This window comes from Sander lucioperca, chromosome 19 (genome assembly GCF_008315115.2).
Source record: "Sander lucioperca isolate FBNREF2018 chromosome 19, SLUC_FBN_1.2, whole genome shotgun sequence".
Lineage (NCBI taxonomy): Eukaryota > Metazoa > Chordata > Actinopteri > Perciformes > Percidae > Sander > Sander lucioperca.
The window spans coordinates 21,263,868-21,408,046 of record NC_050191.1 but is presented as its reverse complement, the minus strand read 5'-3'; positions in this window follow the sequence as shown (position 1 = coordinate 21,408,046).

Sequence of the window (144,179 nt, the reverse complement as noted above, 5' to 3'; positions counted from 1 at the left end):
AATACCACACTTTCACAAAAATACTCTGTTACAAGTAAAAGCCCTGCATTGAAAATATTACTTGAGTAAAAGTATGTAAGTATCATCAGGAAAATGTACTTAAAGTAATAAAAGTAGAAGTACTCAATGCAGAAAAATCCTCACATTTTAGAAACTGGAAACGATCCAAACAGTTCTGTCAATCAACTAAGTGTTTAATTGGCTAATCATTACAGCTGGACTTTATAGGCCGTTATATTGTTGGGTATTGATGGGTTTAATTTAGATTAAAACATTGTAAACTACATGTGTTTTGTGTGCAACAATCTTAATTTGTAGTAATGCTATAGTAACTAGTAACTCAAGCTGTCGGATTAATGTAGTGGAGTAAAAAGTACAATATTTCTCTCTGAAATGTAGTGGAGTAGAAGTAGAAAGTGCCATGAAAAGAAAAGACTCAATCAATTTGTACTTAAGTACAGTACTGTAAATGTACTTAGTTACATTCCACCACTGATCATAAGTATGTCATAAGTATAAGCCAGCCAGCAACAAGCAGCTGTTGACTTGTCTCATTAGGTGGTTTATTGAACTGAATATATTTTTCATTTATGAAACGATTCCGTGTTTATTGATACGAGGACTGAGAGCATGTACGTGAAGTGAAACATGATTCACTGGAGGCAGCTGAAGATGTGTTTGTGAATGTTTGTGTCACAGTGTATCGCCAGCTTTACTGTATTAAAAGATAAACAGAATTGCATCTTAAATGTAAAGTGTTTTATATTATAACAATGTAGGGCTGCAATGATTAATCGCTAAGTTGTCAACTATTAAATTAATCCCCAACTATTTTGACAATCGATTAATCTGTTTAAGTCAAGTAAAAACTCTTTAATTCCACCTTCCTAATTGTGAATAATTTCTAGTTTCTTCTCTCCTCTGTGACAGTAAAACTGATTATCTTTTGAGTTGTGGACAAAACAAGACATTTGAGGACGCCATCTTGGGCTTTGGGAAACACTGATCGACATTTTTCACCATTTTATAGACCAAACAACTAATCAATTAATCAAGAAAATAATCACCAGATTAATCGACAATGAAAATAGTCATTAGTTGCAGCCCTAGAACAATGGATCACATTTAGGGTCACAACATTACTGCAGTAGGCAGCTACTTTTAGCTCTACAAACCAACCGTACACTACCTGCTCAGCACCAAACAGCAGACAGACACAGTTAGCAACTAGCTGGTACACATAGTGGAGCATTTAGCAGCTAAAGAGCCAGACATTTTCCAGGAGTTGGTGTAGATTTAAACAGAGCTACAGTAAAAGGAGTGTAAACGTTGGATTTATGTTTCCCAGGTGGCCAGCAACACAACTCCAAATGAATGTTAATGTTGCTTTTTGTCTGCTGGATGGTAAATAGGTAACTGTTTCCTAATACGTTTCATATGTCCGTGCTGTGTTCACAGCTTATTTCTGCAGCCAAAGTGGCAAAAAAAAAAAAAAAAACGCTCCCATAGGTCGTTTGTTCGAGCAGCAATTGAGACTCACAATCACAGGACTTTCACCCAGGAGACCAGGGTTCAAGTCCCGTTTGAGAACATAAGTAAACGGCAAGTTTCCTTTAACAAACGGAACTACGTCACATTTTGCTTCTTGTGCGTAACCAAAAGTTAAGTAATGGAACAGAAGATTTGAACCCAAACCACAATCTTTTTCTAAACTTAACCAAGTAGTTTTTGTGCCTAAACGTAACCAAACTGCAACCTTTTTCCAACGTTACAAAGTGTTTACAATCACAACCGTAACATTCTGTCGTTTAGATATGAGGAAGGAAAACGCTCCTGTGGGTCATATTAGAGGGTAGGAATAAACAACCTATATTGTGGTATGGTTTGGAGGACTTGTTGCAAAAAATGGGTCCAGGCTTCACTTCACTAACTTTGTTCAGTTACAGGTCCAGTTGTTAAACAGTTTAATCTAATGAACCTATATTTAGCCTTTAAGAAGAGTTGTTGTGGCTGACCTGCTATGAGAACATTTTATATTGTTTCTTGTTTCTTTCTTGTGTCATTGCCCAACTTCCTACTGTGTTCTATTGCATCTATGTTTGACCAAGGTTTGTTTTTCTGTTGGATTTGTTGCCCGGAGAGAGAAGAGACAAAGGATCGAGTTTTCGTGTTTGCTCTCAGTAGGAAATCTGTAATGTGAGGGCAAAGGGCCCAGGCTCTTGTCTGATAAGTCAGGGCATTCTGTGTTAGTTGCATTGATGAAAAAAAATCCTTTAAAGGGTTTACGTTTTTTCGCTGCTGAAGTCAATACTGATTTTCTGTTCGGTGCAGGGACATTCTCTATTCTCTCTCTTTTTCTGTCTTTGTCTCTCTCCTGGTAATTCTTCCTCCCTGTGAAATTCTTTCTCATTCTGCTTCTGTATTCTCCGTCTATCTCTCACTGTCTCCTTTAGGTTATTTCTATTTCTCTCCCTTATTTTCACATACTGTACCTTTGCTGATGGGCATCAATACCAGTCCAGAGTGGGAAAATTTATTACGACAGAGGGCAGGATGAAAATACCAACTTGACAATCAATTTGCTTCTAGACTGTGGTCAGATCACAATTTATCTCCATTGTGGATTTCATCTCCTATTTGCAGGTATATTCTGCAGCAGCAAGTCCGCACTTGTCTCAATCAATGATTCACATTCGTTCTGTCTCATCGTTCTTTTCACCTTAACGACTCGGTTGAATGTTTGAAATGTAATATTGACACAAGATAAGCAATGCACATGAAGGACGGTTTTGCCAGAGTGTAAACATGTTGACCGTCAGAACAGTTTTTGTTGCATGCGTTTCATTTACCCGTGAAAGAAGAAAGACAAGCTTATCACAACATGAAAAAAGCGGGTCATGGCATGTAGAGAGACGGAGAAGCATGTTGTACCCACTTTCTAACGCACTGCAATTTCTGAAACAAGGTCATTTCTGTGATTTGTGAAAGTATGATATGCAGAGCTTAGATCTTGCCCAAAAAATCAAGCCCGACCCTAGCCGAGCCCGTGCACGTTGCGTCCGAGCCCGGCCCGACACATTAACTGTAATTATGAGGCCGAGCCCGATTTAAACCTGACAATTTTTTAATACGTTATAACTGACGTTCTCAACTACAATTCCGAGTTGTTTGAACTACAGAAATCTGTTTAGAATTATCTTAATAAATACAGATAATGCAACAAGGACGAAGCATGTAAACTGCGCTGTTTGTTTATTCAGAATGGAATGGATCGCAAATGGATCCGAATGAGAAACGTAAAAAAAAATACTCGACCCTAGCTGCTCCCTCAGCCGAATAGTGTGGGTAACAAAGCCCTGGAACCATATAGGAGATTTTCTTGTCTCGATCACCTAATTAATACTGTCCTTCGCCACGGTCTGCATGCTGACACACTGGCCGACAACAGTGCTGCAGATGGGGGAGACACGATGTTGCACAGTTTACCTCACACTCAAGTCAGTGCAGGACATACACCCAGAGCTACGGGAGAAGCTGGAGAGGCATACCTTTCTCCCCACCGAATAAGGCTAATAAAGTAATGATTAAAAAAACACAAATGCTTGATCAAGGGCCCGGCCCGACCCGGCCCGAGAATAGCGGCGGAAAATATCGGGTCCGGTTCGGGCTCGGGCTCGGGCAGAGAATTTAAACTCTAACGCAGTGGCATACGACTACACATTGTACAGTAAATGTATGCTCTGTGCTCAGAAGCATGAGTGTCTTAGTGAAAAGAAGTCATTACCTCTCACATGTTTGTCTGTCACAAATCTAACCCAAACCATCTCCATTTCAAGGTGAACTATGTTAGACATATGGAACATAAGTGCTCTTTTTATTTCCCCCCTTTTTGGCCATTTTGAAAGCATTACATACTTTAAAGAAAATGTGGGAACCAACACTGGCACAAAGACATTAGTTAACAGTTTTTAAACTAGACATTAGCTGTTTTAAGTAGGCAATATAAATGGTTTGGCTGTAAGCAAGTCAAATTAGCAGTTTTATTGATTTAAACAGTTCAGACATTAGCTGTTTTAACTGGTTTAACTATTAGTTAGCATAAGATAAATCAAGACAGCTGATTGAACTGGTTTAACTATTAGTTAGCATAAGATAAATCAAGACATTAGCAGTTTGAACTGGTTTAACTATTAGTTAGCATACCAAACATAAAGACATTAGCTGTTTTAACTGGTTTAACTATTAGTTAGCATACCAAACATAAAGACATTAGCTGTTTTAACTGGTTTAACTATTAGTTAGCATACCAAACATAAAGACATTAGCTGTTTTAACTGATTTAACTATACGTTAGCATAAGATAAATAAAGATATTAGCTGTTTTAACTATTTTAAACATTTTAGACAGTAGCTGTTTTAGCTAGTTTCACTATTAGGTAGCATGAGACAAAGAAAGACATTGGCTGTTCCAAGTGGTTTAACTTTTAGTTAGCATATTGAAACATAAAGACTAGGGCTGTCAATCGATTAAAAAAATGAATCTAATTAATTACAGACTCTGTGATTAATTAATTGAAATTAATCGCATACATAATTAACGGTGCCTGAACCGATACTTTTTAAGAAAGTAAAAAAAGAAAAGAAAACAAAGGGTACTAAACAACAGTTGGTGACATTAAAGAACGGCTTGTTTATTGCTAAGGCCATATGGTCAAAATTAAATGATTTAATAATAATGTATAACAATAACAATAACTTATTTCACTAGTAAATTGCTGTTGAACGACAAAAACAACCACCAAGGACATTTACAATAACTTCAAATGCACCACAAAGCTGTAGTTTACCAGTTTCATTGAACGCACCCGTCTGTATTGTTTTTCCGACGGCAGCTCGGCAGCTGCAGATTGTTACATCCCGCTGTTGAGTCACAGTCCTCTACAGTAAAACACAGTCAAACTTTACACCGTTCAGCGTTAGCTGTCAGCATTGTAACCGTGTTTAATCCAGCTACTAGCTAGCGGTAGGCTAACGTTAGCTGCTGTCGAGTATAGTGTTAACTAGCTAGCGGTAGGCTAACGTTAGCTGCTGTCGAGTATAGTGTTAACTAGCGTCACATGCAGCTGTGTTTGCCTGTATCGTCTTCAAAGCATCAGAGAGAAGTGCAGACATATCAGTGGCACCAGATTTCGGTAGCCAGGGTTGGCAGGAAGAAGATTTTTACAAGTAAATGTTCCAGTTAATGATCCAGGCAGCACATTCTCGTCTCCCTCCTTCATTTTACAGTCCAATGGTGGCTAGAACGGCTCCGGGTCAAACGTCAATATGGAATGGATTAATCTGCGTTATTTTTTTTAAAGCGTTATTTTTTCTCAGATTAATTAATCGAAATTAACGCGTTATTTTGACAGCCCTAATAAAGACATTAGCTATTTTAACTGGCTAAACTATTAGTTAGCACAAGGCCAATAAAGACATTGGCTGTTTTAACAATAAGCAAAGAAGAAATAAATACGTAGCGGTTTAACTAGTCTATTTAATAGTTAACATAAAAGGATGACATACAGTGAGGAAAATAAGTATTTGAACACCCTGCAATTTTGCAAGTTCTCCCACTTAGAAATCATGGAGGGGTCTGAAATTGTCATCGTAGGTGCATGTCCACTGTGAGAGACATAATCTAAAAAAAAAATCCAGAAATCACAATATATGATTTTTTAACTATTTATTTGTATGATACAGCTGCAAATAAGTATTTGAACACCTGTCTATCAGCTAGAATTCTGACCCTCAAAGACCTGTTAGTCTGCCTTTTAAAATGTCCACCTCCACTCCATTTATTATCCTAAATTAGATGCCCCTGTTTGAGGTCGTTAGCTGCATAAAGACACCTGTCCACCCCATACAATCAGTAAGAATCCAACTACTAACATGGCCAAGACCAAAGAGCTGTCCAAAGACACTAGAGACAAAATTGTACACCTCCACAAGGCTGGAAAGGGCTACAGGGAAATTGCCAAGCAGCTTGGTGAAAAAAGGTCCACTGTTGGAGCAATCATTAGAAAATGGAAGAAGCTAACCATGACTGTCAATCTCCCTCGGACTGGGGCTCCATGCAAGATCTCACCTCGTGGGGGTCTCAATGATCCTAAGAAAGGTGAGAAATCAGCCCAGAACTACACGGGAGGAGCTGGTCAATGACCTGAAAAGAGCTGGGACCACCGTTTCCAAGGTTACTGTTGGTAATACACTAAGACGTCATGGTTTGAAATCATGCATGGCACGGAAGGTTCCCCTGCTTAAACCAGCACATGTCAAGGCCCGTCTTAAGTTTGCCAATGACCATTTGGATGATCCAGAGGAGTCATGGGAGAAAGTCATGTGGTCAGATGAGACCAAAATAGAACTTTTTGGTCATAATTCCACTAACCGTGTTTGGAGGAAGAAGAATGATGAGTACCATCCCAAGAACACCATCCCTACTGTGAAGCATGGGGGTGGTAGCAACATGCTTTGGCGGTGTTTTTCTGCACATGGGACAGGGCGACTGCACAGTATTAAGGAGAGGATGACCGGGGCCATGTATTGCGAGATTTTGGGGAACAACCTCCTTCCCTCAGTTAGAGCATTGAAGATGGGTCGAGGCTGGGTCTTCCAACATGACAATGACCCGAAGCACACAGCCAGGATAACCAAGGAGTGGCTCTGTAAGAAGCATATCAAGGTTCTGGCGTGGCCTAGCCAGTCTCCAGACCTAAACCCAATAGAGAATCTTTGGAGGGAGCTCAAACTCCGTGTTTCTCAGCGACAGCCCAGAAACCTGACTGATCTAGAGAAGATCTGTGTGGAGGAGTGGGCCAAAATCCCTCCTGCAGTGTGTGCAAACCTGGTAAAAAACTACAGGAAACCTTTGACCTCTGTAATTGCAAACAAAGGCTACTGTACCAAATATTAACATTGATTTTCTCAGGTGTTCAAATACTTATTTGCAGCTGTATCATACAAATAAATAGTTAAAAAATATATATAATATATATCATATTTTGTGATTTCTGGATTTTTTTTTTTAGATTATGTCTCTCACAGTGGACATGCACCTACGATGACAATTTCAGACCCCTCCATGATTTCTAAGTGGGAGAACTTGCAAAATAGCAGGGTATTCAAATACTTATTTTCCTCACTGTACATGATCGCTTATTTTTAACAGTTTAGACAGTTATTTTAACTATTTGATAGCATGTGATTATGAAATATATTAGCTGTTAATGTTTTAGACATTTAAACATTTAGACATTTAAACATTAGCTTTTTGAACTATCTAAACTATTTTATAGTCAGCACAACAGAGTCAAATACATTATCTATGTCAGAATTCTTCATTCTACCATAGGCTCCTGTAAGGTACCTGAGTCTAGACAATATAAGAAACCCTTGGTTACACTCCTATAGATTGGTAAACATGCGATCTTTGTATGCAAATGCCGTAGGTGAAAGGTACAATATATTACATGAACAGAAATAATGCATGTAGCAGATGATCTCCACATGATCAATCCCTTTGCAGCTGGTTTTCACTGAAACAGCTTTGTTAGCAGACACTTTCTAAATGATATGATGGACAACAAGGGGAGAGAAGTGGCTGAACATGTTGGCAAATTTGAATTTCAATGGGCTCCAATGGAATTTCATGATAAAAATAGAACAAAAGAGCTGAAACTGATTACAGAGTCACTTCTGCTTCGACAATAAAATCAAACCATGTATAATATGCGATGTAAAGCTACATGCCGATACTAAGATATGCATAGAATAAATCTGAACAGCTATTTCTTTTTCTATCAAGGTACGAGAACAAAAATACGAGACAAAATAGCCGACATCTTGACTAATAGTTTTTAATATTGCAGCACACACTTAATAGATTCAGTGAACTGAAAAGAAAACAACATGACCCTACTTGTTCAATTGCTATTTCCTTTTCCCTGATATTTCCTCCTGACCATATGTTCTCCAGAGCTATCTTTAACAGGGAGCATGTGAGTGTGCTGTGTGAGGCCCCCTGAGGGGTACAACAAACTAGCAGCCTTCTGACCTCCAGTTAGAATGAGGACTTTCCATCTTTGGACAACCTGCCCTCTGAAATTTTCTGCTGTCACTTAAATGGCTAATGGCTCACATTCCCTTGATGCAAGAAAATTAGGAGGCCTAATACAACAAAGTGGCCTGGCTTTTGGTGTTTTGGGGATAACAGATTGTTTCCAAAGCGGTGGAAAGGGGCACGCTCATTGTGAGGATGCCTCATCAATCATCATTTAACGGCCTTTAAATGGGTGTGCGCTTCCCTAAGGGATTTTAGGATTGAACTGCCAAAGATATAAAGGGCAAGCCTACTGTATGTTTTCCAGTCTAAGCAGTTTCTAAAGTAACTCTGTGCTCTCACCCTCAGCATTTAGATGGGGACTACCGACGGCATGCATAAATGTTTCAGGAAACTCCTCTACAACAAATAGATAATAAGCAGGCCATAGCTCAGCATATGTAGTTCCTTAACCCACAATTTTCCTGCTGACAGATGACAGACACTCGTCTGTGAGAGCCATTACTATATAAATACAAGGGGAAATGCTGGTGTTAAAGAGGATGTGAAGAGGACTATTATTGCCCTCTTCATCAAACAACTATTATATGTAATTTCTGCAATCCCCAGCCTCTGCACTAAACATTTGAGCAAAATCACAAACGTAATACACCAATCAACGGCCCTTTTACAGCTGATTAATGGGCTCAAAATAGGCATCCACTTTCCTCCGAAATGCCTCTCTAAAATGACCTGTACTGCATATTGCTGCTTAGGTTCAACAATATGGTTGGTACACAGAACAAACAGTAAAACACAGACATACTTTTTATACTTTTCTTTACAGGACCAGTTTGACATTTTGGGAAATAAGCCTATTCGCCTAGTAGCTAAGAGTTTTTATAAGAAGATCAATACCACTCCTTCCTTTTTTTCCCCCAATCTCTTTATTGTTTTTTCCAAGTTAGTGACATTCACATAAACAAAGTATTGTACAGATAAGTGATAACAAAAGGAGCTTCAAACCTATATAATGGACCTTCCACACACCTGAATACCACTCCTTTCTGTACGTTAAATGCAGAGCTTCGTTAAGCAGCCGGTTAGCTTAGTTTAGCATAAAGACCCCACAGGGGGGAAACAGCTAGTAATTAACATGCTATTTCTCACACTGGTAGGCAACTTCTTTAAAGCCAGGCCAGATGTTTTCCTTATTTACAGTCTTTATGCTAAGCTAAAGCTAAGCATATCAGCTGGTGGCTGCAGCTTCATATTTAACACAGGAACATGAGAGTGGTATCGATCTTCTCATCTAACTCTCTACAGCGAAATGAATGTGTATAACCCAAAATGTCGAACTATTCCTTTGAACAGCATGCAACATAAGATCCATACATCACAACCTTTCATCATATTTCTAATTTACACATTGATTTTGGATACACAATGTAAAGCCGCATATCTCTGGTCAAGTATGAGTTAAATTACAGCACTTTGAGGGAACTGAGGACAGAATTCTTCCATTTGAATAGTTTTTGTGCATTGCCCTTTAACCCTAAAATGTTACTTCAGTATGTTAAAATGTGTCTAATGACTTGTGTAATTGCGATGCTATTTTCCCTCTCACCTTTGAAAGACCCATTTTCCAACAATTAATTCTAGGTTTGTTTTGCATTTAACACTGGAAAAAATGTTTAAAGAATACAGGTCAGGTTTTTGCACATTTTCCACTAATCTTCATTTTGACAGGATAATGCAGATTTAGGAAGTCTGGGTCTATCCAACCTCTTGGAAGCAAAGCCAGAACAGCATGATTTCCAACAAGATCCTCGTTAAGTGACAGCGTGATGTACGCCTCTGAATACACAATTGACAAAAACGATTAAAAAAGCATCCCGTGCATTTCACTCACAACATTGTCATTCATTTTAAAAGAAAAAAAAAAACAACATTTTTTCCTACTTCAATTTGTATTGCCACCAGCAATTTTATAGTAGAATGAGCTCCTTTGTGAACCTAAAAAGCAATCATTTCATATTTTTGAAATTCTTGGCAGCCTCCACACCCTTCTCATGTGGATTGAGGATGTGCGACTGTGATCAGGCATTTTCAGCCACATGTTGGCAGTTTGTATAGGATTTATTTTTCTCTCGACAGCATTAAAATGATCCATTATCAAGCATACGTTTGGAGGATGAAATATCCAATGTTTATTCACCGCAGGAGATGATGAATGGCTCCTCTGATAGTCTCTTGTGTCAATCCGTCAGGTTGGCTAATTAGGTCAGCAGATTCTAAACCACAAGGGGATGGTTATTCAAATCCCTAAAAATATGCAGAGACAGTGAAAACACCTTGACCATGAATAACAATAGCCTCATGCCGCAAGGGCTTCCTGTAAGGAATACAGCCACTGAGATATACACAATATTAGAGATGCTGCTGAGAAGGGGCTTTGGCTTGCATTAAATAAGAAGACATCATACATGTAAAAAAATATGGGCATAAGAACAAAAGCCTGACATCAGACATGTCAGTCATGTGTAAATGCAGTACACGTAAACACACACAGGTATAACCCTTTGAAACAAATAATAAAACCAAAGTATACACCATTAAGTATACTTCTGTGGATTAGTATACTTGTTTAAATATACTGTTGGATAAAATGTGTAAAAAACTTGTAAGCGGACTAGTTTAATATTTGATTGGACTAAATTGGCCCGCTTTTTAGTATATACAGTAAGTGTACTTCAAAGTATACATTAGGCGGACTTTATGCTATGTGTTGTGTTAAGTTAATCAGTAAGCGTGTACTATTGCAGTGTTGTTGTGTGTGTAAACTAAACCTTCAGTAACAAGTACACATACAGTATACATGTACTGTATAATCCCAGTGATTGTGTAGGTACTCTTCTAATTCAATGTTTTTATGTTATTTTGAACATAAAGTACATGTAAAGTAAACTTGCAAGTACACTGTAATTTACAATCTCAGTATGATTTTGTACTTAAAGAGTGCTTTATACAGAGAATACTTCTTTGAATAAGTGTACTCATGTAAGTATACTCTCCTAGTGCATTGTTATCCATGTTACTTTAAAAAAAGTACACTTACAGTGAATTCAATTTGCAAGGACTAGGGCTAGTTAAGAAAATAAAGTACATGGATAGTGTACATCTAATGAATTAAACGTAAAGGACAATTCCGGTGCAAAATGAACCTAGGGGTTAATAACATATGTGTACCGAGATAGATTATAAAGACAGTAGCGTTCGAATACAAGCAGGCGCCATCTTGGGAAAACAGTCATGACCAGTCAAACGACGAACGCCGTGCTTGAGCTATGTTACTGGTTGCACGGCATTCGTCGTTCGACTGCTCATGACTGTTTTCCCAAGATGGCGCCTGCCTGTATACGCGAACGGTTACTATCTTTTTAATAAACTGTCTGTACACTTACAAAGTTCTCAATGCTTCAGTTTACATGTAGGGACCATCATTATGCTACCGTTGAAGTGTGGTGCTATTTTGAGCCTTGTTAGTGGTGTAGAAATAGAGATTTCTTTTTACTTTACCAATGCCCCGACGACTAGCTTTATAAGCTAATCAGCGGTTTGCGCTATCTTGTTTCAAGCTAGAGACACATTGGACATTGGAAACATGTCCCAGAGAACGGTCGACTCGGTACACACGTTATTAACCCCTAGGTTCATATTGCGCCGGAATTGTCCTTTAATGTGAACCTACAGGTCCACTTTTAATACTGATACTTAAAGTGTTCTTACAAGTGCACTGCTACAGTAGGTTATATTATTTTGTTTTTTACGTAAAGTTTACTTAAAATGACCTCTTCCGTCTCTAGTTTACCATCATCATCTATTTCTGTACTTAAAATACACTCAAAGTGAACTAACAAGTACATTACTAGTTCGCAAAGAGTATATCTCAGTGCATAACTGAGTACACTTAAAGGAAACATTTTACATAACATAATGCAAACTTATAATTCAACTAGTAGTTTACTCTTAGTGTAAGGTGTAAATAAAGTTCTGTACAATAAACTCAAAAATCAGATCTAATAAAATAAACAATGAACAGAAAAAAATATTTGTTTTTTTGCTTTGCAACACAATTTATTACAACATGCAGCGCAGCTATATTTCCTAATCCCAAACAGACATTCAAATTCTATGTTTGTATTAAATCTAGCACATGTTCATGAATGTAATGCCATGATATACAGTATAATCTGTTTAATGTATTGCTGTGTGGAACCTCAACATCTCCCTGCAGTTCTTTCCTCCTCAGCCAGCATTGACTGTATGCATGCATGTCTGTGTGTCCTTGCTATTCTGTTAGCACAGGAGCAAGATAGCAAGGTAATGTCTCACAGCCATCAAAACAGTGGGAGCTGGTCTCCAGCTGGTTTTCTTAGTCTCCAGAGTGAGCCAGGCCATGAGCTCTGCCTGCAGAAAGCATGTGTCCTTCACTGATCCCTCTATCTCTTTCCCTTTCTTGAACACATTCTCTCTCTTCATCTCGCCTACACTTTCTTTCACCCGCTGTATTTCTCATTTTCTGCCTCTGCCTGCCTCGGTGTCGGCCCTCCCTCCTCAGCAGATATCTGGGTTGCGTTCAGAAATCAGCCAGTCACAGTTAACACCAGGAGGGGAGGCGAGGGGAGGGGAGAGACCGTAAACTCTGACTGGTGCCAGCACTGTTATTTTCTTCATCACAGAACCCGCCTTGACACAAATAATGGAATGCGCTGGCAGTCTTTCAGAAAGACAGCGAGGGAAAAGTGGGCCACTGCCAACCCTAGGCTATGCAAATCCATCTGCAGCCGTCTGAGTTTAGAACTCTAATGATCAGACCGAACCCAAGCGCTTCCCATCCTCTTTTTTTATTTTTTTTCCTGAACTCCGACTTTTTTTTATCTCATTTCCTCTTTCCATTCCATCAACTCCACACCCCCCCTCCTTCCAGCTCTGTTACTGGCTCTGCCATCTGGTGCCGGTGCCCAAGAGATGGACTCCGCTCTGGTTTGCAACCAGGGGACTTAGATTCGGAGCCTGGCACCACAGATGCTGATTCCAGAATAATCTATGCTGCGCTGTTGTGGCCCATTTTGCCTCTGATGGGCACCGTGACCACTCGAGCATGTGCCTGCAATTAAGCAATGTTTGAAGTAAAAACTGCAATTTGCAAAAGCAAGCATAAAGGTGCACTTTGGTAGAACAAAGCAAATTGAACGGAGTGAGGAGTTATAGCGGGGGCTCGTGGAGAAAACCAATAAATATATTCCAAAGTTTTGATTTAATCTTTTTCTTTCTTTATGGGACAAACTGAAGTGGTTCTGAAATTGGAGATGATACAGCTAGACTTGATGAGGATTCTTCAAAAAGCTGATTTAAGAGGGGAAAAAACAAAAGAAAACAACATGATTTGAATTTGAAAGCGACAATATTCTAATTTGCATTCATTAGAAATCACTAATCTCATTCTGTCTTCCAAGCAAGGGTTCGTTCCCCGTTTGTCGCTGCCTCTTCAAGATTTCTCCATCTGTACACCAAACAGGGCTTCGGAACATTAAAGGTCCCATATCATGCTCACTTTCAGATTCATAGTATTTTGGGTTCTACTAGAACATGTTTACATGCTTTGATGTAACACATTATTTTTCTCATACTGTCTGTCTGAATGTACCTGTCGCATGTCTCTTTAAGCCCCCCTCCTGAAAAGCCCATTCTGCTCTGATTGGTTAGTGTTTCTGGGTCTTCTGCAGTCGCGCTCTTGGTCATTGCAGCCGGGAAACGACTGTAACGGAACTGTAGGAGTGCTTTCTACCTATACATAGTACATAGTAGTTATGACATCACAACCGTGCAGAAGTCCTGACAGCTCGTTTAAAGCAAATTTCAATAAACAAAATATCATTGTATTTCATTTAAAGGAGTACATCTATGGAACAGCGGTCATGAGGAATTGAAAGCATGTGAGACACTCAGTAAGTTAACAAAACTGTTTAAAAATAATGTACTCAAACAATATGAAAATATTTTAACTGAAAGTAAGTAATGGCAAAAAGGGTGATAAATGAGTAAGCTCTGTGCTACTGTGCTGTCAATATGATTGTTTTGTATTGTCTTGTTTATTCTTGTTTTTTTTTTTGTTTTTTTTTACAGTTGTCTGAAGTAAGGCAATAATAATAATTATTTTCTCAAACATGATTTGTTTAAAAAGGGTAGGCATTATAAGCAAGAGCTTCAGCCTACACCTGTTTCAGACTGCTGATATGGCTTGTAATATTGTTATTGGTCGGCTCTATTGTTGTTGCTGAAAGTCTGTCTCAAATAAACTTCAAACTTCAAAGGCACAGTTTCTGAATACATGTGCATTTCTCAGTGGATGGAGCTTTTTAATACTTTAACAGTAATTTACATAGCACCTCGACCTGCTTTATAATGAAAAAAGACATGCAATCTCACTTTTTACAATATGGGACCTTTAACGCCTCACCATCTGATCACAGGCTATGATTATCTATATGAACTGCTGTCAGGAGCTGTTGTGAACAGCAGCGAGAGGAACACATTTAGGCATCTGTTTTTTAGTTTTAGCTACAGGTCTGACCATTAAGATTTCAGCTGAAAGCACTGCTATTTTTACCCCTGTCTATACAGTACACTTACTGTCAAATACAGCTGGGTATGGGGGGAAATCAAAGAAAAAATGCAAGTAAACAGGCCACTTACATATTTTTTCACATTCTTTTTTTTCCACTCACATAAGTGGGAGGTGTGCATAAGTTTTTCTGTTTACCCAAAAGAAATAGACATTTTTAAGAAAACGGCCTATATTTGCTAATAACTGAAATAGAATCTACAATAATTTATTGTTAGTTTCTTTAAAACATTGCTTTTTTAGTGCTTTATACAATGTGATAATTTGAGAAAAAACTGCCATATTACCACAAAACCATTTCCTAATCTTCATCTCACTGTGTAAATGTGGCCATGAAGAAGTTATGAACAAATGTGTTGATAAATTGCTGATTTATTAACAAATGTGATGATAAATTGATGATTTATGAAGGGGTTCAGTCTACAAACTGCACAGGATAAAAAAAAGTCTGCAGCCGCTCCCCAAAAATCCTAGATGTGTCTACTTCATTTATTTGTGATCACACTAACAACGTCCGACGCAGGATACATCAGTTTAGCAGCTTGGGTTACCATGCTCAAACATTTCAGCGAGATAACATATGTGTAGAATAAAGTTTGAATCTGGTCTGATCTCAGTTGGTGCTTTCAAACGCAATTTGAACAGATAGGGTTCACAACCGTTCAGTGTGAGAGGCAGTACATGCAGAACTTTGCCAACAATTTCAAGCCTGTCAGTCTGGATACTTTTACCTGAGGGTATTTGTAATGGACAAAATACAGGAGGTGCAACAGGTTAACATTTTTACTGGCAGGGTCACTTGCGGTCAGCAAGAATAACCTCCCAACATAAATGTAATCTTTGTTTAATAGACTTTGATATGTTTTGTGGTTAAGCCGTGTGTTAATGCATAACGCATTTGCACATAATCGATAGGCACATTTGTGTATGTGTGTGCACCTGCTTCCCCTCTTTTCTTGTCATATACGAACACATGCACATCATGTTTCACTCTATACTACTCTGTTTTCACCAGGTGTCTTTGGCTTCACATCTCAACTTTCCTCAAGCTTATAATGGTGCTTCATGACAGAGCCAAATCAATGCCCAAACAGGAACCTATCATTAAGCCATCTCTAAAACATTTTTATTTATTTTTCATCAACTCATGAAGTAACAGCCAGGCATTTCACTGTGACATTTAACCTGACCATGTCCCCCGGGTCTCAGTGCTGGTCAAGCTGCTGCTCTTAGGATTGCTGCACGGCAATCACAAACAAACAAATCAATCTAGCATGCTACATATACATTTTGCATGTTATAATGACCCTAGTCTATATCCACAATGTTCCACTTCCAGGATTGCTCCTTTGCCGCCGGAAATTCCGCTGGATTTCACTCTTTTCGGGCCAGATGTCCGTTACCTTCCACTTTCTTTGTGTTGTAATTTTAAACTTATGAGGACTATGGTTAACTGCTCCTCAGATCTCTGCAGGGTAAATCCAGACAGCTAGCTAGACTATCTGTCCAATCTGAGTTTTCTGTTGCACGACTAAAACAACCTTTGAACGTACACATGTTCCACCAAAACAAGTTCCTTCCAGAGGCTATTTTGCAGCGGCACCTTGGCTCCGTACGCCGCTTAGCGCGGCGCTCAAGACGATTGTGATTGATTTAAAGAAATGCCAAAAAACCAGAGCACGTTTTTCTCTCATCCCGGAATGCTGTGTGGACTAGCCAGACCCTCCTCCGCAGTGCTGTGGAGGAAGGTCTGGCAATGCAAGACAATAATGACCCATATTATAATAACCAAATTAAGGATCCACTTGTGAAAAAGGGAGAAAGGAGAGTAATGGTGTAAGCTACTAAATGAGTTAAAGATTCTAATTGTTTGCGCCATTATGATTCAAGAGCATTATTATAAGCTACAAAATACTAGAGGTGTAAATAATCAATCACCCTGCTAGTTTGAATTGTTCCATTCAGTTTAGTTTAATGGTTGGTACTCACAGACTGTGCATCTAAGCTAAGCGACTGCATCGCCGTTCAAATGAACTTCAGCACATTACAACAGTTATCACCACTTATGCTTGATGTTACAATAATAAAGTTGACTTATTTTAAAATTACATTTTGAGTAATCACACCTAAAATGTACATGTAAAATCAATTGACTGAAGCTAGTTATATTCAACAAAGGCATTATCCTTAATTCTGTAATACAATGTTCTGTGAATAACAACTGCTTCAAATTCGCTGCTGTTCATTTTTCTCACAGACGATGCTTCCAGTGCTGCAGCTAGCCAACAATGCTTAGTTGGGTTGCCAAATCATCAAGTGAAATATCCTTCGTAATCTTGCCTTTCTACTTTCCATCAAAATAGGCCACTTTCACTGAAAAAACTGGAAACCGATTGTTGTGGAGTTAAAATGACAAGATTGTTTGAGATCAGTAAAAATCTTAGAGAGAGAGAGAGAGAGAGAGAGAGAAGCGACAAATCAGCAACACCTTAACATTGGAAGGGACACGTCTGTCCATTCCAAAAACTATGGTTATGGTACAATATGTTCTAATAGTGTGCATTTGTTTCGTTTTGAATTTGCATCAAAGCATTTCATCCAATATGGGTCAGTTTTAAAATGACAGATGGTGAAAGCTGTAAAATATCAAACTTACTCTCAAGTATTGAAGTATATAGTTTTTTAATTGTATTGCATAAACACTATTGACTTCTAAGCCTTATTATAGTATAGGGCTGCAACTAACAATTATTTTAATAATTGATTAATCTGTCGATTATTTTTTCGATTAATCGATGAATCGGATAAAAAAACAAAAAACAAAAAATATTAATTTACATCAACTCAATACATACTTACATACATGTTGTTTTAGTTAATAGTTGTGTAAAGGTAAATAACCCAAAGAGCAGATACAGACCACACACACACACACACACACACACACACACACACACACACACACACACACGTTCACTTGAAGCTTATTCATTAAATTATTACCATTATTGTAGTAAGTGCAAGTTAAGTTCATTTGTACACCACATTTAAACACAGCTTAAGATGACCAAGGGCTATAAAAGAACTTTAAAGTGCCCATATTATGAAAAAATCACTTTTTCTGGGATTTGGGGTGTTATGTTGTGTCTCTGGTGCTTCCACACACATACAAACTAACTAACTAACAAAAATCCATCCATGCTGTTTAGAGTGAGATACAGTTTCTGAATGTGTCCTGCCTTCAGTCTCTGGGTGAGCTGTTCAAAATATGCACGGCTTGTGACGCCACAAGCCAAAACGAGCAGGCTAACCGCAACCATTAGCTCGTAGCGTTAGCATGCTAATGCTAACGCTAATGCTAACGCTAGCATGCTACCTCGTTCTCAAAGCACTGCTACAACACACACAAGTTCACCATAATCTACAAAAGAACTACTTACATGTGCGCCCTCATTTAGAAGTCTCCCAGCTAATCCTGCCTTGTAACTGACCGAAGTTGTAGAAACAGCCTTTCTTTTACTGTCTATGGAGCTAGCTAGCTGACATGATCTACATCTGAGCTACTGAGCATGTGCAAGTGCAATCAAAGATAGTACAGAAGAAGAAGAAAAGAGGTCTCACTCTGTAGCTAAAACAGAGACCAGCTGAAAAGAGGATCTGCAGCAGTGAGAGAGAGCGGTGCAGTACAACAAAAATATGGTGTTTTTAGAAAATTAAACCATGTAAACCTATTCTGGTACAACCTTAAAATACAATTATGAACCTGAAAATGAGCATAATATGGCTGCTTTAAAATGAAATTAAAAAGTACAACACACACAAATATATATGTCAACAATAACTGATATGGGACAAAGCACAGAATACATGACAATAGATTGAAAAATGAATGGGCCAAAAAAGGCGAGTGAATAAAAACGTGTCTTTAGTCCTGCTTTACTACTGTTATTAACGAGCTAATGCTAGCTTGTCATGCTTGTCAAGCTGGATAACGAGTAAATTCCTCACTTCAAAACAGAACAAAAGTCGGATTCTGTAGTGACTTTACCCTGCTGTTGAACTCACTTCCTCCTCATCAAGGACTCCAACATGTTGACGTTTTAGGTGCTGAATTATCACCGTGGTGCGCCTGTGCCATGCCGTGTCGCTTTTGCTTATCTTGCAATTAACACGTTTTCGATTTATTTAGTGTGAAATGCTCCCACACCTTGGATGACTTAGGTCGGCCTGATTTCTCTGCCTCCGCCATGTGTTTCAGAACAACGTTAAGGGTCTCTCCGGTCTCTCTCCGTATTTCCTCTACCCCCGCTCTGCTCTTTTTCTTTTCTTTCTCTCCGCGCCGCTCCGCACGGCACTCAACTCAATTGCTTTTATCTCCGCGACTGAGTGGCGTGTCGCGCGACACAACAAATCGATAATGAAATTCGTTGCCAACTTTTTTAATAATCAAATTTTATCGATTCGTTGTTGCAGCCCTATTATAGTATGAGTGAGATATGTCTTGTAGTTTAAATGTAAGTACAGTACATTTCTGTTAGTGGAGAACTTACTTTGAGAGCATATGCAAAATGGTTGTTGACATGCACAGCATGCTAAGTAAACAGTCTTTTTGATGAAATATGCAAATCATCATGAGAAGTAGATTTCTCTTTAATTGCCATGTTCACTCAGAATGATATGATACATTCAGTGTCTCTATGTCTGATGAGCACAGGGGCTGAAATTCTGTTGTGTGTCCTTCCCATGCAAAAAAAGACAAACTGTCCTCTCTGTACAGACTGATTAAAAACTGAAAACAGGCTTTTAGTTATATTACTGGGTGTATGATAAACATTTACTTCCTTCAAATAGTGAGCACATTAGCAGAAGATGAGATCAGACTTCAACAATCCCTGTGATGAAAAGAAATGGGTATGGAGTCTATACTGGGTACTAGGATTACAGAAAATACCCAAAGCATGAAATATAAAAGAAACATACTTTGATGAAATACAATAAAACCTTAAAAAAAAAAAATTCACTATGTGACAGAATGGTATTTGAGACCATTTCTGAGCTGAGCAACTCGATGCGATACAGACAGGAGCGCTTCTTTACGATGCCAATATCTGATCACACCCAACTAGCCAAATCCATATTGTTTGATATGTGACATGTAACCCCAATATGTGAGTAATTACTCTTTCATCTCTGGGTTGCCTCAGATGTTGAGGATGGCAGGGCAGGATGATGGTTCAGGAGCCTCAGGGGAGAGGGAGAGAGAGAGAGAGAGTGTGTCTATGTTCTGGGAACCAAGACAGCTTTTATATGATGGTTTTGATCAGCCCTCAGGCTAGACACAGCCTGAGATGTGTGTGATTGAGTGTGTGTGTGTGTGTGTGTGTGTGTGTGTGTGTGTGTGTGTGTGTGTGGAGGAGACGTTGCTACTTATACCCTTAAGAACTGAGTACTGTGCTTATTAAATGATATTGTGAAGACCTGCTGCATGCCACTGGTCCATGAGTTTTTTTATGTATTGTACTGCATCTGTTGTACTTTACATTGTATTAGCATTTTTCTTCATGTGGACATAAATAAATGGTTAAAATTAGGGCTGTCAGCGTTAAGGCGTTAATCGCGATGCGATTAAGGGCCGACGTGATGCGATTAATTTTTTTGGATCGCATTAATCGCATGCCACCATTTATTAATTTATTTTACACTTCACTCAGCTTTGCGTCGTGCCTAACAGGCTACTATTTTGACCCTTTGCAGCACCATTACTTATCATCAAGCTGCCACTTCCTCGTAACACATCCTGCTGCTGCAGACTGCAGGCATGATGGAGAAAGACAGCAGCAATGAAATCCTGAATGGCGCTTTTTATTTTCCAAAACTCCCGGACGGCTCGTAGACAAGTCGAAAGCCATATGCACATTGTGTAAAGCCAAATTAAAATATCACCGAAGCATGTCAAGCTTGAGTTACCACCTACGGAGCTAAGCATAGTAGTACAGTTAACGTGATGCTAGACCACCGGCCCTCGGGGGGCGGGGGAGAGATGAATGTTCGGAAATAAGAGGTTGCTGTGGCCCACCGTACAGGTTAGTTTGACCAGCGAGCAGCAGCGGTGGCCAGAGCGAGCAGCAGCAGCTGTGGCGGTTGGAGCGAGCAGCTGCAGCGGCCGTAGCGGGTGATCACAGGGGGACATCCTCAGCGGTGAAACACGAATGGGGGCTGGAGTATAACCTAGCTAGGTGGAAAGCCAACGCTAGCCGGCCACCTGTTCCATCAATCCTGCTTGCAAGTGTCCACTCATTAGAAAAAAACTGGACTACATCCAACTTCAACGAAACTCCCAACGCAAGTTCAGAGACTGCTGTGTTTTTGTTGTGGAAAGAACAGTGTACCGGACTATCCAGCCTGTTTCTCTGTCGCCGGGTAAGAGTGGAGATGGGCTGTGTTAACACGGACTTGTGCAAAAATGAGCTGCTCATTAACCGGTGATCACTGGACGTCAGTGAGTAATCAACATTATTTAGGAGTTACTAAACACTATATTGACTCTAGTAAGGATAGGGATTTTTAGTTTTTTAGTTAGGTACTTGGAGGAATTGTGCAATAATGACAGATTCACACATTTTTCTTTTGTTTACAGTAAATAGATAATTACAAATCTTAAAATCAAGTTCATAAAGTAAGTTTCTTTGCATTCATTTGATTCCCAATCAAGATACACTGGTAGAAATTGCTTTCGATTGTTAATATGTACTTAAAAACTGTTCTGAAATGCAAAATAATAGAATTTTAATCATGTGATAAAATATGCGATTAACTATAGAAATTCAGCGATTAATCGCGATTAAAAAAAAATAATCGTTTGACAGCCCTAGTTAAAATGTGTGGAGGCTGTTCTCATGAACCATTTGTACGTATAGCTACTAAAAGTAAGCTTGTGTCCCGGAAAAAACACAGGACTTTCACCCGGGAAACGTGTGTTTATGTCCCGGGTGTAGTACTTACTGTCTTAATCCAAACCACAATCTTTTTTCTAATCTTAAAGCCCATGTTGCAGGGTTTATTTTCTAATGAATTTGTGCAATTTGCTTGTTGGTAATAAACATTTAAACTGTTACCCAACAACATCAATTACAATGGATATCACAAAACGGAATAAAATACGAAAAAGTAGTACTATTTTACAGCGGTTTGCAATGATTCTCTTTTCCCCCACAATGCATTGCATAGATCTAGCTAGATTACCAGTACTTATCTGAACTAACGACATGATCACTGTCACTAAATATAAAGAAAACATTGACTTTCACTCGGTGCTATTCATTGACAGTAAAAATGCCTCTTCCTCATCCCAGTCAGTCACCATAGTTCTAGTACTAGACTGAGGCACGTCTCCCCAACGTGACGTCATCACCGAATTGCGTTAAAAAACCCACTAAACGACTAAAACGGTAAAAACTGGCCTTTAACACTATTTGGTGACATCTTTAACAATGATATACATATGTTGAGTGCTTTATGTACCCATTAATCAACAGTGGTGGTTAACCTGCAACATGGGCTTTAACTAGTCGTTTTGGTGTCTAAACTGAACTGTTGTCGCCGCATGACAGTCAGCTTTTGTTGGCTAAACTCAACTGCATCGGCCGCTGAAATGATACTCGACTCCCAGTTACCATTTCTTGGCTAAATTTAACTGTAAAGACCACTTAAGTTGTGTAGTCACGTGACTGCCAGGAAGTTGCCAAATGTGTTAGGATATCATACGAATTGTTGTGCATAAGTTTTCGTACAATATCATACGAACCCGTTCAAGAGAATGCGTTGGGGTGTGTGTGGGTGATAGAGAGAGAGAGAGAGAGAGAGAGATAGAGAGTGAGAGAGATAGAGAGAGAGATAGATGGAGAGAGAGGGAGATAGAGAGAGAGAGAGAGAGAGAGAGAGAGATAGAGAGAGAGATAGATAGAGAGGGAGATAGAGAGAGAGAGAGAGAGAGAGAGAGATAGATAGAGAGAGAGGGAGATAGAGAGAGAGAGAGAGAGAGATAGATAGAGAGAGAGAGATAGAGAGAGAGAGATAGAGAGAGAGAGATAGAGAGAGATAGAGAGAGAGGGAGAGAGAGAGAGAGAGAGAGAGAGAGAATGTCTACTGTATCTGAGGTGATGGGCAGTTGTGTGTTCTCTTGGGCTTTAAATTCTCATCTGTGTATGTTTTTTAACTCGTGTGTGTGTGTGTGTGTGTGTGTGGATTCTTTTCCGCAGGTTGTAGAAGGTGCTACCTGCATGTTTTTTGTTGTTTTTGTGTGTGATTCCTGAAAGCAAGCGGACGTGGACAGCTTTGCCGCTGTGCCAAGTGTGTGGGGTAACAGTCCGTGGGAGAGCGACCGTGTTCCTGCTGTCTCGGCACAACCAGGTCAGACTCCTGTTACGGACGCCCATTAACGCTTCAGGTTTAAAGGTTCAGATCTGCCCACTGGTACTCAGAGCCAAGCTGCTGACAGACAGGGGATTGTCTGTTTATGAAGCAAAAGGGATTTGATGCATCTATAAATCGCTGCAGTGATTTCTGAACACAGTTATATGCAAAATCGTATCATAACAGCAGTAGGTAGCTAGAGGCCCAGGGGTAGGGGTAGCATCACTTCTCACAACACATCCCCCATCACAGTTTTTTCTTGACTGAATGAGCTTCTAAACCACCACAGGGACAAATACAGGAGCTATTAAATAGCTCAATAGCTGTCTGCATGTAGGTAACACTCCCCAAATTGCTCTTTAGTGCATAATCTATGCAATCACTTTTTTGATTCAGCAGTTACTCTTTAACATTTATTTTTTTAAATACAAGTTCCCTGCAAGTAAACTGTAATAAATCTCACTGGGGGAAACTATTAATTTGTCCCTAATTTACATCTGAAAACATACCAAACATCTCAATCTAAATGAAATTGTGTATTTATAATTGCTTATTTTTGATTTAGAATGTTATTAAGGAATAAATATAAAGCATTTAAAAACAATTACATTACAGGTATCTCTTAATTTGTACCTCCAATGACCTAAATTCTTCAATTAAAGTGGGAATTCAAGCATTTACTTAAAATGAAATCATGCATTGTAATATATAAAGGTGCATGTAATGGATGGATCATGCGAGATGGCAGATAGAAAAACAAACAGTGGTTTGTCACTTGTGAAGCTGCTGCAAAAGGTGAAAGGGTCAGAGTCTGCGTGAAAGCTAAAGTAGCCGGTGTCATGCTGGGCAGGTGGCACTCTGGATATGGACCAGAGCCCATCAACACAGCAGGAGCCAAATAGAAAGCCTGGACACCAGTTGATCATTTTCTGGCTGTTCTCTGCCTTGTATGAGAACACTCTACTCCTCTGGTCTGTACCAAATTATGCAGACAAATGCAGTGCTTATCGTCAGGGGCGGGGCTAGAAGGGGGGCATGGGGTGGCACTGCCCCCCCTGAAATATGATTTGCCCACACCCTAAGTCTCTGGTGAATTTTTTTTACAGCATTCCGGGATGGGAGAAAAACATGCTCTGGTTTATTGGCATTTCTTTAAACCAATCATAATAGTCATGGGCGCTAAGCACCAGATGGAGTCACAGTGCCGCTGCAAAATAGCCTCGGGAAGGAACTTGTTTTGGTGGAACATGTCTACTGTCTAAAAATGTTGTTTTAATCGTGCAACAGAAAATTTGGATTTACCCTGCAGAGATGTGAGGAGCAGTTAACCATAAGTGGAAGTGGAACGTCGTGGCTACAGAAAAAGTCCATTGGACTAGAGCTGTAATCGGGCTTTAAAAGTTTGTCCCGACAAGGCCCGAGCCCGACAGAATTCGGCCCGAGCCCGACAAGTACATTTTGATTGACAGCTTTTTAAAAGCTTGAACCCGTTTACAGCCCGACATTATTCAAATGTGCGCACACACACAGCTCTTTTGTCAAGAATGAGTCATTTATACATTGTTTAACAACATTTATTCATGACTAACGTAGGCTATAGGCCACTTGGAAGTTGTAACAAAGAAATAAAATAAGTCCTCCAGCCTCCGTCGGGTCCGTCGGGTTCGGGCAAAGATCTTCAGCTCTACATTGGACTACCCTGCACGTTGGTAAAGGACGCCAAAGGGGTACCCTGAGAGCTAAAAAGTGACGCGAAGGGGTCCTGACCAAGTGTCTCTATGTGACGAGTTGGGATGGAGAATGTGTTGGGTTTTCTGCATCACAAGAGGGAAAGATCTAAAAACCGCAAAGTTGTTAATAGCTGCTCTTGACCAACCAAAATTTTCTTGGTTTTTAGCGTGTCATGAGCATGTGAGTGTGAACTACTGTTTCTTTTGATCCTGTTTTACTGTTGTTTCAACTCTTTAGATTATCTTTGTACTATCACTGAATTCTTTAACATCTCACTGTCTCGCTACAACACTGAAAAAAGGTTAAAGGAAGGAACAAGAAGGTATGCATAATTCAGTGATGCTTTATCAAACTTAATGTTGTCGAGAAAGGCTTAAAAGTGTGCAAGTCTGCAGTCACCAAAATTGGCAATTTTTCAAATGGAAATTTGTTAGACACCATTTCAGCTGCAGTTGCCGCCGTTTTTAGAGACGTAGCACTTATCTAAAATGATGAATCAGTTTTATCTTCCCACTGTCAAACCATTCGCACTAATGGCTGCTTGTGGCGATATTTATTATTAATGTTGTTGGACATCAGAAGCTTATGGGATCCATTCGGTCCACATGGCCTTTAAATCTGCCTCTCCATCTCACTGTGCTGTCTGCTTGATGTGTTGGCTTTTTAACTCGCTGCTTTCAATTATGAATATTTCATGTGTTGATTCGAGGTAGATTTTGCATCCAAGTTATCAATACATCATAGTTATATCTGAGACGGTTTTGCATAGACGCAAGATTAAATGGAATTGCTAAAGAATTCAATCATGTGTGGTCGATTGACTTGACGGACACAAGCTGTCTGCCTTTTTGTGTTTTAGGAGTACTTTGAGTGCTCTAAAAAGATGTTTGGAAAATGCAGCACACAATAATTGAAACAAGGAGCAAATTTCCTGACAATCAGCCCTGAAATTCCGCCAATTTGACGCGTCTCGGCTGGCACATAACACTGATGAATGGAAAGCATCTCGCCATACAGTATAGAGCAGGAAAGCTTCACTTACTGTTCTGATTATTAGAGCGCTTTTGATCAAATTTATGACCGTAATTTTGTCTGGACATGCCTGTTTCCATTTACATATGGTTTATAGAGCTGTGATTTCATTTGCATAATAGGAGCTCAAAGTGATATGCTGATGAAAGCAGAAGGGAGGGCTCTCAGTAAAGTTTTTATGGGCTGCAGTTAAAAGAGGAGAAAGCAAATACCACACTACACTTTGCAAGTGAGTGAGTGTGTGTAGTGTGTCTCTTTTTTCCTTCTCACTTTCACAAAGTGCACACACATAGACAGACAAATACAGAACATGATGGCAAAACAATGAAGGCGAATGCTTGAATCTGTAGTTGCTTTCAGCCCCCATGAGCAAACAGAGGACGTCAATATTATTCAAATGCCAAATAAAACATGAGTCAACAGACTGTCCTTGCGCAATAAAGTACAAAACAAAAGACTGCTGCCCATATATGGCTGATGAACAAATAATAGTAAGAAGAAATCTTCATCTCATGGAATGTGTTTCTTTTACACAATAAATCCAACACTAATTCATTCACTTTAGCATTTCAGCGTACCCACACAAAATCTTCATATTCAGATGCAAACATTCGTTAAGGACGCTGTTGACTCAGTACTGTACGGAAGCATATTACATTCACCATAGAAAAACTTTTTTTAGACACCTTATCTCGTAATTACGAGATCCTGATCTCGTAATTTTGAGAAAAGATCTCGTAATTATGAGATAATTTTAAACACATGGAAGGCGGCATATCTAGCTAGTTGTCAGTAGGCCACGGCTCAGTGATCAACTGTACCACCGAGAGGTAACATTAAATTCAGCTGGGTTAAGTTAGCGTGATACTATATCTATAACTTTATAGATAGTATTAGTTAATGGACATATCTGTTCAACAGATCAGAATGGGCTTTCCTCCGGAACAACCGCAAAGTCCTGAGGTGCCTGTGCAAAGTCGACAAACTGATAACAATCCCATCTATAGTACTTAAAGACATTAGCATTTCCCAATGTCTCAAACCCAAACCAAAATAAAAACTAAACTAAACAGGTGAGACGTGTGTTGTAATGAATCAACTGTAATACCTAGTGTGACCAGCGGAGGGTGTCTAGGTATATGACCATGGTGTATGTTGGTATTAAGGGAGACGAAGAAGAGTAATGTATGGTGAATGTAATTCCGTAGTACTGTGTATAATGCACTTCATTCTTCATGTTTTACTACTTTAATAAAATTATATGAATTTATTTGATAATGGACCTGAGGCTTGCTGATAGGTAGTGCTGGAATGTAACAAAGTACATACAGTATACGTTTGAAGTACTTGTACTTGAGTATTTCCATTTTATTCTACTTTATACTTTGAAGTTCAACAGTTTGAAAGCCTTTAATATTTAAAATCCTACATCATAAGTCAATATTACCCGATTGACTGTCTGGGGTGGTTTACTATCACTCTGAGGTGAAATGTCTAAACAGGATGTTTCATTTTTTTTTCGATCAGCCCAAAAAGAGCCGAGAGAGTGTGTGCAAAATGACAAACGAAGCATTCACACATCAACCGGACCTTGTTTGATGTCACTGTCTGCGAATCCGAGGTGTTACGTGCTCATCTGAGGGCCAGAGCTGCAGCGTGTACATCAGAGTGACACTGTCTCGCTCATCTCTGTCTCCCTTCTCACTACACTCATCCGCTCTCTTTCTCTCTCTCTGTCTTACTGTTTGTCCATGACCATCCATCTGCACCAGTGATCAGGTGGTTTCAAGCCATGGCGTTGACAAGCAGGTGTGGCTTCTTTGAAAGGTGCTCTTTGGTGCAGTGTGGGAGATCGGGGCAGGAGGTTGAGTATCTATGGATGTGTGTGTGTGTGTGTGTGTGTGTGAGCATGGGGGAATATTATTGACACATTTGCCCTTCCCTGGAGTGCTTTGGGTCCAGACTGTCTGTTGTCTCTCAAGCGTGCTTGTAGTCTGCCAACTGCAGCTAGTAAGGTCACATTGTGACCCTCATGCAATGAGTGATTAGAAATGACAGGCTTCAAACTGCTGATGGCTTTATGTCACTCTTTTAAAAAAAAAAAAAAAACACTTATTTTAGTACTGCTTGTGTCTAACTCGGACCAGAGATCAGTGGTGGAAGAAATATTCAGATCCTTTACTTAAAGTAAAAGTACTAATACCACACTGTAAAAATACTCTGTTACAGTTAAAGTCTTGCATTGAAAATATATCTTACTTAATAAAAGTATGTAAGTATCATCAGAAAAATATACTTAAAATATTAAAAGTAAAAGTACTCAATGCAGAAAAATCCTCACATTTTAGAAACTTCCAACGATCCAAACAGTTCTGTCAATCAATTAAGCGTTTAATCGGCTAATCATTACAGCTGGACTTGTAGGCCTATATATTGTTGGGCAGTTTAATTTATAATAAAACACTGGATTTCATAAACTACATGTGTTTTGTGTGAAAAAATCTTAATTTGTAAAGTAATTAAAGCTGTCAGATTAATGTAGTGGAGTAAAAAGTACAATATTTCTCTCTGAAATGTAGTGGAGTAGAAGTAGAAAGTGGAATGAAAAGAAAAGACTAGTACAAGTACCTTAAATTTGTACTTAAGTATAGTACTTTAAGTAAATGTACTTAGTTACATTCCCCCACAGCAATAGATCAATGTGAAAAAAAAAAAAAAAATCTGGTATTACATGAATACTGAATTTTAAAACCTAATTGACATTCACACACAAATACAACAGCTCTTAAAGGGTTAGGTTATCCAACTTTTAAAGAGAAATATATTAATAAAATATGTTTTATGTGTCTAGGTTTGGTCTCTGACTGAGATTTCTGTCTCCTCCACTCCAGTACAATGGTGGTGAATGGAGTTTTTTTTGTGGTGCTCACGCTGAAAAATGTGATTTATGGAAACAATTGATTTAGAAAAAATATAATAAAGGTACAATATGTAACATTTCTGCATTAAAATGTCTAAAAACGACTATACCTAGGTTATATATTTTGTTGAGTTGTTTCCAACAATGTTCAAACCCAGAAAAATCTATTATTTTATTTTAATGACACGGGACGTTTCATGTAGTCGCCTGTCAGTCTAAGGTTCCTCTAACTTCCGTCAAAACACGGGAACCCAGATGATATGTTTGAGAGTAATTGTAAATCATACAATGTCACAGAAAGAATAATATTCAGTAACTGTAATACAGTTTGCTTTCTGCCACACAGCATAATTGTCATTTATTACATGCCACTTACAACACAGTAATACAGAAGAGACCTTATGTAGAGACCTTATATATTGATACATTTCAATATTGATCGATCCAGCTTAATGTTATGTGCTACGCTGACAAGTAGCTCATGCTAATGCTTGGTGGGGAACGCTATAAGGTTACAACATCGTTCAACACGCTCATGAAGTTATTTTAGGTATAATTGTTTTGATCAAGGTAAAGTTAACGTTAAACAGCACTGGGCTAACCCACAATTATGTTCGCCAGCTAGCGTTAACGTTAGCTGTATAGATAGAAGACAAATCTAATGCTAATTTAGCCAGCTATCCCATCCTGGTTTTTCTGCCTCACTCCCCGCCAATAAGGGACTTCAGTCGGGATGAGCGGACAACAGCCCCGATGACACGACACATCCACAGTTAGCCAGCAGCCTGCCATTATTATTAACTTAGAGCAAACGAAGATATTCGGCGGCCAGCCCCAGCCGCGAAGTAAGTCTCTTAGCGGTGTTCAGTAACGTTACAACAAACCCTTTTCCCCCGGGTGCTGAAATAATCCAAAAAGTGACACTGATGTGAAATATATTGTGATATTGTGGTTTTAGCTTAGTGGCTAATGTTAGTATGCTTGCACGCTCACTAACTGGTCAATTAGCTAGCTACCAATACAAACTGAATCAAGAAAATGCAATTATGTGGGGAAACTGCAGCTATTTTAAAAGAATGACATGAATAAACGTCACTAAACGTAACGTGGATAAAACTGTAATGGATAAACCCATCCGTGAACAGATATATTTTAATCTGCAATTGTGTTAAACAATGAAAACTACAACTCCCATAATGCCACTTCACAACGTCATCAAAAGTCTGTGTTTACATCCATTGTTTTGACTGAGAGACCCCTAGCGACAGAAAATTACATATTGTACATTTAAACATGTCTCTGCAGAAACAAAGTCCTGGTTAGTTTTAAAAGTAAAGTAGTAAACATAGATTTGATGTATTAAATTATGATTATTTGCGAAATACATTAAATATAAACCATAAACTAGAAACTGTACGATGCTGTATGATGATACATTCTAATAATTTATATCATACAGTTGTGTAATGTTGTAGTTGTTATTTATACTGGTTCAGACCAGATTTGATGGGGATGTTGGGAAAGGAACATTTTAATATAATACAGTCCAACACTACACCAAAATGGCTATATAAAGTAGTGCTATCAGCGGAAATTAAACATAAAAATTAAGATTTATTGCAGTTCCATTTTCATTGTATTACATGATACAAGTATCTGTATTTTAATGTTCCACTCTCTGTCCTAACTGTAAGTATCAGTGTAAGATTAGAATTTAAACTGGACAATACAGCAGTAACAATTTAGTTTAATGGCTTTTCTTTCTTCACTGAATCCTTCTGTAACAAAGCTCTGTAAGGTCTGAGTTAATCACACAGAATTCTTACTAGTACTTTGGTTAATTAGCACATTAGAATTTCTGATAAAACCAAAGCACAAAAAAACTAAATAACCTCAGATGCTTCTATTTCTGGGGATTTGAACTTCTTTTCCTTGAGCTTTTCAACCATGTAAAAGGGGTCAGCAACAGTCAACTGCTAGCTGGGTCAGTGTTGACATGATTTTAAAAGATACTTCTACACATATTGAAAAAGGGCGGGCGGAGTTACGGGACCCTGCCAGGTAACTGAACCTAATTTGCACTGGGTGGGCAGCTCACTCTACGGTACTCCTAATGTCCAGTCCGCCTTTGTTACGACCAATGAATTGGTCCCAATGAAAATTATGCACAGCGTGTTCTGTGGATTATCCAGACTGAGGGGGGCTGTTTCTGTTGAGTTTTTACGTATATTTTTTTCACCTTATTATGTATATTTTAGGGCTGTCAATCGATTAAAATATTTAATTGCATGATTGTCCATTGGTAACTTGTGATTAATCGCAAATTAATCACACATTTATTATCTGTTCTAAATATTCTTTAAAAGGAAACAATTTCAAGTTTTTAATGCTCAAGTGGTATTTGAGACTTTACGTACTCCGGTGGTAACTCAATTCACATCGACAGTACATGCAAATAATGGTACCACCTCACAATAAGGCTACCTTATAGGTTTAAGAATGGTTTGTAATTGGTTTATTAATTCTCTAGGTTGTGAACCCATTAATTAGATGTTATAACTCATTAGATTAAAAAGGGCAACAGTCACCTGTTGCTTGCCAAATAGTGAGCCCACATGTATCCGTACTGCTAAGATTCAGATTGGTTAACTTGGTCTTCGCTATCAACCAGCATCCTTGGCATTGGTTAACTGAGTTGATTCATCTTAATATTTCTTGGCATCTCATTTTTTATGGACATTTATTTTTGAGTTACAAACATTTATAAGTGAAAAGCACCACCATTTACTAATGAGTTACTAACATTTTTAACTGGCATAAGGTGGCCTTTCTGTAAAGTGTTAGTATTTCATTAGTACATGGTGATGTTTTACACTTGACCCCTACTACCAAACAGTACGGCTGCGCATGAGGAGAGAGGGGGAGAGGAGCTGTGGACTGCATGCATGGGAATGAATTACAATAGAAATATATTTGAATATATTTATAAGCTGCTAAGAGTGTCTGAAAAGTCACCAAATCTAGTGTGAAAGTCGTCAAGTTGACTGCTGCATCGCTTCCTGATTTCCCAAACTACGGAACAAAATCACAGAATGGGCGTGTGTGTCAAAAGAATTAGAGGCACTAAAAGGAATTTGGGTTAACTTGCTATCACGTTCATTTTGAAAGCCTTCAAATATTTGTGTTTAAAAAAAAAAATAGGATATATAACAAGAGGACAGTGTGTGATTGGATCTGGGGAAGCTAGCTCAAAAATGTTTGGTTTGGTCCCTTCACTTGATACCTTACCATTTGTCTGTTCTGGAATGATTTGTTTTGTATACATGGGGAAAAAGGGGGAGTGGTTTAAAGTCCAGGTTTCTGACAGATGGTTGGGGCCAGTGCCAAAGCAGGCCTTTGGCGAGAGGCCGGGTACAAGGTGGGCCCGAGTGAGACACAAACCACACACAGCTAATCTGGCACACCATCAAACCTTTTGGCAGCTCTCTGAGGGTAACAATTACTGAAGCAAGGTGCTGTAGAGCCTGCACTTTTGAAAATGAAATGAAATGAGTTTTTCCCTCCGCAGCTACAATCAGTACAGAAATCCTGATTACCTTTCAGACGTGTACGCGGTTTCCTTTGTGCCTAATCTACTGAGAAATATAAAGCAGATTAGACAGACGGACAAAGAAAGGGACGCTTTGTGTTGTGGCTCAGTGTTTAACATTTACTCACTCCAAATCTTTACATCCAACAGTCTTTTGGGTTCAAGAAAAGACAGAAGTCTCTAGTGAAAAACTTGAGCTAAAATTGTCGGTTTGGGGACAGGCACTGTAATGAGGCACAGAGGGGCCGTGTCAGACAAGAGACAAAAGACCCCACTGGAGTCGTTCCCTCTCGCAGGGGAGAAGTGCCAATTCTTCTGTCCTCCCATTCTGGGTTTGATACTCTGAGTGGCTGAGTTTTACACTTAGCTACTGATCAATACATCCTGTTCTCCTCTTTTCTGGTCAGCTTGTCACCGTGCCCGTGGGGGAAATGTGAAGAAATGGCAGCGCTCCATAAAGCAGCTGTGCCCCCCCCCCCCCCAATCGGCTGCCAGGCACTGCTGCCCCATGCCTGTTTTAGTGGGTGACTGAGAATTTCTACACCAATGAGGGATGTTACAGGGAACCCAGCGTGACTACCGTGTAAAAGACATGAATATCTTTATAACCATCAGGCCCTAGATAAATGTAGCATTTCAATCTGTCTCCACTAATCTAATCACACATTGGCAGCTCCAAATATACATTTGATTACACACAGATGTGCTTGTATTTGGCACATAGGGCTCACTACTTTTGAATAGTATAATCTTTTTTTTATCCTGAAATTTATCAGTTCATTTACTTTATTATCCCAAATGGGAAACTTGATCTGCAGACAGGAGTGCAAGATAAAAAACATGTGCAAACAACGTACAAATAAACAAAAGACAACAATACAAAGACATTAAGTACAACAATGTTATCTATACGCAACATATACAACGCAATTTTACACAACGCAATTTTACACAACACCACAGGAGCAATCTCTAAAAATTCTACATTACATGTGCAAATTAAGCCGAGTTATTTCACATGGAACAAAGGAGTTTTTACTCTTATTGCTCTTGAACCGGGGGAACTCTAAATCTACGGCCTGAGGGGAGTGTTACAAACTCAGAGTGAAGGAGGTGGTTTGTGCAGTCTAATATAGACCGGGCCTTGCGGAGTACTTGCTGGTCAAAGATAGCCATCAAGGGGGACTGCGGGATACCTATTACCTTGCCAGCCACCTTTACAATATGGCTTAGGTGGTTTTTGTCCCTGATGTTTAGGTTACCATACCAAGCAGTCATAGCAACGGTAAGAACAGATTCAACAAAGAACTAAAATAAAGACCTCATTTTCCTATCTACATTAAAGTGCCCATATTATGAAAAAATCACTTTTTCTGGGATTTGGGGTGTTATGTTGTGTCTCTGGTGCTTCCACACACATACAAACTTTGAAAAAAATCCATCCATGCTGTTTAGAGTGAGATACAGTTTCTGAATGTGTCCTGCCTTCAGTCTCTGGGTGAGCTGTTCAAAATCGGCACGGCTTGTGACGTCACAAGCCGAAACGAGCAGGCTAACCGCAACCATTAGCTCGTAGCTAGCATGCTAACGCTAGCATGCTAACGCTAGCATGCTACCTCATTCTCAATAGCAAAATAGCAAAGCACTGCTACAACACACACAAGTTCACCATAATCTACAAAAGAACTACTTACATGTGCGCCTTCATTTAGAAGTCTCCCAGCTAATCCTGCCTTGTAACTGACCGAAGTTGTAGAAACAGCCTTTCTTTTACTGTCTATGAAGCTAGCTAGCTGACATGATCTACATCTGAGCTACTGCACATGTGCAAGTGCAATCAAAGATAGTACAGAAGAAGAAGAAGAAAAGAGGTCTCACTCTGTATCTAAAACAGAGACCAGCTGAAAAGAGGATCTGTAGCAGTGAGAGAGAGCGGTGCAGTACAACAAAAATATGGTGTTTTTTGAAAATTAAACCATGTAAACCTATTCTGGTACAACATTAAAATACAATTATGAACTTGAAAATGAGCATAATATGACTGCTTTAAAAGTGTTTAACTTCCTGAGGAAGTACAAACGTTGCTGTCCCTTCATACAGACCGCATCACAACTGCCATCAAACTTCAAGTTTTTATCAATGACTGTTCCCAGATACGTATACTGTTCTACAAACTCAATGCCAGTTCCTTTAATAAAGGTCTGAGATGGCGGGAGAGATGATTTCCTAAAATCAATGACCATATCCTTGGTGGCGTTTAATTGGGGAAAGGCCTCATCACACCATTGGACAAACTCATCTACCACTGGCCCATGCATCAGTTTATTTTGAATATTGGAATCGGATTTAAGAATCAATAAATGTCAGTCTGTCAGTCGGACCGTCATCAGGTCAAAATTCCAGGTCACATCTTTCCTTTCTCTTTGCCAACATTCAAAGCCAATGCAGATGTAAGCCCTATATGTAGCAACGCAGATTGTAACCTGCAGTTATGACCAAGATCTTCCCCTAACTTTAATCAAGTGTTTTAGTCGGACTGTGCTCACTTAGAAAACGACCGTATATCTTGTAAAACAAGTCACGTTAAACTACAAAAATAAGGATGTAATGTCACATTTTCACTCGCCTGAGTGTGTTTGTTTGACCCATCCACTGCCCCAACCTGCCTCCTTACACGGAAATTGGTGCTCTTAAACTTTGTTAACTCACTTGCTTGTTTGCTCTTACGATAATAACTACAGCCAGAGATCAGACACAAAACTTTGCATATGGGGGCAGGTGGCGATAGTGGTTGGATCAATCAAACACAGGGCTTTCACTCAGGAGACCGGGATTCTTGTCCAGTGTGAAATCAAAAGTCAACGGTCACCTTTTTTAAAATTAACTGACTTTTGGGGACCTGACTGCTGTGACGTAGTTACGTCCTCATTTAATTTTTACGTGATTTATGATGTTTTTCTAACACCAAGTATTTTTTTTTGTTGCCTAACCTTAACTAGTTTCGTTTCACAACGTAACTATGTGTTTAAAACAGCGACCGTTACATTAAATAGAATGATCACACGATTAAAAACTGCAACCGTGGTTGCATGTTACGATCATATGTTTAAAAATATCATATATATGTTTTGGGAGTCATTGACAATTGACCTGTTCTGTCATTAAGATATGAAGAAATGTGTTGGTTTTAGTTTAGGGCTGTCAGCATTAACGCGTTAATCGCGATGCGATTAAGGGCCGAGCATAATCCGTTAATTTTTTTTTAATCGTATTAATCACATGCCGCCATTTATTAATTTATTTTCACTTCACTCGGCTTTGCGTCGTGCCTAACAGGCTACTATTTTGCCGTACTTCCTCGTAACACATCCTGCTACTGCAGGAATAGCAACGCGGATTTCGGTGCCACATTCTGGTGCCACTGATATGCCTGCACTTCTCTCTGATGCTCTGAAGCAGACATTACAGGCAAAAAACACAGACGGTGCCTTCTTTGAAAGTGGTAATTTACAGCCTCGTGGTGCATTCAAAGTTGTTGTTAAATGCCCTTTTCCCATCTGGTGGTTGTTTTTGTCATTCAACAGCTATTTACTAGTGATTTGTTATAGTGATTACATTATTATTAAACATTTCATTTTGACCATATGGCCTTAGCAATAAACAAGCCATTCTTTAATGTCGCCAACTGTTTAGTACCTTCAGTTCTTTTTTGTAACTTTCTTAAAAAGTATCGGTTCAGGCACCGTTAAGGCACCGGTACTGTTTTAAAAGTACTGCTTTAGCACCGGTATCCAAACCAAACAATACCCAACCCTAATATTGACTCTAGATTCAAATGTGTGACTAGATTAAATATATAATAAACAAATACAAATCTTAAAATCAAGTTCATTCATCATCCATTGTTAATATGTACTTAAAAACAGTTCTGAAATGCAAAATAATAGAATTTTAATCATGTGATAAAATATGCGATTAACTATAGAAAATCAATGATTAATCGCGATTAAGAAAATGTAATCGTTTGACAGCCCTATTTTAGTTGCCTATAACCTTTACCATATCCTCAACTGAAAAAGTACTGAAAACTGCAGTGAACAGCTCTTCAAGCAAGAGACACAAGTGGGGATAAAGTCTAAATAAAAGTGTCCCAGACCACAGTGAAGGACTGCCTAGTCATCTTTTTAAGTTTGTGTATAGTCCCAGACACATTTGGATACAGTTCATTTGTCTATGCCAAACAACTGGGACAAGGTTGTGAAGTCTGTACCTGAGGCAAGGTACCAAACAGCCACTGCCAGCTGTACGGCCAAGCATATGCATGTATTCTTTTCGGTTTTGCAGTGATTGCAGTTTCCAACTTGTCACTTTGACGACATTTCAGACATTCTGATGCGAGGTGTAACTGGAAAATGATCTAAAGCAAATGTAGACATATCTGAATATAAAACATGTCTGAACAGGACCACAGTCACAACACCAATGCATTACTCCTTCACAATGAATCCAAAAGGACACGGCTGTTCATTATCTCACTGCATACAATATCCGTCATATTCATCCAGCCCAGTCATTTGATCTAATTATCTCACAGCAAGTGAAAAACAAACTGTGCCAGGTGTGAGATTTCATTTGTTTCTGTACATCATACAGGCATTGTCAATGTCATTGTAAAACACAGATGTCAGCATTACATGAGCCTGATTGCTGCAAATAAAACTCCCAAGTGAGTCAGTTCAGCATTATGAGTATTTCAATGCATGTTGTTCTCCCCTAATGCCATACAATAAAGGTATCCTAGTTTATAAAATGACCATTGATTGGTGGGCATTGGTGTTATATTGTTAACAATTTTTTAATTGAGTTTAGATCACAGACAGTCAGACAAAAAATATGGGAATGTCCAAAATTCGGTCAGTTCGCAATGGTGGGGACTCAGCTCTGCACCCAGATGTTGTACTGGCGACCCGATGGAGTGTTGCCTCTTATTATTCAAACCTCTTTGCTTTACTTACAGGTGTAGTATTGCAGTCCTCTAATATGAAAACTAGGGCTGGGACGATATGCTTTTGTCTTGATTCAATTATTTCATTATACATGGGTGCCGATTCGATAAAAGTTATGTGATATTTATTTAATCTGTAAAGAACATAGATTTTCTGCATTCCGTCTGTTTTGCTGGAAACGGATATGATGCAGTCGCCGTCGGTGGTACCGTATAAAGAGAAAATATTTAGGTGAATGACTGGTATATATCAGTATCAATTCTAGGGAAAAGAATCAATTCTAAAAATCTAATTTAATTTAATTTTTAATAATTCACAATACATAAGCTTTTCGATTTTTTTTTGGCACCCCTAATGGAATCCCTGTATTAAAAACACCACTTGCTTCATTACCTCATTGTCTCTCTCTATTTATTGTTTTTAACATCTTAAACATGGTGCAGCAAGTGTGAACAGTGTCTCGCATGTTGACTTGGTGATTGATGGCCCAGTGGGTCTGATCTTCTCACTGGGTTTCACTTATTTGGTGGGGACGGCAGAAAGTTTAGCCGCGCCTCTGGTCTCAGCCACTAAATGTTTGCTAAAACGCCGAACGTCTCCCACAGGAACCTTCTGGTTGTGGAAGATGTCGTCCTGGAACAGATCCATTTTTGTGGTGGACTTTGGAAGAATCTTCCTGGCTGAGCGGCATCTCTCTTCCTCCTATTGTCCAGACAAAAGCAGCAAGAGGTTTCTCTCGTTATAAGACTGCTATACACCAAACTGCAGCTTATAAAAACTCATAATATTCAAAAAAATAAATCAAGTTATCCGTGTCTATTGATTCATAAGCTTGGTGATATCTGCTCACCAAAAGCTCTTTGAAGTTTAAAGCCCAGTTCACACCAAAGATTTGCGATGAGACAAAAGCCGTTTTAGAACATCACAGGGAAAAGTTGCAGCGGTCTGAACCGGCCCGCCTCAGCTCGACTCAAGCCAGCCAATGTTTTTCGCTGCGACTCAGCTGGTCAAGTCGCAGAGGCTGGTTTTAGAACGTAAGCGACATCACCTGTTTCAACAGCCAATAGAGAAGTCAGCTGGTAAAGTCAGCTATAAACTATAGAAATAAAATAATCCATAATGCATTTTATTTTTAAGTTACAAAAAGCTGGTCGAAATGGCAGAGATTTAGACGGAGGCTCAACGACCGCCCGAAAGAACGGTAACGTTTCACGGTGCAGTGAGATAGAGAGTAAATGAAGAGAGAGAGTGCCCAGCGGCGTTAGAACAAAGCAGAAAATCAGAGAAATAAAACGTGTTTTCACCGATTCATCACTAGAAATGCAACTGTAGCAAGCATCTCACTATCACTAACGTTATCCACATTCATAGACGAAACAAATGATATATCCATCTACAAAAAAGCCTAAAAGTCGGAAATTAGAACGGAAGTACAAAGAGTCGTTGTTATGGAGATGATACACTGTCTCTTTGCATTGGTATGAACTGGCAGGTTTTAGAATGCTGCAGACCGGCTCGTTGCAAGAAGTTGCAAGTTTCAACTCGTCTCGTCGGGAATCTTTGGTCTGAACTGGGCTTAAGAGAAATGGAACAAAAGTTTGTGTATTTGGTGTGTGCTTGGTCTAACCCTATAGTATCCTCTAATTAACATTTTTCTGTCTGAAACCAAACTAGAACAAACATAGATAATGTAAAAAAGCCAATATCAGTTTGTAGTTACGCTGACAATTAGGACCGTTATGAATCTAATGATGCTAATACTGCAGATTCCCATCCTAGGATCCAGGATTAACTAGAAATCTGGATTTGTGCCTCTCTAATCATCCAATAAATAATATAACCCACTTTCATTACTTTCTCCTTCTTGTTTCTAACTACTTAACTAATTTTTCTAAATGTGAGATCATGTATGTAAAGTATTCAAGGAGAACAAATGATCTTTACCTTCTCATCGAGGAAGTCCATCCTTGTCTCTTTTCCGTCAAAATGTTTCCAAACACTGAGAGTTTTTGTTTCTCTCGGTGTGGGAGAACAGTTCTCTGGCGGTTGGAGGCAGATATTGCCCAGGTTCAGTGGGATTTTGTGTTCGTAAAAACTAGTCATCATGGCTCAGAAGAAAATGAAAACACTACTGTACCGCTGTGCTCTGACAATATGAAGACTGTGATCTAACTGACACTCCGGAGTTAAGTTAAATTGTTTTTATTTTTTTTCAAACAAGAAGCTGTATCCAGGCAGTAAACCCTTCAACATAAAATTTAGAATAAAATACATAAAAGAAAAATAAATAGTAACAGTATTAAGCTGCAACTGCATTTCAAAGTGCATTTCAAAGTTGCCTAAACCTTTCACTGACAAACATCTGTTTCTAATGACAAATCACGCTGGCATTACAGACAAGCTACATACATTATGTAAGTTTTTTTTAACACATTCATGTTTGTTCAGTTCTTTCCTCTCTATACTATGAAATCTAAAATCTTTGTTATTTTCATATTCTGATATAATTGTCTAAATGTTGTTCACTCATTTTCAGAAAATGTTGATGAAATGATGTTCACGTTGTATGTAAAAGGTTTTGTTTCCCCTAGTTGTGAATATTTGTATTGAGCATAAAATGATGTTGATTGTTGAAATTGCACTACAGTAAAATGCCTGTCAATTAAAAAAAAATTTTTTTCATTATCATTGCCAACAGAAACTAAGATAAAGAATTCCATTGTTTTTTTTGGGTGAGTTCATTAAAGGATTAGATACAGTATACGTAAGACAATTCTTGAAAAACACTGATTTGCATTTAAAACAAGTAAAATTGTCTTACACTGCATGAGCTGCATTTGTTTTGAGAAATTGAGATTATAAGACTAAATACTAGAGGATATCCACTCTAGGGGGGCTTTCAAACCTGCCTCATTTAGTTTGTTTGAATCCCATTGGAGTTTGTTTTCCCCCCTTGGTGCGGTTCGTTTGGGGAGGTGTGAATGCAGCAATCCCACTCTGATGCGCACCAAAATCGGACCAAACAAGCATACTGGGACCTCCTTGAAGAGGTTTCTCTTGTTCTGCTTATTTTATAACAAGATAAAGATAACTGCTTGTTGTTATACCAAACTGCAGCATATTAAAAACTCCTATTAAAGAGGAAAGTCCCGCCCCAGACACATCTGACCAATAAGGGGAGTGAACGTTCTTGCGTGGTTTGTAGTGATGCATTGTGGTTCGCTTGGATTTTTCTCTGTGTGAAACTAGGGCTGAACGATATTCGGAAAATATCAGGATCGATTAAAAAATGTAATCTAATTAATTACATACTCTGTGATTAATTAATCGAAATTAATCGCATACATAATTAACGGTGCCTGAACCGATACTTTTTAAGAAAGTAAAAAAAGAAACGAAAAAAAAGGTTACTAAACAACAGTCGGTGGTTAAAGAACGGCTTGTTTATTGCTAAGGCCATATGGTCAAAATTAAATGATTTAATAATAATGTATAACAATAACAATAACTTATTTCACTAGTAAATTGCTGTTGAACGACAAAAACAACCACCAGATGGGAAAAGGACATTTACAATAACTTCAAATGCACCACGAAGCTGTAGTTTACCAGTTTCATTGAACGCACCGTCTGTGTTGTTTTTCCGACGGTATCTGCAGATTGTTACATACCGGTGTTGAATCCTCTACAGTAAAACACAGTCAAACTTTACACCGTTTAGCGTTAGCTGTCAGCATTGTAACCGTGTTTAATCCAGCTACTAGCTAGCGGTAGGCTAACGTTAGCTGCTGTCGAGTGTAGTGTTAATTAGCTAGCAGTAGGCTAACGTTAGCTGTTGTCGAGTATAGTGTTAACTAGCGTCACATGCAGCGGTGTTTGTGTTGTCTGTATCGTCTGTTTCAGAGCATCAGAGAGAAGTGCAGACATATCAGTGGCACCAGATTGCAGTAGCCAGGGTTGGCAGGAAGAAGATTTTTACAAGTAAATGTTCCAGTTAATGATCCAGGCAGCACATTCTCGTCTCCCTCCTTCATTTTACTGTCGAATGGTGGCTAGAACGGCTCCGGGTCAAACGTCAATATGGAATGGATTAATCTGTGTTATTTTTTTTAACGCGTTATTTTTTCTCAGATTAATTAATCGAAATTAACGCGTTATTTTGACAGCCCTAGAAAATATCCAATTGCGATTATTTTGACTGATCTTGCGATTACGATATAATTCCCGATATTGGAGGGAATGATCATTTTTGTATCATTATTCTCATTTCTTTGAAAAATATTAAAATTAAAATGATTATAGCGTAATTTATGCGAGGATCTGTACCAAACAAAGATTTTTTCTTTAGTCTGTAGGATAGGATTTGTAGGCCGGGGCATCTCTGCAGCACCACAATACTTCATTCAGAATGGTTTGACACATATTTTGCCTTTAACAAATATTGCGCAACACCCTGAGATTTTGATATTGCACTAGTCCATATTGAGATTTGGATAAAATTGCGATTACTTGTGCAAAAACAAAACCGAACCAAGGGGAAAACTCTCCAAGTTTACAAACTCATCAATTGATACGGACCAGAGCAAACAAACTATAGGTGTGAAAACACATTTTATTTTTTCATGCCATAAACTCTTAAGGATTGATTTACACTTCCCGACTAGTCAGGATCATGCAAAAAAAACTTAAAAAAATCTCTCCTGATCCAGTGTCTGAGTCAGTGCTGGTCAAATGTTTGTGTTATTTTTGCAGCTAAACGTTAAAAGTTGAACGGGCCCTTTGCCATCTCGCTTCACAGAAAGTGGTAAACTGTAAACATCTAAAAAAAAAAAAAGGTGTTGTTGAGACATAGCGTTAAAAATACTCCTGTGCCCTCCCTCAGCTGCAGTCAGATGAATATATGGAGAGAAGAGACACAGGAAAAAGACTGAAGACCTGAAATAGCCTCCTGAAATAGCCTGAGGCATCCAGAGAAAGAGACCTGCCTCAGCCTGCTGTTAATTCCCCTCTGTCCTTGAATGTGTGTGTGGTCATGGGAGAGTGTATAGAAATAGAAATAGATGTGTGTGTGTGTGTGTGTGTGTGCGCATGTGTGTGTGTTTGTGTTTACTCTCAACCATTTTTCCTTCCTCTTCCCCCTCCTCCCCTCTGATTTGATTTAAATAAAAGTTAAATTGAAGTGGCAGGGTGGAAATCCAAAATGTGTTTAAGTGAAACAGGAATTTTACGAATAAACATTTCCTTTTCTGCACAGTCTCGCTCATGTTTATTCATTTATGGCTAGGTTATGAAGCAATGTTTCGTTTTGGTTGCTTGCACTATTCATTAGCTTGTGTATCACCCCGAGGTGCAGCCACTTATAATGGTTGTGGAGCTGTGTTGGCAGCTATGTTATTGACAGAACCATATGGATTTAATTTCATATTCATCACACCAACGCCAGAGTAAAAGTCCCATGAGAGCGTGTCTTTGTGGGGTGGTGAGACAGAGTAGTGTTTGCGTGAGAGAAAGTAAGTCAGCGAGAAAGAGGGAAAAACAATGAGGGAGCAAATGTGTGTGTGTGTGTGTGTGTGTGTGTGTGTGTGTGTGTGTGTGTGTGTGTGCTCGCCTTTAGATCTCAAGTCCATCCTAGCTATTTTGGGGGGGCATTGTTTTAGGAGCAGCACCATTTCTGGATGCCATCATCACTCAAGCTGCCCAAGGTCTCAGGCGTGAGATGTTGCCATACATCAAGGTATTGTTGGTCGATATTGATTGATCTGTGCAACTTCAGGGAATATCAGAGCCCATCTCTGCCTCTCACACTGTTCCGTTTATGTAATTAATATGGAAGACAAGTAGTAACTCAGCCATAACTTTTTAACCTTGTAGAAAGCCCCAATAAATCACGAGCAGGGACATCAGATGAATTGGGCATGCAGATTATTGCAGTCCTGCTCTGAGCTGTGTGGGAATAACTTAATTTAACGGCCACATTTTCCACATACAGTAGAGAGACCATGCATGTTTGGTTTTCTACATGGGTCATCTGATACCCTCATAACATCACAACATTTCTTTGCCACATTTGTCCAAAGAAATTAGCATTTGCTGGGATTTGGTGTATGAAGGAATGTGATGGAGGTTCTGTTTGGATTGAGGTTTTGGCAAAGATTTTGATCTTTCTCCAGGTTGACTAAACTCTTAAAGGATAATAACAGTTATTTTAATAATATGCCTTTTATTTTTCTGGGTTTTGCCATCATGCCAATTGATTATGATGCAAATGATGTCAGTTGGTTCACTGCAGAGTTAAACAACTCTCAGCTTGCTGTTCTCCAACACAACCCAACATCATGTTAACCCAAACTGATCTCACAGAAAAATGGGAAAATACCACGACCTCTTAACACGGCATGACCACGTAATGGTGGCACATATAGTTTTAAAATGATGTGCCGGCACCATGGAAACAATTTAAGATTCAGGCAACAACAATACTTGGTTAGTTTTAGGAAAAGATCTGGGTTTGGGTTAGTGATAGACCGATTTTATCGGCCGGCCGATACGCGGCTGCTGCCTTCGCCCGGCATTATTTACAGACAGACGTCCACAGGCAGCTCTGTGTTGCTGGAGATGCTGCAGTTCACGTGCAGACCATGCACTGCCCCTCCCCCACTAGCAGAGTGCTGGTGCTGGAAGCCTGGCAGGCTGGCAGTTTTAAATTACAAATCAAGCACCTTATTTCTATGGCTACTTTTCAGGTTTATTGTTTTCTTAAATTATATATATGTGTTGACAAAGGACATTTTGTGACGACCTGATTATATCTGTCTTATAATATGTCAGCAAGCAATGCATCATCAAGGCTGTGTTGTAGATGCTGATGAAAGCCTTTTACCCTTGCACAGTTAACCATATGCAGTGCACCCATCCATATGATGCACATTGCACACATAATTTGAGTGATATGAATGTAAGATAATTGCAGAAGTGACACTGATCTGTGTTTTTGTTTATTATTTTTAAAGAAATGGCAGAGCAGATTCCGAAAACAAATCCAGTGTGGCAGGGTTTACATTTTTATGATGTAAATTGAGGGAGCAAAAGCAGTATCGGCTCAAGAAAATCGGCAGCCCGTATCGGTCATCGGCTAAGGCTGATGAAAAAAAAATTACATTCTGACGTAGCGAACATGACTAATCAGCTGTTTCCGCTGTTGCCATCTTGCTGCAAGCTTTAAAATCATTGCATTACTTTGTCCTTGTCCCTGGAGAGCATGAACATGGCCTATCCTAGCTGACACAAAAAAACAATTAAAACTTGTCCAATTGAACCAACTTCCTGAAGACCTTTCTCCAGTTTCGTACGTGGGTTAGATGGCCGAGGCGACTTGTTTTGTTTCCGGCTCCCAACCTACTTCTTCTACTCTGTTCACTGGTGGATTACAGCCATGCGTAGCCTATAGAGCAAAACTATGCTTTGCATAGCCTAGTTTATACGCTCCAATCTAGTTGATGGAAATACACCTAATTCACATTTTATTGCGACATTTAAAAAGTCTGCCTCACATTTCCTTGACGATTGGAACAAAAGTTGGTAAGTCAACATAAATTAATTAATAAATGAATAACTCTTTAACTGATGGTATGATTTTTTTTAAAGATGAGGGCTTTTACCAGGCAGTGAGGGTCAAATAAAATGAGCTATCAAGTTGCATTATGGCAAATGTCGTATTCTGTGTTCTAAGCCGAGGAAGATGGGATATTTCAATCACTACTGCATCAATTTTGAGCATTCGTTTTTTGTCTTTTGTGAGTTCCACAACTTTATGGAAGTACAAAACGAAATTTATGGACTATCCCTTTAAATCACCTTTAACCCCAGTTCAGACCAAAGATTCGCGACGAGACGAAACCGTTTTAGAACGTTGCAGCGGTCTGAACCGGCCAGTCTCAGATCGACTCAAGCCGGCTGGTTGCACCTGCGACTCAGCTGGTCAAGTCACCAGTGGCTGGTTTTAGAACGTAAGAGGTCTCACCTGTTTCAACAGCCAATAGCGAAGTCAGCTTGTAAAGTCAGCTACATACATTTTTTTATTTCTCTGTTACAAACTATCAACTGATCAAAATGGCAGAGTTTTAGACAATGGCTCAACAAGCGCCCACGAGCACGATAATGTGGTCGACCGAGCTAGTGAATGACTGAAGAGAGGGAGCAGAGTTAGAACAAAGCAGTGAATCACATAAAAGGTTTTGACCTATTTATCACTAGAAATGGAACTTTAGCAAGCATCTCACTATCACTAGTCTTGCATTGCCAGAAAACTCAGATTGGACAGATAGTCTAGCTAGCTATCTGGATTTACCCTGCAGAGATCTGAGGAGCAGTCTTCATAAATCTACTCCCATCCAGAGTTTAGAATGCCAACACAAAGAAAGCAGAAGGTGATGGACATCCGGCCGAAATGAGGGACAGCCGGCGGAATTTTTGGCGGCACCTGAACAATCCCAGAAATGAAACGACTACACTATCACCAACTTTAAAATTTTTAGACACAACAAATTATATATCCAGCTACAAAAAAGCCTGAAAGTTGGATTTAGACAGTAATACAAAGAGTCGTTGCTATGGGGAACTGGCAGGTTTCAGAAAGTTGCAGACCGGTGGGTTGCAAGTAGTTAGAAGTTTCAACTCGTCTCGTCGCAAATCTTTGGTCTGAATTGGGTTTTAGGATTCATCTGTTATGGTTTTCTGTTGGATAGTTAGACTTGTACAGTAAGTTCCTCCTGCAAACTGAAAGTTATTCATCTGTACAGTAATTTTAAAGTAGCAGAAATTCTGATAGATATGAAGCTACATGACAGAAATTGTTGTCTTGAACTTGTAATCAAATAAAAAAAATTAGATGTGTCTTGGTTTGGGTTGGTGTGTTTTATCAAGGGTAAAGTGATGAGATTTTGTGTTCACGGTATTCTGGAATCAGATTAGTAATTAGCCATGATGTGCCTGTATATTTTAATGATGCCTAATACAAAGCATGTATGGCTGAGGGATGTTAAATGGGAATGGATTCTGTCTGATATAATTCTTAAACCTAGCTGCTGAATCAGCCCACTTTTATCATTACTTCTGTATGCATTTCAAACTAATTCCATCACATACACATACACTACAGAGTGCTGCAGTCCTCTCTGCCGGCATCATGTACTAACTAAGGGAAGGGTCTGTTTTTAATCATTTTCTCCATTATTTTTTTTTTTCACTTGTTATGAAATCTTTTAATTCCAGAGACAGTACACATGTGGTAATTATTCCTCTCTGTACTGGTTCAGAGGGAAACTGATGCATAATTGTTTACTTCATTTAGGCCGTCGAGCCCACTGATAATTTAATGTTTTAATCAAGTCTTATTTCATATTTCAACGGGTGGAAGAAATAAATTACATTTAGTCTATTTTCTGGATGAGTGCTGCTTGTTTTTTTGTGCTTGAACATTTTCAGTCAGTGTTTTACTTTGGCACACTTTAGATGACATCTGTTTGACCGACCTGATGCAAATGTTGTGGGCTGTCTAATCATGTCTTACATCCACACCAGTCGTGTGCAAACATGTGGAGAAGATGTTGACTGCGGCAATGAATAATCTATGATTGTAGCTTAGCTGACATCCACCCAGTAAATAAGTGAAATGGTGCTCAGGCATAACATATTCCAAAAACTGTTGGACCAAATCATGTTGAAGTTGTTGACACCCTTTACATGCTGTTTTTTCAAAGAATCTTGCTCCTCTCATCATTTTTACACTGCAAGATAAATGCTGTTGTAAATGTACACACTTATAATTTCACTTTGCCTATATATAAGTAAATATGAGCTAGTAGAATGTCTACATGGATGGAATATTTTCATACTCTTTCTGTATTTGTATGTAGGTTGAAATTAGCTTTTTCCAAGTGATGTTTTACATTTTAATTAGTCTAAATGTATTAGTGCATTCAGGCCATGTACATGATGATGTTTTAAAAATAACTCGGGATAGGCTAGCATAGGATGCAGCACAGGTACCAACATTGGACCAGGGCACGTATTTATCAAATGTCGCACAATCACTCAAAAGTAAAACATTTTTGTGTTTGACTCCCACTGTGCCGACAAACTGGCTTCATTTGTATTAAAGTAGAGGGCTTAGTTTTTTTTTCACGCAGAGCGACAGTTGGTTTGAACGCGACCTTAGACTTGAGAGTTATTTATGGAGATCCTACATTGACTTTCAGAAAGGAGAATTACTCCTAGGAGAGTGTGACGTCAATGTTTTACATTCTCAGCAGAAATTATGATGACATGTTATATTTATCTGACAGTTGCCGTTTGATATATTAAAGTGGCAAAATTAGAATTTTTATGTGTTGGCTTTATGTGTTTAGGCAAATCATCTAGATTATTCAATTATCTAGATTATGCATGCAAAAATATGACACCAAATTCAAATGGCTTGAATCTCTTAATGATATTTACCAATAAGTCGTTTGCATTATGCAGTAAGTAACACTGGAAACCAATCACTTAGTTTAACAATAAATGTATATGCAATTTAAAATAGACCTATAGCTGCATGACATATTCTCAGACCTATCCAATCACATTGCCTTACAAAGTCTACAAAGCGACACATCTTGCATGTATTCTGCAGGTCCAGTGATAATTAATACACTACAGCTCCTGTGCTGTCTACCTACCTAACTATATATTTTTAGATTTTGTTTGATATTTAGGTCGCTAGGGTTGAACTGAAATCATATAATCTGGGATCCATCCATCCATTTTCTGCTGCTCATCCATGTTGTGGTAGCAGCAGGCTAAGCAAGGTGATGCAGACGTCCATCAGCAACATTTTCGACGTTTCTTGGGGGATCCCAAGGTGTTGCCAAGGCCAGATGACTGATTGATTGAATAATTGATTGACTGAATAACGGATTGATTGAATAATGGATTGATTGATTGATTGATTGATTGATTGAATAACGGATTGAATGATGGATGGATGGATGGAGGATCTCTCCAGCGTGTTCTGGGTCTACTAGTTGGACATGCTAGATAACCTCCAAAGGAAAGTACCCAGGAGGCATCCTGATCAGATGAATGAACTACCTTAACTGGCTCCTTTTGATGCGAACAAAAAAATACTTGGATTGGCTTAAAATGAGTCACTTAAAACTACTAAAATGAGGATGTAATGTGACGTCACAGACGTCATTGCATCGCGGTCTAAAAAGCCTGTAAAATTGGGTTAATTTAAAAAAAATGACAATTGACAACCAAAATTGGTTTTACACGGGACACGATCCCATGTCTCCTGAGTGAAAGTCCAGTTTGTTAGAACCACCCACAACCCCAACCTACCTCATCAAGAGGAGTTTGGCGCTCTCACACTTGACACCTCACTTCCTCGTTTGCAACCTAACAAAGCTAAATAAATAAGTAATTATAGTTGGCTATGAGCTGCTTGCACAATCAACCTATATGGTCGTTTTCTGGGCAAGAACGGTCTGGAATTCCTACATTGGCCAGTCCAGATTGGTTCCCTACTCATTTCCTACTAAATTATGCATTACATACAGTACAGTACATCCCTTTCAACAGAAAAATTGGCATATATGAAGAGGAGAGTCAGCTGGGCTGGGTATTATCTATTAATATAATGAAGACAAGGATAAAATCAAACAGAGAATTTGGATGATAAGCACACAAATGGAGATCACAATACGGGTGAACATAATCATTTTTTTTATATAAACATCCTTTTTCTTCAAGCAAAATTATTCTCCTAGCATGAGCATTTTGTTTTTAATTTGTCACCAGAAGAAGATTAAAAACATCACTTCAACACATTTCGACAAGTATCTTGAAATTTTTCTTGATGTTCACTGGGTTTGTTCATGCCTCTCTACCAAAGAGCTCCATTTTATTTTCACGTACAGACTTTCAAGAAGCTCTCCAGTTCTTTGGTTTTTCATTGTTATATTTTCTTCCAACTGAAACACCCATGTATGATACAGAATGTAAATTCCTGTGAGCTTATTGTGTACAGAATAATAGCAGGATTTGCATCAGCGAAAAGATGTGACAACCAACAATAACAAAAAGCCCTCGAATAAGCAAATCAACATCAAGGCATTTGTCAGGAATCGATGCAGCACCCACTCGGCTGTTCATGAACCAGTGAGATTGTTGAGCTCTAATAATACGAAGTTCCTTGTGTCCTGAAGACACCACCACACATCCAAAAAAACATTTGCATTTATGGATTTTCTCCCAGCACCGTGTATCTGTGTGTCATGCTCTTGCTTGGGGGAAATGGGATCTCTATTCATAGTCTTTATCCATTTCATCTCCACCACAGTCTTGACCGAGGGCTTTTGGAATCAGTCCCACTCACACAGAAACAATTTAGTATGGCCAGGCAGGACTGTCAGATAGGGGCCCGGCACACGGGCGCTTGTTCATGACTTTGTGGACACAAGTGATAATGGTGGTGGGGAGGCAATGCAATCCAATACAACTCTACCAAAAACTGCAGCCTCTGAATTTACCATTGACTTAAAGAGCTCATATTATGTTAATTTTCAGGTTCATAATTGTATTTAGAGGTCGTACTAGAACAGGTTTACATGGTTTAATTTTCAAAAAACACTATATATTTTTCGTACTGCACATTGCTGCAGCTCCACTTCTCACCCTGTGTGTTGAACACTCTGTTTTAGCTGCCGAGTGAGGCATCTCACTTCTTTTCAATCTTTGTTGGGAGTCACACATTCGCAGTACCTAGTATCTTCAGGAATCCGCTCTAACTAGCTTGGTTTGAGGGCATGCCACACTAGCAGCTAGGCGCGCATTATAACTTATGTTACAAAGTGACGCAAAATGAAGCGTGTTTGTCACTGAAGTAAAGGCTGGACTACAACAGAGCTGTTTGGAGCAGTTTGTGAACAGTGTTTTCTGTTGGAGATGGTAAGTCCCTTTGGGGTGGACTTTGGGCTTTTTCACTTTGTAAACCTATTACATGCACAAAAAAGATATATAACACAATAAAGGAAAGGGGAAAAGCCAAAAAGCATTATATGAACACGTTAAAAGGCAGGGTTGGTAACTATGTCCAATATATAAATGTTTATATGTTGTTTGATAAATAAAGCAATAAATAACTTATGAGATCCTTCATCTGTGGGGGGTGTTATCCTGTAAAAACTCAATCACTGCCTCGCAGTTCTCTTGGAACGAACCAAAGAAATGCCTCCTGGCCCCCGCTGCACGTACTCTACCCATCCCGTGTACGAGCTCAATGCACATCGTCGCCCCGGAGTTACTGCAAGTCTACTGGAGAGGAGAAAACTCAGCAAAAGTTGCTGCTGCCGCCATGGTTGCCGTCTTTCTAGGGTCGCTTTGCCAGCCCTTCCTCCAAAGCACGCTGAAGGAGGGTCTGGCTACTCCACATAGCATTCGGGGATGGGAGGAAAACGTGCTCTGGTTTAATGGTATTTCTTTAAACCAATCAGAATCGTCATGGGCGATGCTAAACTCCGCACAGAGCCGCTGCAAAATAGTTGTGCGAGAGAAAATTGGAGAGAGAGATTGGACAGATGGTCTAGCTAGCTGTCTCAATTTACCCAGCAGAGATCTGAGGAGCAGTCAACCATAGTCTTCATTAATTCACCAAATTTTAAATTCCAACACAAAGAAAGCAGAAGGAAATGGAAAAGACATGCATCCGGCGGAAGTTCTTGCAGCACCGGAGCAATCCCGGAAGTGGAACGCGAAGGATACTGACTACCGCCTTTCTGTTGAACAGGTACTGTATGTTTTTTGTTGTTGTTGTTTTCAGATAAAATAAACAAAGTGAGATATAATATTCCAGCATGTCTTGCCAATCAAACAGTGAGTTTTAAAACCGTTAAAGGCCAGGACTGTTTAGTCAGTATTCAAAACAGGAAATCAGAGAACGCTGTTCAATTCTTTGCAGGTCAACACACAGGGCATCATTAAATCTTCTTCTTTTTATTATTATTATAATTATTGTTATTACCATTACAATATTACAGGCCTGAGGTGGATTCTGGCATCCCCATGAAAACACATAATAGTAATTATACAAAATTAAATTACTTTTGCATTGCTGCCAAGGACATTTTAAGCAGCTCTCAAGCAGCCATACAATATTGTGAATCATTTATTTTTACCTAAAACTTAAGTTATGTATGATGCTCCCAGCACTGTCAAAGGAATCCCACAGCTTGAACTTGAAAATGTTAATGATGAATTTCAAGGACTTAAAGTCAAACTACTCTGATAAATGTGTTATGTTCTTTTGATAGACAATAATTTGTATCCTTTAGGTTAGCATGCAAGTATATAAATATTTCAATAAGGAATAATAAAAAGAATTTGAGAAGAGTCTTTGGAGATTAAACCCCATGGTGACGTACTAACCTATATTTAGTGGGGAAGTGAAGCTGTGATTAGTTCAGAATATTCCCCCCTGGGGTGTAGGCACTGGTTGTGAAGAGAGTTTGCTGAAGACCTGGAGGGTGTTGGTGGAGGAGGGACGCATCCGTTCGTACTGAAACGACAACTGACAGCAGCAGAGAGGAGAACAGATTTTGAAGTTTGACAGCAAGGATTTGATCGGCTAAGAGACTACTTAAAGTGCTCATATTATGCTCGTTTTCAGGTTCATAATTGTATTTAGAGGTTATATCAGAACAGGTTTACATGGTTTAATTTTCAAAAAACACCATATTTTTGTTGTACTGCACATTGCTGCAGCTCCTCTTTTCACCCTGTGTGTTGAGCTCTCTGTTTTAGCTACTGAGTGAGGCATCATACTTCTGTTCCATCTTTGTTGGGAGTCACACATGCGCAGTAGCTAGGTAAGGACTACTAGCCAGTCAGAAGCAGAGTATGAGGGAGTGCCACGCTAGCAGCTAGGCGAGCATTATAACGTGTGTTACAAAGTGACGCACGTTCGTCACTGAAGTAAAGGCTGGACTACAATAGAGCTGTTTGGAGCAGTTTGTGAACAGTGTTTTCTGTTGGAGATGGTAACTCCCTGTGGGGTGGACTTTGGGCTTTTTCACTTTGTTAAGCTATAACGTGCACAAAAAAAAATACATATACATATTGTATATAACACAATAAAGGAAAGGGGAAATGCCAAAAAGCATAATATGAGCACTTCAAGCAGACGTGTATGATGGGCTTATAGTGTTCATTTATGCATATGTTTATTTGGTTTATTGTCTATTTTGTTACTCATTTGTTGAATGGTCTTGAATATTGTAGTTACTGTGTCATCTTTTCTTGATTTTTGTCTGGGTGGGTGCACAGGGGAGACACACTGTTTCCCTGTCTCCACCTCTGGAGACAGTACTCGCTCCGAAGCTAATCCCCGTCACTCTCTCACTCGCTCTAGTACACACTCCCCACGCACACACACATACCGTCTCTGCTATTGTCTCAAACAGATGCGCTAGAATTATGCAGACACACCAGCACACAAGTATAAATCCTTACAACGGTAAAGGCCACTTACAGTATGTAGGCTACAGTATAGGCTCTGCGTACAGCCTATGTAATACTATAAATCAGGCTTTAGAGTGAACACCCACACAGTAGAAGCCGGAGAGAGATGAGAATGAATAAGGAAGTAAATGGAGTCTTCTTGATTGAACTTTCACTAAGTTTCATATAGTTTTACTAATTTGACCTGAAATTTAATAGTACAACTAAGTGCAGTAAGTAACTTTTTTTGGTAACACTTTACTTGAAGGTATCTACATAAGAGTGACATGACACTGTCATGAACGTGTCATAAACATTATAAACAAGTCATAAACGTTTATGACATAACGCTGCTGTCATTAAGTGTCATTCGTTTTTTGTCATGACAAGTTATGTTATGGTTAGAGTTAGGGTTAGAGTTCATGTGTCATGACACTGGCATGTGTTCATGACAGTGTCATGTCACATATGTAGACACCTTGAAGTGTTACCCTTTTTTTCTTATTTTTTTGCAAGTGCAAACCTATTTTCTTCACTGAGCAAACTAGCCTACTTTTTGCTTGCTCCCTGCCAGATCACTGTCAAATATTACAACTATCACAATCAATGGACAACTTTGCCAAACCAATAATGTAGCTATGAGTTAACCTAGCATTTTCCTTTGTAAAAACATTAAACCTTTCCTCCTCCTCTACCACAGGCTGGCAGCTAAATATAGCATTTCTTTCTCTCGGAGAGGGCTTGACTCTTTCCTCTTTGTCATTTCCCTTCAAAAACGAATTTTAGGAGTTTTCCTCATCCAGTATAAAATAGTTGGGCTAGTTTTCTTTAAAATGTAAAACCAGACAAGTTGCATGCATCACAGTAAAGAAGTACTATATTTAAAACAAATGTGTGCCACACACCTGCTCTCACATAAAATTGTTGGGCTTGTAGTAATTTCTGTGTTTACACAAGTTGAAAGCTGAACTATTAATTGATTTGATAGGGGTTCCAAAGGAATACAGATTTAAATAAATACTATAAAACTCCAACCCTAGCAACTATTCAGGGTTTTGTATGCCTTTAAGTCTTACCCTAAAGAAACACCCAAAGCACTAAAACTAACATCAATAACATCTTCCTTCACAGGTACATCTGTAGTTTTCTAACACCCGCTTCGTGTCATATTTTGAGTGTTGAGCTGCTCGTTCACACAACCCTCGCCAAGGCAAAACATCAAAACCAGTAGATGTCAAAAGGAAAAACAAAAAATGTATGATGGTTGAGTAAACAGCCAGCTACTTTATTGGAACAGTTTTTAGGTCAGAAACAGTAGTGATAAAAGCAGTATAGTCCTTGAAAACACAGCCCAGATTAAGTTCACAGCTTTCCCTGCAGAGTTTCTAGTTTGTAAGATTGTCTTTAAAAATGACAGGAATGGTCGTAGTGATTGGACGTCTTCTTCTATGCTTTCATGCACTCTAAACTTTTGGGATAAACAGTCCTACTTTCCAAAGTGTTACTTCAAAATATAGGACAGCTGTGTCTTTCAATACTGGGTAAAACAACCCCCAGTGTCAAGTGGTTGACGGACAAATGTGCTTTTTAGGGTGGAAAAGGTGTGATTTAGGATTTCATCACGTGACGTTTGAACTTGCCTCAAGTGCAGATTCGGAAAATGTGAAAGAAGAGAGCTATAATTTCATGCAATTATTCGGCAGAGGTGAGTGTCTCTAGCAGCATTAGGGGATGTGGAAGAAAGTGTCCTCGGCCAAATTGGTGTCAGATATTAATTTGACCCTGCATTGCACTTTACTCTGAAGTGCATTCGTGGCGAATTGCAAAGTTCAGCATTTGGAATCCGCCAATAATTTGCTACTGCTGGTTCTTTTCTCAATTTCTTGGGTTTAAACCCTGCTCACATAGGGAAAGTTGTCTGGGTATAAAGTGTGGGTGTGTGTGTGTGTGTGTGTGTGTGTGTGTGTGTGTGTGTGTGTGAGAGAGTGTTATAGAGAGGGGACGGGGTGGTTCTCGTCAATGCAAATCACTCCCGGCCTGCCATCTAGCTCCAGCTGGCGTGATGCTCTGGCATATTGGCAAGTGAGGCAGGCGAGTCGATAAGGATTTTAACCGCATCTTAAAATGGGTAATGGTGGCCTTTATGTGTGTCATTGTCACTTACCCAAAAGTCACGGCTCCTAAGCGCCACCATCCATCACCTGCCTGCCTGCCACATGCCTCTTTCTGCCTAACTGATTCACTTAAGCTGTGTTTGTTTGTTCGCTCTCAAAGTCACTTTCATTTTTGATCTAGGTGGGCATGGGCTACAAATGCATGCAGGGCAGTACTGCACAGAGATAGACATAAAGAGCTTGCTCTAAAATTGTTCACCCACACTTAAGCATGTCATATTGCATATCAAGTCCATATGCAAACACTTTTGCACCTGTTCTTCACAACAAAAAGTTAAAGCAATGTTTTCTCTGTGGAAACTTCAATCTCAAAGTGCACAATTTCAAAAAGAAATTATAAGCGATAGCCTGCAGTGAATTTAAGTTCACGAGAAAGAAACCTCAACCAGAATGTTTCCGTAAATAAAACAACTTTAACATGAAAAACTCACTGAACAGCAAGGGAAATAAAACGAATCTAATAATGCGTCACAGTCACTCGCTGTTTTGTTGTAGGCATATTTTAGCAGAGGTATTTTAGGATGTTTTAATGATCTGTGCTTTGGATAAATGAGGAGGTAGTTAAAACTGTAGGGAGGTAGCTTTGGAAACACATTCATCCTATTCATTCTTGCTGTTTGCCAATGCAATGGCTGCCCTCGAAAGACTGCAATGTGCCTCACCTTTACGACAGCAATTTCAGTCACACATATCTCTTTATTTGCACTGCGTAATTGTTTAGAGCTTTTCGAATGGCAATGACAAACTCAGAAATGATGCTTCCAATGTAGGAAATGGTGACACAACTCAACTTTGAATTTCTTACAACACTGTAGTCTGTTGATAACCAGTGTAGAGACTCAGTTTAGCTTGATGGGTGTAGGCATAATAGACCATTTTACAGTATATTTGTGATAAACATGAAAGTAGTGTTGACCCCGTAACCCCTATTTCAAAACAGACAAACATTTTGTACATATACTGTATTTTTGTGCTACTGACAGTACCCGAGACTGTTAAGTGTACATGTGTCAATTCAATTCAATTTATTGTTATTTATAGTATATATATATAGTATATATGAATTATCACCATGGACCATGGTCTCAGAACACTTCACAACAGAAACTGAAAATTTACAAATTAATCAATATAAAAGGTGGAATTAAATATAAAATATAAAATCAACAACACAAAAAGGAATATAAATGGAATATCACAGGTTAAAATTGTTAAAACATGAAATAAGACAACGAAAAAAAACAAAAAAAACACAATGGTTCAAAAATTATGGATTTTAAACATGTCCATAATACTTTGAATAAAGAAATGTTTTAAGTCTTGTCTATGTGCTAATATGTCAGCATAAGACAGCAGCGGTATTTCTCAGCTTTGCTATGACAGTTAGCATGACTCTCGCAGAGTTACAGCTCATGCACATTGAGTTATCACCAATAAGTGTTGCAAACTAATGTCATAGATGTGTTTTTCACAGGTGAAACAACTGTAACGGGACTGTTAGTGACAGAGTACAGTATAAACACTTGTTAACACTGATGATATTTGTGTCAAGAATATTATGTTTACATTGGGCCTGATCACGGAAATCAAATGCCGGTGTTCTGACGATCTATGCTGCCTTGTCGAAAAATGCTACCGTAGCGTAAATCGATAGTAGAGTCTATCCAGTCGCGCTGCCCTATCGAAATGTGCTTCCTTATGTGTTCCCATTTCCAATTGTGCAGGCAGGCTGAATCCCATAGAGGTATAACTCTAACAGTATTGACATCTTATGTTTATTTGAGAATATTTTGATACTCCATTATATCTTTATTGAATATTTCAGTGGTAGCGTATTCTGATAGACAAATATACCCTATCAAATAATGCTCCCCCAACAGAATCATTATAAATTGCACCACTACTCACTCCATGTGCACTGTCAGGAGATAAGGAGCATATTTTGATATTCTATTAAATTATATTTATTTAATATTTCACTCACCATTAACCACAGTATCGACCGCAAGGTTGCATAGATTTATGGGCAGGGAATCAGACCACGCTTGTGGGTCGTGCGCATGCGCAGAACCGCTAAGTAGCACATCTCGATAGGTAGCATAGATCGACAGAACACCAGCCCACGGATTTATGTCTGCCGCCGCGTCTATGCTGTCATATAAAGATGTGAAATGTACCTGTGCATTACTACGGGTTTTACGGTAACACAGTGAGGAGTGAGATCTCGCATGTTATCGCGAGTGTTGTTATGGTATGCTTCCTGGTACTGCATGTGCTCAAAAAATATAGCTCCGGCTAAAAAAGAGTCCAGTACAATCCTTTTACATGTGGTGTTAGCATTAGCGATTAGAATTCGCGATTTACAGTCTGTGTTACCGGTTAGCATTGGATATTTAGCATTAGTAATTCATGTTAGCAAGTAGAATATGTAATTCACAGGCTATTTAGAGGTGTTGATTAGCATTAAAGTGCCCATATTATGAAAAAATCACTTTTTCTGGGATTTGGGGTGTTATGTTGTGTCTCTGGTGCTTCCACACACATAAAAACTTTGAAAAAAATCCACCCATGCTGTTTAGAGTGAGATACGGTTTCTGAATGTGTCCTGCCTTCAGTCTCTGGGTGAGCTGTTGAAAATCAGCACGGCTTGTGACGTCACAAGCCGAAACGAGCAGGCTAACCGCAACCATTAGCTCGTAGCGTTAGCATGCTAATGCTAACGCTAGCATGCTACCTCATTCTCAATAGCAAAGCACTGCTACAACACACACAAGTTCACCATAATCTACAAAAGAACTACTTACATGTGCGCCCTCATTTAGAAGTCTCCCAGCTAATCCTGCCTTGTAACTGACCGAAGTTGTAGAAACAGCCTTTCTTTTACTGTCTATGGAGCTAGCTAGCTGACATGATCTACATCTGAGCTACTGGGCATGTGCGAGTCAATCAAAGATAGTACAGAAGAAGAAGAAGAAAAGAGGTCTCACTCTGTAGCTAAATCAGAGACCAGCTGAAAAGAGGATCTGCAGCAGTGAGAGAGAGCACTGCAGTACAACAAAAATATGGTGTTTTTTGAAAATTAAACCATGTAAACCTATTCTGGTACAACCTTAAAATACAATTATGAACCTGAAAATGAGCATAATATGGCTGCTTTAATGGTCATTTTAAGTAGGTAAAGCCTGATAAAATGCTTGGTTCACCCCAGTAGTTTGTCTGGTCTTATGTCATAGCTCATTACTGGGATCTGTACACACTGTTGTGTGTATTTGGATTGTGTTAAGTGAAACTGAAGGGAAGTTAGCTAGCAGGGTTAGCCTGAAGGGAGTTAGCCAGGTAGGCTAGAATGCTAGGCTTCCTGTGTTATTGAGCTAACAGAAATTAGCAGGTAAGGCTAGCTAGACTATCTAGGTCAGCCAGCAAATGCAGTTAACGGCATAATAACTTGATATGTTATAAAGTAAATTAGGGAATTGTGTGGAGCATAGAGTTTTATTCAAACAGCAAACTATAGCTGTGTTTGAAACCTTTGCCTATCACAAAAAAAGTGCACTATATAGCGTGTTCGCCATTTTGTAGGGGTGTTCGAATTCTCTGCAGTTAATTTCATTCACTATATAGTCCACTATAAAATACCCATACTGCACAGCTAATTTGAGTGTACATACAATGTACCCTTCATTTTACTCCCCTACTCCACCACAATGCAACGTGGTCGTGTTTTCCCTGAAGAGAAGAAGAAGCAGAACTCAGGAAAACTGAAAAGGAAAAATGGAGCAGGCTTTCTTTCTTTTTTTTTAACAGTGGAAATGTAACATGCAACATATATACAACCTTTTATTATTCTCCTGAGTGCAAGGTTTGTTTCGTATTAGAAGTATTTTTGTTTCGGTTTGTTTACATGATCCTTACATACGCCTCCACCACACAAATAACTGGCACATCTACTGACGTAATGATACTTTCAGTGAGTGTCCGAAATCTCGTTTGGTGATTCCCTGTATAGTTCACTATTTAAATAACACTATAGCCTATAGGGAATAGTTAGTGAGTGAATGAGGGAACGGTTTCGAACACAGCTTATGTTTAATTTGATTTTTGTAAAGAGAATGTTATTTCCTTGTTGTGTAGGCCTACTGTGAAGTCATATAACACATTTTAAGCAGGTCTGTAGGTAAGGTGATTAGTAGACTCGCATTGCCAGACCTTCCTCCACAGCGCTGCAAAGGAGGGTCTGGCTAGTCCACACAGCATTCTGGGATGGGAGAAAAACGTGCTCTGGTTTATTGGCATTTATTTAAACTAATCACAATCGTCATGGCGGCGCTAAGCGCCCGACAGAGCCACGGTGCCTCTGCAAAATAGTCTCGGGAAGGAACTTGTTTTGGTGGAACGTGTACGTTCAAAAGTTGTTTTAGTCGTGCAACAGAAAACTCAGATTGGACAGATAGTCTAGCTAGCTGTCTGTATTTACCCTGCAGAGATCTGAGGAGCAGTTAACCATAGTCCTCAGAAAGTTTAACATTCCAACACAAAGAAAGCAGAAGGTAATGGACATCCGGGCGAAAAAAAAAGATTTTCAGGCAGCACTGAGTAATCCCGGAAGTGGAAGATCGTGGATATAGACTAGGTGATTTGCTTCATTAACATTCTAGAGGGATAGCAGAGCTGATGCCAAACATGATATTAACAGTGTTCCTGACCATGGTCATAAATATGTTTTCCATGGGTAACCCCTGATATTAAATGTGTTGCACCAGTCTAGTTCATTATCAGTCTGTAGTATTCTTACTGGACAATACTTGTCTGGAAGTAAAGCATTTTGTGGAGGTCAGTACCAGGCTGGAATGAGAAGGAGATGAAAGCACCACACATGTTAGCCAGCTGTGCATCATCATTCAAGAAACCAAGGCCTCTATTAAAAATAGTTAGCATGAAATATCATCATTAAAGCTTCATTCCCTGTGTAGCAGAAGGATGTTGGCAGAGCTGTTTCATCTTCGTGTATATATTTACAAAGCTTTGGCAAGTAGCCCACAAATTTTTGTGGCTAACTGGCAAAGATGTTGAGTTGCCCTGAGCAACTGTGAGTTCGCTACAGAGAATGGTTGGCAGACTTAAGTCGGGGAAGAAATGCTCGTTAAGCCAAACTATGTTGTCATGGTTAATTAAATACCCACTTGATATTTGAAGTTTGTTTTTCTTCGCTGCTCCCTGTCTGACCCTCTCTGTCATAAAGACGCCATGGGAATGAGCGCTGGGACACGCAGGGTCATTGCTGCCTTTCTCTTTAGTTTGACTGATGGATGTGATTAACTGGCATTACCTTCAGACTTTACAGGAGGGGTGGGGTCGAAAACAATGTTCTGGCTTTCATCTCCGGTCCGAAAATTGTGATTGAAAACTGAAAGGCCCGCTTTGAACAAGCACACTGATCTAGAAACAAAGAAGGCCTCCGTAACTCCAAGCCACCCAATGATTTTAGGGATATTAACAGCTTGGCAAACACTGTCTTATTCAATTGTTTCTGAGCCAGTGTGAAGTGGAGGAAAAGAAAAAAAAAACAAGAGGGAAACAGAGGCATCACACTCGAGTGGTGGAGGAGGACGCAGTCACCTCGCGTCCAACCTGCTGGAGGAAAGGACTTCATTGAGTATTTTGTTTTCATCTAAGGTAGAACACAGTTAGAATTACTTGGCGAATGTGCGTGCGTGCACATGAAAGCTTGTGTCTCTGAGTACAAAAGAAAGAGGGAGAATACCTATATATATATGTATGTGTGTGTGTGTGTGTGTGTGTGTGTACTTGTTACAAGGCACTCTCATTTACATATAGAGCACTGGGCCCTCAGGAGGTAAGTGGACTTTAACAGTGAGATAGCTCTGCTATTTATTGCTTTTCATGCTGCAGTGAATACCTGAGAGCCGCAACTTCTCAAACGTGGCAGTGAAATCCATACACAAATGACCAACAGCCATCCCTGTTCTTCAGTAAGTGCCTCTGCACTCCGAAAGAGAAAGCCAGTAGGCTGTAAGACACACACTTTACTAATATCTATAAGCTCTTTCTCTGTTACTACACGAGGAACAGGATGCATGATATGACGTGGTGACATGTTGAAATGCTGAAATGACAAGCAGCAAAGTTTGTCCCCCACAAACTTTTGCTCGAAGATAATGAAAACATCCAAATTTGACAATCTATTTGATTTGATTTTTATTCCCCCCAAACTATTGACAAAGGCGCCCACCCACACAATAAACCAATGTCAAATTGTCAGCCTGTCAACAAAAAAAGTCAGTTTACATTTTTATGGGAACGATGATACAATCCATCAATGTCAGGCTAATCCGAATAGAAAATTATATTACAAACCCAAGAATAAATTTGTGTTTTTGTCTAGTCCAGTCAGCAGCGTTGAAGATTTATAGCTATGGCATTATTGTAAACATAATCTTAGTTCTGCTGTGTGATTTAGCAGTGATTTATAGTCACTCCATTCACTTGTAAACCATGGCAGGGACTGGCAGAAAAGGACAGCCTAATATGCTAACAGCCACTGTACTGCTGATATGAAAATACAGCTGGGCGGGGAAGCTTTGAGCTATGCAAAAAAAGTCATCTCACTCTGCAGCTGCAGACCTGTCATCATCAGCGCAGCATTTGGCAAAGCTGATTGCATAGAAACATTGACATCATCCCATAGTAAACCATGATGCCATCAGCACTTCTCCCATGTCATCATTATTCATATTATCATCAGTATTTAAAAAAAAATCCTAATTATTTTTGCTCTTTTATCATTATCAAAATGGCCAAATCATGACATATTTTTTTCAAATAAAAAATAGCAACACGTGGTTTTCCCCTGCACTTTATGTTTTACACTCTCTGTCTCAACAATTATTTTCAAAACTACCATAACTACTATGATTAGGGGTATCACATTAGCATACAAATTAGCATTATTAGAATTAGCTAAGCCTTCCAGAACCCTTTGAAATGGTGTATTAATCATCTAGCTAACGTCATTGCCCTTTTGTTATTTAACCTTTCTTTCTTTCTGTACAGTTCTTTTATTCAACCTCCCCTACTACATCTTCACTTTGTGGGACAAACAGAATCAGGCCCACATTAGGTCATGGTTTTCATCTTAATATTTCTTTGCCGTTTTCCCTAGTAGTAGGATGTGATGGAGCCTAACAGTACATCACAATATTTTGCAGAGCCTTTAGCTAGCTAACTCATAGTAATGCAATACTCGTTTTGTTCTTTACTTACAGATGTCGTTTGACTTGTTACTTTAAAGCCAGGGTTGCTAACTATTTCCAATATACACTTTTTATATATTGTTTGAAATGGTCTTTAGACCCCAACAGCAATAAATAACTTGGATTCTGAGCGAAAAAGATCCTTCATCTGTAGCTGCTGTAATCCTGTAAAAACGCCCCCCAAACACTGCCTCGCGGTCCGCTTGGAAAGAACCAATGAAATGCCTCCTTGCCCCGCGGCGAGTACTCCACCCCTGCCGTATACGAGCCTGAGCTCAATGCACCTCATTGCTAACTTTTGCCAATTGTTTGTTTTTAACATTCGGTATGATATTATTAGGTGGCAGCTGTGCTTGTGCCACTTTTGATTCTTGTTAGCTTTTCAACACCAACCCTAACTTTCATTTGTGTTTTCCCCTAGATGGTATGTCCATGCTCTTTGCCCTGGTTTCTTAACTTTAATGGAAAAGCTTTTTTTTATTCATTTTTTATTTATTTTTATAGTAACAGAAATACCTTTTTTTTTACTTTTGCATTTTTTTTATTGATTTGCACCAGGTTTCTATATTGTATTCCTCATGTTTCTTTTTGCTTTTCATTTCTGTTGTTTGTTCTTTAAGCATTTCCAGATTTGAAGTGCCTTCTGTGATTTGTCTTGCAAGGCCTCCGTATATTTCTCCTCAGCCGTGTTAACTCTGAGAGTTAGCAGATCATTACTTTCATTACAGCGCAGATAAATGGAAATGACCCTGGAGCCTGACGCCCTATTGAGTAAAGCCTTGAGGGCCCCTCTTTTTATTAAAGATGGGCTCTGGGGAACCATGGTGGCCATTGACTAAGATGGAGTCGCCCCTCCAGGTTAGCCTTTGGCCTTGGAAGAATACACCCTGTACCTTTGACTAGTTATTGCTTCCTGCTGTATAGATCATACATCTATGCTATTGACTGGCCTTGCTTGCTCCAGAGCTCTAATTGTGGTGTGGGCCTCGCATTTCACCGACAGTAATAGGTTACACCAGAGAATAAAGATGCAGTCGCTAGATATTGATCATGAGGAATCCACACCTCTAGCAAAATTAACGAGACAATGCATATGGATCAATACTGCTTTCCCCTCGCTTGGCAAAAGATCCCCCCCCCCCCCCCCCTACTTCTTCTTCTTCCTCTATGCTGTGGCTGTAATCCAAGCAAAAGTGCTGATTTGAGCTCATCTTTTCAAAAGCGTCTCATTAAAGTTCATCATGCAGTATCAATTGTAAAACCGCCAGAAATCTCATTATGGATTAGGGGAGGGGGAGAGCTCGCCATAATTGTTTAAGTGTAAACGAGCCGAGTGCTTTTTTTTTAAAATTGGGAATGTGTTGTACGACCAGGCTGCGATCGCTTTAGCACATCTCATCACCGAACATTGGAAGACAGAATCACACCACATCCTGGGGAACTGTTGGGTTTTTGTAAATTATAGTTTGGTCTAGACCTACTCTATCTGTAAAGTGTCCTGAGATAACTCCTGTTATGATTTGACACTATAAATAAAATTTAATTGAATTGTCCAAGTCAGAAATAGAACGTGATGTACAGTATATGCGATTGTTCCTTCAGGATTACAGAAGATTATTGGCCTAATAACTCCAATGTTTTGATTATCACAGCCATTAAACACCACAAAAACTCCTCCCATTTGTACAGTAAAAAACATGAGACCATTTCAAAAAGAAAGACAATCCCTGCACACACTTGTCACCTGTGCATTGGTTAATTTGGTCAGTCGACATTTCGGCCACAAGGACCTTTTTCAAGACACGTGGTATTAAAGTGACATTGCGCTTAAATTGTCATGATTACATGCTATTTACATCCACAGCTGTGTTGGGAGGTGATTTCATTATCTCACACACGCACACACACACACACACACACACACACACACACACACACACACACACACACACACACACAGAAAACTTACCAAATCTAAATTTAAAGTCAATGATACATACACAAGACCTAACTCTGCTCTTCTCTTGTTTCTCTGTATCTTTCAACAAACATGCAAAATGCATCAGTGGACTTCAATGGTAGTCTTAATTTTAACACTGCGTTATGTAAACCCACACCTTTTTCTCTTGTTTCTCTGTATTATTTCAACACATGCAAAATGCATCAGTGGGCTTGACAATCTGTCTAACATTTTAAACAACTGCAACCATGTAAACACAGGAACCATCTTTTTCTCTAGTGTCTCTGTATATTTCAATGAGCATCCAAAATACATCAGTGGGCTCCACAATCTGTAACATTGTAAACCACTGCAAAAACATGAGACCAACCGACATGGATGTTACAGGCGAAAATCGATTCTTGATTGCCATAATTAGCGCGCCCGAGAGACAGATTGAAACAATATGAATGTGGTTTTTGGGGCATGTGTGTGACGTTGTCAGTAGAGATCATTATGAAGGGGGTTCAAGGGGGTTCCAGGGCAGCAAAGTACTCACACATGTAATTGCTCACACTCAACTATGGGCCCTCCCATGGCGCAGTGGGGTTTTGGGTGTCAAGCATCCCGCCTGTTTTCTCTCTGCATGCTTACAAACAGAAAGGAATCATTTCATCAAAGTCTCCTTTAAAGGAGAGAGACACAGACACACACACACACACACACACACACACACACACACACACGCACACACACACACACACACAGTGGTCGACCACTTGACTCTGCAGTCAAGAGGTGAGAGAAAGTAAACTTTCCACAGTAGCAGATAGGCAGTTAGGAGTAGGAAATCAAATATTCTTTTATGTTTGGAGTTTTTGTCCATGAGGGAGCAAGCTGAAGGAGATATTCAAGGTTGGGTTACAAAGTCTATTAAAAAAGAATCTTAAATTTGGGTTTTTGGTAAGTGTTTATATTCATCGCTACAGAATATGAGACACATACATTTTATTAATACATTTTAAATGTCTATGTTCCGTATCCATTCGGATGGACATCAGCTACAGCTGGGGACAGGCCACCAGAAGTGGAGATTGTCTCAGAAAAAAAACGGCACATCTTGTCACCCTACTTTGTGCTCTTATAAAGCTGTGGCGATGTCATTCAGTTATACGGATTCAAATGTGCTGTCTGATGTATCAACACACAGTGATGTGAATCAGCAACGATTTTAAACAGCATGTGTTTTCCTTTCATGTTAACATTGACTATTAAAATAGGTAATTACCTACATTACATTTTATACAACTTTTACAGGATTATTGTATCCTTTGATGTTTGAGGTAGTTACCTCAGTAAAGGAAAAAAAGGGCTCCAAAAGTCTTACACATTGTTAACCAAAACTTTCACTTTTATCTTCTCTTTGCCTCATTAGAAAGCTGATTAGATTCTGTCTATTCTGTTGGCTACTTTCACTGCAGAAACATTTTTTCCTAGATTGCTGACAGTGATTGGTTGAACTTGCACTGATTATTGCGACTGTACAATTGCCTGTGGGGACCAAGTATTACTGAATGAATGATGTTGACTGATATTTCATCGGATTCGAATTGTGGTGTTGCTGCCAATAACATTTAGACTGGGACAGAATCCCTGAGAGACCTTCCTCAAGAGAAATAATAAAATACCAGGAATTTCTGTGTGCACCTGGCATTCTGAAGTAATTAATGAGGAGGTTCATTTTGTTCTGACTGGAGCATCTATTTAGAACAAGCTTTATATACACATATATATACACACACATATATATATTAGGGCTGTCAAACGATTCATTTTTTTAATCGTGATTAATCGCTGAATTTCTATAGTTAATCGCGATTAACCGCATGTTTGATCACATGATGAAAATTCTATTATTTTGCATTTCAGAACAGTTTTTAAGTACATATGTGGTGTCTGGAGTTACAACTTTAACTTAAGATTTGGTATAAGGGATTCCTATGACCTTTACTCCACCTTCACTGTAACCTCTGGAAATTGTTAACATGAGCCTAAGGGCCCTCTTGGACAGAAGAGCCCTTATTTGGAGTTATGCCAGATAGAAACAATCGATTGGTCAGTTCTCTGTTCCAATCATATACTTGCATATATTACGTTTATGTTAATGTATGCATAGACTATATACTGTGTGCTCACAAAGAAAGGGCAGAACGACTTTTTGGAAGAATTCGGGTTGGTTGTTCTCCAAGCTCTCTGCAGGAGTTTGTAAAATTGATGCTGAATCTTTGCTTGTAATAAACCTTTTTATAATCAAGAACAGTGTCGGCGGATTCCTCTTCATACAGCATCACAGCATTACTATTAAAGGCACCACACATATTAACAATCAAAAGCAATTTTTACCAGTGTATCTTGATTGGGAATGAAATGAATGCAAAGAAAGTTACTTTATCAACTTGATTTTAAGATTTGTAATTATGTATTTACTGTAAACAAAAGAAAATTGTGTGAATCTGTCATTATTGCACAATTCCTCCAAGTACCTAACTAAAAAACTAAAAATCCCTATCCTTACTAGAGTCAATATAGTGTTTAGTAACTCCTAAATAATGTTGATTACTCACTGACGTCCAGTGATCACCGGTTAATGAGACAGCATTTGCAGCACCTTGCAGCAGTTCCACTGTGGCTGCTTTCTCCGTGTGGTACAGGCTGTGTATCCGTGAAAACTACTGTCCCCCTCGACGGCAACGAGACGGGTCAGAACATGCCAACCGTAGTAGGTCTTTAAGACCCGAGTCTTCTATGATGCTGACAGGTCTGCAGTTAGTTGCCACCCGTTTCACAAGAGCTGTAGTAATTTTTTGGGATTTGGTTTCATCAACAGGTCGGCAACTAGCACTCTCCAAAATAGTGCTTTGCCTGAGTGGGTAGCATGCTAGCAGCTAGCATCACGTTAACTGTACTACTATGCTTAGCTCTGTAGGTGGTAGCTCAAGCTTGACGTGCTTCGGTGATATTTTAATTCGGCTTTACACAATGTGCATATGGATTTCGACTTGCCTACGAGCCGTCTGGGAGTTTTGGAAAATAAAAAGCGCCATTCAGGATTTCATTGCTGCTGTCTTTCTCCATCATGCCTGCAGTCTGCAGCAGCAAGATGTGTTAGGAGGAAGTGGCAGCTTGATGATAAGTAACGGTGCTGCAAAGGGTCAAAATAGTAGCCTGTTAGGCACGACGCAAAGCCGAGTGAGGTGTAAATTAAATTAATAAATGCCACCATTAATGCGATTAAAAAAAATGTATTGCATCGCGTCAGCCCTTAATCGCATCGCGATTAACGCGTTAACGCTGACAGCCCTAATATATATATATATATATATATATATCTTTTCCTCAGGTGTGGGTAATGACTGTAATTTTAGCTGTGACAAGAGCGGTTATCAGTATAGCAGTGACATGAGAATGGAGATAAGAAGCCTTAACTCTCAAGAGCTAAACATGCTAAAGCGGGAAACATCATTTCCTGCATTCTGTAACACATTTTCGATCTGGTGTTTTGTTTATGTATATGCTAAGTGAGGGGATATGTGATATCACACTTTTTTTATAATCTCACCTACACACACAATCAATTGTTTTGTGTTTTGTAGCTCATGTAGCCAATGTTTTTATTTGCATGGTGATAAAACACAGGCGCTGTGTTTTATCACCATGCAAATACACTGATTCAAACATTCATTCATTCATTCAAGAAAAGTATTGCAATCATGATTGCAGAAAATAACCATATTCACCACTATTCTTTTATCATTGTATACTGTTTTTGTTTTTGTTTTTTTAAATGACAGTGTGGTAAGTTGAGACAGTGGTACCCCAGGTCTCATTCAGGGTAAAGCCCAACATGTTAAATTCGGAAACATGTGTAGACCAGGCCGCAGGTCAACTCTGGGTCTACAGAGTTGAAGGAGACTGAGCAGCTGTTTGATAACAAAAGGCTTGGGCCTGTGTGTCTCCGTCTCCCAAGGTCCCAAAATTAAATAACGTCCACACACACACACACACACACACACACACACACACACACACACACGGAAGACACAGTTGAAGAAATGCACACAACTAAGAATAGGATTGTTTTCAGTCGGTGCTGAGGTGGTTGGGTTCATGATTTAGGTAACCATACGTATGTGTTTTATAGCGGCCACAATATCTTTGTTTACATTAAAGGTTCAGCTAAACTTTACACCTCTAGCATGAGTTTAGGGCTACATTTACATTGCTACGTTTTGGTTTTTAAAACAGAGTTTTGAGCCAAAAGCAAAGTGTTTTTAGCTCCAGTAGAAGAACTAATCTGCATCCATCTTATAAAAATAAGAAGGCGTTTAAAAGCTGCAGTGGAGTCCTCTGATCTCATACTGAGGGGAAGGCTGTTCCAAAGCCGAGGGGCCATAACTGAACACACACGGTCACCCTTAGTTTTCAGTCTGGTTGGTGGAATAGCTAAAATATTTTGATCAGCTGATCATAGGGGCCTGGCTGGGCTATAAGGGGTTAAAAGCTCTTTAATGTAATGTAAAATAGACCTGGCGTGTATTTTAAGCAAAGCGGAAATAACAAGCATTGCCTTCAGTAGTGGTTATCGCTGGTGGCGGCCGCGGCGCCGCAGGAACGCAGAGCAGACGCGCCCGGTGGAATTGAGGGGTGAGTCATCAAAGTCTCCCGAACCTTCTTCACATATCCATCTACATCTACATATTGCTGCTCCTGAGTGTTTCCATAACGACAGCCTCATCTAATGATCACACTGTGACAGGATCTTATAAACAGTTTAACTTTAAGCTGGTTGACTGACAAAGCTGTGCGTAAATACACCCTGCCCCACTTTTATTTTTTAATCCATTATCTGTAACAGGCAATTAAAAGTTGATTCCAGCAGCGTGCATGAGCAGTGAAATTAAAGCTTTGGCCCCATGTTTCATCTCTCTCCACTTCAACTGTTTTTACTGCCTTCCTGGGTGCTTAATGTTAGGACGAAAAATGGTGACCAACAAGGCGGTGTTATGGATGGGGCTGACATTTGCGGTTCCAACTTTGGCGTACTTGGTAATATTAGTTTTCCGTCCACTGAGTCTTGCCTCCCTCTCTTCCTCACTGTCGCTCTGCCTTTATCACTCACATACAGTAAAGCACACAGCCTCCCCTCTGAGTCCCTCCATCTCTCTTGCTCCCTGCCTGCCTGTCATTATTTACCTGTCTCCCTGTATACATTTTGATGTATTTCAGCAAAGAGAAAGGGCCAACTCTATTAATTAGAAGCATGGCACCGTTAAAAAGGATCCACAGGGAGGGACGGTGGTACTTGATGCTCTCAACCTGCCCACCGTGTCCTCCCACAGTGCGGGTGATTAATGATGTCAGCCATATCAGGGGGGACCTTATCAGACATGGACGCTACCACCAAACAAAGCCAGGGTTAGAAGCTCGCTGTTTAACTGATGAAGTGGGACCGATGGCGAGGGGAAGCCAAGAGCCGCCGTGAATGCTAATGACCTCTGGTGATTGTTAGGTGAGCCCCAGTTTGAGGCAAGCTGCAATTGTGATGTGTGTGTGTGTGTGTGTGTGTGTGTGTGTGTGTGTGTGTGATCGCGTCACATTGCATACTCCAGGATACTTTCCTGTAAAACACAGAAGTATTCACAGCCCTTACTGATGTAAAAGTATACAAGTATTATCAGCTAAATGTACAGAAATAATAAAAAAGTACACATTATGCCAAATGGCTCCTTTCAAAGTGTTACATATTGTATGGATATTATCACTAATGCATAAATGTGTAAGTAGAAATGTGTTGCAGTTGCTGGAGGTGTTGATTTTAAGTGTTGGGCTGTTTAATCTGCAAAAAATCTTTTTTGAAACTAAAACATTTCTGTCAAAGGGCCTCAAAAATCCTTTAAATTTATCGGCGTTCACTTGGACAACAACTTCAGCTGGAAGGACCATGTTGAAAGTTTGTGTTTATAAAACATTATGAACAAATCATAAACTGTGACATAACGCTTCTTTTAGTGTCATTCGGTTTTTGTCATGACAAGTTAGGGTTAGGGTTCATGTGTCATGACTGTGTCATGTCACTCTTATGTAGATACCTTCAAGTAAAGTGTTACCAACTAAGCTTGCTCGTCTAGTACACACCGCCATGAAGGTGATGGGGAGGAATGAATTCCTGCAGTCTGTTCTTAGGCAAGCTCAGAGGATCGTGATCCATCACATATCCTCCACACAGAATATAAGCTCCTGCCCTCTGGAAGACGATACAGAGTCCCTCACTGTAAACTCAACCATTTAAAAACCTTTTTTTTTCTACCTGTAGAGATTGTGCAATAGTTTCATGATATTTTTACTGTGGAGTGAAGGAAATGTGTTACGTTTAATATGTTTTTACCAAGGGATGTGTGCAAGACTTTATGTGCAATTCATGGTTGTGACTGGTACAGTTGGTGCTGTATTGTTTCTTCATATGTTCTGTCAAGGCATTTATTTATGTGCAGCTTCTGAGTCCAAAACAAATTTCACTTAAAGGACAATTCCGGCGCAAAACAAACCTAGGTGTTATTAACAGATGTGTACCCACTCTCTGGGATAGACATGAGTTATGTTGAATGAATTTCCATACCATATTTTTTGGATATGAATGTAGCCTATGAAATAATTACGGTTTACTATGCCATGATATGAATTATTGAAACACATAGCCTATTAGGCCTACTACTGAAATGTTTAATTAAACTCGTTAAAATGTACATTTTGGCATTATTTCGTTTTCCTAAAGATATCCTAACACAATACATTAATGCATTAATATCACAATTAGGTATTTATCATGAGAGATTATAGAGTTTGGAATCTGGCGGTCAAAATGACGGCAATTCTAGTAGTTATGGAATTCTGGCACTTCTAGTGTTAAGAAGCTGTTTTTTATGAAACATAATTTGCACATAAATATAAATAACTGGTAACTCCAGCTGTCAGACCATTACAGTTGAATAAAAAGTACAATATTTCCTCTAAAATGTAGTGGAGTGAAAGAATAAAGCAGCAAGAAAATGGAAATACTCAAGTATTTTACTTAAGTAGCCATCTGAAGAAAATGCATTTAGTTACATTTCACCTCTGGTAATACCTCTCAGCTTAATGGATGGTTACATGCTGAAGCATAAGAGTGGATTTTAACATCAGGCAGCAAGGTTACATTGTTTAATGGAACGCTTTAAATGTAACGCTCTTATCAGATCAGATGGAAGCGCGGAAATCAATAAAACAATCTCTGTGTCTAATCAGACTCTAATCTTCGTCCCAAGTTATGTGAGTTATACCCTGGTTATGAGATATCTGCTCTAATACGCTTGCTTTCAACTTTATCATCTTTGTGCATCGCATATTTTGAAAAGGAACTTGGTGAGACCTTGCATGTGCAATATATCAACCCTCTGTCCCATGCTAAGAGAGAGAAAGGGAGAGGAAGAAAGAGAAAGATTGGATCTCGTTTTTCTGACGATCTGCCACTACAAAGGCGATATCGCTCCTCTGTCCTCAGATTGCTATCTCTCATGGGACAGAAAGAGAATACTGTAGAGATAAAACACACTTGTGTTTTATCAAGCTGTGGAGGGCATCTAATGAACCAGCGTGCAATAAAGATTATTCCAGCACACATAAATGTGTCCATTAAAAAAAGGGGAATCATCAATGTAAATCTCATTACCCCCAATCTAAAAGTGGCTTTGCTTGTGTTGAAACAAATATGCGAAAGGCTACTTCAGCAATTACCATCTTATTCACCATTTGATTTAAAAAAAAGAGCAATATATCTGCTGTATATGATTTGGAGTAACAATAAAACCCACTATATTTCACAAGATCAAACAAACCTACATGTGAAAATCATTTGAATAAACTCCTTTGAGAGCACAGAGTAAACACTACCTACAGGAATAGATCCTTTTCATGTCCAAGAAGAAGGTGCATTCCGCACTGTGTACGTGGCACAGAAGAAATCTTTTCATACAGAGATGGTTAATTTGTTTCTGTTTGTTCACTGCACCTTATTAGCTGGAGGCAAATGTCAAGAAATCATACAAGCCTGGAAATTAATACTTAATGACTGTCATTTATTAGCTATTCTTCTATTGTCCTGGGAAATGCACAAGTATAGTAATGTTTAATAGAATGCAGAAATTATGAAGCCCATAAATTGAACAACCATTTAGGAAAAACAGGCATAGAAATGAAAGCATGTGTGTGAGTTGAATGCTTCTATGTAGTTGTGTTCATTTTTTAGCCACACTATGGTGGCATGGCACATGGGATGGCAATATCTGTCCAACAATTACTGAAATATATCAACAACTGCTGGGTGTATGTTGTTAAGACAGTCATGGTCCACAGTGGATGTATCCTATTGACTTTGGTGATCATCTGACTTTTCCTTTAGTGCCACCATGACATTTACACTTTGGTTTTTTTAGGTAAATGTCTTGATTGTAATTGGACGGATTGCCATCAATTTGGTACAGACATTCAGGGTCCCCAGAGGGTGAATCCTAATAGCTTTGGTGATCCCCTAGTCTATATTGACGACGTTCCACTTCCGGGATTGTTCAGATGGCGCCCGAAATTCTGCAGGAGGCCCTCTTTTTAGGCTGGATGTCCCACACCTTCCACTTTATTTGTGTTGGCATTCTAAACTCCAGTGGATTTATGAGGACTATGGTTAACTGCTCCTCAGATCTCTGCATGGTAAACCAAGACAGCTAGCTAGATCTCTCCATCTCACGTCTTCAACTTGTGCAAAATGCAGCTGCTCGCTTTTTAACAAACACATCTAGACGTGCACATATCACTCCTGTTCTCTACACCCTTCATTGGCTCCCTGTGCGTTTTAGAATCGATTTTAAGATTTTATTGTTTGCTTTCAAGGCCTTAAATGGTCTGGCCCCGGAGTATTTGTCCGAAATTTTAACTTTGCGGGAGCACAACCGGTCATTGCAGTCTTCAAACCAGCGACTTTTAGAAATGCCAAGGTCTAGATATAAACGGTGGGGTGACCAGGCTTTTGCAGTTGCTGCCCCGAGACTCTGGAACAAGTTACCCCCTGATATCCGCACTATTACAGATGTAGCTCTTTTTAGGTCCAAACTTAAAACGCATCTGTTTAGTCAGGCTTTTAATACGTAGCAGTGGTGTGACGATTTCGTTCTTCTGTTTCTCTGTAACTATTTCTGATTTTACATGTACTTTCTTTATATTGTATGATATGTGTTTTTATTCTTGGTTTCGATGTTAAGCACTTTGGATACCTGCTGGTTGCTGTAAAGTGCTATATAAATAAAGTTTGATTGATTTGATTGATTGATTGTCCAATCTGAGTTTTTTGTTGCACGACTAAAACAACCTTTGAACGTACACATGTTCCACCAAACCAAGTTCCTTCCTGAGGCAATTTTGTAGAGGCACCGCCATACTGTCAGGGGCTTAGCACCACCCAAGACGATTGTGATTAGTTTAAAGAAATGCCAATAAACCAGAGCACATTTTTCTCCCATCCTGGAATGCTGTGTGGACTAGCCAGACCCTCCTCCGCAGCGCTGTGCAGGAAGGTATGGCAATGTGAGACTAGTGATCCCCTGATCTTTAATATAGATCCAAGTGTTCACTGAGAAATATCTTTACATCTACAAGATAGATTGGCACAAAATCTCCATGTGCACGCACACACCTCTAGGACATCAACTTACAACAAGACCACAGTGGAAATTCCTATAATTTTTGTTGTGTTATCCTTCATGTTCTTTCAATTGTGCAAGTACATTGGTGCTGCATCTATATACAAGTCTTTTTAAAATAAATTGTCAATAGACAAAAAAAAAAATCGTTCACACTTTGACTAGAAACAGGCTCAGAAATGGAAGGGTGCACAGGTGAGATTGTTTCCATGTAATTTCACATTACTTTCTCTGTCTTGCTTGTGCTGTGTGAAACCAATAGTCCTCATTGTGTGTATGGTGTTTCCATTTGCAGGGTGACTTAATATTTTCTGCCAGCAGAGTGCCTACAGGCTGCGTGTGAATCCAGTTGTACTCACCTCTCCCTCATTTGCCAGGGACTTTTAAAAGAATATGAGACGTCTTGCACCAACTGTGGCTCCTTCTTCCCTTTCAGCGTCTTTTCTCCATCGCTCTCATCCTGTGTGCCGGAGAGGTCCACGAGACTCATTAGCGCCCGCCTCTGTGTTTCATGCCGTGTTTCCCCCAAAGGCATTACTAGCACCATTAGCCCAGGCAGCAGTAAGATTTCAAACTGCCTGGGCAGACGGATGCCTTCCAAACCAAAGTGTGCTCCTTTCTTTAATTAGCATTTTTCAAACATCAATATATTTCCCTCTGGCCTCCCAGGACCAAAACTCTGCCGAATTAATTATTAACAGCCTTGCTGTCTTCCACTTTCATTTTCTCCCACCTCCTCCTTTGTCCTTTGAAAGCAGTCATGGTTTCCAAGTTTCTGCCTCTAGTTGGGTGTATGAATGCAGGGTGTACATTCAGTGACTGCGCTCTCTCCCCAGGTATGCTTTAATAGCACACATTTTGTGTATAAAATGATCAATTTTGGGTCCAAATCCAGAATGCAAGCTGCATTACTGTCCATGAATGCCGGAGTGTGAGGCTTTGCTGCCCACTGGCCAGTTTGTAATTATGTTTACATTTCCTTCTTTAATATATTGTCTACTGGCATATTTTGGCATTCATTTTGCGGTTTCCTAAGCAAGGCAGGAACACAATTACCTGCCGTAAATGGGATGACTCATATTCAGAATTCCCCCAGGTGGAGAACAGAGGGTAATATCTCTTTCTCTCTGTCATAAAAAGAAAGAAATAGCGAGAGCACAGACTTTTAAAGGATTGGTTTGGAGGGACAATAAGGTTGAAGAGATAAAGTTAAAAAAGGAGCGAGATAACTCTTTTCATCTTTTGGCCTCGGCTCAAATAACCACGGCCCATCAGGACTCTCCATGGTAACCACTCTGGCTTCAGCTCTAACACAGTACCTCTTTATTCAAGCCAACAAATGCACATGCACAACTCAAGGTACCAATGACAGCTCATCTGCTGAGCATCTACTCTATAATGCTTAATAACATCATCTGGGTTTATTAGAAATAGATACCTCACAATCAATGGTTCTATTGTATACTGATACTGGTACTGTTGATGATAATAACATTGGTTATACTCATAGAGCTAAACCGATGAAGAAAACCGCTGGAAATATTTGCAGTCAAAACATATTTTTATTCAAAATGGAAACTGGCTAAACGCAGAAAATGTGACATCACTTCAAGTTGTTTTGAGCCAATTTAAGTCGAATATAGCAGAAACTTTCCTCCTAAAACGTTAATGCAATCCTAAGGAAACCACATGCTTGCAACAAATGAACTCACTTAAGGGAAACTGAACGAAATGAGAGATGATTGGATGAGAAGTTAAAGAAATATGCTGAGTGCTTTGTTGTCTGTCAACTTAGAAAAATGCCCTGGCCAAAACATCAAGCTTTAATAACCAATACAGTTAAACTTTCTACAAAGTAATGAGGCCTTTTCTTCCTTTAAAGGTGCTGTAGGTAGGATTGGGAAGATCCAGGACTTAGCCAAAAAATTTGAACATCGACAATTTCGAAATCGAATGAATGTGTGTGCATGAGCAGTGATTGACACATAGTAAGACACCCCCCCTGGCCATGATTGGTGCATCTAAACAGGGAGCTGTGGATTTTTGCAAATCGCACTACAGGCTGTAGGTGGTGCCAGAGGAGCCAGATTTTTTTTTTAATTACCTGCTTCATGTAGTTCTATTGGAACATAGGGTCAGTTTCAGCAAATATGACAGAAAGTTAGTTTTATAAGTCTTACCTACTGCATCTTTAATTATGCTGGCCTATTGTCAATATCTTCAGCGATCCAAAACAAAATGTTACCGTACATGCCATAATGCTCATGTAACACTGCATACTAGAGATGTTAAAGGTCCAGTATGTAATGTGTTTAGTTGTTCATTATCAAAATCTGTGTTGCCCGTTGACAAACTTGTCCTTTTAAATGAATATTACCACCACCATCAATTCCAAGTATTCCTTTTGGCTTGAAATTTTACATTTGCGTTTGCATGAACTGGGGTAGACGCTCCATATTCAATGGCCATCTTGAAATACGTTAGCCGGTAAGGGACATACAGGACATACTGCTACGCCTTTCGTGTTTTCGCTGTCACATGATAAACTCACAGGTGCTGCTAATGCTGCTAATGGGTATCGTCGCTTCCCGGACCTGGCAAGTTTGAAGAAGGAAACATGGAGGACCACACGTATTCAGAATCCAAATTTCAGGAACAGGAGTCTTCTTCTTGACCCAGAAAAAGAAAAAAGGATATTGAAAAGAGCAAGAGACCGGCTTTTTGAAGCGTGAAGGCTAGCGTAGCTGTAATACGTACTTTGAACTGCGTGGCGTGAGAGGGTTGATTGCGATATATGATCTCAACGCTAGATGGGAGGAATTCCTACACATTGGACCTTTAAGTCTCAGATTGTTAACACATATCCTGCTAGTCAGTGACAGATTTGCTGCAGGAAAGATGCCAATCAGCGTTTTAATAAAACTGCTGTCATTTTCTATTAGATCTAATGTGATCCCAGCAGCACTCAGCCCCTCCCAGGGTCCATAAACTGGAGGTGCCGAGTTTGAAAGACAAGGGTTTTTACCAGGCATGGGGGGTTTAATCAAAGATGCTATCAAGTTGCATTGTGGGAAAGGGAGAAATCCGTTGTTAACCGTTGTTTTTACAATCTGTCTCTCACAAGTCCCCAAAATGCTATAAAGGTTAACTACTACAGTAAATCCATTACACTACATCATGTACAGTATACCTTCATCTGCTGATGAAGACCATGTGTTATGATCGAAAGCTCCAGAACAGCTCCTGAATGGACTAAGTGGTAAAATTGGAAACAGCAGTCGAGAAAACAAAGTCAAGAATGAACGTTAAACCATGATCACATTGAATTCTGTGTTAACTTTGATTATAATATTCTTTTCTTACCGCTTCTTCGCATTAAGAAATGAAAAGAAATGCCTCTTTTTTTGCTGTCTGTGGAGGTTTAATTGCACCAACGAGGTTGTTTTTCCTTCCAGAGAGCCGCTATGAAATGTTTGTATAATGAAGACTCCAATCTGTCTGCCTTCTCCGGTCCCATATGTTAGAATCGAGGCAGCCTCATCTTGCACTGCTGGTCTGGTCTCCTCGGTTTGATCCAGATTATTGTTACACCCTCAGGGCAAGCTGTTGTTTTGAACCAACGCAGGTCCTACAACGTTGCCTGAACACACCCACAAAGACATAAAGCCATAATTGGATCACTGTCTAAACATCGAAGGTAACAGACTCAGACGTATGAAATGAATGCAATGCAAGCAGGCAGAGCAGAGTAACCTCCCCAACAGCAGACAATATCCCTTTTCTCTAGCAGGTGGGGGAACAGATGCTAAAGAAGCACAGGAGCAGACATACAAAGAGGAAACTGGAGAGATATCTACATATGCAAATGTGTTTCATCAAAGCCTTTTCTCACATCTGATGCTTCGAACTTTACCATTATCCACAACTTTAGAATCGTACTCTATCTGCCGGTTAACCTGTAATAACACCTATCAACACCATTATGCCAAAAGTGTTTGAGGAACCACTTTGAGCACCAAATTTAAACTCTTTGATATGTCAATGTTTTCAATTAGAAATCACCTCTGACGCACACCCCTGATCGTCCTTGATGTCTATTGTTCATTTATGTTCATAGCGCGCACACAGACACACACACAGACACACACACACACACACACACACACACACACACACACACACACACTTTGCTGTAGATTATTTTGAGTGATACTATCCTATTTAAAGCAGTTCGAGCTGCTTTATGCACAAACACACAGGCATGGGCTAATGGGCTAACTGGTGATATTTTATTTAACTGTCTTAATGTCCTGACTGCAGGCTACGGAAGATTTAAAATGGCTACTTAAAACAAATCAAACACAGAACTAAAATGAAATACAACACACATTGTTTTCCTTTTTATGTGTGCATTTGATGTGGCACAATTAAATGAAAAACATATGTCAAAGGACAATTAGCTTTTTGACTTCAATAACTAGGAACTAAATTTGGTTCTCGTTTCCTCTGGTCGACATGCAGGTTTAGCTCCCGAGTTCCATAAAAAGGTTCTTGGTTCCCTAGGAAAGTTTCTTGCGATGGAAACGACCTAAATTAAAAAAAAAAAACAATGCATTCAGTTATTAAAGAAAAAAGCAAAATAATTGTCATTTAACAAATATGTATGTTAAAATGACATACAATTATTTCCACTTTATTTCTTTGTTTGATTAGTTTTTATTCAGGCATTTTAAATCTTCCACAGCAGCGAGTCTCAAATGCGAAAGGATACATTATTCTTTAACCTGGTGGTAGGTATTTTTTTTTCTTGGGAATAAGACAATCTTTGATCCCTGCCTGCCTGGCTGTGGAACCGAAGCTTCACAAACAAGGCGTCTTTCTTGGATATTTTGCTACCATCCATTTTTTGAAAAGCTAGTTTGAATAAATTGAACTGTAAAGTGTTTCATACTGTAAGTTCTTCGATCAGCTGTGACTTGGAGTATTAGCATATGTATTGGATGGGAATAGGCTTGGAGAGAATGCGGCTTTGTGCGGACTCTTATGCCTTTAGCCTAAAAGCTGAGCAGAGCTTTGTCATTCAAATCCTCCCGAGGGAGCTAAATGTGGAATAATACGGAAAGTGGGAGAGGAAATACTTGCTAATTTACATTTAGTTAGAAGTGACCTTTAGTGAAACAGTAGCCTGCAAAGAGCCTGAGTGTTGCTCACAGAGATTGCTCCATAAAACAGTGTCTTTTTGTAGTTTGTTAGCCTTAATGTGACACACTAAGCACATTTTATTTGACCGGATCTCATTGATTTTCTCCATACGAGTTCGATTTAATCTCAAGAGAAACAAATACTTCTATACTTTATAACAGGAAATATAAACATCCTGACCAAATGGGGGTGTTTTCGATTTAATGTCCTTGAAAATAAGATGATACAGAGACCTTTGTGATGGGCTTTCTGTCATCTCCATGCACATACAACCATCTGTAAATCCATCATGTTCTCTGTGCTGTGCTCTTTTCACAGGTGCTCTGGCTGTCGTGTGAGTCCTTTTGACATTTGCCTTGAATTGGGTAGCCATCTGTGAATGTGATGAGCTTTTTTGTTGTTGTTGCCGTTCTTCTCATATGAACCATGTGTGGTGCCTAGGGTTGTTTATAATGCAGCCCCACGATCCCTTTTATTTCCCCCCCTCTGCCTACGTGTTTGTGCCTCTCAGCTTCGATTTTTCATGTGATAGGAAAACACCCACGACTCAAACTGTTGTTCTAGTGTGCATAATTGCGTAATTAGTGTGACTTGATGATCATTACTGCTCAATCGTTTGACAACATTTGAGATGCAGGCAGGTCTGGGACCAGGCTAAACGCCTGATTGGGATAGTCAGGGCTGTTGATGGTGGCTTTTCAATTCATCCTGTCCTCCAAAAATAAAGCCCAAGGCCTGTCCATAAACTATTGTACTATGAACTAATATTCTAGCATGGAGCCCATCTCAATGAGGAGATTGGCAGGAACACAGGAATGCAATCAAAGACCTATAATGTGTGATAGTCTTATTTCAGTTAGCCTAATAGCTGGTTTGATTTGCACTGATATGGATCTTAGCTCAGTTAGCTATTAATTAAATAATCCATTAAATAACTGGCCTTTAAAAATAAACATCTGCCTGCCTCTATGGGAATTTAACAAAGGGGTATGTATAATTATGGCCCCTGTATTTTAAGGAAGAACATTTATTTATTTACAATACATTCCTCATTTTTTTAATTAAGGCATTACGATCAATTTCCAAAAGATGATTTTTTTATTCCTCTTTTTAGTCAACTTTAGCATGGGTATGAATACTTATGAGCAGCACTGTATGTCATAATTTTGTTGAGCTGTGTACTTACATTATCCTAAACTTTTCCAACAATGTTTAAAGGGCACCTACTGCTTTTCAGTATATTCTGCCTTTATTGGTGACTTTTAACAAAAACTGCTGCTATATACTCAGTTACTGTTAACTACATGGGCTCGGCTACAGGGCTGCACGCCCATATACCCTACTGATTGGTTAGGTATAGTCTATATATATATATTGATGACGTTTCATTTCCGGGATTGGTCAGGTGCCGCCGGAAATTCTGCCGAATGTCCCTTATTTTGGCCGGATGTCCGTCACCTTCCTCTTTCTTTGTGTTGGCATTTTAAACTTAGGTGGATTTCTGAGGACTATGGTTAACTGCTCCTCAGATCTCTGCAGGGTAAATCCAGACAGCTAGCTAGACCAGGGTTCTTCAACAGGGGTCCTCAGAGTCAATGCAGGGGGGCCTCCAAATTATTGTTAAATTTAAAAAAAAAAATTTAATCAAATATAATATATTTTAGCAAATATAAATCCCCACTGAGGACAAGCCTACTGGCCTATAGGTAAGGTAGTCGCCATCCATAGATACAGTTAATCCTGAGGATTTACTGTGCCACAGGTATGTTTTAACATATAAAATCATGCCAACAATTATTAGGCTATTTTAAAAGCTTAGTATTCTATGCAAAAAAAGGTATGTATAAAGGCTTTTGGCAGCCCTACACATTATTGTAGGCCGTTTAATATGTAACTTCATTTGATACAATATATGGTCCTTGCTCCATCTCACTCTTAGTTAAGGGGTCCTTGGTTTAAAAAAACGTTGAAGACCCCTGGGCTAGAATATCTGTCCAATCTGAGTTTTCTGTTGCACGACTAAAACAACCTTTGAACCTCATTCCAGCCTGGTACTGACCTCCACAAAATGCTTCACTTCCAGACAAGTATTGTCCAGTAAGAATACTACAGACTGATAATGAACTAGACTGGTGCAACACATTTAATATCAGGGGTTACCCATGGAAAACATATTTATGACCATGGTCAGGAACACTGTTAATATCATGTTTGGCATCAGCTCTGCTATCCCTCTAGAAAATCTGCCAGAGCACGCTCTTTTCGCCCGGATGTCCATTACCTTCTGCTTTCTTTGTGTTGGAATTTTAAACTCCGGTGGATTTCTGAGGACTATGGTTAACTGCTCCTCAGATCTCTGCAGGGTAAATCCAGACAGCTAGCTAGACTATCTGTCCAATCTGAGTTTTCTGTTGCACGACTAATACAACTTTTGAACGTACACACGTTCCACCAAAACAAGATCCTTCCTGTGACTATTTTGCAGCGGCACCGTTGCTCCGTCCGGCACTTAGCACCGCCCACGACGATTGTGATTGGTTTAAAGAAATGCCAATAAATCAGAGCATGTTTTTCTCCCATCCCGGAATGCTGTGTGGACTAGCCAGACCCTCCTCGGCAGCGCTGTGGAGGAAGGTCTGGCAATGCGAGACTAGTTAAGGCAAAACAGAAAAAAATAATCCTTCTCCCAAAAAGATCTGCTAACATGATGAACATGATGTCAGGCTGAACGAATTAAAACAAACACAATGGCAATTTGGTCTGATTATCAGGTTAGGTGTGAAGCATCACATAACCAATTCAGGGTTACAGTGAATGAAACATTCATTCACTCATTCTGCATGTTTGGTCCCCTCAGCTTTATCAAAAAAGCTCTGACACTCTACAAGAGGATAATAACCAGCCTGCAGACTAAACCTTTAAACAGTCATGCTGTTCTGGGAGAATGGGAGAGTTACTGTAGTTACACAGGATGTAAAAATCAATATGGCAGTTTTGTAAGTGACAGGCAGTGGGAGGTGGCAGAATAGTTACTTATGTGTCACATTGTGTGAGAGATTGCTGTTCAAGCATTGTCTACAACTACCAGAGCATGCAGTATTTTCTGTTTGTGCGTTGCAGATAATAGAACAGTGCAGGGCAAGCTGCTGCTGATAAAAAAATCATGTAAAACTTCCTGGAACTAAACAATGTGCTTTGTTACTGGCAAAAAAAAGGATATTTAAAAAGTTGCTGATAAATTGATAACATATGTAATTGATGTTTACTTGAAAAGTGGAACTTGGAGACACATTGTGCACGGTTTGTGAGAATTCAGAGCTAAGCAGTTGAGACGTTGGCCAGAATGCATTTCACTTGCAAGGTAGAGAGTTTGGTTACACTTTACTTGAAGGTAACTACATAAGAGTGACATGACACTGTCATGACCGTGTCACAAACATAAACAAGTCATAAATGTTTATGACATAACGTAAGTGCCATTCAGTTTTTGTCATGACAAGTTATGGTTAGGGTTAGGGTTCTTGTGTCATGACTGTGTCATGTGTTCATGACAGTGTCATGTCACTCTTATGTAGATACCTTCAAGTAAATTGTTACCGAGAGTTTAAAGACGTCAGAGATTGGCAGTATGACATTTTATTTGACAGTTTTGCAAGTGTTTGATAGAATAAGCACACCAGCAAAGTTTACGCGAGCGATGTAAACAAAGTTGCTCTTTAAGAAGCTGCTCAGCCTTTTGGATTTGCCTGCAGACGTGTGTCCTCTGGTAATGCATTGCAGTCAAATTTATGCGGAAATCAAAGATGTTTTTCAAACGCAACCGAATTCATCTCTCTCGACTGAACTGAGCTTTGATGCCAGCTCGAAGTGGACAAACATGGCAGTGAAAAAGTAATTGATTATTTCCCGGGTTTTACAAGAGGGTCGCTTGGAACTGAGAGTCAAAGTGTGACTTTGTCTCTTTATTTCTACTTATTTCACCATTCTGTCGATTTTTCTTTGAAAGATGCTGGCTGTGAAGGTAATCTGTACGCGTACGCTGCAGCTTGCAACCAGACAAGGTGTTTCCTTTGATACGCCGTGGATGGGGCTGTGGATTTTGGCTCACAGGCATTTCTTTCAGCACAGAACATTACATAACGCCTAAAAAAGACACAGCGCTCATTTGATGTTTGCGGTTGACCATTTTTTAAAAAAAATCTTACATCTAACAACAGTTAAAACAGTATGTGAAAAACACATGTGATAAGGAACAAAGAGCCCACTAATTTCAGAAACTGCTTCTTTTTTGACATTTAAAAAAAAACATAATTTGAGTCATTAAGTGACATTCAGCCTCATTTGAAAATGCTTTCTTCTTATTTTTTTAATGAAATTTGTTTGTAAAAAAAACAAATAAGAGAAAAATAAACATCTATACATGTCTGATTCATGTCTGATTCTTACCCACGCGCAAACCAACCTGATCTCACAGAATTCCGTGAAATGAACACGGCCCCTTAACTCAAAATCTGTGGCAGGGCCCACGGATGAAATCCGTGAAATTAACACGGCCTCTTAAAAGTCTGTGATGGACCATGGAATAATTCCATGAAATGAACACGGCCCCTTAAGTTAAGGAGAAGGTCGTGGAGGAGCGGGACAACAACAGTTTGCGTTTAGGAAAAGATGAATGGGACGGCCGCATACAGCGGACGGGTTGAGTTTAGGAAAAGAACAACGGGTTGGATTTAGGAAAAAAACAACGGGTTGGTTTTAATTCTTTTCATTTTATCACTAGTCGTACATCTAGCGCATTGGGATTTCTTTTGATAAAAAGGCCTCTTAACGGGCTTATGATCGTTACAAGAGTAAAACATTTTCTGATGAGGATTTCTTTTTTTTTTCTTTTTGTAAGTCTTTTGTAAGTTTGGGAAAAGAACAACGGGTTGGATTTAGGAAAAAATCAACGGGTTGGGTTTAGGAATCCTGACACGCGGGATATGATCCCCGGTCTCCTGGGTGGAAGTCCTGTCTTGTTTGACCCATCCACCACCCCAACCAACCTCCTTACGCGGATTTTTCGGGCTTTCATACTACTCGCTACTGTAGTCGCTCTTAATGCTACATCATCTTCTCATTGACTTTACTTTGGCATTGTTTTGCGTGGTGGCCAAACAAACTTTCACAAATCCTGTCCCACCACCACGTAATGTGCTGTAAACAGTTTGTGATCATTTCACAGAATTCTGTGAGACCAGGCTGTGCAAACATTTATGAATCAGGATTTTTTAAATTGGATGCACATTCCAGGCATTCAGTCAGGAAATGTCCAAATTGCCCTGTATAAGAGCAATCTTCAGTGCAGTGCGCAAGCCATCTACCTGAGCCAAAAAGGGCAATAATAATAATAATAATAATAATAAGAAGAGTGAGTGAGCATGCACAATACCAGAGTCTTTCTATAATAGCAAGGGGTTAATGCATATACTGTATAAGGGAAGCCAAAACATCTGGATCACCCCCTGGTGGCTGGCTGCAGTATAGGTCATAAACCCCGCACCCTTCATGTTAGCAGATAGGACATGGGCTGACAAAAAAATCACGTCAAAAAGTACACGTCAAATACATTTTCCCCCAAAGATGGTTTCTGTCATTTTAGGTAGTAACTGCTTCACTGCCCCGATCACTGCTGTGCAAACTCTGGCTCCAAAATTATAAGATGGCAGTGCCCGTATCCGGGATATTTTGGCTTCACTTTTGTTCAGTGGGAAACTCATCTAAATGGAATGCAGCCATGATTAATGTTATTATTTCCACTTGTGCTTTTCCTGCTTTAAAAAAAGTCCAAATGTCTGCTGTGAAAAGGGTTTGTTCCCAAAAACCTGAGATAGATGTGTGCAATGGATACAGAACATACAGTATATCTGTGCTGGAAAGCACATTGTTCAAGTGTGCCAATAATAGTGATGCATTTTATGCTAAGTATCATCGTCTAATATCCAGCAAACCACGAGGATGCTTTTGAATTACTCAAACTAAACCTTTGGAAATTGGTATTAAAAACGGCGATTATAAAGCACAACATCCCTGGTTTGAAGTTTGAGACCAAATTTCCAGACAATTGGCAAAATTCGCAACGTTTCCAGCTCAGCTTTTTTAACCAAATAAAACCAAGGTGGATGAAAACATACTCTCTGCCACAAAAAGATGAAGTAATTCTGTTGAAATAATTTCATTTGGTATCTCTCGAAGAGTCTCTTTCATTTCCTGACTAAAACGCACCACAAACCACAAGAAATATGTGTGTGTGTCAGTGTACTGGAGCAGTAGTCTCCACCACACATGTCTGTCACCCCCACAACCATTTAGAGGAGAAAGTAGGAAAATATTGATTAATGAAGCTTTTATTATGCTTGTATGCACATTTTCGAGTTATTTGTCAACCAGGGTGGTCTAACCATTGGGAGATGGAGCGAGAGACTCCTGTTGTAGCCAATTGACAGAAATTCCTTTTGAGTTACAAAGTGGACCAATATCAAGATTCATACTCCAATATATTTCCCCATAGACCTACAAGGCTTGACAAAGTTTGTTATACAGAAATATAAAACTTGAATATCTCAGTGGGACATAAATTTTGTTGACTACCATTTACACAAGGAAGTCAATTGAATAACACACAACACAGTGCACGCCGCTTATTGCAGCTTCACGAACGCGGCTCTCGAGTTTGCATATGAAGTCTAAAGTAACAGAAGTCTCGTAACTCTGAGACGCCCGTACAGTTACATGCATCTGCAGTGCTAACAAAAGTCTCAACTTCCCTCTCTATTAGCACCACGACATCATCATCTTATAACTACACTGTGTTTGATGTGTAGCAGAATACGCACTCTACTTAATTAATTGAATTGCAAGGGCATTCACTTGGACGCTTGCTTTTCAGCCTTTTTTTTATTACCGGCTTCAGTAAATTAATTGGGTGAATCCCTCATTCCCTTTAGCTGGCATCAGAGACAGTCAAAGGGAGATAAAAAAAAAAAAATCCTTGGATCTTACAAACCTAAAAGATGTCTGATGCCGCAATAGAAGGGGTGATTAAAAAGGTGCCGAATTGGTTTTAATTCTTTTCATTTTATCACTAGTCGTAATCTTGCGCATTTGGATTTCTTTTGATAAAAAGGCCTCTTATCGGGCTTATGATCGTTACAAGAGTAAAACATTTTCTGATGAGGATTTCTTTTTTCTTTCTTTTTGTAAGTCTTTGCACTTACAGTTAAAAGACCAACCCCACAGTATATCCTCAGCCCTCCACTGAAGCACTTAGGAGTACAGAGTGTTACACAAGGGCACCCTGACAGCAGGTGATGAGGGAGGGGAAACAGTTTTTTGAGGAGAGTAAATTTCTCACTTGGGTTCCTGTTTGAGTAATAGCAGCTTTTCTTTTTTTAAAACAAAGCCTGGAATTAGAGGCACAGACTGGCCGCTGCTCGGTAGAATATATTGTGCAATCAGCGAGGCTTAATGTTCTCCAGAGGACAGAGATCAACCTGCAATATATCAGGCCAGCTTATTCAGGCAGGGACACCATATCAGGCGTCAGATCAGAGGGTTCAATAATGGCTTCATCTGAGCCTCCTGGAATGAAACGCTGGGAAATGGAGAGAAAATCGAGCCCTTTAAACTTTGAGGGCGCACGTGACCTGGAAGATTCCTTTTTGAAACAGGTCAAGAGAATGACAGGTATGAACTAATACACAGGCCTGACAGCAATTTAGCCCTAACTGATTCCAGCTCTCAAGTTCAAATCTCTGTCTCTCAATTGCTTCTGATATTTTACATTCTGATGCTGCACACAAGAGCCGTTTGAGAGGGAAAGAGAGAGAGGAAGAGATCATGTTTTTGAAGGACCAACCCACCAACCCACTGGCAGTTTAAATCAGACCATTTTTTAAATATTTTTATGAAGAAAGAAATCAACTGAAAGACTGCCACTGTACGTGACATATCCCACTTGTCCACATCTGCCCTTACCCAACGTCCACCCCCTTCTTATCATACCCTTGTCCCCACCCGGCCAGCCACGCAAAAAAGGAAAACATGTAGGACGAGTATGAAGAAATTAAGTAATAATATGGTGTAGGTGTTAAATTAAAAATAAACAGTAACTGTATGTCTCTTCTGTGATTAATCACCATCCTCCATGAACATTTATTTTCTGCTTTCTACACAAAATAATGTAAGAATTAGGCTTTTATTTAAGAACATCAAGTGTGGGAATCCTAGTTTGGGGGATAGTAAAGTAAAGACCAGACTGTATTTAACATTACACAAACCACTACTGGGTGGATTGCCATTGTATTTTGTCCATTCATGGTCACCATAGCATGGATTGTAATTACTATTAATTATTATTATTATTAAACATTAGATAAACATTAAACTTCAATTGTCGTTGAGCACTTTAGGATGCTGACGTTACTTTTGGTAGATTCTAACCACCCCTAATCTCCAGCCCCTTCGCCAAACTAACATAAACGGGACCAGTCTATCAACTGAGCCCAGAGAGACCAAACTGATTATCAACCCTCCATCAAACTCCTGGTAAGACAGTGAACAAGCCGACCCTTCAAAGTAACACAGTGTTGATTGGGTTTTTAATTTAGTAATGTAATAACTGAATTTCAAATTGTAAATCACCGCTCATATCTGAAAAAAGTCACATCACTGTAATGCGCTTTAGTACCGCTTAATGCCCACTTAAAGGAGAATTCCGGTCAATTTCAACACGTAGCTCTGTTGTTTGTAAATTTGGAGTGCTGTCAGTAGCGAGAAAAACGAAAACAATCGGTGCTGCCTACATCGTGTTATCCTCCTGCTAGCGTTAGCACCCAGGAGATTGAAACCGGTCAAGTTTTAAAAGTGCTTTTAGCCTCTTAACATGTTCAAAATGTCATTACAAGTGCCTACCCATGTGAAGTGATTCCTTCCAGGTGAACACAGTGAATCTGACTGCAGTAGATGTGAAAGAAATGCATAAATGTTTTGCTAATTCAGCTCTGTTTAGTTCCGGTGTTCAGACGTGCTTCAGAGTGTTCCGGGACCAGCTACAAACTACAACACTGAAAAGAGATACAAAAATATTTATTAATGTAATGATTAAATAAGGTAGTGTCTCCAAACTTACAATTATAACTTGTCTCCTGCTAGTTGTACTACAGTACTTACTTTTAAAAAATAAGCATATGCCTATTTTTGAAAATATTTTTGTATCTCTTTTCCGTGTTGTAGTTTGTAGACGGTCCCTAAGCACTCAGAAGCACGTCTGAGCACCGGAACTAAACAGAGCTGAATTGGCACAACATTTATGCATTTCTTTCACAACAGTCAGATTCACTGTGTTCACTCTGAAGGAATCACTTCACATGGGTAGGCACTTGTAATGACATTTTGAACATGTTAAGAGGCTAAAAGCACTTTTAAAACTTGCCCTGTTTCAGCCTCCTGGGTGCTAACGCTAGCAGGAGGATAACACGGTGTAGGCAGCACCGATTGTTTTCGTTTTTCTCGCTACTGACAGCACTCCAAATTTACAAACAACAGAGCTACGTGTTGAAATTGACCGGAATTCTCCTTTAAAGCTAATGTATTGTGGAGTGTAGCGTCAGCCTGCTCTGATGCTGAGGTCTGCTTGAAATCTGCTCTTTTTACAACACACACACACACACAAGGAGCGATGTCACATTCGGCTTCATGTGAAGTAGTGTCTGAATTTAAGCCAAACCACGATCTTTTTCTAAACTTAACTAATTAGTGTTGGTGCCTTAACATAATTGAGTAGTTCTTGTGCCTAAACATAACCAAACTGTGACCGTTTCACAACGTTAACAACGTGTTTTAAAACCACAACGTTACATTCTCTGGTTTAGATATAAGGTCATATTTCTTGCCACCGCAAGGGGGCGCTAATCTATGAAACGCTCCGGTGGGTCGTATCGTTGTATGGTTTGGCGGACCTGTTGGTTTGTAGGCCTGTTTTTCTTTTATGCATCCACATAGGGAGGGATTCATTCTCAGCATATTGGTGTGCTTAGGAATTTATTGTCAGTACTGCCCATGGTATTTCTAAGTCAAAGAAAATACTCATCCCATATTATAAATAAACGTATAAAAGCTACAGCTGTCTTACAGGGTCCTTAACCTTGATAAGACAATAAGTTTTTTCATTCTTAAGGTGGACTGTTGTGAGAAGCACATTTTCACCTCTGATCCTGTACATTCATGTCTGAGGCCGAGCAGCTGTGAGCACGTGAGAAACGTGTGTAAACATTTGAAATTCGAGGAATAAAGTTGTGTGTGCGTTATCTGTCTAGACGTATCCAGGCTAGTGGAAAGGAGCCAGGTGACTCGATGTGAGAGATCAAAGTTGTAGTCAGGCGTGCGCGGAATGGAAGTCGAAGCGGCTAGTTACTGAGACTCAGGATTTGCGTCCATCAACGTAAGCCGTGGCTGCCTTTGTTGTGCATAGAGCTCTGTAAACCCAGCCATTTCGCTTCTCCAGCGTGTAGCGCTCCCATTTGATTCATATCCACAACATATTGGTTCATCTATGATGTCTTTCCCCGCCTGTGGAACTATGATGGCTAAGCTTAAGGAGAGCTTGTCCTGGATAATCAAATCCTTATCTTTGGAGAGGAAAAATGCTGCCGTCTTAAAAGGGACATGGTGCAAAGGACAAACAAGGCAGCTTAACTTTTATTACCCTTGCCTCTACAGTATCTGGCTGAGCGTTTTACGTGTCTTTTTGTTTTGTTTCAGTCCCTTCCAGTTTTGGTTATTATAGATACGCTCTGTTTATTTTTTCATCTCTGTGCTTTAGATGTGGAGAGTAAGAAGCATCTGACCGATTGCCAGCATCACAGCAAGGCTTTACGTCCCCCTATCCCTCCCCTTCTCTCGCTTTTTCTCCATCACCAGGCCTCATTCTTTCCCGCTCTTGCACTCCCTTTTCTCTCAGCACACAAGCGCAGCAGCCATCCTGTTCCAACCTGCTGTCCGCATGACAGAGCATGGGAGAGATGATGGAAAAGCACTTTGCCCAGACTCCTGTATTTGAAAGACTTTTTTTGAGTAAAGGGAGCGGCCTCCTTAAAAACTCCTTCTCTACTCTACCGGCAGCAGGGTAAGAAGAAATCAGAACAGAAGGAGCGCAATAACGAGCGTGTGAATTTAAAACACCTTTTCTCGAGGCAATTCTTCTCTACTTTCTTTCAAGGTGCATGAAAAAAAAGGGGGCAAACAAATTATACACATTAATTCTACTCTGCTAGGTTCAGGGAATCCAAGCCTACTGTGTGGGACGGAGAAATTTAAGTGGGGAAAAAAAAAGAGAAAACACAGCCTGCCTGACTAAATGATGGTGTTAGGATTATTGGGGACCACCAGTTCAGTGAAGCAGAAAATGGGAATATGCTTGTGAGGGCACACCAGTTTACTTGAGCAGGAACCGCAGGCTCCCTGAGAGACAGACGGGGCAACCTCAGCGAAACGTTCAGCCGAATAAAAACTGTGCCATACTGCACCAAAGGGTCTAATTGTACCTAATTGGAATTCACCACAAGCATAAAGGCATTTCAGCAACTTATTGAATTCCAGGTTCATAACAATTTGAAACTATTTCACAGGGCTGAGTTTAGCAAGGGGGGAAATTATGGGGCCGTAATGAATCTTTAGACTCTGCAATGGATTCATTCCAGCAGCGCAGCCTGTGTTTGCTTTTGTACTCTTACCCAGAATTCCCTTTTTAAGATTTATAAGAGGTGGAAGCTATTACACTCGTCTCTTTAAAAATGTCATTTATTTATACATTTATTCTATTATTCTTTCAAAAATTCACATTTCTTCCTACGTTTGTTATATTGTTATGGTTACATAAAACATTCTGACTGAAAAATTCCTATCTTCAAATGAATTTATTTGGCAAATCAGAAGGACAATATTTGTTTTCAAGGTTGACTGAAAATAGGGAATTAGGGAATGTACATAAATGGTTGGGGTGGAGAGGGGAGGTTTATTTTTTGAAAAAGCAAGGCCCCCTCCACCATTTTCTATATTTTCTTTGCACCATCCCCTTGACACCAAAGAAATAAAAAATTGGAACTCCCTACCCACAAAGTAATACAACACTATTGAATTGTAACATTTAATGTTTCCATTAATAACTAAAAGAATTTAAGATGTGTACTCCAATAAAATCATAATACGTTAATGGAATAGTAGTTTTCACAACCACCAAATCACACAATAGAAGTGGAAATAGCAAAATGTCCTGTTTACTGACTATTCTATGCATCCACTACTTTTTAACCAAGAGCTCTCTTAGTCACTTCATATGTTCTCGCACTACTAGACCTTCCCCAACAGCACTGCGGAGGAGGGTCTGGCTAGTCCACACAGCATTCCGGGATGGGAGAAAAACATGCTCTGGTTTATTGGCATTTCTTTAAACTAATCACAATCGTCTTGGGCGGTGCTAAGCGTCGGACGGAGCAACGGTGCCGCTGCAAAAATAGCCCCGGGGAGGAACTTGTTTTGGTAGAACGTGTGTACGTTCAAAAGTTGTTTTAGTCGTGCAACAGAAAACTCAGATTGGACAGATCTAGCTAGCTGTCTGGATTTACCCTGCAGAGATCTGAGGAGCAGTTAACCATAGTCCTCAGAAATCCACCAGAGTTTAAACTGACAACACAAAGTTGGCAAAAGGCAACTGACATCCGGCCAAAGATTAGGGACATTCGCCGGAATTTCTGGCAGCACCTGAACAATCCCGGAAATGAAACGTCGTTGATATAGAGTACTTCATATGACACGTGTATTCTAATTGTTGCTACTTTACTCACTAAAGTACCGTACCCTCCCCATACAGACTATTCTCTTTTCAGCAAGAAAGCTAATTTAAAAAAATGAACTCACTCGCTACAATTTAAATACGGTACCTTAGTCTTAAACAATAAAACTTCAATTATTCCTGTGAAAAAATTGTCCATTGAAGTTTGATTTAGAAATACATATAAAAAAAAAAAAACTAAAACTTTTTTTACCGGCAGCCCATGTTAAAAATTCCAGAGATCACTACACATCAAAAACAGTGCAAGCAAGTCTTGTATAAATTACTCTTGAGCATATGGGAAAATCAAACTAGGGTATTTCCCACAGACAGTGTCTCTGCTGCCTCGAGGCTGGCTGAGGCTGCAGCAGTTTGGACAGGAAGCACGAGTGTCCAGTCTGATGGCCGCTGGCACCAAACAGCACCCAAAGTAATTTGCGTTGCAGTTTGGAGGCAGAGGATGAAGGTACTCCTCAGCTGCATCAGTCGACCTTAGAGACAATAAGGTGTTGTCTGGAATACAGATGGTCTCTCTGCTGATGCCTCCAGGCTACACTGGCTCGTCCCAACAGCAGAACAGAAGTGCAGCCAACTTTTTCTTTCTGTCAACTTCAGAATCCTGCCTGACTTGAATCCCTTAGTGCTGCACACAACCTCAAAGAGCTGTGTGCAATGAAGCCAATCACCACTGATGCATGGTCTAACATGTAGTCTGTTGCATATGTTAAAAACCTGAGCCTGCTCAAGATGTTAGCTCTTGGACTTCACTGAATGACTTCATGAGACCAGTCTTAACGGCAGGGTTGGTAACTATTTCCAATATACACTTTTTTTTGAATATATAAATATTGTTTGAAATGGTCTTTTACAGCCCGACAGCAATAAATAACTTATGGGCTCTGAAAAAGGAGCTAAGAAGATCCGTCATCTGTAGCTGCTGTAATCCTGTAAAAACGCCCACCAATCACTGCCTCGCAGGCCGCTTGGAAAGAACCAATGAAACGCCTCCTTGCCCCCGCTGCGCGTACTTTACCCGTCCCGTGCACGAGCCTGAGCTCGATGCGTGTCATCGCCGCCAGAGTTACTGCAAGTCTAGTCTCGCTTTGCCAGACCTTCCTCCACAGACCTAAACCACGCAGCATTCCGGGATGGGAGAAAAACCTGCTCTGGATTATTGCCATTTCTTTAAACCAATCACAGTCGTCATGGGCGGCACTAAGCGCCGGACGGAGCCATGGTGATGCTGCAAAATAGTCTCGGGAAGGAACTTGTTTTGGTGGAACATGTGTACGTTCAAAAGTTGTTTTAGTCGTGCAACAGAAAACTCAGATTGGACAGATAGTCTAGCTAGCTGTCTGGATTTACCCTGCAGAGATCTGAGGAGCAGTTAATCATAGTCCTCAGAAATTGAAAATTCCAACACAAAGAAAGCTGAAGGTAACAGACATCCGGCTGAAAGAGTGACATCCGGCGGAATTTCTGACGGCACTCTAGCAATCCCGGAAGTGAAACGTCGTGGATATAGACTATGTAAGTCAACTGGAGAATGGAGGAGAAAACTCTGCAAAAGTTGCCACTGCCGCAGTTACTTGTGCTGCCCGCCCTGCTAAAAAGGCAAGGAAAAGAAAGACTGAAGCTCTGCTCTGAAGCAGCGACGCAGCAGTGCTTGTGCACATCTGTGTTTGGGGGGAGCCCGCAGGGCAAGGGGAGGGGTACCGTTAGATGGAGCCCTGAGGAGATGCTACTTCCAAATCTTGCTAGCTTTTCAATATTACCAACACCAACCATTTACGCAAGCATTGCAGTCACAGCCTACGCTCCCAGGCCTTCATCACCTTCAATGTCCCATCAGTTCGTACAGAGCTTGGCAAAAAGACTCTCTTTTTCTGTCCCCTCAACCTGGAATACACTGCAGCAGGATCTAAAACTTTTATTTTAAACTAATTTTAAGGGTACTGGAAAAAACATCTTCGCAATCCTGTTCTTGTTTTTAGTACTTTAGTGTTTTAAGTCTACTTGGCACTTTCGTTTAAATATTGTATGTAGTACATATTGTGTATACTATTGTAATCTGTTTGTCTGTCTGTAACTGATGTTGTGTATTGTCTCTCTTGAGAGTGAGACCCTGTGTCAAAATGAGATTACCATTTTTATAGGAGATTTTGAATAAAGATTATTGTATCTTGTACATTTAAATGCAGTCAGTCAAATACAAAATCTGATTTGCAGTACATTCTTTAGCAGCTTTAAAGCTAGGGATTGATTTAAAGCTGCTCTAAGCGATGTTGGGTGACGTTACTTCTTGTTGACGTTCAAAGTATTTTCAAACTAAACGAGACTAGCTCGCCCCTCCCCCTCCCTTCCATGCTTCCGCGCACTAACCCCCCAACCCCCACCCCAAAATCCTTCTTGTCTGTTATTAGCTGGAACGCTGGAACACTGTTTATTATGTTTCGTGGTGCAGGTTGGCACAGTTTGTTTTTGTTGCTGTATGTGGAGCCTGGGCTGTCTACAGAGACCACGGTTTTTTACAGTGTGTTCAGGGAACAGGCAGCTAGCGGATAGTGAGATGTTTGCTGTATGTGACAAAAAATGTTGTAGCCTAAAAAACGCGTGACATTGCTTAGAGCACCTTTAAATTAAGCTGTTACTGTGTCAAGTTTGTTTAGGATTGATGAAACGGAAATACTGTAAAAGGCCAGAGAAAAAATTGGGACATTTAAATGCTGAATGCTAAAGCTATGTACCAGACACACACGGTTGACTTGTTACCTATAGTCTTCTTAGATATTAGACATTGACCAAACATTTGAAAAAAAATAATGACTAGTCCTTTAACCCTTTAAAATCTGCATTTGAAATGGTCTGCCAGGTATGTCATTTAAACATAAAAAATCAGTTCAACCTAAGCTAAAAGGTTATGTAAGTCAATAAACCATAATATTAAAGAAAAGTATTTAAATTGTGTCATAAAAAAAGAAAATTGGATATGTGTTTTAATCACATTTAAATAAATAAACACACAGACGTAATGATCCAAAAGATTTCTAAATGTAGAAACTTGAAGAAAATATTTCTTAGTTATTTTACCTTTGTATATTTTTTTGTGTAAAGGTGTTTTGATAGTTTCATCTGCAATAGAATGATGTCACATGGTTTTGCACCGGACGTTGCGTAACGTGATAGTGTGAATGACTGCTATAGCTGTTTGGGTTTTTATTTCAGATCGTTTTATACAGGATCATGTAAACAACGATTTCCCGCATGAAGTCCATTCTTTAAGGGTTGAGAACTGAAATGAATGAAATGATTACTTTTATTTAGATTTTACGGTGCCAAATAGCTTTTTTTTACTAGCTCAATTGAATAATTAATCATCTCTCCACATTTCATATTGATTATCCAATCAAAGCCCCAGTTGTCTTTATCTGTCAAATTAGTCAAAAACAGTAGCCCAGTGCAGGTAGTATATGCAGATACAGTATGTAGGTTTTTCAGTTTTTACAGTATGTAGATAGAGTAGTCATACCAACCTAATTAGCATTTGTTAGGTTATTGTCCATCTGATGATGCATATACATAGGTGAGCCAATAACATCCTCACACCAGGAGGCCTATTTGATCATACTGATACTGGAATCAGACCTTCAGGCACAGAAGCACACATTCAATTGCCACTGTCTCTGGGCTCTGACCCCACATCAGCTTTAATAACAGGCGCTGTGCAAGTTCTGAAGCGCAGAGGCTCAGGTGAGCTGATCCTGGGCCAGCGCTCGCGGCGCTGCCTCTGTAATGAGGCACGGTGGGAGGCGAATGATGAGGAGTTTCTCTAGTGAAGGGCCCCGCTGAGGTTACAGAAGCAGCGAATGGCGGGTAATCAACAAGTCCAGCCAGAGGCAGTGTCATGCTCGCTGGATTGCTCAATCCACTCGTGTTATCTTCTCATAACGCCGCTCCACTTCTCCACTCACTACACTACACTCACTGCTTTGCAACACACCAGGGAGGATGTCGGGGGCGCTGTGGAAAAAGGCTTTGGCAGGAATCTCCTCGTCAACTTGTGCTTTTAAAAAATAATTAGAAATAATAATTAAGCACATTGCTATTTATAATAATTAAGAAATCCTGACACTTCAATTTGTGTAGCGCTGTAAATGAAAACAGCGCCCCTTATGAAGTTTTAGCTGGGTAAAAAATATGTTTTCTATTAATCATTTCAGGATTCTGAAGCTCACCTGGTAGAGCGCGCGCCCAGATATAGAGGTTTACTCTGACCTGCAGCCCTTTGCTGCATGTCATTCACCCTCTCTCTCCCCTTTCATGACTTCAGCTGTCCTATAAAAATAAAGGCCTAAAATGCCCAAAAAAATTATCTTAAAAAAAAAAAATAGATTCTGAAGCTGCACTAATCAATGGAAAAATTGAGTAGGCTATGCGTAATATGAACAGGGTTGCTTGTAGTGATGAAGCCACAGATAATGATCACCCGAGTCTGCAGTTCCCCTCAGCTCTATGGAGCATTTTAGTGTCTTTATTGTTTTGGCTTTATAACCTGCAACTTTAATGTTTTAGTTTGGGTCTCACTGTTTTCATCAACCTCGTTTCAATCCACTGTATGCTACGCTATGCTACTTGCCAAGCATTAAACAGCAGACAGACAAAGTTAGCGACTAGCTAATGAACAGTGTAGGATTTAGAAGCTAAAGAGACGGATCATGACTTAACAGTCTATGAGACGGATATTTCTCTGAGGAGTTCCCTGAGGAATATGCCTTACATCTGGCAGTTGCAGACTTTTTGCGTTTCAGCGATGCTCCAAGTGGCCAAAAACATCAATTAATTAAAGTATTATTAGAGCTTGCTGAATCCCTACCTTTCACTAAATGAATGCATGCTTCAACTATACCTCTGTTTGGCTGATGAAATCTGGCTAAGCTAACATTTGTTCTGAGGTAATATAAAATAATCTTTTCCATTTGCTTTGGATTGATATAATGTACTGACAAAGTTAGCCAATAGCTAATAAACATAGCAAATCATTTAGAAGCTAAAGAGACAGATATTTCTGTGAGGAGTTATCTGAGGAATACTGGACTTACATTTGGCAGGTGGACAGAAACACAAGTAATTCCTAATGTTGCTCTGTACACCAACACCAACGTTGTGTTTACAACTCACTGCGATCCCCCTAGTGGCAGACTGACCTCATTAAGTGGCGTATGTATGACACGCCAATTCGTATGCCATTTTGGCGTGTTATCAAGACGCATAATCACTTTTTAGCGTGTTTATCAACGCCGTTTGGTAGTGGTGTCAACAATAATCGATCAGCATCGATGCGGCAAAGTGCCATAATCGATTATGTCACTGTTTATTTTCTAGCCTTGAGTGGACAATAAAGTTGTGAAGTTTCAATTACTTCCGGGGGCATAACAACAACAATCAAGATGGCTGAGGCGGAGGGAGATTAAATTAAAATTAGATTAAAAACGCACCCGCTTGGAAAGCGGATATCTGGGCACATTTCGGATTCTACGAAGTTAATGGGAAACTAGACAAGACTTACGCGGTGTGTAAAACCTGCCACACTAAAATCAAGCACGTTGGCAATACAACTAACTTCACAAACCATGTTGATCGTTGGCATCCTGAGTTGGCTTCAACAACAACAACACAAAAAGTCGACACATCCCAGCCAAGAATTGACGAGTCGCTAGTGTCAACGCTGCCACACAACTCCGAGAGAGCAAAGAGGATCACACGATCAGTGGCATGTTTCATAGCGAAGGATCTACGACCCTATTCTGTGGTAGAAAATGTGGGGTTTCGCCACATGCTTAAAACAATTGAGCCCCGGTATAAGCTACCGACACTGATTCTGCGCTTCCCGCATTGTACAAAGAAACCAAAGCAAAGGTAATGGAATCAATGTGTAAAGCCAGTCGTGTAGCCATTACAAGTGACGCCTGGACTTCAGTCGCAACAGAGTCCTATGTCACCATAACGGCACATTATATTAGCGAGGATTGGCAGATTGTATCACATGTGCTGCAGACGAGAGCAGTTTATGAGAGCCACACTGGTGCTCATATGGCGAGGCTACTCTTGGATGTTGTGGAGGAATGGCAGCTAACAGATAAAAGTGTTGTGCTGGTGACGGACAACGCCGCTAATATGATAAGTGCTGCTGAAATTGAGAAGTTCCCTCATGTTAAATGTGTAAAAAAAACTTATGGTCACTGCTGGAAAAAGTTGGCTGTTATTGCTCTATTTAATTTCAAATGGTTCTAAAGCAGAGAGAAGAGAAACATTTCTCATTCAAAGCACTGAAAGCAGTGATTTATGTTTTCTTTTTCAGGTTTGAAAATGCCATATCCAATACCCTGTACCATTCAATTTTATTTTATTTAATGACATTTATGTCAAAGATACAGGAGAGTGATAATACACACATAGCAGCCAATAAAATCTGTTGTTCAATATCTGACTGCTTGTATTGCCTCATGAGTGATGAAAAATTTGCCTTGTTGTGTGCAGTAGAATTTTGATGCATCGCAATGCATCGTAGAATCGAATTGAATCGAATCGTTACCTGGTGAATCGTAATCAAATCGAATTGTGAGGGCAGTGCCAATGCACACCCCTACCGTTTGGCCTCCATTGACTTACATTACCTTGCGATTGCGTGTCAATTTACGCCGTAGCGAATAGTATGAAAGGGCAAAAATCTGCATAGTTTTGGTTGGTTGGGGTGGTGGATGGGTCAAACAGCACAGGACTTTCACCCAGGAGACCGGGGATCGTGTCCCGCGTGTCACGTTTCCTAAACCCAACCGTCGCTTTCTTCGTTTACTAAACCCAACCGTCCCGTTATTGTTTTCCTAAAGCCAACCGTCCCGTACTTCTTTTCCTAAACCCAACCCGTCCGCTGTATACGGCGTAGACATACACGCGGATAGATCAACATGCGTACAGATAACACGCCACTTGTATGGCGTGTATGTTTACCCAAAGTCGTGATGTCACGTTGCAAGTGGCCATTAAAAATCAATTAATGCAAGTACTACAACTTGCTTGCTTGCTGAATCACTACCTTTAACTAAATTAATGTGTGCTTCAACCCTGTTGATAGAATTTGGCTAGGCTAACGTTTGTTCTGAGATAATATAAAGCAATCTTTTCCAGTTGCTTTGGGTTGATATAATGTATTTATAATTAAATTACGCGTATCCTAAAGTTTCCGGAGTTTTATAAGAATTATAAAAAAAATTGTTAAAAAGATGCATACAACTGTACAACCAAGGCCAAGTGGAGCATTACCAGCCCACACACATAGCTAGAGTGGTTTATTTGTGCTTTAGTGACAAAGTGTGTTTTTATCTCTGTGTGTAGCTATGTGCCACTGACAGTTCTGACTTATTCAGTGTGGGGATAGTGGCTCAAAGGAAAAAATCTCCAGATAGAACGAGTCATCTTATAAAGACGTCTTTGTACTGTCATCTCACCGAGAACTCCAATACCTGTCCATTCTTTTAAGCCGCGATCACTTGCCATTGAAAAGCATGGAAACTGATCAGTGCGAAATGTATTTTGGTGTTATTTTTATTCAACCGGGTCTTCTTTATCTCGGCTTCAAACCACCACATTTCTCCTCGGGGGAGCTTACAATGTCTCACATTCGGGCCAGGAAACCAGGAGCAATTGAGCAGTTTCAATCATACGCATGAACACTTTTTAAAAAAACAAGATGAATCAATATCCACCTCTTAAAGTTAACTCACAAAATTTACTTGAATCGAAAACGTCAGTCACACTCACTAAGTAACCATCTCTGTTGCTCATCAGTGCTTGAATGCCAATGACCTGAAATCGCTGACTTCAAACGGGCTGGAAGATAAACCTAAACCTAGCTAAAGACTGTCTTTGTGTGTCCTGAGAACGCCTGGTGCTCTACATTTCTGTGACCTAATTTCCCTTTTCACACCGTCAATAACTAAAATGTGCTACGGCATCAAAATTAACAGAATTCTTTAATGACTTTCTTTTCTTCTTAGTAAGAAAGAGGAACATGCTCCACTAGTTTGGAGGTGCTCCATATACTGAAATGAATACATGCAAGCAAATGAGGACAGGGAAATGTAAAGCACAGTCAAACCTTTGTGCATGAATAGCATCACTGGAAGGGCCACACCGTTGACGGTGCAAAAATTGGTGGTCCACAGAGGTATAATTTTTACATAATACTCCACATAACAGTGCAGTTTCACTAGAGCATGAGCAAAAGTGATTATGGTACTTATGTACTACTTAGAGCAGCGGATTCAGCGTAATCTTTTATTCATTTTTGCATATTCAGGACACTATATGTAACAGGACGAGCCAGATGGTTTGTTAACACAGAACCATCTGAGAAGTCATCATTGGAAACTGTTTGGGAAAGGGCAGAGGGCAGGTACCTTCAAAAAATCCCTGGCAGGTGATTGAACAGTCGCGGTCGTCACACACACGCACGCACGCACGCACGCACGAGAAGAAAGGTCCAAGGCACTCTTCTTGCAAAAAAATTAAAAAGCCTTTATTTAAATGGTTATTTCTTTAGTACATTTAAAATAGAGCTGGGCAGCAACCCACGCGTATAGGGGCACAAACAGCCTTTCAAGAAGTACAGAACATGTTAGTGATAGGGTTCATCCTCTGGGAACATTTAGAAACCCAGACTTTCCCGTCGGCTAATTATAGAGGCTAAAGTGGGTGTATCCTGGGTGCCTGAGGCTCCATTTACATTGCTACGTTTTGGTTTTCAAGCTGAGTTTTGAGCCAAAAGCGATCCCCGTGCACATACGTGTTTTTAGCTCCAGTAGAAGAACTAATCTCCGTTTTAACTCACACCCCCAAACCGCATATCTCATCAACATTCTCGTATATTGGGCATGCGTAGGAGGTAGCATGTATACTTCGCCCGTTGCTGGTAGCTCCCATGGTAACGTTAGTAGCTTGGTCTCAGAGAACGAGACGTCATGACCCAATCAGGTAGCGGAACGTTGGCGTCGGTTTTGGTGCTGCCAAAGGTCTCTGTTTGTGGCCATCGAGACTGCAACACAACCCCGGAGATTCCAAACCAAAACGGGGTCAGAAGTGTTTTTAAATGTCTCGGGTTTAGGGGCTCTGAAACGCCGGAGCAGTGTGAACGCGAGGTGTAAACATAGGAAAAGATATTCATTTTTAAACCAAAACGTAGCAATGTAAATGTAGCCTTAAAGAAGACCTATTATACTTGTTTTCATGTTCATAATGTATTTTGGGTTTCTACTAGAACATGTTTTTATGCTTTAGTTTTCAAACAAAAACACTTTTCCTCATACTGTGCATGGCTGCAACACCTGGATTCACCCTCTATCTGAGACCCTGTGTTTTAGTGCCTGTCTCTTTAAGCCCCCCCCTTCTGAAAAAGCCCAGTCTGCTCTGATTGGTCCATGTTTCGGGGTCTCTGCTGCTCTACTCTTGCCGTCTTTGTACTACTGTGGTTGCAGCCCGAGTTTATAGCAGCACTTTATACCGTCAAAAATCACTTATAAAGGCTTCTAAACCAAAAACACAATTGTACCAGCAGGGAGAAATTAACTGTAGACATTTGAAGAAATGGTGAATGCTGTTGTTTCTCGGGTAAGGACAATGCAACTAAAACTTACATTATATACTTTCAATGAAATATAGAATTTTTTTTTAGGTTTCGTTGTTTAAAAATGAAGGTTATGTTAAAATGCAGTTAACACTCAGCTTTTGGTTGTCCAGAGTATCCAGTAGCACATGAACGCACCACACACAGACAGACACATAGAAGCCTGCATTAACTTTTCCTCTTTCCTTTTGTTTTTCCTGTCTGTTCAGGAGTTAATGTATTGTTTCTCTAATCCACATAAGTGTGTTATGAAATCCAGATTGGGTTCTTTTCTTTCAGGTGTTGGAGTGTCCTGCACAAAAAAGGAGCCAAAAGCATACATCTAGTCCACCATTTCTTTTTCTCAATTCCTCCTAGTGACTGATATGTCTTGGAAAACAGATATGAGGTTGTAGCCAAAAACAGAATGGCTTCCCAGCAGCGGGGCCTATACATCATTGTAAATAATTTACAGAAGTAAAGCTAGCTTCCTGGGGCCAGTACACACCCAGGCCAACATGTGCTTCATCTTGCTCACTGTGAAATTCCCCAAAGGCACAACATTGACCCGGGGCTGCCATCTTGGAGACAGTTCCAACGGGAGAAGATTATTCCTCATCCTACAAATGTACTTTTTATTAGGTGCCAAATCTGACAGCAGAATTGGATTTTGTACTTTTCGTGTTCTTTATCTGGTGTAAATTCTAAAGTGTCAGTTCATTGAGAAGTTTGGATTACTTCAGTGTCCGAGTCAAAATGATTCTTCAACATGTACAATAGTTACATTGGCTTGGATGGAGTTGTCGGCTATAAATACACTGAAAGTGAATGAGTGGAATAAATGTTACACTACCTATAGTTTGTCTTTTCCATACCACATACGTGAAATATATTTAACTGACTAGCCCAAGGCTATAGTAATTAACCTTTACTATGGCTTACGTACCCGTGGCCCTAATGGGCAAAGCACAACAACATTCAACAACAACACTGAGAAAATAGACATTTAAAAAAATCCATCAACAAAACTGAAAACCCACTAACATTTCAGAAAAACATTTTGGAAAACACATTAACAAATCAACACAACAACTCAAAAGACATTATTGAAAAGGTTTGACATTTTGCTTAGTCACTCTCTTGTTGAGAGTCAATGACAAGATTAATACCAATCTCATGTCTCTCTGTTGAACATAAAGCTACAGCCAGCTACTAGATAGCTTAGCTTAGCATAAAGACTGGAAACAGAAGGTCTAGCCGGGCAGATTTCTTTATTATTTTTTATTGTTTATGGTGTAAGAAAATTATTGCAAAACAGGTTAAGACATGTACAGGGACACATAAAGAGCCCAAAGAGGTTATATAAAGGAAGACAAAGATAAATGGTAAAAGCATAGGGGACACAAATAAAAACTATAAAAACAAACACAAGTTATAAAACAAAAGTTCAAACTGGTGGATTTGTAGTAAACAGAGGGCAGATTTTTTTAACCTACGTACAGAGCCAGACTAACTGTTTCTAGTTTTTGTGCTAAGCTAAGCCAATTTAGTCATTTTCATGTCTGTCCATCAGATATGAGTCCACTGAAGTCCAAAGGTAACACAATTATCCTACCCGCACCTCTAAAGTTTGTTGGCTGGCAACCAGCAGAGATTCCAGGAAGGTACAGGCCTAGACAAGAAATAGTCCAGCACATAACCCCATGATTTGTCGTTTTTACACTTCATTTTTTTTTATGGATTTAAGAACAATAACATGTTCATTTGTGAGCTTCAGAGGTGTTGGTTGGATTGGATTTTGTTTTTTTTTACCTTAGGACAGAGCTAGGCTAGCTTTCTCCAATCTCTATGCTAAGCTAAGCTAACTAGCTGCTGGCGGTAGCTTCATATTTAACAGACATGAGAGTGGTTTCTATGTTCTTATCTCACTCTCAGCAAGAAAGCAAAATGTTAAACTCGTTTAATGTGTTTTTTGAAATGGTGTCTGTTTAATTGATGTGTTTGGCAAATGATATTCTGTTTCGCTCCTCGGGGCCACCGTACCTGTGGTACATACACATGCACCTTACAAAAGCTAAGGCAAAAAAAGAGATAGAAGATGCAAAACTACACAGTGGGAATGTAGCTAAAGAGTAAAAGACTAAGTAGGAGTGACTGCACCAGGGTTGGCCTTTATTGGTGAGGCAGGACCTTTTTCCAACCCCATTACCACCAGGGAGGAGGCGCCGCGGGGGACCGTTTTGGGGACAGTTTCTACGGTGAAGAATCATTTTTAATTCAGGTGCTCTAACTTATTTTATCAGCTCTCAGGACTGCTGCTGAGTAAACACTTTTAAAATTGAAGGTGAGAAAGCCTCTCAGGTCTTGAACATAAAAAATGCACCAGCCGTGTGAATGTAGAACAGTATATCATTCCTGAAAAACACTGCAGCTCCCATTTCAGCACGCTACACTGCTCACCAGTTATCGGAGACAGTAAACCAGGTTCAATCCGTTTTGATAGTGCATTACATTTATTATTCAGAGCTTTTGCATATATTACAGAAAAACAACCATGTATTTATTTGTAGTTTATTGTGTAAGTTTTCAAGGTGGAATAACTATGCTCTTGCTTTCTGGTGTATCCCTTTGCAGCAGATTTAATCCTTTTCATAGATATAAACTGCTTGCCTCCTATTGATTTTTCAAATAGCAACCTGCGCTGTGGCCTTGCACTGAAGCCCACACACTGTTTGAATGATGACACCCTTAATACATCAACATGCCAAAGCCAACCGACCTGATACCAACAATAGTGGACCTGCTCAGCCGTGTAATAGCGCCTTTTGTGTTTTAGTCTAAACATTGCAGACCGATCACTGACGCATGGAAGAAGGGTCATGTCAAACAGCCCTGTGGTGAATCACAAAGATACTTGTCTTCCTTTCATAAACGTGTCTCTGGTTTGGCTGAAGTCGGGACGACTCAATGTGTTTAGACACATCAACCCATCACTGTCGACTGACCCCGACTCTGCTCCTATTACACAGCTTCTCCAATCTGTCAACGTGCGTCAGAGTTACAGAGTCAAGCTTCCATACGTTATAAATAGTTAAGATGTGGCTAGAAGCATCAGGTTTCTCTGCTGTCAAAATCTCTGCTGCTTTGAAATACAGGACTGCTTATTTGTTTGTCTTCAGAGCTATTAAAGAAGTTGGAATTCATGGAGATTTTATGAAAAGCTACTTGAATATTTCATCTTAATTTTTCAAAAACAAGTCAAAAGCCCTTTTTATGCGGGAATAGTAGGACCAGGGGACCTCATGTGATTTAGAAATTACCCCCCACCACATCTGTGTTTTGTACAGCGCATTCACACGGGATAAGCAAAGTCTGTATGTTACTCGAATTTACAGACATTATCCCCCACATGATGTGGCTCTGCCAAAACCTTCATTTACAATTGCCAAGGCAGCCAATAAACCCCCCCGAAATCACAGAGATGGCGATTCGCATGGGACTAATATTATCACACAACCTCTCTGTTTGGTGAAATATTGTAGGCCATTTGCGGTGAAATTTTTACTTGACAAATAACGGACTTGGCAGATCCGCACGGGTTTAAGATCAAAGACAACCTTCGCAATTATTACAAATTACTAGAAGTCCCCAGCTAATACTAGTCCCTTGCGAATAAAGCCCAGTTCAGACCAAAGATTGGGGACGAGACGAGTTGAAACTTGTAACTGCTTGCAACGGTCTGCAACGTTCTGAAACCTGCCAGTTCACACCAATGCGACAAGACGAGAGGGTGTATCATGTCCATAGCAACGACTCTTTGTACTTCCGACTTTCAGGCTTTTTTTTAGCTGGATATATCATTTGTTGCGTGTAAATATGAATGTGGATAACATTAGTGATAGCGAGATGCTTGCTACAGTTGCATTTCTAGTGATGAATCGGTGAAAAAGTTTTATTTCTCTGATTCACAGCTTTGTTCTAGACGCTCCCTCTCTTCAGTCACTCACTAGCTCGCTCGCTCGGCCACATTACCGTGCTTGCAGGTGCTCATTCAGCCTCCATCTAAAACTCCGCCATTTTGACCAGTTGACAGTTTGTAACATTAAAATAAAATGGATTATGGATCATTTTATGTCTGTAGTTCGTAGCTGACTTCGCTATTGGCTGTTGAAACAGATAACATCTCTTACGTTCTAAAACCAGCCGCTGGTGACTTGACCAGCTGAGTCGCAGGCGCCGCCATCACCCGGCTTGAGTCGAGCTGAGACTGGCCGGTTCAGACCGCTTCAACTTTTCCCTGCGACATTCTAAAACAGTTTCATCTCGTCACGAATCTTTGGTCTGAACTGGGCTTAAGGCTTAAGACCCGTTTTGATGAAGTTACCTCCTAAAATCGAATGATGCTTGAACTTAAACTGTCTAAACATTATTGCCTGACATCAACAATAAACCTAAAGCCACACTCTCCTTTCCTTAAACATCTACTACACATAGTTCAATCCTCCAAAGCCAAGGACTTGCTATCTCTTTCAGCTTGGCATTAAGCTGACTTTCAGCTGACACATCAGCCTGCCGCTGATCCATGGCAGTGATAGCTTTTGGCTGTTTTGACATCAGGGACCAAGATTGTTTTGTGTGCGAGGGTGTGAGGGCCAGTCGGTCATCGGAGCTGACAGGATTTATCACTGCATGCTGGATATTGATTTATACCCGAGCCCTGGTCTGTTACTCCCACACCCCTCCCCCCCCACGACCTCCCTCCTGAGCCTGTGGCCTCTGTGTGCTTGATTCGTCTGAGTGGTATCGGCTCCATAGGAGCCTCTAATCCCTCTAGCTGATATACAGTAGCAGTCCCTTGTAAAACATTGATTGCTCTGTAATAACAAGTAGAGATTGAGAACAGTCCCCTGGCATATTTGCAGCAATGACCTATAGTTGTTTTTCTTAATGAAAAAAAGGATTGTGAGATTTTTTTCGGGTTAGAAAGGTGGTTGCATTTTTCCCAATAAGTCAAGTCAGGCATATTTGTGTAACTCAGTGTCACTGAATGGCTCTTCTCTGTTTTCGACTCAGCTGAGGATCATCTCTAAGAAAACAAAGATAAACTGCTTAAAACCCTCAACACATGAAGGAAAAGAGATGAGAAAACTATGTTTTTTTATGCTAAATTAACTAAAAAGCATTCAGACAATGCATACCTCTGCCAAGGTTTGTACAATTATTAATTTTTGCAGCCCTTTCTACTGGTTTGTACAATTATTAATTTTTGCAGCCCTTTCTACTATCTTAATAGTAGAAAATGTGTAAAAGGAAACCTTAATATAGGGTTTATGAGAGGAAACCAATGGCTTCATTAATGGTTACTGAATTATTTCGATGGATGTAGGAATGGATGGATCAAGTCACACATGAGAAACAGCTCAAACATACACTCAACTAAAACAACGACCACACTATCTATAACATTATATAATCATATAGTCCTGTATTGGAACGGCAGGTTGTTTCATTGGAACTGCGTAAATGATTATTGAGAATATATGACTGTGAATCTACAGTATGCACACAGGAATGGGTACAGGTGTACAGGTACAGTACACCACATTAGTAGTAATATTAAAAGCAGGATATTAGGTTATAATAATGAAAATAAACTGTAAAAAAAATCACGGTTGTGGTTATAATTTGAAAGCACAAGCAGACTGTTAACACTATTGAAAGAGCAGATGGACAGAGACAAATCAGTAATATAGAACTTATAAGCTATTAATAACCACAACATTTGGGACGCCTGGTCGTGAAATTTCCGTTTTGATGGTGGTTATCCTTTTTTCTTTGGTAATGCAGTGATACATGTTCATAATAATAAATACTTATTGGTTTTTATTCACTCTAAAAAGCCATCAAGTCTGCAGTTATAAACAATAACACATGCATACAACAATTAATGGAGAGCAATTAAAATACATTTCACAACAATCCATTTAGTCGGCAGTATAAAGGCAAGTCACCTGTATTTGTTCAACAACAAGGCAATTGCTTTACATAAGACATAACGCATTAAGAAAATATAAAGCAAACGCGAGGCAATATAAATAGGATTTAAAATTAGGAAAATGAAATAAAAGATAAAAGTAAGCTAAAGTAGAATAAGACAGGATAATTGCAATTGGTAAATAAATAGTCCAAAGTTAAATTTGATTAAAGGAAGTGGCAACTAGGAAAGTCTTAAGCTCTGATTTCAAAGAACTGAGAGTCGGAGCATACCTCATGTTTTCTGGGAGTTTGTTGCAGATGTGGTGCACACAAACTGAGTTTTAGTTTTGACCCTGGGGGAGGGGGGGCAGTAAGCAGACCTGATCCAGATGATCTGAGAGGTCTGGAGGGTTCATAACGGAGCAGCCCATCAGAAATGGATTTTGGCCTTAAACCTGTCACTGCTTTATAAACAGTAGTCTGATGGAATCTTTAGAGAGATCTGTAAAGACAGTGTCACAATCGAGCCTACTGAAGATAAGTCCTGGTGAAAAATAAGTCCTTTAAATTTACATTCTTAAGGTGATAGCAGGCTTATTTTGTAATTAATGTGGATTTTTTTTTTTTATTTAGGTCTGAGTGCATGAATTCACCAAGATTTCTGGCCTTTAACGTTAGTGATTAGAGTGGACTTTTAATCTTTTTCATCTACAATTATTTTAGTTTTTATGTGTTGTTACATCACTATGTCTTTTCAAGTGATAAATACCAACCAAAAGAAATGTCGTAAAACCTGGTAACCTAAAAGATGTTTGTTTTTATTTATTTATGGCTTAATAATGATCTATGAAGGATTAGTGAAGTAATTAGGAGTCATGATTAAATTCATTAAGTCAACCAAAACCATACGACGATTTAGGTTGATTATTCCTACCCTTTGATATGACCCGTCCTCATATCTTTTTTAAAACTTGTCGTGTCACAGCTTGGCAAATTTGAGATTTGCTCTGCAAGTCAGTCTGGCCAAGAGCCCATTCAAGCCCATTTCCAATTTTTCCAAATCGAGGCACCACTCACTACCGTTTTGGCGGGCTTTACACGATGACGATATCGCAGCGACGGCAAGCAGCTTTTTGTTTACATTCAACATAACGGCCACCGAAGCGCAGCAACCCATTGATGCCGCTGTCGCTGCTACGTCACCTGGATCGTTGGTCTGATTGGTTGAAGGACTATCCAACTGCGCCCAGGGGCATTTGATTTACCCTGCAGAGATCTGAGGAGCAGTTAACCATAGTCCTCACAAATCCACCACAGTTTAGAATGCCAACACAAAGAAAGCGGAAGATGAAGAACATCCGGCCAAAATGAGGGACATCCGGCGGAATTTCCGGCGGCACCTGAACAATCCCAGAAATGAAACGCCGTCGATATAGACTATTGATCGGTTGACGAGGCTCAGCTATCGGCCAGAAATAAAACTCCAAATTAGCATCCCTAATGTAATCTCAACATCACCTGTCTGTCTGGCTGCCTTGTTGCACGTCATCTGTCTTGCTATTCACCCCACCACTTCCTGTCAATTCCCGTCGCCATCTGTCAAATGAAGACAGAAAGGCTGATCTGACCTAATTAATGATTTGCTCCTTGGCCGGTGACTTTATCTTCTATTCAATTTCATGCAAAAATCTATTCACAAAGTTGTGTGATATCTTGTTCACTAATTAACAGAGCAAAAAAGAAACAGGACTGACAAAGAAGACGTCCTTGGAAATGCTGAAACAATGATTAAGTTTGATGGAGCGCAGGTATAAAAGAGCGAAGCATCTCATCCTTGAATGACCTGAATTCGTCAGCCGATGCCCACAGCATTGTGCAAGTACACTAGTGGGAGAATTCATTTCCATTTATTTCTTATTTCGTGTCACTTCATGCATTTCCTACCAATATGCTACATTGTCACAAACAGTGCTCATTGGCCGTGTCGCTGTCATATAATTACCAACACCTGCCATTTGATTACTTCCACCTGTTGCCTGCCTAATGAGATGGTTGTATAGTGACACCGTTGATTATGATTACGCGGGCTGTCCGTTCACAGAGGCGGATTTTTCTCCATTCGGCATTGTCCTCGCCGTTTAGCTAACCTGTCTCTCCTGCTATCTCTGACCCTGGAGTTAGAGCCGTCGATATATTTTCATTTTTCACGTCCAATAAATGTGTCAGACATTTAGTGGCTGAGGGGCCGGCTGTCCGTGACCCCCTATCTGCTGTCATGAACAGTGCCCACAGCGTCTCATTTGTCCTGTCTCATCCATTCCGAACGCCGAGGCTGCACTATGACATTTCTTGCGTTTCAAGTAGGCCAGAGTGAGTACACCGTGTCTTTGAACGATTTCAAATAGAATTTTTTAAAAAGCTAAATATGAGGTGTTATTAACATAACACAGTGTTTCTCAATATCTGACATCAGGTGAAATTTAAATAATTCTCAGTAGATTAAAAAAAGAAGAAGGTTGCAGACAGTGAGGCACAGCCTGCAATATCTCATTCTCTTTGCTCTGATAACGCACAATCTGGCTGCAAATCTAAATATTGACAGGATGCGTAGCTCCCAGCTGAAAATAAGTCTGACAGGCCCCAACATATATCCTCCCGCCTTTGGTCTGCTGCCTGCCACGGACCAAAGCTTTGTGAAGCTCACCTGTCAGATGAAATTACTCCAGTGTCAGTCGCGTGGAGGGGTTCCGTGGGCAGTGCAGGCGCCCAGGCCCCACATGTACCCACAGTGTGTTGCAGGAACCTGGGGGGGCAGAGCGCAGGGACGCATGCTGTTAGGTTGCAGAGACACTTATACAGATCCACTCTCACCCTCATATTATGGCCATAATCCAGAATGACACTTTAAAAAGAACACACTGGCTTCATTAGTGTGCTGACAATGCGGCTCTACGGTGAGGAAGACTTTAATCAGTGTCTCGCAGGTACTGCCGTTGCCAGGGATACTACACTAAAGAAAGAATACAAAAGGACTAATGGTGTCCTGCTGCGCGACTTGGCTTCTGGAGGACATTTTTGTTCCGACATTCACATTTAGAGAGTCTGGAGCTGCGAAAAACTGAAACATTGGCGACATTGGAAATTATATACAGTGATACATACAGTAAATGTCATGTATACTGTAAAATAATGGGTAGTTAGTAAATTTTTTTTGCCAACGATTTACTTAAATTGCTTCACTTCAGTAAACAGCTCATTAAATACTCCTTTATATTTATATTTATTTATTCAGTTTTTGACAACCATGAATCAATAGAATAAAAACAATGTTTTCCTCCAGACAGAGCAGTTATCCTGGAGCAGATCAAAGATGATACGGTCTACAATTTAAAATTAGTTTTATTATTTATTACTGTAATCTGCTCTTTGTTTTCTTGATTAATCAATTGATTATTTTGTCTACAGAATATAATAGAAAATTACATCTATTTTCATGTAAGACAAAGAAGATGTAGTCGATCATCAAAATAGTTGCTCATAAACTTTCTCTAGAAACACAACAATCTGTTATACAAAGTAAAAATCCTTGATTTAAAATTCAAAGATAAAGCGCACAAGTATTATTAACAAAATAGTAAAAGTACTCATTATGCAGAATGGTCCCTTTGATACTGATATATTACTATGTATTTTATAACATTGTTTTATTACAGTATTACTGATCCTATAATGTGTGAGCAGCGTTTCGATGTTGCAGCTGGTTGGGATTGAGCATAGTTTAACCACTATAGATATTAATAATAATACATTTTATGTAAAGGCACTCAAGGACACTGTACAGGGATACATAAGACATTTAAAAGCAGCAAAAAAATATAAATAAAAATAAAGATTAAAACAACAATAGAAATAACAGAAAGAGGCAGAGCAATTGACGTCAAGTGGAATAGGCAGTTTTAAACAGATGTGTTTTGAGTTGCAATTAGAAATGGGGGAATGAATCGATGTTTCTGAGTTGGGGTGGTAATGAATTCCAGAGAGACGGGGAGCAGAGCGGCTGAATGCTCTGCTCCCCATGGTGGTGAGACGGGCTTCAGTAGGTATCATGTTTTAGAGGCTGATCATATGTGTATAAATCTTAGGAGTAAAGAGTACAATATGTCTCCTAAATGTAGTGCAAATAAAAAATATAAGTAGCATAATGTAGAATTGCTCAAATAAAGTACAGGTACATCAACATGTATACGTCAGTACTTTGTAAATATTCTTAGATAGGCCTACGTTCCAATGCTGTTGATCAATTAACCATTTTGTCCATCAAACAGTGAAAAATGTTCATCACAATGTCTCAAAATCTAAGGTGAACTTGTTTTGTCCGAACAATGGTCCAGATCCTAAACAAATTCGGTAACACTTATCTTGAAGGTATCTACATAAGAGTGACATGACACTGCCATGAACACATGACACTGTCATGACACAGTCATGACACATGAACCCTAACCCGTCATGACAAAAACCGAATAACACTTAATGACAGAAGCGTTCTGTCATAAACGTTTATGACTTGTTTATAATGTTTATGACACGTTCATGGCAGTGTCATGTCACTCTTATGTAGTGACTTCAGGTAAAGTGTAACCGAAAATTCATCTATTCTCAAAATAGTCGTCAATTAATTGTCTATTAAATTCTTCATAACATATGAATCAACTAATTGGTCCAGCTCTAGAGAAATCAAGTGAAGAATTGAAAAAATAATAATTGTGTAGTTAATTCTATCGAAACACAGCCTTTTTGACCATTTCTTTGCTTGAACTTAAGGTTAGAGATCACATCATGTGTACTTCCACAAAACACAGAAAATCAATTCTTTCCCATTTTCTACCACTGCTTGGAATCAGTTCATTGTCAGTTCAAGTTTTTTAACAATAAAGCCATAACAGATTGCTTTTCTTTTTTTACAATTCTGCCCCTCTGGTTGTCCTATAAAGTAAAACAGCTTCACGCTGTTGTTTATTGGAAGGCTGTATCTCTACTGGTAATAAAAGACAGAAACTCAGTACGTTGGACTGCTCGATTTTGTCGTGACGTCCTCATTGCCTGGACTACCTGGCATGAGATGATCAAATTGCTGCTGCAGACGATCACAATCTTTCAGGGCTAGCTTGACATTTGGATTTCAAGTTGTTTTTTCTCCTTTGCCACATTTCACATTTCATTTTTTTCTTCACCTACATCTATAGTGTGCTGTTCTTTCACTGAACATGATCCTTTTTGGTTACACTTTACTTGAAGGTATCTACATAAGAGTGACATGACACTGTCATGAATGTGTCAAACATAAACAAGTCATAAACGTTTATGACATAACGCTTCTTTTAGTAAGTGTCATTGGATTATGGTTAGAGTTAGGGTTAGGGTTCATGTGTCATGACAGTGCCATGTGTTCATGACACTGTCATCTCACGCTTATGTAGATACCTTCAAGTGTTACCTCATTTTTTTAAGTGTTTACTGCCTTTTAATCAGTAATCACAACTGATTTAAATCAAAATTGATTTTAGATTGTATATGTGTGGAAAAAACACAGCACGGAGCTCAAATATTATTTTCATTAAAGGAAGCATTTGCATAAAGCAGGGTCTGTAGCTGTTACAGATTCCATTTAATCAGCTTCTAAAAAGGAGCGTGCTGAACCTCGGGGGTCCTCATCTGGACCTCTTCTAGGATAGAAATTATCCTTTATTGGATGTTGATGATGTTAGCTGTCCAGGGGCCAGAGAGAGAGAGAGAGAGAGAGAGAGAGAGAGAGAGAGAGAGAGAGAGAGAGAGAGAGAGAGAGAGGGAGCACACGAGAGAAAAGAGACACTGTGAGGGAAAGTAAAAGAAGGCACAGAGAAAATATGAAGATGTAAAATGAGAAAGGACAAAATGAAGAGTATTAAAAGAGAGAGAGAGAGAGAGTCTGAGTGAAAGAGTAACTATCTGTAATCACCACAGATATCTAGCCGTGAGGCCCACAGAGGTCTTTTGTCCTCGCCTGGACTTGTGTCTCTCAAAATGATCGGCGTAACCTCATCCAGGGTTGTTGCTGCCTGGCATTAGTCAGCACTTCTCTTTTTCCACTGCAGTTATTGCCTCCACATTGCTGATGGCTGTGTCATGTCCAAACTGTCTTGCTACGAAAGGCATCTAAACCACTCTCTTCAGATAGGCCTGGGCAAGCACATGATTGAGTAATTGGGGGCTTCATTTACACAGAAACAGCAGGGTTTGGTGCTGGTGGGGGAAGACATTTCCCTATTGGCTTTACCTCTTGATGAACTCTTTTACTCAGAAAGAGGGCGGAGATGGATCTGGTGCTCTGTGTTACAGCTAGAGGTCCTCACGGGTCTACCCGAACCCGTAGAACCCGAGACCCGACCCGGGAACCGTATGGGATAAGGCTATTAATGCTACATTAGGTAAGATGCAGCGTTTTGTTTTGACAACTTGGAAATTAAAAAATAACTTGTTATTAGCAACCAGCTGTCAAATCGGTGTATATCGGGTCTGTGTCTTTTTGCTGGGAAAATAAATATATGTATAACTGTAGCTAACAGTTAGCTTAACTGTAGTCTATATCGACGACGTCTCATTTCCGGGATTGTTCAGGTGCCGTCGGAAATTCTGCCGAATGTCCCTCATTTTTTGCTGAATGTCCGTCACCTTCCGCTTTCTTTCAGCTAGCTAGACTATCTGTTCAATCTGAGTTTTCTGTTGCACGACTTAAACAACCTTTGAACGTACACATTATACCAAAACAAGTTCCTTCCTGAGGCTATTTTGTAGAGGCACTGTTGCTCCGTCCGGCACTTAGTGCCACCCAAGATGATTAGGATTGGTTTAAAGAAATGCCAATAAACCAGAGCTCCCGGAATGCTGTGTGGACAAGCCAAACCTTCGTCCGCAGCGCTGTGGACGCTTTGTCAGGACCCATTGGCGCCATTTTTAACGCGCCAGGTAAAACCACTTAGTTAGGATTGGGAAAAGATCGTAGGTGGGGTTAAAAGATGTACGTTTAAGTGACACACCGAACACGAACAGGCCATGAACCCCGGCCTCCTGGGTAAAATGTCCTGTGTTTTTTGACCCATCCACCACCCCAACCTACCTCCCTCGTTACGCAAGAACTGAACGAGCATAAACTTGTTAAAAAACCTACATGACATGTCTTTGTGCCTTCATTTGAGATGTGGCTGAGAGAGCTAGAGCGTGATCCTCCATTTGGAGAAGCTTAGATTAAAGATTGCAGGAAGTTAGAGAGTGTTTGATAATACATGGGGGGCCAGTATTGAGACATTTAAGGGGTCTGAAGGATGTTGAGGTGGAATCAAGGATCAACAATATTAAAGGACAATTCCGGCGCAAAACCAACCTAGGGGTTAATAACAGATGTGTAGCCACTCGATCGCTCTCTGGGACATGTTTTCATGCTAATCGAATGTGTTTGTAGCTTGAAACAAGCTAGTATTTGGGGCACAGGGAAAGTAAAAACAAATCGCTATTTATACCACTAAAAAGGCTCAAAATATCACCACACTTCAACGGTAGCATAATGAGGGTCCCTAAATGTTAACTGAAGCATTGAGAACTTTGTAAGTGTACAGACAGTTTATTAAAAAGATAGATTATAAAGACAGTTGCATTCTCGTATACAGGCGGTCGCCGTCTTGGGAGCTGTCTTTCTAAACTATCTTTTTAATAAAAGATAGTTAATCCTGTAACAGTGGGCGCTGTATGTTGATTTGTTTTACAAACTTTTTCTTTCTCTCGTTTCCTAACATGAGTCTTGCTAAGTCGCCCATTGATGTGTATAAAATCCACCAACTAATTGTTATTGCATGTTTTTTTAAGTCGCTGTAATGTTATTGGGACAGAAATGGAAAAATAACATTGCTTTTATGTACCAATGTGGACTGTATCTAACAAAAATATGCTGAAATTAAAATAATGATCTTTTTTAGCTTTATTGTGGCATTGATGTTCACAAATATCTGTAATGCCAGCGTGATTTGATCTGTTCACACTGTCATTAGAAACACATGTTTGTCAATGAAAGCTTAGGGCAACTTTGAAATGCACTTTGGAATACAGTTGCAGCTTAATACTTTTCTTTTTCTTTTAATGTATTATTATTTTATATTATGTTTTCTTCTTCGGCTCAGACATATGCCAGGGGTTTTACTGCCATGGTCATGCAGCCTTCTTACATGTGGTATTTTATGTTTGTTCTTTGGTCTTTTCCAGTTGTATATTTAATCTGGTATTCTATCCATTTTTGAATATTTGATTCTATTTTATTTAGCTGTGAAGCACTGTATAGCCTGTGTCTGTGAAATGTTTATTTAAACAAACTTGCTTTGCTTGTTTGAAAAAAAATAAAAATAAAAAGAATTTGGAATATGGAATGGAATATGCAAATGACAACTGTGACATGGTTAAGGTTCCACACACAGGGGTCAACTTAACATGTGAGTGTCAGTTAGATCCCAGTCTTCCAATTGTCAGAGAACAGCGGTACAGTAGTGTTTTAATTTTCTGCTTAGCCATGATGACTAGTTTTTACAAACACAAAGTCCCGCTGAACCTGGGTAATATCTGCCTCCAACCGCCAGAGAACTGTTCTCCCACACCGAGAGAAACAAAAACTCTCAGTGTTTGGAAACATTTTGACGGAAAAGAGACAAGGATGGACTTCCTCGACCGCCACCGCAGGAAGAAGGAAGAGACCAGGCATGGCAAAAGATCCAGACCGAAAACCTGGATGAGTTCCAAAATACTGCAGATCTCGCAGAGACGATCGAAGAGCTCGAGAAGCCAAAAACGGATAAAAGCGTTCGAAGACGCTTCTTGAATTGGCTAAATGAACTGATACAGGACCGCATTGCGAGGAAGATTTTCAAAACGTACAGGAGAGAGCTGGAGGAGAGCGATGAGATTTACAGTTGTAAGACATTCCAGTGAAAATCTTGATCTATGATATATATAGATATATATATATATATCGCGTCCTAGTAGAGTTCACCTCCGGGTCACGCAATTTGCGTCAGTCAAAAATATCAAAATTGGATGAAACGATCCGTTTTTTCCATTTTTCATTTGAGCACAAGATCGGAAATTGGAAAAAAAATAGTCGTTATCTGTTTAAATTTTGATTTTGGAAACGAGTATTGAGAAAACAAGTCATTTTTTGCTTATTTGCTTTTTGGTTTTATTTTGATGACAGAATGATACACTGATTTCTATCACTTTACTTTTTCAATTCTTTTTTCATTTCCCTGCTGTAATCCATTTTGCTATGATGTTGCTTTGTGGCACACTCTCATACTTTGTTGTTCTGACGTACAACTCTTCTCCTCTGGTCTCTTCTTTACGTGTAGATTTCCTCATGGTTCGACAAATGACCCGCGCTGAGAGAGAGCAGAAAAGGAGGGAGAAGTTGATCCGTCTGGAGAAGAGGAGGCAGAGCGTGAAGACATTTTTGGACGCTTACTGGGAAACAAAGAGATCCCAGAAAGAGGCACTGAGACAGAAGGAGGAGGGGCGCTATGAGAAATGGGCGGCTGAACGTGGCCTGAGCGTTCCCGACTCTTCACCACAGCAGCCCAAGAAAAGGATGAGCAAGTGGGAGAAGAGATTCTTAAGATGAGTCACAGTCAGTCAGCTTCATATGCATGTGTGTTACTTTGGCGAGAGTCTAGATACAAAGCGTCATTAGCTGCTAAACATCAGCATGTGAGCATCGTATCATACTGATGTTGGGATCATTCTCAGGATGGTAAGAATCCATATTGAAGTGTTTTCATGACCAATAGATACATTCTCTCAACAATATTATTATATTGTCTTCTGTTTTTCTGTGTTTCAGAGTGAAAGATGTCTTCTCTCACTGATCCAACAGGACAAATGTGATTTTTTTTTTACTAAATAGATACCATTTTAAAATAAATTATAATTGAAATACATTGCTGAAATGTTGTAATAGAGATTTAAGAGTTTGTGTGTTGGTAAATGTGTGACACCTGGAAAAAAAAGTGCACCTACATAAAAACAACCGTCAAATGGCGGGCTATGTTTTTCACCATCACATCACAATTTTTATAGCCATTACAACTGCATCATTTGTTCTCATGCTGAAGCCTTGATTTTGTTCCACTAAACGAAGATAATTAACAAGGACTAAGGGCCAGATGTACTAACGCTTTTGTGCCCACTTCAGGCGTATTTGTTTCGCAACGTGCGCATAAAAACATGGCGAGGTATGTACAAACGCACTGAGGTAAAAGCGCAGACTGCCTGTCGCGGGAACTGCATGAATGCATATGCATTCATGAATGCATATGCATTCATGGGAGGGTGAATGGGAAAGTGGGAGTTTCCCATAAAGAGATGGGAGGGGAAGCGTAAAGTGCGCCTAATTATGTATTCCGCGGTATGTACAAAATACTCTATTTTGCGGTGAAAATTCTCTGCCTCTTAAAACCAGGTGTAAACCAGGATGCGGGTTTCCTTGCATATGCCTCCTGGTGAAATGGCAGCAGTAATCCGAGCAAGACGAAGACATAGGCCAAGGAGACGAGCTGAAAAGATTTTTGCCACAAGGATCACACTTTTTCAGTTGAGTGAACACGAAATCATTAAGCGTTACAGATTAAGCAGCCATGCAATATTACAGTTACTGGGAGAAATCAAAGATGACATTCAATCTCCAACTCAGCGTTCACATTCCATTCCAGCAGTTGTTAAACTCCTCGCTACATTACAAATATTGGCATCAGGATCATTTCATGTTCATTTCATCATTTCATTCCCACTGCTGATGTCATAGCTCACGGTATTCCGGACACTTGTTTTTTTTCCCCTGCCAATTCTATAAATGAATACTTAATTTTATCTGTAATATATACATATACTGTCATCCTTGTCTCTTCCTCTTTCGACTCCGACCAACCTCCAGTTTCCAGAGCCAATCGTTAAGGAGAAATCAACGCGAGTTTCCAAAGTGTTCCTATGGGCGTTCAGAAAATGGCGAGGGGAGGGTTTTCAGCCAGGACGACAGGCAGAAGGGAAAAACTAAAGCCCCTGACACACTAACCCAACTGCTGACCATCGAAAAGTGTCCAGAATACAGTGAGTCTACGTTAACGCATACTTGTTACTACCAATGTTTCAGTAAGGCATGATTATGTCCTTCCATTTTAAATAAACATCATTCTACCCACTGACAAAAATATACTAAGTGTTCACCAAGAATGCCCCATTAGTTTATGTATGACTCAAACGATGTTAATCATATTCAGAGCACATTTACATTAATATTCACCCCCATATGTCAGAGCTCACACAGCCATACAAGATGCTTGCCAGCACAGTATTTTTATTAGTATTATAAAATAAGTTTGCATCCCTAGCTCATCGTAATGAATATGACCAAGAAATAAGAAATGATGTCTCATATGGGATTTGTTGTATTAAATGAGGGCAAACTGTCAAAATAAAGCCAGTGTGGGAGATTAACATCATCAAAGGTTTTATGGAGGGCAAACGATTATCTTTGAGATAGGAAAAAGCATACGTAATAGCTACTTTACATGTATTTAATCTTTTTCTTCATTTCCACCCCCTTGTTATAAAATACTGAATAGTTTTCAGTTGCTAGGAGTGTTTGCAAGCCATGATGTCTCTCTCTTTGTCATGGGTGGGCCAAATTTTCTGGGCGGGCAAAGCAGAGAAAGGGGAGGTAACCTTTCCCCTTATGACGTCATAAAGGGACGATTCCAGATTGGCCCATCTGAGCTTTCATTTTCTCAAAGGCAGAGCAAGATACCCAGGGCTCGGGTTACACCTATCGCCATTTCTAGCCACTGGGGGACCATAGGCAGGCTGGGGGAATGCATATTAATGTTAAAAAACCTCATAAAGTGAAATTTTCATGACATGGGACCTTTAACATCTGAATTTACTCCATACTAGTTATCAAGAGAAAAACCTTAGTATTGTTACACAAAATTACAAGTAAATGACATACAGTAACTAATTTACTTAAAAAAAAATGCTCCTGTGGGTCGTATTGGAGGGTAGGCTTAAACGACCGATATATGGTTTGGAGGACTTGCTGTGTAATGTTCAGTAGGTGTGATCAACTCTGCAGCTAAAATACTTTACTTCATTTTACTATACAGTAATTTGAGCCCTATGTAAAACTGTCTTTGCTTAAAGCGTATTGTACACCTCTGTATACTGCACACTTGTGGGTTAATTTCAAGAAGGGAAGCATGAAAAGATTACAGGTAGCATGTAATGATGCTTTGGAAATACTACTTAAAAGGCCTAGATGGTGTAGTGCTAGTGAGATGTTTGTGTCTGCACGAGTTAATACACTTCAAGCTGTAGTAAGAAATCATGTGTATAAATGTATCCGGCAACTTGATGCGTCTTTGAATAAGATTATCTTGGTCATATCCAACATCAGATTTTGTACTGTTCATTTTCAGTCTCAGATATGGAGACAATGGCACACATATAGATGAGGTATTTAAATATATATATATATATATATATATATATATATATATATATATATATATATATATAGATGTTTTATATTATGAAATTGTGTTATTGTCATGGATTTGGTATTTTGTTCCATGTTCTGTCTTATTGTGGTAGTCTTGTTTTTCTGTTTTGCTCAGTTTCCTGTTTTATTTTGATAGTCTGGTTTTCTGTCTTGTCTGTTTTCTGTCTTGTCCTCTGGGATTATTTATGTATTAAGTGTTGTGTGTATTGTGCTGTCATTTTATTGGACCATGAGTCCGTAATAAAGTCTAATTATTATTATTATTATTATTATTATTATTATTATTATTATTATTATAACATTGAATGAAATCCAATGCAATGTAGCAAAAGGCATGTGGAAAGGAGGCATCACTTATAACGCTTTTACTGTGAAACAACCGCAGAAAGTGAGTTCTCTCACCAAGGTCAATCAATGAAAAGTTACTCTAAATCAAGATAAATAGTGGGAGGAAAGAACGGACTTCTTTACAGCCCTGACAAAGCACAGCCGAGCCCAGTGGATTGTAAAACAGCGAAGCAATGTAAATGTAATTCAGAACGTCAGCAACTCCCATGTTATGTAAGAGCTAACAGGACTCAGACACTTTAGACACGCCCTCCTCTTTATCCTACGTGGTAAGCCAAAAAACTGCATGAAAACAGTGTGTGTTCTCTAAACTGCAAGTGTTTGGGCCAAATGACAGGGAAAGTGAGGAGATGAAATAAGACCTTGTAAAATTGGAAAGAAAATTAAATGTATTTTTAATTTATTGGAGGCACAAGGATGAATTAAATCATTTTCATCACTAATATAAATTCTTTATGCATTTAAGTATGCTTCTATTCATTAGATTTATTTATTTTAAAGGGTGCTGAGCAGAGACATCATAGTGCATTACATGTGAAATGAGTTAAACTGACATTTTACATTATATATCCCACAGATCTTTTTGAAGGGATAAACAGATCTTCTTCAGAGAGGGAAAGTACTCGTCTCTCCTTATCTTTGCACAATATCCCTTCAATGAAATCTTTGATGTAACATTTAACCACTTGATTCCAAACTGCTGGGGTCGGAGGCAAAAGTGTCAGGAGTGGATATAACTGAGTTGGTTTAAACCTAGTGCTAAAAACATAACCTTCTAAAACAGAATTAAGGTTGCAGGAGTTAAGTACAGACAAGTGACAAAACTTGATGTTTCAGGTTGAAAGGTACACAGCTCACGTCAGCAAGTGTAATATCAGTTCAAAGTCACTGACTACATTTATGTACATAATATTACGGTTTTTGCCCTTATTCCAAAAAAGACAATATTCTAACTAACCTGTTTACTTGGCTAATGAAAGTGAAAATTCCACTAATATTACCGTTTTCATGCAGCCGTGTAAAATAGGATTTCTTCCACAGGTGGTGGACTTGTTCGACCGTGCCAACACAGCCTCCCTCTTTCATTCCTTCAACCATCATCTTGAAAACGTTGGCATTGCAGCGTTTGCGCATATCCAAGAACCTGATGAAGTCTTTCATAATGTTTAGAAGTAAGTGTGTTTCTTCTTCCAGACCAGAGATGTGGGCTTTTATTTGGCATGCATCTCTACTGCAGCCTTGCAAACTGTTGGCTAGTTGGTTTGTGTACAACAACCATAGCAACGCACAGAGCTGTCCATATGTCCATAAACTGTCGCAACCTGCGGTAAAAACCCTGATTGTGACACATATTCCGAATGCACTGTCATTGTTCAACGAATGCTTCTAAAACCCAAATGATACGGGCATATCCCACGTCTTAATCGTAAAATGCTATATTTGGAAAAAGGCCTTATTTGGACTATCCAAACGGAATATGCTGTTTACATGACCCTTATACAATTTGGAATATTGTCATATTTGGAAAAATAGTGGAATATTATATGTGCATGTAAACATACTCACTGTCTGCATATTCTGGCTTAACGGATGTACATTGCTTGGATAAAGCCTCACATTCGGATGTCCCTCCCCTCTCACTATCTCCGTTATCGTGGCTTAGCGCTGCTCAGGACAGTTGTGATTGGTTTAAAGAAAAACAAGCAAGCCAGGCGTTTTTTTTTCCTATCCCACAAAAGATAGGTGCTGTAGCCGGACCATACTCCAGCGCGTGGCAATGTGAGACTATTCTGTACCATCGAACATCGTAGCGTTACAGTTTCAGCACGGTTTTTACAACAATGTTACGCAAGGGAGCTTTCATAATTTTATGACAGACATCAACATTACTCCACACACTTTACCAATGAATCAAACACCCACCGCTGACAGCTAATTAAAGAACACCACAACTTTTACTAAGCCTCATAATTTCTTTTCTTTACACATTTGGACGTCATCTGGAATCAAATCAAAACAGCCTTACCAATTAGTTTTTAATTGCTCCTGAGAGGATCAATGGAAAGCTATGCAGGGTACGCTTTGTCCTTTTTTGAAGTTAATAAGACTGCTGTTCTTGATATATGTGTCAGGGAGAGCTGCCAGCCTTCTGTAAAGTCACTTTAATGATTCTCTTACTGTAGATGGCAGCCACTGCAGAAAACCAGACCACAGCTAAATCAGTTTATACCTACAAGGTCACACAGCAAGGAACCTTACTGTTCTTTGTAGATAAATATTGCCATCGTTCCTCGGTTCCCTTTTCCTCACTCACTTATGATTCCATTTTCTTTTACTCACCTATTTTCTTTTCCTGTTTTTTTTCCTTTCACACTGTGTAAAAGCCTTGGCTTTAGAGGAGCGTGGGGGAAGATGATGTCTGACCAAAAGTAGCTTTTTTCGCGCCGAGGGAGACAAAGACACAAGCCCACACAGTTACATTGTCAACCAGAGCAGTGTGTAATTTCTATCACTCGCTGCTCTTTTTTTCCTCCCCTCCTCAATCCATCCCCTGCCCTGTGCCCCTCCCACACACTAGTAGAAAATGTAGCCTCAAAGCGTCACCACCCACAACAGAAGCTCAGAGATCACGGTCTGCCATGAAAATACTCCTCCATACAATGATTCCAATTCCCTCACTTCCATGTGGATGTACAGTACATGCAGCTGGTTTAATGTGTGTATCATGCACAGCGGGGTGTTTCATGTCACCGCCACTGCAAATCCCAATACTCCAAAGCCTTGTGGTGTGGAAATGATTCACCATTAAACACCCCTTGTATCTACATGCACACACAAGCATAAACATGCCACTACACATGTACGCACATCACTTTGTAGAGATGGTAAAGAGATGTAATGTCATAGTCTTCCTCGACAGGCCCATGGCTCTTCCTTTTCAAGACGTCTTGCGGGACGACGCCGAAGTGCCACAATGGGCTTTGAAACAAAGAGGCATCAGTATAAACAAAGGCGCTTTAACAGCTCAACTCCACTGAAAGAATGTGCAGCGTTGCTTTGAAGAATATGGGATTACAATTGCATGTGATCTATGATTCATGAATGTGTTGATGCATTTATGGATTTCTGTTGGAGCCGTTTTCTTTCCAGCAGCAGCAGCAGATGTGCGTGATATGAAGCAGTTGTCCATGTCGAGTTTTCTCGACATGGACTTATTGTCGAGAAAACTCTGTGGACTTATCCTGTGTCTCTCTTGAGTCTTTTTTGTAGCTTCAAGGTCCACAGTAGAGCCTAATCCATATACTGTAATTTTCTTCCATAAAATCTGCTATTCAAATAATGGCCATGTATCAAATCACTGCCACGGCCAACACAATATAGGCCTGTTCTAAATAGGTCTGCAGTTGAGATAAGTAAACGGCGACTCTTTAAGAACTCATAGTATTTCTATAAACACAAAGGTTTCTAGTCACCGAACTAACATAATTTCTAGAAGCTTCTAGTTTGGCTCAAATGAGAGCATAATTTACATTTTTTTCAGTTATACAATGGAAATAACGTTCAAAGTGTTTATGTTAAGGATGACTCCAGTACGTCATCGAACCATGATATCAGGCGGCCCCAAAAATCCCAAAAAACTGGTCCCATGGCATAAAAATTTCACTTTATGAGGTTTTTTTAACATTAATATGCATTCCCCCAGCCTAACTATGGTCCCCCAGTGGCTAGAAATGGCGAAAGGTGTAAACTGAGCCCTGGGTATCCTGCTCTGCCTTTGAGAAAATGAAAGCTCAGATGGGCCGATCTGGAATCTTCCCTTTATGATGTCATAAGGGGAAAGGTTACCTCCCCTTTCTCTGCTTTGCCCGCCCAGAGAATTTGGCCCACCCATGACAAAGAGAGAGACATCATGGCTTGAAAACGAGCGAAGCATGGCAGTTGGTCAAGACCACACCCCCACCCTCCACCTTGCCCCCCCTCTCTCTTCCTCAATAGCATTTAAAGCTACAGACACAGAAATGGCACATCTTAAGTAAAGCTCATTGTGAGACTGGCTCTAGTGGCTGTAATTCTGCACCAAGGCTGAATTTCGGGAAAGAGACTTCAGATACAGTATTAGTGGACCACTAAGGCCTATATAAAAGCATCCAAAAAGCAATATGTCACAGGACCTTTAACAATCTAACTCCACAACTCAGTTCTACACAGTTCACACTCTTTTCACAAGTATTTTGTAACATGTATAATGTGTTTAGAAGGAAATCCCTGATTTTGCTTTACCCGGACTTCAAACCTTAACCAAACACAGCTGCTAATGCTGCCTTCCTAGCTAGCTAACTAGCTAGACCGGCGTGTGTGCTTAGATTACTACTCAGCATCAGTGAAAAGCCAGTGCTGGCAATGCTAGCTAGCTTCTATTGGCTTGAACAACCACAGAGAATGTCTGTATTTTTGCTCTGCGCAGAGTTGTGTATCTCTCTCTCTGAGGGACAAACAAAATGCAGCCGAGGTAACTCTGAATTAAACAGCTAATGTTAGCTGCTGCCATTAACACTGTTCCAATTTGATGCTGAGTAATTAACCAGGCTTACAATCCTCGCCTAGCTAGTTAGCTAACTGCGTAGGTAGCATGTAAAGCATTGTTAACCTAAAGTTTTTGAAAAAAGATGCCAGGTGCTAACTAGCCAACTCTGATAGGAGTTGTTGAGCTTGCTTGGTTAGAGGCGGGGGGACATGATTGGCTGAAAGTCGAGTAGGAGGTGACAACACCACTGTCAATAAATATGACATTATGAAATAAAAAGCGGCATGAAATAAAAGTGTCACTGATTTTTGAAATCTTGGAAATTTGACAGAAAATTTTCATTATTGAATAAACAATGAACTGCTACAAAATGGGATAAAACATTGAATAGTTTGTCCCCATAGTTAGGCACATAGAAATGAATACTTGCGTATGTGTTTTTTAAATGCAAGTATCTTGACAGCAATGGGCTTTCATGTCTCTAAATCTCTTGAAAGGAAATGAGCTACTGTATATTCTGTGTATTTCAGATATGAAAAATAAATGAGCCCATTCATCTCTCAAATGCGATTCTCTTAAACTACAGTACATATTACATGCCCCAACAATCAATATGACAAGCGGATAAAATGTATTGATACTCAGGCTGTACATAGTATCAAAAGAAAGATGTCTCTTTTACAAGCAGTCTTGCATAATGGCCTCCCTGCTAGCCATTTCAAATGACTTATAGCTGGCTGCATATTTAAACATCAGTATTAGCACAGCAGATGTTAGCAGTCTGCACTGAACATCATAGACAAAAATATAGTAACAGTAAGCTATGCAAAGTATTAATCCATGTAAAATATATTGTATATTCATACTACAACATGACAAACCATGAAACTAAACCACACACCTAATAGCCTCAAGACAGCCATGTTTATTTCCATTTCCGAAAATCCGCCTGCCTTTTCCCAGCATATCTGATGTGCTTCTCACTTGAATATGCAAAAAAGGGGTATTTGTTTGAAGAGGCTCACTAATGCTGTCGACATCCCTGTGTGCATGTGTGTGCGTGTGTGTGTATAGGTGTGTGTGCATGAGCGCCCGTGGCAGTGTCCATGGGAATAAGGATGAAGTAGGTGGATTAACATGTTTGGACAGGGAGACTGATTGTTTAAACAGTGTGCGGAGTGAATGACTGACTGAGTGAAGAACAACTGACTCTTATGTAGAGTGAGAGAGATTGCCCTGAGCTCTAGTCTTGACAGTGTGTGTGTGTGTGTGTGTGTGTGTGTGTGTGTGTGTGCATGGTTGTATCCAAACTTGTGCGTGTATAAACTCCTCAGTTTGTAGAGTGGACAGCCCAACACTCAGTTATCTGAAACTGATTCTGTGTGCACGTCCAGTTGCATCATATATCGAAGGGGCTTGAAGCATTCACAGCAACATATAAATGAAACATGACACCCGAGGGCTATCATTTGAACAGTGTGTATACTGCTATGGTTAAGTTTTGCAAGCCGCAGTTGTTTTGTCTTCTGATGCAAGCAGCGGACATGGTACGCATGTATCTTCCAAATTGATTCAATATATTATAGCACTAGTTGTAAACGGTTTCAAAGAGATAAGTATGTCAGGGTTGGAACGGCTGCAGGCTGTCTGTACGATGATGAGCTGAACTCTCACCTATCTTGCTTGAAATCTAAACATACAAATGTCCAAAAACAGGGCCCGCCTTTATCAGACTACCAAAAGCAATAAGTCCCCCAAGTCCGAGTCCTCCAAACCATACGATGATGTAGGTCGTTTATTTCTCTAATACGACCCACAGGAGCATTTTCCATTCTCATATCTAAACCAGAGAATGTAACGGTCATGATTTTAAACACGCCGTTAACCATTAATTGGTCACAGTTTGGTTACTTTTAGGAACAAAAACTTCTTAGTTATGTTTAGAAAAATGTGGTTTGGGTCAAAATCAGTACACCCCTTACATTACTTCACTTACAGTTACGCACGTGGCGCTGAACATGACGTAGCTCTGTTTGTAAAGCAAAAAAAAAATGGGACTCGAACCCCGGTCTCCTGGGTGAGAGCCCTGTTTCTTTGAACAACCCCAACCAGCCTCCTTACGCAGAACTTGGCGCTCTTGTACTTTGTTACATGACTTTCTCCTTTACGCCTGTCATATTTACTATGGCCACTAGAATCGTAATTGCAGCATGAACAAACGACCTATGGGAGCATTTTTCGTGGGTTGACAGTCTCACTCAAAGAGAAATTTGGATATTACATTTCTTACAACTTAATGCTTTTTATGCGTCGTAAGAGCACTCCAAGAGGTCTCTGTATGGAAGATTTGACATGCCTAAATAAAAACAAAGAAATAAAGTGAAATACAATTGACAACACATTGACATTTGTGTAACTTTTCATGTATGCATTTAGTGACAGTAAGCTTGGCCCACAGTTCCGCCCCCAAGCTGTGAATGGGCTCTCGATGGCTTTTCACTTTGGACTCATTGCTCAAGCCAAAATAAGCTCTCTTGCACCTCCTCATTAAAACTAATGACAGTGCTTTGCATTTAGGATTGGCAGGTTTAAGCTGCTCTCGGCGGAACACTGAAATGAAATACACCTCTTCACTTTGTTTTCAGTGTCAGAATTATTTTTGAATGTGGCATGGAATATTTATGTCATTATTAAAAAAAAAATTCATTCAGTTATTAAAGACAAATAAGCGTCCTTCTAACACCAATGCAATTGTGACAGTAAATTCATACATGAAAAGGAAATACATATAGCAGTGTGAATTTCACTTTATTTTTATATGATTTATTTCAATTTAGGCCTTTATACTTAGGTTGATTAGGAATTAATGTTGTAAATGTGTAACATGTTTTAGAGTGATTATAAAAAATTGGGTCATTACAGATAATGTTCGCTGAGGCCACATGTATTCAGAACATAGACTGTTAATATTAATGGACAACGCATCCGGTTCGGCAAAGTGCTGCAAATGCAAAACCTGCATTCTATCTGAATTCCAGCAGGGGGCGACACGTGCGGTTGCAAAAGGAGGTTGGTTTCTGTAGAAGTCTATGAGAAAGTGACCCACTTCTCACTTGATTTATTACCTCAGTAAACATTTTCATTAATGAGTTAGTCTCAATCGCTAGTTTTAAGTCTTCTGCAACACAGATGTTCATTTTTTTAATTATGGTCTCGTTGATTTGAAAATCAGCGATAAAGCAGGGGGTGTTTTAGAGCGTGGCTATGATGTGATTGCCAGTGAAAGTGTATAACGTAACGTAGAGTGTAAGCAGCTCCCCCCTCACTCCTCCCTCTCGTCTAAAATTGTCACATCCGCAACCAGGATGGCTGCGCCCGTAACGGCAAACTCGACGACTCACAGCAGATCTCCACAAACAAACGGGTGACGTCACACATGCTCTGTCCACTCATTTTACAGTCTATGATTCATAATAGGGCTGTTTAGCCTATGACTTGGATTTGATTTGAACATTTGATAGGATGTTACACCACTTTTTCTCTTCTTTTTTGCGTTCTGTAGGGGTGCAAATGAGACGGCTAAAGCTGGTTTGGAGTTTGCTGAAATCCCATCTCTGATGTAACTCATCTACCAGCAGCAGAAGTTATGCTCTATTTTGGTGTTGTTTTTGTTTCTAGTCTAGCCAATATCATATTATTTAATCAATATTTAGTCATCCCTGTTTATATAGTTTTAAGATTGTAGTTATTTCATATAAATAAATAATAATACATGTTTAAAAAAAATCAATGTTGCATTCATGTAACGTGTTTTTGTAGAAAAACACGTATTATGTAAGGATTCTTTTTTTAAAGATGAACAATATGGCAGATGTACTGAAGAATAAATTATTGTTTCTGATTGGTTTCTGCTCTGAGAAGCAATTAAACAACAATCTAGTATATTTATAATTGGAAATTGGCTGAAATGGAAAGAAAAAAAACGGGAGCAGGAAAGAAATTCTGCTGCTGAAGTACATCAAAGAAAACATGATAATTTAGTAGCATATTGTCTAATGTAGACAGGGGAGAAAATCAATGTCAGTTCTATTCTTGTTGTTTGCACTTCTAAATTAAAAAAAAAGTAACGACTTCAGCATTTAAGTTGCATTGAAGGTAGTGTAGGGGCCAGATTTTAACAAGGAAGAACAATGCATGGAATAAAAAAGATGATCTCTGCTGTTCTGCTGCATTGATTTAAAAAAACAAATGTAAACTGTCCATATAGTGCAATGCTAAATTGGTGGATGCAACTGCCTACAAAGTTGTCAATTTCCCCCTGAAGACACTTTGACGAACAGCATCTACTTGTTAATGTCAAACTCAGCTGGAAAACTGCAAGTAAAATAATTACGACAAATTACGATGAATTACAGCAAGAGCTATGGGAGCCGCGATATTTGGCCAACATGGATAGGGCTGAATACTACAATGTCCAGGCCTGTATCTTAAGCTGTGCCAAGCCCACTCCGTTGACCTCCTTTGAGAAGCTTACAGTAGCCGTGTTTGGCCGTGCTCAGACAGCCGACAGCAGGAGGTCCACTCCTGGCAAAGGAGGCCACACCACCAGATGGACAACTAGATAATTATAGTTCTGTTCAATGGGATCATTGACCACTTTAAGTCATTTTTGGCCTCATTGTACTTGTTTTGAATGGGTTTTGAAATGTACACAGCCATTTTATATGCCAAATAAGGTAGATTACATGTAAAGCCACTGGAATCTGTGTGACTTTATGGGACTGCCAGTGTAACATAAAGGTATTTTGTCTTCTTCAAATTATGAAAAGTTGACTTCCCTGATAAAAGTTTTTAAGCCATTCACAATGATGCAAAGCTGGCTCTAACGGCCTCAGTCTGTGCAGGCCTTGGCTGAGAACAGTGATCACAAATGCCTGGAACATCAGCGGATGAGGCCTTCCAGCCAGTCCTTTCCCATGTTGGAAACAATATCTGTTCTAATTGGGAGATGAGGTTCTCCATCATTTTGTAATCATAACTTATTGCTTTTTTCCTGGGAATCATATCTGCGTCCAATTTTAGTCAAACCGTGGATGAGATATTGTATGGCAGTCCAAGAGCAGAGTCACAGGCAGCGTGTGAGTGTGTTAGTTTGTGTGTCCAGCTTTACATATGACTTCATTTGTATCTATTATGAGCACTTTTCGTAATCCATGACTGAAATGGTAAGAGGAAAAATTTCTTCTAAGCCCATTAAGCACAATGTAATGAGCATTGATGCATTTTTAAGAGACAAACTTGGCCGGAAACACAGCGCTGCCTTCCTCATAAGTCCAATTTAATCTTTTTCTCATTATGAATTATGGCATGAGCTTGAGGTGTGTATGTGTGTGTGTGTGTGTGTGTGTGTGTGTGTGTGTGTGTGTGTGTGTGTGTGTGAATGAGATGAAGGGCAAAAAGCAGATGCTGCCGTCCTCGCATCTTTCCAACCAGCAGGATATGGTGTCCATCAGGTAACCACAAAATGCATGCACGCGCACACGCACACACGCATGCACGCACACGCACACAAACACAAAAAACACACACACACACACACACACACACACACACACACACACGTATGCACGCAATATTCTTTTCTCAGTCTGGGCTTTTCAAGATTCTGCTCTATAAAACGTACAGAGACGGAAGAAAAAAGGAGACTGGAGCGAAATAACAGAAACTGGAGTTGCAGTCGGAGGCTCCTCACACATTAAGAGACTCACAGGATGTTGGTGTGAAAGAGGAGGACAACTTCTGATAACACACAAACCTCTTTTTGGATGATCACTTTTCTATTCAGCGTCCCGCTTCAAATTATTCCAAATAATGCAGTCAGAAAATGCATTTCGGACACAAATAACATCATTTCATGTATTGAAATTTTTGTGCATGTTCATGTTACTAAGGTTTGGTGTTTAAATTATATCTCTGACATGTATTACAGCAGTAAAAACAAAACGCTAGAATACGCCATGTGTGATGTAATTCAACAGCATGAAATAGAAGAGCAAATTAGTGTCTGCCATGTTCACTATGTTTACTACAGCTGAACACAAACGAACACACTCCAACAGACACGCTCAGTGCGCCCGTTGCTTGCTATCGCACAGCTAACATTTTCTTACACCTAGCGTCTGACACGGACTTAAGAGGCAAATTAAATTTACATGAAGGATGCGAGGCGAAAATTCACGTTGCTTTCTGTCTGAACACACCTTTAGAGATCGTCTTCTAGACTGCTTCATGGACACTTATCTGGACACCACTGTAAAGACTAAGCACCACTGTGTGTGTTCACTCAACACATTCTCACTCCTATCGCGTCAAAAAGAGACGATTAGTCAGGCGCCTTTGGCGTTTGTTACTGACACAAAAAGTCTCCTTAAGCATCATATTTAGACACGCTTGGTCGGGACTCTTGGCGTCACTTTTTGACGCTCTGGGTCGGGGGTCTTGGTGTCACTATTTTAGGCTCTCTGGACTCGCGTCTAGCCCTTTGGCGTCACATTTAGATGCGCTTCGCCAGGACTCTTGGCTTCACTTCTTGACGCTCTGAGTCGGGACGTACGTTTTACTGACATGCGGCACAAGAACGGGAGAGTTCACAGGTTTTGGAAAAAGTCGTGGGTGGGGTTACAAAATGTACGTTTCAGTGACACGCGGGACAAGAATGGGACACAAACCCTGGTCTCCTGGGTGGAAGTCTTGTGTTGTTTGACCCATCCACCACCCCAAACATCATCCCTGCGCGGCTGGTCTTTCATACTACATGCTACTGTTGTCGCTCTTAATACTACGTCATTTTACAGCGCCGCAGTCGAGCTGTTGCTATGCCCAGTGCGTCCCATACAGACACTAAAGGGTGATATTTTTGTGTCGGTATCCAACGTTGAGAGCCACTAACCAAGCGTCAGTATTTTACTGTTTTAAGTACTGTATTAAATATGGAGTCCACTATGTATTTCGATTGACTGATTTATGACTAAGAAAAAGTGGTGTGACGTTTGTAACAAATTGTGTCAAACCGTGACCGTAAAAAACATTGATGATTGATGTAAACATTTGGATAATCTCTGTATCTGTTCAAAGCACATTATCTGTCCATATCTGTATAATATATTCATATATAGTCATATGTGTCCAATCTGATCAAATCTGATTCAAAATGTAAATGTCCCACTGACCACTTGACTGATTGTTTCATTGACTGGCTAATTGACAAATCCCCCTTAAATGTAAGCTACATTGACCTGCATTTACCATTTAGGCATCGATAAATCATTACTGCATTCATTTTGCGACATTAGTATAATTACTGTAATCAGATGAGACTTCTGACCAGCGGATTGGCAGCCGGCTTTACAGCAGTTCCCTTTGTGTGAAAAAGCACTTCCGACCTGCTTATCCTCTTAAGCAAAATGCAAAACAAACATGTGGAGGGCTGCCAGGTACAGGAGGGGGAGGGGGCACAATTAGCAGCATCCTCCATGTGGCAGGAAGCAGCAGGGTTTACGGGAAATGTACTTCTAATTATACAAGCATTATCACTAACAGCAAGACTGGTGTGCTGTCACCCATCGTTACTGTATGCTGGTCTTCCATTGTGTTGTTTATTTTGACTATTTCAACAAGTGTGTAACAGAATATAACTAGCAGGCTCATTTTTCTTTGCTCATCACGTATATAGCAAATAGAAAGTTGTGGTGCAATACAACTCAAACTTAGGGCAAACTTCTGACGGATCTGGTTGAAGTTTCCGAGCTCCAACAGAATTAACCAGAAGAAGTTACATACAGGAGCGCTGGCGGGCTTGCAACACACACAAAGGCTGTGAGCCGTGACTTCCATGGTGTAAAAGCCTGAAGCTAATTCATATGCAAATTAAGAAATCTGAAATTCATAAGTCACACCTGATAATTGGACGAGCGCTACGCCTCTTCACCAATTAGTCATTTTTGTACAGAGAGTCCGCACACGCACACGGGCACAGGTTTACCTCAGAACCGACTCCCAGAGTGACTGATACTCATTTCCAGCTCTCTGCTTTGTTTGAGGGGAAGAAATCAATACTTTGAGGAATGTAAAAAAAGGAGGATTTAAAAAAAAAAAAAAAGAAAGATATTTTTCTCGATAACACCATAACAAAACACACAGTCAGCTGCCTGGTAATTGAATAGAGCATATCACCTAGTCTAGTTCCAACATTTCTACGGTACAGTATGTGTAAACATGCTGAAATATAGAAAATGTGGATATTTGTCAGAGGGACCCTCATTTCAGAATGTCTATTTATGTGTATACCATATAAAATTCATTGTTTACCATATAAATGTAAAGTGTATTCTCAAATGTAATCACAGTGTTTGAGATACAGTTGAGATGGATGAGTCAGAATTCAAAATAAAAGCCAATTCATTGTCGTGTTCAAACAAATAATTGAAGGGTTTAGTAGTTGTCTAGTGTAAGCCTAGTGCATTAAATGACATCCTTTTAGGGCCCTTTTATATCAAGAGCCCTGATGGTGACTTTAAGAATACGGCTAACAACAGCTACATTTAGAATGACATCGGTCATGATGACATCTTACATGAAGCCTGTTCCATTCATGACTAATCTCAAAACATCACAGGTTTTTATGTTTATTCCTCTGCCTTTGAAGCTGCACAGTACGTCTTTTGGAAAAAGATGAATACTGTGTTTTTTACGGAGTATTTGTGCATTGTGGGCATGGCAACATGGGACATTGCTTAGCTTTGCTAAATGTACTTTATAAATAAATCTGCAGGGATTGGATGAAAAAGACTAACAGCAGCAGGCTTTTAACGCTAGCAACTTTTAAATCCAGGTGCTGTAAGCTTTTCATTTGAACCCTCTTATGTTATCTGTACTTGTGATTTACTTGAGTATTTCCATTTTATGCTACTTTGTACCTCTACTCCACTACATCTCAAAAGGAAAATATTGTACTTTTTACTCATACTTGTAGATTTCACATTAAAGTGTCTATATTCAATATTTTTATATTAACAATGTATTAAATGACAATGTGAAAACAATGTGACAAAGTGAAAGGGGCCGCTTGTAGCGATGAATTAACATACTAGAATTACCAGAATGTGCAGCTCCTGCCCCTCAGCTTTACACAGCTTATAGTGAGCTTCTGCTCATCGATTAGCTGTCCGCTCGCAACTTGACTGTTTTGGTTTACACAGCTGTAGTAGGCAGCTGTAGCAGGCAGATGTTTTTCGACAAAAAAACTCCTAAAACCCACATTCACTACCTGTTCAACACCTAACAGAAAGCAGACAGAGGTGGAGCATTTAGCAGCTAAAGAGACATTTTTCTCCAGAGTTGGTAGAGACCAAAAACAGAGTTAAAAGAGAGATTTAATACTAGCATGTTTTCAGAATCAGAAAAAAGCTTTATTGCCAAGTACGTTTTTTACACATACAAGGAATTTGTTTTGGTGTTGTAGGTGCATGTCACACATTCTCTAAATATAAGAAGGTTAAGAAAATCAAGTATTAGAATATAAACAAGTATAAATATATATACACAGTATGTATTAAAAATAAAACTATTTTGTTGTGCATGATCCAAAAACATCCCCCGCCCCCTTTGCTTTTTTCACAAATTGCACCCTGCTTATAACCAGAGATGTATAGTAACGAAGTAGAACTACTTCACTACTGTACTTAAGTACTAAAAGGCTGTATCTGTACTCTACTGGAGTATTATTTTTTTCTCCTACTTCCACTTTTACTTGAGTACATATTTTCGATGAGTTTAATACTTTTACTCCGTTTTTTATGTGCTGCATCATTACTCGTTGCTGTTGTGAATTCCTCACGCTACGGAGACTGTGTAGGTTACAGTGTGTGTAGTTACGGCTACCTTAGTTACGGCTACCTTAGTTACGGCTACGTTAGTTATATATGCTAATTACGTAAGTTATGTAAGAAATCCCCGAGATTGCTTCGTGTTTCTTTTCATTACGGTCAACTGTTCAGAAGTCAGATACGATGTAAGTTTTTACTCTTTCTATTTAGCTATTGTTAAGCTATTCCTGAGTTGTTTCAGTCTGCAATGAGTACTGAATGTTAACAGTTTTACCCTGTGATGTGAAGCTGCTAGTTTATCTGTATTTTGCTAGCTTGCTAACTTTCCTGTTCATCACACGTTACTAGCTAGTGTGTGATACGTTTTTTGGGGCTTTAATCGTTACTGTGCTGGAGAGAGGATGTTCATTTTACTTGCACAGTATGATAATTGTACATTTTATTTCAGTATTTGTTAATATTTATTATTTTTACTATAATATTTGTTATTTAATATTTGTTAATTCCTTTGGCTGCAGCCTTGGCTAAACATTTGACATAATATAAACAATATGATATTCAAACTTTTGACTGCTTTCTTTAATAACTACATAACACAATACTTGTACTTTTACTTTCAGTACTTGAGTACATTTTAAAATAAACTACTTGCAATACTTAAGTACAAAAAATGTTGAATACTTCAGTACTTCTACTTAAGTGTGGTGCTTAAAGAGCACTTAAACTTCTACTCAAGTCACTTTTTTGATAGAGCACTTGTACTTTTACTCAAGTATGGGTCTGTACTACTTTATACGTCTGCTTATAACCATTTAAAAATGTGCAAGGATCCATAACAACATAGTTTTGTGACAGAACTTTCCCTTCAGCTATTTCTTTTCCAAAATATGGTGTCGAGTAATGTGCAAGCAAACTGAACAAATGCTGCAGAACACTCTCCTTGTCTTTCATCGACCCCCACCCCACTTAGCGCAGTGCGTAGTGTGTGCTTAGCGAGTGTGTGGTCGAGCGTCACGTGTTAGTAAATGTACAGTGTATGTTTAAGTTGGTTCATGAATAAATGCTACAGCTCCTCAAGACCCGGTAAAGTTCCTGGGTCTTGCTTCTCAACTGCTGCATAAAGTTAGCATAAACCTCAGGCCTGGAGGTTTATCAAAGGCTCTTAGTTACTAGCCGCTTCATGAAGCGTGGTTAAGTACATGGTGGCTTCCCATATAGGAGGGCCTTTGGGTTTGACTGTGACCTAGATCTTTTTTTCTAATCATTTATATTTAGAGTAATATTGTAGGAATAATTAAAAGGTGCAGTAAGCGATGCTGCACAAAGTTGATATTTGAATTTAACTGCCAAACAAATACAACCTCCCCCCCTCCAGAAGCTCCCCCCCAGATTCACGGACAGATAACTACTGACACTGACCCTCGATGACTCGTGAGTGGTCGGTGATTCATGAGTTGTCGGTGATTCATGAGTTGTCGGTGATTCATGAGTTCTCGTGCAAATCAGCCAGCTATATGAGTGGATCTGATTCAGACGAGCGAGTGAAGTCTCTCTTTGAGCTCAGAGTAAAGCAAATCCACAACAAAAGCCATTCTTTCACTTCTGAAATAACATACAATGTTCTGCATGTAGCCTAGCTAGGCCTACTGTAGGTTTGGTGTATAAATGTAGTATGTTAAATGCAATTAGGTTGAGCAGACAGCCCGAAACATTACAAGCTCGCCTTGGCTGACTCGGCTCGCAGACAACTCATGAGTTGTCGATGACTCATGAGTTGTTGATGACTTGTGAGTTCTCGCGGGAGTCAGTCAATCCCGCGAATCAGCCGGCTACGTTGTCATGAGTGGATCTGATTCAGACGAACGAGTGAGGTCTCTCCTCGAGCTCAGACTAAAGCAAATCATCAACAAAAGCCATTCTTTCACTTCTGAAATGACATACAATGTTCTGCACGTAGCCTAGCTAGGCCTACTGTAGGTTTGGTGTATAAATGTAGTATATTAAAATGCAATTAGGGCGAGCAGACAGTCTGAAACATTATAAGCTCGCCTCGCCGACAACTCGTTTTTTTTTTTTTGTCTTCGAAAAACTTTATTATTCAAGTACAGATACACATACACATTGAAAACATTAAATGCATAGATACATACATGAAAAAGGGGTGCAAGGAATTTACATTAATGAGGTTGTAAGTCATTGTAAATGTACAGAGTCCGGATGGCTTTCTTATTTGTCAGTCCTATTAAAGTTTCTCAATATAATTTCATGTCATTTTTAAATGAATATTCGGTTTTCTTTCAGACCGTTTACATTTATGGATATAACGTTTTCCAAATAAAATTAAAAGATTCTAAATGAAAACATGGCATTTTATCCAAATCAAAAGCTTGCCTTGGATGTAGCATACAATACTGACTCAAGTGACTCGCACAACCCGGAACAGTTTAGTGAGTGACTCAGAATAACCCAAATCCTTAAAAGGAATTGAGTTTGCCAGGCCTAATTCACATGCTGCCTCCCCCCTCCCCCCCTACCATCAACTGTCGCCGCCGGTTGCCGATTGGCTGGTTTTGTTTTCCATTTACACAGCCAGGGCTGTGTATTAAAGGGTAACTACCGTTTCTTCAACCTGAACCCTATTTTCCCATGTTTTTGTGTCTAAGTGACTGATGGGAACATTAATCTTTGATATTGGTGCGGTATTAAGCAAGACGGCAGCTGTCGGCAGTCAGCAAAAACAAACTACAATGTAAGTTAATAGGGCAATTGTGCAGCTTGTATTTACGTTCACAAAAGTGCTCGTTTTGTCATTGACAGGCTCAGATTGTTATTCTAAGTGTCTGACAACATTACGGAAATTATTACTAAGCTAGCGTAAGTTCAGTGCTAGCGACCTCAGAGCTGTTTTGGTTAAACCGAAAGGTCTTAAAGAGGTTTTAAACATGCCAGTCTCTGTAGGGATCCTTCCATAATGTTCGCAGACACTTACAATAATAATCTAACCCTTTCAGTGGCAAAAAAACAGCACTTTTAGTGGATGTAATTGACAATGCACATTTGCCCCATAGGGTTAAATTGCAGCCTGGTCTGTGGCTGCCAGTTACAGCGTTCACGCTTAATACTGGACCAATTTCAAAGATCGTTGTTCCTATCATTCACTTACACAGGTTAAAAAAAAATTAAATTACCCTTTAACACCGAATTTCTTTTCACAGAAAATAAAGAGCTAGGTGACTGTGAGGAGATATTTGCTGAATTTGACAAAAAGTGTATTGGATTAACATTGCTTACTATCTATCTATAAATTGCAGGAATGTCTGTCTGTCTGGCGCATATCTCTCGAACTGTAACTTGACAGGTGTCTTGCTTCGGGCATGAGTAAGTGCAGTGCCTTGTTTGGATTAGAAATGCAAAAGATATCGTTAAATATATATGTAAAAGAAGCACACATTGGCTTTTGCTGCTCTAGCCGCTGACCACTCCCCCTCTCACCCTGAGGACCAGAGACAGAGAGCAGCGGAGCTTTGGCAGCTACAATGTGACATACACCTCAGACCCACAAAAATGTGCAAAGTTGCACTACTTTGGACTGTCTTTGACTTTGAATAAACAAACGACAATTCCCGAATTTAAGGACGTTTCAGAATCCCACACATGCAAAGCACAGCCAGCTACAGACAAGTGGCAGCGAGACGTATCTGTATATGTGTGTCCGTGTTTGGGGCGTGTTAGGGGGGAAGGTAACCTGCACATCACACGCAGACGCCACATGCAGAACGCTTTACAACAGCGGGGGGGGGGGGGCCTCTTTTCCTGCTATTGTATTAAATTGCTGTGAGCTGGCGGAGATTATTCCTTGCAATGCGAGAAAATCTCAGAGCTGAACCGGGCAGACACATCAGTTTTCTTTAGACTCGCCCTGGGTCGGGTTAAATAAGTCTACTACTAACTTACAACACTAATAACATTACCGTCGCCAAAATACCCCGCGAATCAAATCCCCTACTTCACCGTTAACCGTCAAACCACTAAACCTGTATGGAAATGAGCACCTCTGCTGAAGTGTTAAATTCGTTAACGATCATACGACAAGTCTCTCTCTCTCTCTCTCTCTCTCATATAACGGGCCAGTTGGGTGGCACACTGCCATCAGTCCGTGACGCTAATGTCTGAGTACTCCATATTTTCATTGTTCATTGAATCTGCAGCGCTCTCTGTCAGGTAACTACAGTATACAGTGTCTTCCTCTGATGTAGACGTAGCCTAATGGTCACTACACCACTTCTGTTTTTAGGAAGTGGACTCTCCACAGCCCTGACAAAAATAGACAGCTTCAGTATGCCAACATTCTTATTTATTACCTTGCCCAAAATGTACTGTAAATAATCTCCTCCGTAAGTGTCCGGGAGGAATGAGGGATGATGGGAGAGTTTCGTCTTTCACGAATAATAAGTCTGAAATGCAGAGGAAGTAAAAATAAATGTGCATTTTCTTTATCTTGTAAAACAAAAGAGACAAAACAACTGGTTTGTCATCAATCAAGACTTGCAAAGATTTCAAAGATGGAGACTTTTCATCTACATTTCTCTCAAGAACTAGAGATGAAAGACCGGACTTTTCATGTCAAGTTGTACTGAAGCATCAAAGAGGTATTTCTTAGCAGGACGCCTCTCTCTCTTTCCCCCTCCATCACTCTGTTGGCTGTCTGTCAGCTGTTTTCCCTTTTAACTAGCCTTTCTACTCCAGAGTTGTCATGTGGATTTTTAGAAGAAATGAAAGCAGAAACGCTACTGATGGAATATGTAACACACAGAGTATAGATCTGACATGTTGACCTAGAGGAAATCAGCACGTTTGTTATTGACATTCTGCTTTGTTAAGGCCTTCATAGTTGCCCAGGTAGCAACATTTGAAGGTTAACAAGGGCTGGTTTGAAACCAACCAACACTGCACTATTTAGAGCCTCGTATCAGCCCAAGGCCGTGGTGACCGCCTTTTGTCATTCTGGCCCTCAGCCACTGAGGACAATTCCATTTTCACGTCCATGTCCAAATCAACAAATACTACATTTGTAAGCAGCCAACATCATGATAGTGATACTGTGATTTACTGTAATACAATGTAATGTGAAGAAAAGACTCATCAGGACTGCAGCAGAAATGTAATAATCCGTTGAATACAGAATGCCTAGTTAGAAAGAATCTGCAAAAAAAGTGAAAGATACAAGTCATATCTGGGTTGAGACAAAGAGTCTGGAATTTATTTTGCTATGATTTGCTCCCTACCTTTGACCTTAAACGATAAGTCATGTGCATTGGTTCAGATACGCTAAAGGGAGCAGGAGTCAGTTAGCTTAGCTTATCTTAAAAACTGGAAGCAGAGTGAAACAGCTCGCCTGGCTCACTCCAACGCTAACAAATTAGCCCTACAGCTTCTTGTTTGCTTCACAGACAGAAAATGTCAGATGAAAATGCCCCCCAGAAAAACACAACTTGTCGTTGGAGTGACCCAGACTAGCTGTTTTCTGTTGCTCTGCTTTCAGTTTGTATGCTAAGCTAAGCTTATCTGTATAATTGACAGTTATGAGTGGAATCAATTTTTTTCATCTAATTCTCAGCAAGAAATCAAATAAAAATATTTCTCAAAATCGGATCTTAACCATGATTGACATATTGTACATTCCCTATGCTAATACATCACACGTGAGTATACATTTACATTAAACAGTCCAGCAGGAGCAATATTACAATTGGGTCCTGTCCAAACAAAAGACAGAGCTGACTCCCATAAATTCCAGCATTATCAAAACTGCACACTGCCAAGCACCCTTTATTCCATTTTATTTCTAAAGGTATAGCATCATCTCGTCATTTTTTTACAACCCAATACAAGGCACCTATTCAGCAACCAACCCCAATTCCTGACACAATTACCCCCTCGGACCCTGCACGTCTCGGGTCCCGTCTTCAGGATTGTGTGAACCCCTCAGGCCAGACAGCATCAATAAGTGCCTGAAAGGCCTTGGAGAAGCCCCATTCCCAGACAGCAGTGGCAAGATAAAAGACAAATGAAGAATAATTGACTCCCAGCTCTTGGCCAAAGGGATTAGTATGACTGAACTCTAGGGATCTCTTCCACTTTCTCTCTCTCAATCTCTGTCTGTCTCACCCTCTCCCCATCTGTCTCCCCGTCTCGTTCGCTCTTCTGTTTCTCAAGGCACCACGAGCACCACCCCAGAACCACGGTGTCCATTACTACCCAATAGAAAGGAAAACAGTTATTAAAGACATCAATAAACGGCATTAGAATCCGAAGGGAAGTAAGTGACCTCATTTGAAACTCAGTTTGCCCAGGGAATGAACTGTGCCTCTGCCAATATTGAATCGGTTTCTTTGTGCTCGTCTTCGTAGCACTTCAAAAACTGATGAGCTAAATAAGAATATTAAAAAGAACACATTTGACACAAACAAATATAATTCAAGGTACCCAAAGTTTCTCTTGTATACACATTGTTATGCAGAACACAGTGATCCCTTTGTCTGTGTTTGAAACAGCTCATTATTTTCAAGGGTTTATGGAATCCAACAATCTCCCCAGTATGTCAGATCAATGATACGTCTATTATTCGCAGAATCGGCCGTGTCATATTAGGTTGTTTTTGTTCCCGTCGTGGAAAGACTTTGGAGAAGGTAACTGTGATTTGAAGTGTAACCCAGGAAGACTGAACTTTTTAAAACCCTGATGAGCTAGTATTTCTTCTTGCAGAACAGCAGTCTGCACTGAGGGTAATTGGGGAAGAAGAGCTAAAGTAAAGATGGACATGGGAAATGTTATGGATTATGTTCCTGGAATGGGAACTTGTGTGCCCTTAAATTTGAGGCCATTTCTCGTAATGAATACACGTGTCAATTTTGTGATAAGCATGTGTGCATTCACCTCCATGGCCCCATTAACCTGGTGGTGTGCCTCGCAGAAAAAGGTTGCCGTTGGCCCCGTATTGACTCCCCACCCACCCAACAGCTCCAGGAATGCATCCCCATAGCAGGCGGAGAACAGTGGAACAGTGTGACCAATGGCTGCCCGCTAAGCTATGGGCTGTTAATTTCCTACAAGGCCTTTTTTTGTAGTAATGATGGACCTGCCTCGGTCGATGATGTTGTCCTCGGTGCAATTTTCTCCAACAAATTTGCAAATAATCAAATTACCAAATCACAATTAACACCCATTCAACCTTTGGCGTGGTTGCTAATCCCTTCTTACTTCTAGATCCTCATCATGACATTTTCTTTAACAGAATGTAACACTGGATGTAGACTTGCCGCACCTAATCCAGCCCTTTATTGGGTGTGATACCTGGTTTACATTCTTCAGCGGGGCTGATGGGGGCAGTGATTAGTTGAGCTCCACCTTCGTACTCAATATGGCACCTTATTCCCATCCATCTATCCATGCACTGGTCTATGGAGCCATCCATTCACCCACCCATCTTACTAACCCAGACACCCACTCATCCATCTAAGTGCAGACCATTATGGAACATTATCATGTAGTCCATCTGGCTAAACGCTGCCAGTGGCTTCGCGCTGCCCAGTATCCTCCCCTGATCTCCCCTGCTCCCACTACTAAAGACCTGGAACACCCAGTCCTTTCTCCTGGGCCCATGTAGGCCATCTGTGCTCCAGACAAAATGGAAAAGCAGTGTTGAGTTGCTGCCTGCATGCAGGATGTCCAGGGTGACACAGTTCAATGCGAGGGGTGTGGATGAGTGAGTAAAATGAGCATTGATTGCCAGGAGGCGGCACACTGCCAAGGGGGGCCAAGGCTGCATAACACCCACTGAAGGCCTCAGGGGCTGATGATTGCCAGAGCGGAGAGATAATGTTTGTGTGTGTGAGAGAAATACTAGTATGTTTTTGATTTCTGTATGCATCTAAATGTGAGACCACCAGGCTACAATACCATTGAATCACAAATTCAAACAAACATTCCTCACAAAATGTCACTTTGTGGAGGAAAATAAAGGAGTAGCAGTTAAAAGGCTTACAATGGTTTTTCAGTAAGTGCATTTAGAACAAGCTAACAATACATCCTATAGCCGCTGTGTGCATTGGCATATCTCATAATTTCTCCCCCCTGCTGAGTCTCGGGCCATCATTGCCGCTTAAAAACATATGTTGAAACCCAAGTAAGGCAAGATAACCTCCAAATTGGGCGTTAGATGTTGCTGTTAATTTTGCAGCAAATTAAGCTTGAATATAAAAACACTTGATTGATTAATTTTGAATCCATTCACTGACATTAGGAGCACTAAAACCAACAGCACATACGTACACGTTTCACATCGATAAGGAAGTGGTCAGATGCAAAGCAATACAGAGGAAACATTTATTTAAAGCTAAACTAACTTGTGAAAATCCAATGTGTTTAATTTGCTTCTTTCTTTTAAATTGTGTGCATATTACTCTATCCCAATTTTGGCTTTATTTAGTATTCACAAGATCAGTTTTTGCTGTATTCTGTGTTCTCTAAGCTATGATTTGTATTTTAAATTTGTGTAATAAAAGAGATATCCAGTAATTTTAACATACTGTTTGATGGATAAACCCTAGCGGCTTGTACCGAGAGACGGCCAATTTAACATCTGATGTACAGCAGTGATGTGTGCCAAAACTGTACCACTGATGGGATGGAGGGTGCATTGATCACTAGACTCCAGCAGTTTTAAAGACACTGCAGGCATATCAATTTTTGCCTTCATTGCCTGCAATTAAAAGTTGCTGCAGTTATTAGCACTGCATTGGATACGGGCTTATCTATAGCTTCAGTGGGTGTCTGCACTGTTAACATATTACATAATAGCTTTAATTAGTAAAAGGTGAAAATGGCATCAGTGAAACACCTTCAGCCTACATCAGAACAATGATTGAATGAT